Source organism: Trichomonas vaginalis, chromosome IV (genome assembly GCF_026262505.1).
Source record: "Trichomonas vaginalis G3 chromosome IV, whole genome shotgun sequence".
Taxonomy (NCBI): domain Eukaryota; phylum Parabasalia; order Trichomonadida; family Trichomonadidae; genus Trichomonas; species Trichomonas vaginalis.
The window spans coordinates 18,501,650-18,615,479 of record NC_067206.1 but is presented as its reverse complement, the minus strand read 5'-3'; the positions used below and the strand labels follow the sequence as shown (position 1 = coordinate 18,615,479).

At 31.0% G+C, this 113,830-nt stretch overlaps 48 protein-coding genes and 10 pseudogenes across 58 annotated transcripts in view, besides 57 other annotated features; 32 read left to right on the top strand and 26 right to left on the bottom strand.

Annotated features, from left to right (window-relative positions):
• Window positions 1-165: part of a mobile genetic element that runs on past the window's edge.
• A 1,958-nt stretch (window positions 166-2,123) lies between these two features.
• Window positions 2,124-3,051: a mobile genetic element.
• Window positions 3,052-6,413: 3,362 nt separating this feature from the next.
• On the bottom strand, window positions 6,414-7,337 carry TVAGG3_0122930 (transposon family; the record flags this gene model as incomplete). Its single annotated transcript, XM_001285271.2, has 1 exon — window positions 6,414-7,337. One exon carries the CDS (start codon window positions 7,335-7,337, stop codon window positions 6,414-6,416), a length of 924 nt encoding a protein of 307 aa, XP_001285272.2.
• A 1,504-nt stretch (window positions 7,338-8,841) lies between these two features.
• Window positions 8,842-8,987: a mobile genetic element.
• Window positions 8,988-9,126: 139 nt separating this feature from the next.
• Window positions 9,127-9,164: a mobile genetic element.
• Window positions 9,127-9,164: a terminal%2Cinverted (terminal inverted repeat of Banshee-A3 transposon ID:TVAGG3_0122910).
• A 576-nt stretch (window positions 9,165-9,740) lies between these two features.
• Window positions 9,741-9,777: a mobile genetic element.
• Window positions 9,741-9,777: a terminal%2Cinverted (terminal inverted repeat of Banshee-A3 transposon ID:TVAGG3_0122900).
• Window positions 9,778-9,837: 60 nt separating this feature from the next.
• Window positions 9,838-10,156: a mobile genetic element.
• Window positions 10,157-16,931: 6,775 nt separating this feature from the next.
• Window positions 16,932-16,994: a mobile genetic element.
• A 120-nt stretch (window positions 16,995-17,114) lies between these two features.
• Window positions 17,115-17,223: a mobile genetic element.
• Window positions 17,224-17,364: 141 nt separating this feature from the next.
• Window positions 17,365-17,473: a mobile genetic element.
• A 141-nt stretch (window positions 17,474-17,614) lies between these two features.
• Window positions 17,615-17,723: a mobile genetic element.
• A 141-nt stretch (window positions 17,724-17,864) lies between these two features.
• Window positions 17,865-17,973: a mobile genetic element.
• A 2,217-nt stretch (window positions 17,974-20,190) lies between these two features.
• Window positions 20,191-20,448, top strand: TVAGG3_0122830 (uncharacterized protein; the record flags this gene model as incomplete). Its single annotated transcript, XM_051223626.1, has 1 exon — window positions 20,191-20,448. One exon carries the CDS (start codon window positions 20,191-20,193, stop codon window positions 20,446-20,448), a length of 258 nt encoding a protein of 85 aa, XP_051108612.1.
• Window positions 20,449-20,966: 518 nt separating this feature from the next.
• Window positions 20,967-20,996: a terminal%2Cinverted (terminal inverted repeat of MuDR-2/MuDR-2B_TvMULE3 transposon ID:TVAGG3_0122810).
• Window positions 20,967-22,030: a mobile genetic element.
• On the bottom strand, window positions 21,080-21,916 carry TVAGG3_0122820 (zinc ion binding protein family; the record flags this gene model as incomplete). The annotated part of the gene is made up of 1 exon (XM_001301326.1): window positions 21,080-21,916. One exon carries the CDS (start codon window positions 21,914-21,916, stop codon window positions 21,080-21,082), a length of 837 nt encoding a protein of 278 aa, XP_001301327.1.
• Window positions 22,030-22,067: a mobile genetic element.
• Window positions 22,031-22,067: a terminal%2Cinverted (terminal inverted repeat of Banshee-A3 transposon ID:TVAGG3_0122800).
• Window positions 22,068-23,245: 1,178 nt separating this feature from the next.
• Window positions 23,246-23,282: a mobile genetic element.
• Window positions 23,246-23,282: a terminal%2Cinverted (terminal inverted repeat of Banshee-A3 transposon ID:TVAGG3_0122790).
• Window positions 23,283-23,284: 2 nt separating this feature from the next.
• Window positions 23,285-25,002: a mobile genetic element.
• Window positions 24,975-25,002: a terminal%2Cinverted (terminal inverted repeat of MuDR-2B_TvMULE3 transposon ID:TVAGG3_0122780).
• A 715-nt stretch (window positions 25,003-25,717) lies between these two features.
• On the top strand, window positions 25,718-27,290 carry TVAGG3_0122770 (uncharacterized protein; the record flags this gene model as incomplete). The annotated part of the gene is made up of 1 exon (XM_001301325.1): window positions 25,746-27,191. The coding sequence occupies one exon, from the start codon at window positions 25,746-25,748 to the stop codon at window positions 27,189-27,191; it is 1,446 nt and encodes a 481-aa protein (XP_001301326.1).
• Window positions 27,291-27,784: 494 nt separating this feature from the next.
• TVAGG3_0122760 (vesicle-mediated transport) lies at window positions 27,785-28,648 on the top strand (the record flags this gene model as incomplete). Its single annotated transcript, XM_001301324.1, has 1 exon — window positions 27,799-28,641. The coding sequence occupies one exon, from the start codon at window positions 27,799-27,801 to the stop codon at window positions 28,639-28,641; it is 843 nt and encodes a 280-aa protein (XP_001301325.1).
• A 351-nt stretch (window positions 28,649-28,999) lies between these two features.
• Window positions 29,000-30,214, top strand: TVAGG3_0122750 (glycolytic process regulation protein; the record flags this gene model as incomplete). The annotated part of the gene is made up of 1 exon (XM_001301323.1): window positions 29,000-30,169. The coding sequence occupies one exon, from the start codon at window positions 29,000-29,002 to the stop codon at window positions 30,167-30,169; it is 1,170 nt and encodes a 389-aa protein (XP_001301324.1).
• A 316-nt stretch (window positions 30,215-30,530) lies between these two features.
• Window positions 30,531-30,706: a mobile genetic element.
• Window positions 30,707-31,561: 855 nt separating this feature from the next.
• TVAGG3_0122730 lies at window positions 31,562-33,596 on the top strand (annotated as a pseudogene). Its single transcript has one exon. A coding segment is annotated over exon 1 (2,035 nt).
• Window positions 33,597-33,878: 282 nt separating this feature from the next.
• Window positions 33,879-50,531: a mobile genetic element.
• On the top strand, window positions 34,381-34,797 carry TVAGG3_0122720 (protein of unknown function, DUF4106 family; the record flags this gene model as incomplete). Its single annotated transcript, XM_051223625.1, has 1 exon — window positions 34,381-34,797. One exon carries the CDS (start codon window positions 34,381-34,383, stop codon window positions 34,795-34,797), a length of 417 nt encoding a protein of 138 aa, XP_051108611.1.
• TVAGG3_0122710 (uncharacterized protein) lies at window positions 36,452-36,871 on the bottom strand (the record flags this gene model as incomplete). Its single annotated transcript, XM_051223624.1, has 1 exon — window positions 36,452-36,871. The coding sequence occupies one exon, from the start codon at window positions 36,869-36,871 to the stop codon at window positions 36,452-36,454; it is 420 nt and encodes a 139-aa protein (XP_051108610.1).
• TVAGG3_0122700 lies at window positions 37,840-38,527 on the top strand (annotated as a pseudogene). The gene has a single exon. A coding segment is annotated over exon 1 (688 nt).
• On the top strand, window positions 38,694-39,279 carry TVAGG3_0122690 (uncharacterized protein; the record flags this gene model as incomplete). The annotated part of the gene is made up of 1 exon (XM_051223623.1): window positions 38,694-39,279. A coding segment is annotated over one exon (586 nt), but the record flags the coding sequence as incomplete, so codon positions are not given.
• On the top strand, window positions 39,441-39,791 carry TVAGG3_0122680 (Poxvirus D5 protein-like family; the record flags this gene model as incomplete). The annotated part of the gene is made up of 1 exon (XM_051223622.1): window positions 39,441-39,791. One exon carries the CDS (start codon window positions 39,441-39,443, stop codon window positions 39,789-39,791), a length of 351 nt encoding a protein of 116 aa, XP_051108608.1.
• Window positions 39,827-40,157, top strand: TVAGG3_0122670 (protein of unknown function, DUF4108 family; the record flags this gene model as incomplete). The annotated part of the gene is made up of 1 exon (XM_051223621.1): window positions 39,827-40,157. A coding segment is annotated over one exon (331 nt), but the record flags the coding sequence as incomplete, so codon positions are not given.
• Window positions 40,265-40,744, bottom strand: TVAGG3_0122660 (uncharacterized protein; the record flags this gene model as incomplete). Its single annotated transcript, XM_051223620.1, has 1 exon — window positions 40,265-40,744. The coding sequence occupies one exon, from the start codon at window positions 40,742-40,744 to the stop codon at window positions 40,265-40,267; it is 480 nt and encodes a 159-aa protein (XP_051108606.1).
• Window positions 40,781-41,657, top strand: TVAGG3_0122650 (annotated as a pseudogene). The gene has a single exon. A coding segment is annotated over exon 1 (877 nt).
• On the bottom strand, window positions 42,115-42,560 carry TVAGG3_0122640 (KilA, N-terminal/APSES-type HTH, DNA-binding family; the record flags this gene model as incomplete). The annotated part of the gene is made up of 1 exon (XM_051223619.1): window positions 42,115-42,560. A coding segment is annotated over one exon (446 nt), but the record flags the coding sequence as incomplete, so codon positions are not given.
• Window positions 42,967-43,167, top strand: TVAGG3_0122630 (uncharacterized protein; the record flags this gene model as incomplete). The annotated part of the gene is made up of 1 exon (XM_051223618.1): window positions 42,967-43,167. One exon carries the CDS (start codon window positions 42,967-42,969, stop codon window positions 43,165-43,167), a length of 201 nt encoding a protein of 66 aa, XP_051108604.1.
• On the bottom strand, window positions 43,196-43,780 carry TVAGG3_0122620 (uncharacterized protein; the record flags this gene model as incomplete). Its single annotated transcript, XM_051223617.1, has 1 exon — window positions 43,196-43,780. The coding sequence occupies one exon, from the start codon at window positions 43,778-43,780 to the stop codon at window positions 43,196-43,198; it is 585 nt and encodes a 194-aa protein (XP_051108603.1).
• On the top strand, window positions 44,028-44,417 carry TVAGG3_0122610 (uncharacterized protein; the record flags this gene model as incomplete). Its single annotated transcript, XM_051223616.1, has 1 exon — window positions 44,028-44,417. The coding sequence occupies one exon, from the start codon at window positions 44,028-44,030 to the stop codon at window positions 44,415-44,417; it is 390 nt and encodes a 129-aa protein (XP_051108602.1).
• Window positions 44,446-44,757, top strand: TVAGG3_0122600 (uncharacterized protein; the record flags this gene model as incomplete). The annotated part of the gene is made up of 1 exon (XM_051223615.1): window positions 44,446-44,757. A coding segment is annotated over one exon (312 nt), but the record flags the coding sequence as incomplete, so codon positions are not given.
• TVAGG3_0122590 (cytochrome B-C1 complex subunit 6, mitochondrial family) lies at window positions 45,201-45,773 on the top strand (the record flags this gene model as incomplete). The annotated part of the gene is made up of 1 exon (XM_051223614.1): window positions 45,201-45,773. The coding sequence occupies one exon, from the start codon at window positions 45,201-45,203 to the stop codon at window positions 45,771-45,773; it is 573 nt and encodes a 190-aa protein (XP_051108600.1).
• Window positions 45,823-46,086, bottom strand: TVAGG3_0122580 (uncharacterized protein; the record flags this gene model as incomplete). Its single annotated transcript, XM_051223613.1, has 1 exon — window positions 45,823-46,086. The coding sequence occupies one exon, from the start codon at window positions 46,084-46,086 to the stop codon at window positions 45,823-45,825; it is 264 nt and encodes an 87-aa protein (XP_051108599.1).
• Window positions 46,117-46,362, top strand: TVAGG3_0122570 (uncharacterized protein; the record flags this gene model as incomplete). The annotated part of the gene is made up of 1 exon (XM_051223612.1): window positions 46,117-46,362. One exon carries the CDS (start codon window positions 46,117-46,119, stop codon window positions 46,360-46,362), a length of 246 nt encoding a protein of 81 aa, XP_051108598.1.
• TVAGG3_0122560 (DNA/RNA polymerases family) lies at window positions 46,385-46,975 on the bottom strand (the record flags this gene model as incomplete). The annotated part of the gene is made up of 1 exon (XM_051223611.1): window positions 46,385-46,975. One exon carries the CDS (start codon window positions 46,973-46,975, stop codon window positions 46,385-46,387), a length of 591 nt encoding a protein of 196 aa, XP_051108597.1.
• Window positions 47,475-48,523, bottom strand: TVAGG3_0122550 (uncharacterized protein; the record flags this gene model as incomplete). The annotated part of the gene is made up of 1 exon (XM_051223610.1): window positions 47,475-48,523. A coding segment is annotated over one exon (1,049 nt), but the record flags the coding sequence as incomplete, so codon positions are not given.
• TVAGG3_0122540 (phage tail repeat-like family) lies at window positions 48,569-48,940 on the bottom strand (the record flags this gene model as incomplete). Its single annotated transcript, XM_051223609.1, has 1 exon — window positions 48,569-48,940. The coding sequence occupies one exon, from the start codon at window positions 48,938-48,940 to the stop codon at window positions 48,569-48,571; it is 372 nt and encodes a 123-aa protein (XP_051108595.1).
• Window positions 49,173-49,325, bottom strand: TVAGG3_0122530 (uncharacterized protein; the record flags this gene model as incomplete). Its single annotated transcript, XM_051223608.1, has 1 exon — window positions 49,173-49,325. The coding sequence occupies one exon, from the start codon at window positions 49,323-49,325 to the stop codon at window positions 49,173-49,175; it is 153 nt and encodes a 50-aa protein (XP_051108594.1).
• Window positions 49,764-50,363, top strand: TVAGG3_0122520 (uncharacterized protein; the record flags this gene model as incomplete). The annotated part of the gene is made up of 1 exon (XM_051223607.1): window positions 49,764-50,363. A coding segment is annotated over one exon (600 nt), but the record flags the coding sequence as incomplete, so codon positions are not given.
• Window positions 50,530-50,592: a mobile genetic element.
• A 120-nt stretch (window positions 50,593-50,712) lies between these two features.
• Window positions 50,713-50,821: a mobile genetic element.
• Window positions 50,822-50,962: 141 nt separating this feature from the next.
• Window positions 50,963-51,071: a mobile genetic element.
• Window positions 51,072-51,219: 148 nt separating this feature from the next.
• Window positions 51,220-53,879: a mobile genetic element.
• Window positions 51,763-53,289: a mobile genetic element.
• Window positions 51,763-53,289: a terminal%2Cinverted (terminal inverted repeat of MuDRx-1_TV_TvPhantom-3 transposon ID:TVAGG3_0122470).
• Window positions 53,852-53,879: a terminal%2Cinverted (terminal inverted repeat of TvMULE3 transposon ID:TVAGG3_0122460).
• A 369-nt stretch (window positions 53,880-54,248) lies between these two features.
• Window positions 54,249-54,286: a mobile genetic element.
• Window positions 54,249-54,286: a terminal%2Cinverted (terminal inverted repeat of Banshee-A3 transposon ID:TVAGG3_0122450).
• Window positions 54,287-54,470: 184 nt separating this feature from the next.
• Window positions 54,471-54,595: a mobile genetic element.
• Window positions 54,596-55,478: 883 nt separating this feature from the next.
• Window positions 55,479-55,625: a mobile genetic element.
• A 1,234-nt stretch (window positions 55,626-56,859) lies between these two features.
• Window positions 56,860-56,897: a mobile genetic element.
• Window positions 56,860-56,897: a terminal%2Cinverted (terminal inverted repeat of Banshee-A3 transposon ID:TVAGG3_0122420).
• A 673-nt stretch (window positions 56,898-57,570) lies between these two features.
• Window positions 57,571-58,629: a mobile genetic element.
• Window positions 58,630-59,240: 611 nt separating this feature from the next.
• Window positions 59,241-59,277: a mobile genetic element.
• Window positions 59,241-59,277: a terminal%2Cinverted (terminal inverted repeat of Banshee-A3 transposon ID:TVAGG3_0122400).
• A 1,106-nt stretch (window positions 59,278-60,383) lies between these two features.
• Window positions 60,384-79,606: a mobile genetic element.
• TVAGG3_0122390 (uncharacterized protein) lies at window positions 60,568-61,080 on the top strand (the record flags this gene model as incomplete). Its single annotated transcript, XM_051223606.1, has 1 exon — window positions 60,568-61,080. A coding segment is annotated over one exon (513 nt), but the record flags the coding sequence as incomplete, so codon positions are not given.
• Window positions 61,081-61,455, top strand: TVAGG3_0122380 (protein of unknown function, DUF4106 family; the record flags this gene model as incomplete). The annotated part of the gene is made up of 1 exon (XM_051223605.1): window positions 61,081-61,455. A coding segment is annotated over one exon (375 nt), but the record flags the coding sequence as incomplete, so codon positions are not given.
• TVAGG3_0122370 (uncharacterized protein) lies at window positions 61,452-61,844 on the bottom strand (the record flags this gene model as incomplete). Its single annotated transcript, XM_001296742.2, has 1 exon — window positions 61,452-61,844. The coding sequence occupies one exon, from the start codon at window positions 61,842-61,844 to the stop codon at window positions 61,452-61,454; it is 393 nt and encodes a 130-aa protein (XP_001296743.2).
• Window positions 61,880-62,494, top strand: TVAGG3_0122360 (uncharacterized protein; the record flags this gene model as incomplete). Its single annotated transcript, XM_051223604.1, has 1 exon — window positions 61,880-62,494. One exon carries the CDS (start codon window positions 61,880-61,882, stop codon window positions 62,492-62,494), a length of 615 nt encoding a protein of 204 aa, XP_051108590.1.
• On the bottom strand, window positions 62,503-62,941 carry TVAGG3_0122350 (annotated as a pseudogene). Its single transcript has one exon. A coding segment is annotated over exon 1 (439 nt).
• TVAGG3_0122340 lies at window positions 63,299-64,141 on the top strand (annotated as a pseudogene). The gene has a single exon. A coding segment is annotated over exon 1 (843 nt).
• On the top strand, window positions 64,480-65,322 carry TVAGG3_0122330 (annotated as a pseudogene). Its single transcript has one exon. A coding segment is annotated over exon 1 (843 nt).
• On the top strand, window positions 66,034-66,423 carry TVAGG3_0122320 (keratin-associated protein family; the record flags this gene model as incomplete). Its single annotated transcript, XM_051223603.1, has 1 exon — window positions 66,034-66,423. The coding sequence occupies one exon, from the start codon at window positions 66,034-66,036 to the stop codon at window positions 66,421-66,423; it is 390 nt and encodes a 129-aa protein (XP_051108589.1).
• TVAGG3_0122310 (integrase core domain containing protein family) lies at window positions 66,450-67,526 on the top strand (the record flags this gene model as incomplete). Its single annotated transcript, XM_051223602.1, has 1 exon — window positions 66,450-67,526. The coding sequence occupies one exon, from the start codon at window positions 66,450-66,452 to the stop codon at window positions 67,524-67,526; it is 1,077 nt and encodes a 358-aa protein (XP_051108588.1).
• On the top strand, window positions 67,772-69,016 carry TVAGG3_0122300 (annotated as a pseudogene). Its single transcript has one exon. A coding segment is annotated over exon 1 (1,245 nt).
• TVAGG3_0122290 (uncharacterized protein) lies at window positions 69,154-69,591 on the top strand (the record flags this gene model as incomplete). Its single annotated transcript, XM_051223601.1, has 1 exon — window positions 69,154-69,591. The coding sequence occupies one exon, from the start codon at window positions 69,154-69,156 to the stop codon at window positions 69,589-69,591; it is 438 nt and encodes a 145-aa protein (XP_051108587.1).
• TVAGG3_0122280 (uncharacterized protein) lies at window positions 69,758-70,075 on the top strand (the record flags this gene model as incomplete). Its single annotated transcript, XM_051223600.1, has 1 exon — window positions 69,758-70,075. One exon carries the CDS (start codon window positions 69,758-69,760, stop codon window positions 70,073-70,075), a length of 318 nt encoding a protein of 105 aa, XP_051108586.1.
• TVAGG3_0122270 (uncharacterized protein) lies at window positions 70,342-70,839 on the bottom strand (the record flags this gene model as incomplete). Its single annotated transcript, XM_001293562.1, has 1 exon — window positions 70,342-70,839. One exon carries the CDS (start codon window positions 70,837-70,839, stop codon window positions 70,342-70,344), a length of 498 nt encoding a protein of 165 aa, XP_001293563.1.
• TVAGG3_0122260 lies at window positions 72,133-74,852 on the top strand (annotated as a pseudogene). Its single transcript has one exon. A coding segment is annotated over exon 1 (2,720 nt).
• Window positions 75,675-75,703: a terminal%2Cinverted (terminal inverted repeat of MuDR-4N1_TV transposon ID:TVAGG3_0122250).
• Window positions 75,675-76,204: a mobile genetic element.
• Window positions 76,171-76,204: a terminal%2Cinverted (terminal inverted repeat of MuDR-4N1_TV transposon ID:TVAGG3_0122250).
• TVAGG3_0122240 lies at window positions 76,374-76,966 on the bottom strand (annotated as a pseudogene). The gene has a single exon. A coding segment is annotated over exon 1 (593 nt).
• Window positions 76,991-77,155, bottom strand: TVAGG3_0122230 (uncharacterized protein; the record flags this gene model as incomplete). Its single annotated transcript, XM_001298026.1, has 1 exon — window positions 76,991-77,155. The coding sequence occupies one exon, from the start codon at window positions 77,153-77,155 to the stop codon at window positions 76,991-76,993; it is 165 nt and encodes a 54-aa protein (XP_001298027.1).
• Window positions 77,972-78,415, bottom strand: TVAGG3_0122220 (annotated as a pseudogene). Its single transcript has one exon. A coding segment is annotated over exon 1 (444 nt).
• Window positions 78,466-78,699, top strand: TVAGG3_0122210 (uncharacterized protein; the record flags this gene model as incomplete). Its single annotated transcript, XM_001298024.1, has 1 exon — window positions 78,466-78,699. The coding sequence occupies one exon, from the start codon at window positions 78,466-78,468 to the stop codon at window positions 78,697-78,699; it is 234 nt and encodes a 77-aa protein (XP_001298025.1).
• A 3,533-nt stretch (window positions 79,607-83,139) lies between the features above and the next one.
• Window positions 83,140-83,957: a terminal%2Cinverted (terminal inverted repeat of MuDRx-3N1_TV transposon ID:TVAGG3_0122190).
• Window positions 83,140-85,909: a mobile genetic element.
• Window positions 85,909-85,946: a mobile genetic element.
• Window positions 85,910-85,946: a terminal%2Cinverted (terminal inverted repeat of Banshee-A3 transposon ID:TVAGG3_0122170).
• A 1,178-nt stretch (window positions 85,947-87,124) lies between these two features.
• Window positions 87,125-87,161: a mobile genetic element.
• Window positions 87,125-87,161: a terminal%2Cinverted (terminal inverted repeat of Banshee-A3 transposon ID:TVAGG3_0122160).
• A 2-nt stretch (window positions 87,162-87,163) lies between these two features.
• Window positions 87,164-92,455: a mobile genetic element.
• A 2,862-nt stretch (window positions 92,456-95,317) lies between these two features.
• Window positions 95,318-95,439: a mobile genetic element.
• A 471-nt stretch (window positions 95,440-95,910) lies between these two features.
• Window positions 95,911-96,124, top strand: TVAGG3_0122130 (uncharacterized protein; the record flags this gene model as incomplete). The annotated part of the gene is made up of 1 exon (XM_001297336.2): window positions 95,930-96,124. One exon carries the CDS (start codon window positions 95,930-95,932, stop codon window positions 96,122-96,124), a length of 195 nt encoding a protein of 64 aa, XP_001297337.2.
• A 2,104-nt stretch (window positions 96,125-98,228) lies between these two features.
• On the bottom strand, window positions 98,229-99,011 carry TVAGG3_0122120 (transposition; the record flags this gene model as incomplete). Its single annotated transcript, XM_051223599.1, has 1 exon — window positions 98,229-99,011. The coding sequence occupies one exon, from the start codon at window positions 99,009-99,011 to the stop codon at window positions 98,229-98,231; it is 783 nt and encodes a 260-aa protein (XP_051108585.1).
• Window positions 99,012-99,437: 426 nt separating this feature from the next.
• TVAGG3_0122110 (uncharacterized protein) lies at window positions 99,438-99,725 on the top strand (the record flags this gene model as incomplete). The annotated part of the gene is made up of 1 exon (XM_001297335.1): window positions 99,438-99,725. One exon carries the CDS (start codon window positions 99,438-99,440, stop codon window positions 99,723-99,725), a length of 288 nt encoding a protein of 95 aa, XP_001297336.1.
• Window positions 99,726-100,021: 296 nt separating this feature from the next.
• Window positions 100,022-113,830: part of a mobile genetic element that runs on past the window's edge.
• On the bottom strand, window positions 100,998-101,321 carry TVAGG3_0122100 (organellar and viral DNA polymerase type B; the record flags this gene model as incomplete). The annotated part of the gene is made up of 1 exon (XM_051223598.1): window positions 100,998-101,321. One exon carries the CDS (start codon window positions 101,319-101,321, stop codon window positions 100,998-101,000), a length of 324 nt encoding a protein of 107 aa, XP_051108584.1.
• TVAGG3_0122090 (organellar and viral DNA polymerase type B) lies at window positions 101,382-102,176 on the bottom strand (the record flags this gene model as incomplete). The annotated part of the gene is made up of 1 exon (XM_051223597.1): window positions 101,382-102,176. A coding segment is annotated over one exon (795 nt), but the record flags the coding sequence as incomplete, so codon positions are not given.
• On the bottom strand, window positions 103,515-104,519 carry TVAGG3_0122080 (organellar and viral DNA polymerase type B; the record flags this gene model as incomplete). The annotated part of the gene is made up of 1 exon (XM_051223596.1): window positions 103,515-104,519. A coding segment is annotated over one exon (1,005 nt), but the record flags the coding sequence as incomplete, so codon positions are not given.
• TVAGG3_0122070 (uncharacterized protein) lies at window positions 104,877-105,374 on the top strand (the record flags this gene model as incomplete). Its single annotated transcript, XM_001300816.1, has 1 exon — window positions 104,877-105,374. The coding sequence occupies one exon, from the start codon at window positions 104,877-104,879 to the stop codon at window positions 105,372-105,374; it is 498 nt and encodes a 165-aa protein (XP_001300817.1).
• TVAGG3_0122060 (organellar and viral DNA polymerase type B) lies at window positions 106,068-106,976 on the bottom strand (the record flags this gene model as incomplete). Its single annotated transcript, XM_001300817.1, has 1 exon — window positions 106,068-106,976. The coding sequence occupies one exon, from the start codon at window positions 106,974-106,976 to the stop codon at window positions 106,068-106,070; it is 909 nt and encodes a 302-aa protein (XP_001300818.1).
• TVAGG3_0122050 (KilA, N-terminal/APSES-type HTH, DNA-binding family) lies at window positions 107,109-107,732 on the bottom strand (the record flags this gene model as incomplete). The annotated part of the gene is made up of 1 exon (XM_051223595.1): window positions 107,109-107,732. One exon carries the CDS (start codon window positions 107,730-107,732, stop codon window positions 107,109-107,111), a length of 624 nt encoding a protein of 207 aa, XP_051108581.1.
• Window positions 107,863-108,817: a terminal%2Cinverted (terminal inverted repeat of MuDRx-1_TV_TvPhantom-3 transposon ID:TVAGG3_0122040).
• Window positions 107,863-108,840: a mobile genetic element.
• Window positions 108,841-111,068: a mobile genetic element.
• Window positions 110,231-111,054: a mobile genetic element.
• Window positions 110,231-111,054: a terminal%2Cinverted (terminal inverted repeat of MuDRx-1_TV_TvPhantom-3 transposon ID:TVAGG3_0122030).
• On the bottom strand, window positions 111,404-111,880 carry TVAGG3_0122010 (integrase core domain containing protein family; the record flags this gene model as incomplete). Its single annotated transcript, XM_001300818.1, has 1 exon — window positions 111,404-111,880. One exon carries the CDS (start codon window positions 111,878-111,880, stop codon window positions 111,404-111,406), a length of 477 nt encoding a protein of 158 aa, XP_001300819.1.
• Window positions 112,506-113,696, bottom strand: TVAGG3_0122000 (phage tail repeat-like family; the record flags this gene model as incomplete). Its single annotated transcript, XM_001300819.1, has 1 exon — window positions 112,506-113,696. One exon carries the CDS (start codon window positions 113,694-113,696, stop codon window positions 112,506-112,508), a length of 1,191 nt encoding a protein of 396 aa, XP_001300820.1.
• The window catches only part of TVAGG3_0121990 (uncharacterized protein), a gene marked incomplete at both ends in the record, with an annotated part of 1,893 nt that continues 1,800 nt past the window's right edge, over window positions 113,738-113,830 (bottom strand). Inside the window, one exon of the mRNA XM_051223594.1 lies at window positions 113,738-113,830. This exon is cut by the window's right edge and continues 1,800 nt beyond it. Within this exon, the coding sequence (XP_051108580.1) occupies window positions 113,738-113,830 (93 nt within the window).

The following is a 113,830-nucleotide window of genomic DNA, read 5'->3' as shown; positions in this document are numbered from 1 at the left end:
TGCCCTTTCATTCTAAGTAGAAATGGGAGAAATTTTGTCCGCATCATAAGTTATGCGGACAAAGTTTCTCCCATTTCTAATGGGAATTGCAGGCTATGAGGCACTGATATATAATCAGTACCTCATAGCCTACAATTCCCCTTATTAGACTTCCAAACTTTGAGTTAATGTCTTGACATTAACTCAAAGTTTGGAAAACTTCTCGTAAGAATCAATCGTCAAAAACCTCGATTGCAGTTATATTCATTGTGTTAAATTTGATTTATTTTGAAATTTTTATAAATTAAATTTTATATAACATAAAGCGTTATGAATTAGTATTTCCATATGAATTTTATCTCGAAAATAGTAATTCTGTCCAGTTATATTTCGGTTAATTTTGGAAATTTCTAGGAATACTTTAAGATAGTATGATTATTTGTTTTCTTTTGACCTGAAAATCCCATAGTATCATTTTTTTGGCTCCAGTAATTTAAACTCTTGTTCGCGCGAATCTTTGTAGTTTGCATCAAATTTTGAATTTAAAAACAAGAAAAATAGTGAAATAAAGTAAAGAAAATCGAGATTTTTATTCGTAAATAATTGGCTTTTGATTACGTATGGCTCTAAAATGAAGATTTTGTTTTGGAATTTTATCATTATTCTTTTGTCGTGAAATTTTCTATGCTTTCTTTGAGGCTGATGACCTGGCCATCAACCTCCCAATATGCTTCTTGATTTTGATCGAGGTACCAATGTAAATCTTTTTCGTGATCTTCAAAATCTGTTGGAGTAAAGTGTACGCCTGTGATTGGATTAATCGGCAGGCTCGCGTGAGGCATATTATTGTAAAAATGTATTACTTTTGGAATATCTTCATTACATCTGCAATTTTTTCTGCATTGGGCCACCACTTTTCTATCTTTCCATTAGTCTGTGGATTTCCAGGCTTAATGAAAATTTGTGTAATTGAGTGTTTTTTGCAAAGTTTCGAGAATTCTCCGAAATTCTCTTTCCCGTTATCCGTCCAAATCGCGTAAGGATAACCGGGAATCGTTTGTAAAGCTCTTTCAAGTATTATAGCTGTATTATGAACCGTTTTTTCTTTCATGAGCTGATAATCAATATTTTTTCGAGAACGATCGTCGATTATGGCATATAAATATTGGCCTATCGTTCCACACCAGTAATGAATATCGGCGTGCCATATTTCATGGCACTTTGTTGCAACGTAATTTCGAGGTTTGTATTTTTGTTCTGTAATTTCTTGATTTTCAGGAGGTTCCTTGATGAGGGCCTCATAAATTTTCCTTCCCATTCTGTAAGACGGAGGTGGAAATGGTTTTTCGATGTAATTAGCTGAAATTAAAGATTCTTCGACAGAATTTGTTTTTAAAACTGGACCATATGATTTCGGGACTTCAGTAACTAAAGAAATTCTATCAGTTTCTTTAAGCCAGTTACCAGAAGTAAAAAGGTTTGCATTTTGGAAGTTTTCTTTGATTTGCTGAAATTCTTGAGGGTGACTCTCAATTTTTGTAAGGTCAGTTTGAATTTTCTGTATTATTTTGTTGATTCCAGTATTCGGCATTTGATCTTTGAAATTACAAAATGCTTGAGCAGCATCCAAATCGATTTCTTCTGGTTTTCTTCCTTTTGGAGGATGATAAGGAATTGGCGCACGTAATTTTACTGCTTTTCGAAATGTGTTTTCAGAAATTTTTGAATATATAACTCTGCCTTCATGATTTATTTTAGCTTTCGCGCAAATATCAGTTAACTTAACTCCATTATTTGATTTTGTGATGGCTTCACAAAGCCAATCAATATCAATCTCTTCTGGAGAATGTCTTCTCATCTAGAATATTTTCAATACTTTACATACAAACATTTTTATTTCTAAAAAACTTTTTAATTTTTTCTAGGATATATGAATGAAAATAGTTAGAACAAGATTTTGAAGCTCAAAACATTAAAAATTATTAAAGATTTGTATAATATGATTAAAAATGGGAAATAATATGAGGCAATATAAAGGAATATGAATATTAAATAAATATATCTAAATAGAAAGAATCAGAAAAATCAAATTATTGGCGCCAAAAAATATCACCTTTTTGGTGAGCCATTTCGGTATGAGATAAAATTGCTCTTAAAACATGTACCCCGCACCATAAAATGTGACATGCCGGAATTCCATTTTCAACTGCTTCTGCTATTTGAGGGGCGCAATCCATACTAATATATTGTGGTTCCAAATGGCACCATTCAAAAAATCTGACAAGACATATTTGGATATTTTCGGATTTGTCTGGTTGTACAAAGAAATAAAGAAATGGAAATCCATGCATTTCTTTGTACTTACCAGTTAAAGCATAAAATGGTAATTTTGATCTGAGTAATTTATATGTGCTGTCAATATGAAAAGTGACAATTTGATGTGCTATTGCTTTTGCTTCAAAAGGTGCGTAATAAAAAATTAAAGTGTCATTTTCGGATATGAATTCCATTAAATCGTCAGGTGAATTATCCTTAATAGATTGAACAAAAATTTCCAGTGATGTGATGTCATCTGATGAAAATCGATGATTTAAAGCTGAAACACGCTGGGAGAAGCGAGCTAAAGCATCTGGCTTTTGTCTGTACATTGGTGGAATTGTTGCTTGATTAATTGGAATATCTAAATCTTTAAAACATTGAAGCTGTGCAATTGCTCTATTTTCGCCGTTTTGAAAATAATGTTTCATATATTTTCTGTAAAAAAAAGATGAGTAAGGATTTTGAACAGAATTAGGCTGTGAATGATTATGCTGATCATTAAATGTTTTGCTTTTGAGTAAGTATTTGCCTTGGTCAAGAATTTAATGTAAACCGTGCTTTGCATCCCGCATGTTTGCAAAAATATTCTATAATTGATCTTTCAGACCGAACACGCATTCCATATGCATAGTTTCCCTGAATCTCTTGTTTAACTCCAAATTTTAACAACTCTGTTAAGTTAAAGACAGTTGAATCCTGTTCCATTATTGAGAAATGAAGTGATATATTGAAAAAATCGAAATTGAAAGATTTTGAATTTTGAATAAATGAGTGGTCTAATTTTGAGATCAAACATGGTCGAAATTTGAGATATGTTTGGCCTTTATTTGAAATATGATTGGTTTTGGTTTGAAATGAAATTTAGTTTTTAATTATTGAAAATATTAAAAGTAAATTTAAAAATTAATAGAGTAATGGTTTAATGAATATGTTATAAATCAAAAATATATTTAATTATTTTATATTATAAATATACTTCAAACTTTTTCTGAGCTTTGCTCAGAAAAATGTTTGAAGTATATTGGAATACCAATCACTTCAAATTCTTTTGGGGATTAATATTTCATTAAAAAATGGGGCCCCAAAAATTTGAATTGATGGGTAGTATTATATCTTCTAATAAACGCTCAAATATATTAGGAGTGTACGCTATTAGAATAGAATTATATACCAATATAATTCATTGTACTAATTAAGCAAAGATTGTAATTGTCTATAGTATAGTATTCTAATAATAACGAGTGATACAAAATTTACCAAAAAGTGACATACGCCCGTAAAAAGTGACACACATGTTGCAGAGACAATATAAGAAAATCGTTTAAAAAACATTTTTAAGAATGAATTCATGGTTGTGCGTGGATAATTTCTTAAGATGAAGACGATGAGAAGAATATAAAAATAAGCGAGAAAGGCTGTGGATGGGAAGGAAATTCTAGGGAATAGGTAGAGGAAAGAAAATTTTACGGTCGAACCCGCTCGCTTCGCTCGCGGCTTTTGATTAGACATATAATTAAAGGTTTGTATCAGATGCATTTTCGACTTAATATTACCCAGTTTTGCTTTACTTTTACCACCCCCATAAAATTTCTGAGATAAACGATTATTATATTTTTTATGGTAGAACAGTATATGCTTCTATAAAGGCACTTAAATATTTGATAAAATACAGTGCTGGTATATTAAAATATAAAGGCTCGAGAGTGAAAATCTTGCAAAAAGCCCCTTTTTTGGACCTTTTTGCTCCTCATTTGATCGAGCATATCCCTAGTTATGCAGACACTATCGACAATTTTAAGGCCAAACTCATTTGTATGCAATTCCAAACAATTTTTGTTGAAAGTGCTCATGATAGGCGCGAAAAAACTCAAAGTTCTCAAAAAAATTCAAATCGCATCTACGCAAAAAAGAACTTTCATCTAAAAATGTTATAACAACAATAAACTTCAAGCATAAATAAACCTCGGCACCAAACCACAACTCTTAATCTTTGAATAACGGCGAAAATATTTGCATTAAATCTCATTTTTTACAAAATCTATGGTTTTTAATTGGATTTGATTTAGACCAATGTTATAGGCATTGTAATTATTACATAATTACGAAACATTGAAATTATCCGACTTAGCTTGAAATTTTTTTATCCATATTTGCTGACTACTTGTAAACATTACTTTTATTCTTCATTAATTTTTATACTTTTTTCTTAGATTCCTTTTTATACCATGCAAAATGGTTTTGTGAACAGTTTACAGATTGAAAAATTTTATAAAATATGCTTTATTTTATGAAAAAAATGCATGTAAATCAATGCATCTAGTTAAAATAATATATATCATTTATTTTTATTTGTAATGCATGAAAAATAGCGTGACTTCACTTTTGACAGTTTACAAATGTAAAGTGTTGCATCCTTAAAAACTTGGAAATATATACATTCATGAATTATCTTGTATATTAATTGAAAATCCATAAAACCCTAACAATATTTTTTCTTAAAAAAACTATAAAAATATAAATAAAATTAATCGTTAAATAAAAATATTTGATATTAGAATTTTATTGGAAAAATAAAAAACTTAATATTTTAAAGAAATACTTAAATACTTGAATGTTTTAACTTTTACATTATCATATAGACTCTCAAATTATTAGCCATTTTGGCTGAGAACTATGGTCTGCGAGGTACATAGATAGAATCAGTACCTCGCAGACTATAGTTCTCTATATGGCGCCGAAAATTTTTGGTGAAATGCGACGACATTTCACCAAAAATTTTTCGGCGCCATAGGAAGAATTGGAGGGTGTGAGATACTATTACATGCTATAGTACTCACACCCTCCAACTCCCAATCAAAATCGCATAAAATTTGCTACTTATCTTCAGATTACCTCCCATTATAAAATATATCATTGCTATCTCATCGTACTATACTTCCACCCTATTGTATTTAAAAATATAAAATTTTTTGATAATATTTTTTATATCTTGAATTTTCAAACAATATATTCACAGATAATATAATGGGAAATCTATCTCAACCTAGCCTTAAAGTACCAAACTCCTGCTTGCATTCTCACTCACAAATATTAAACATCCATCTCCAAAAAACTAAATTCTTCACAATTTTTTTAAAATTGAGAACATAAAAAACGTATGCATTCAATAATTTAAGATACTAACAAATATTAAAAACTTCAAAATATCAGATATTAACGTTTTTCAATTAAAAAAAAATATCATTTTGCTTTTCAATTTGAACATAAATCTTAAATATTTTTAATTAATATCTGATTTACAGCATTATTATCCATTTATAAATCTGACAAATAAATGACAAAACCATCAGAAATAGTATCACTTTTTGTCAAAAGTGAAGTCACGCTATTTTTCATGCACAACATTATTTATTTTTATTTGTCTAAAAATTCTGAGAAAAACGATTATCTTTTTTTAATGGAACAGTGAAATCAATTTATCAGCTTTCTCATTGTGAATTTTACAAATACAAACAAGTCATTATTACCAATACAACCTAGCAATGCAAGATATTAAATGATAACTAAAATTTAAAGAATTTTTATCTCATTAAATACAAAATTTGGATATTTCAAGGGCAAAAGAATCTTTCTTTTCAGGAAAATGTAACTTCATTGTACATGCAGTTATTACACTAATATAGAAACCGTATTATTCTTTATTGAGCAAATTTTTGATCATGCAGAACTTACTAATGCATACCAGATTGTTTTAGTATAAAGAATCCAAACTAGATACACAAATAAGTTTCTTTTATTATTGCAACGTCCAAATACCAGTTTGTTTTCTTGAAATCAAATCAAAAATTTGGTATTTAAACATCATTTAACATAAATCATAGTACAAAATTGATGTAGATCCATTTTATAAGCAAATAACCTTGTTTACACCGTATTATAACTCACTTTTGTTTTTCATATTATGAGATTTTTTATGCATAGCCAATCATTGAAGATATAAAATGCTTAATAGTAGGCTATTAATTATTTTATATGTTGCTTTGCTAATTTGATTTTTTTAAAAAATGATCAAATCTCGAAATCAAAAAATCGTTAAACAAAGCATAATTATTTGTTTATTGATGGTAATCGTCATCATCATCTTCATTATCGGAATAAGGTTTTTCATCCTCCTCAAATTCACCATCACTAGAGGAATTTTCATCATCGCTTTCATCTGCTTGCGCTCCTAGAGTTTCTTGATCGAAATTTTCTAGGTTTGAACCTGGAATGCGCCAAGCAGTTATCAATGTGGCTAAACTGACTGTGTTCCATGCTCGAATAAAGCAGGAAGCAGCTTCTGGTTTGGAGATAGGAGTCGAATTCTCAAAGATGCGATCAGCAACTTTCATTGCATACTTTGCCTTCACAGCTCCGAATACACGCCTATCAAGAGGCTGGTATTTGTCAGTACCAGACTTTGGAACGTAGATGAGCTCTATATTGAGTTTGGAAGCTTTAGCAACAACAGGAGATTTTATGTGAGACCTATATTGATCTATAAGAAGAGCGCAAGGTTCTTTATTTGCCCAATCATGAAGAAGTTCAAGATAGTCCAACATTACATCTGTACTCGTGTTACCACCAGAATGCATTATTTTGTATGGATATCTCGTTTCGATCCCATCAAACTGTCTGTGGCACAAGTCAGTTTTTCCTGTTGCTAGGAAAATTGTTGGAAATAACTTACAATCCAACGAAATTGTACAGATTTCTGTAAAGGATTGTTTGAAATCATTAGGTAGATGAGCTGTAACTCGATCTCCTACATTGGCAAGAACTTTTCCATGTAAGAAAACAAAATTTACAGGAGTCTTGTCCATGTTGAAGATCATGTTTAACGGAAGGTATTCAATAATGTTATTTACTTCTGTGATGAACAATTCTACTTGAGATTGGTCGACTTCTTCTCTTTTCTTGCTTCGTATCATACGGAATGACAACTTATTCCTCTTAGTGAAGTCATTTATGAATCGATACGATATTCTCCGTTCATCCATGAACTCGCGAACCTCTGGATCAAAACTTTTATAAAATTCCCACAACATACTTTTTAAATGCCTTCTTCTTATTGCTATTCCGACATTTATATATTGCATTCGTAATAATTCTGATATTTGTTGTTCTTGTTCGTTAGTAAAAAGTCTCCTTCCTAATCCAAAATTCTGTCCTGGGCGGTAACTTCTATTTACCTTCCATTTGCTATGATAATAGTTGAGCGATCTTCTCTTTATGTTAGTAAGCCTTTCTAATCGACAAAAGTTTGGAGGAATATGTACATTTGAGCAAACTTCAAAATAATCAAACACTAATTGAATGAGATCAACCTTTAAATAATATTTTTGATACCTCTTTTGATATGCAAATTCACCACTTTCTAATTGGGCTTCTAATAATGCGAGACTTAGGTGCCCAGGATAGTCTTCAACCATTTTACGTACGTAAAATAAAAGTGACAAAATAGTGAACGATAGGTGTTTTCTCCAGCCTTAAAGGGGTGGTAAAAGTAAAGCAAATCTGGGTATTTATCTATATTTTTTCCTAACAAAGTGTTGATATTATTTTTAAAAAATAATTCGAATATTTTGCTTCATTAATTCTTGAAAAACTATTTGAAATATTTCAAATGTTCTTAAATTGAAATTTATATGTTAGTATATTAATAAACTTTTTAACAGCATATTGAAATAAATCTTGATAAATAAATATTAGGCCATTAATGAATACAATTAATGACCATTCTTAAAACAATTAATGACCAATTTTTATCTCAAAATCGGGCCTATTATATATTGAAAATTGAATAGCATGCAAAAAATCAAAAAAATCACTTCATTTCTCTATAAAGCAGTCATTATGGAGGATTACCAATTGCACCAAACAATAAGTTTTATAGACTTCCTTGGGTTTGGTATTAGCAATGAAGCAAATGCCGGTTACAAATACTCAAAAAAATAATCTCCTAGACTTGGAGGCGAATATTTGTATTTTAATTGCACTGCTCCAGGATGTAATGCGGGATTTAGTTTTATTGTGGAGGATGGAAATTATGAACTGACAGCCTATGTCAAAACACATAATCATGCAGAAAAAAATGAAAAAGAGGAAAAAAGTGACGCTGGTAAAAATGAAAAGAAAGCAAAAAATGACACAGCGTCTTATTTTTATCGAACATTTTTACAAATGCATCTTCAAGAAGGAGGAGATCCTTTAACGGCACAAGAATACATTTATGATAAACTTGGATTACCTTCGGAAGAAAAAATGCTAAAGTTTTTCTGTCTTTCTCAGAGAAATTATTCAAATTTAGTGAAAAGTGTCAATTCTTCTTTGGTTCAGAAAGATTTTTTAAATCAAAACGAATTTTTCAGCGCCAAATTATATTCAGATCAATTTCAAAGTGCCCATAATTTGGATTTATTTGATTTTGTTATAGATAGCTATGAAAAACCAACAGAATTTATATATTTGTATGCAAGTGCTGATTTGAAAGAATTATGTAAGAAAATTGTGGAATTTTTTATTGATGCAACGGATTCATTAATGAAAATAAAATGTTATTTTATATGGTTTCAACAAAATTAGAAAAAACTCACTCATTTCCACTTTTTTATTTTATCGTCTTTCCAAATACAGCAGAAAATATTTCAAAGTGCTTGACTGTTCCGTACCGAAAAGGGTCACTAGAAAAGTGACAAAAAGTGACACTTACTCTTATTTTTCGCGCCAAAATTCGAAAGGGTTTTTAATATAATAATTATAATATATAAGGAATTTTATTAAAAATATTGTTGTAAACAGAAATTCATCAAAAGTGACACCCCAGAAAAGCTAAAATATTGAATTTTTGGAACTTTTGATAGAGCACGTTTTTAAATATTAATTAAAGTAAATGTATATTTTGTAAAGATTCTTTTTAATAAAAAAATAAAATTTTGAAGAAGAACACAAAATCTTCTGAAAAATAATATCACATAAACTCATATTATTTTCTAATATATAACTATTTTATATAAAATCAAATTCAATGATCTTAAAAGCGAAGGATAAACCTCAAAATTTACGAATATAATGAGTGGGAATATAATGCTTATCTATCATAAAACCATATGAAATATCAATTTTTGCTTTACGCCTATTCCCACTCATTATATTCGTAAATTTTGAGGTTTATCCTTCGCTTTTAAGATCATTGAATTTGATTTTTATATAAAATAGTTATATATTAGAAAATAATATGAGTTTATGTGATATTATTTTTCAGAAGATTTCATTCTATATGCCTATGAAAAGTACTCTCAAAACTAACTTTTCCCTAATTATAATTAAATCTAGAATATTGTATTATGCTTAGTATTATTTCATTTTTCTCATTCAATTTAGAATTTACAAATGTCAAAAAATTGAGAGCTGTCACTTTTGATGAATTTCTGTTTATTACAATATGAAATTAAAATATAAAAAATTTAAGAGTTAATTTAAGTTTGTTTTTTATTTTTATTTTAGAACTGTTTTCATAGGAATTGAAGGGTGAGAGGTATATAGTATGCCTATATACCTCGCATCCTTCAATTCAAACTCTAAATGGGAGAAACTTTGTTCGTATGTTATCTTATGAAAGCAAAGTTTCTCCCATTTCGAAAGTGAATTGAAGCCTACCAGGCACTGATACATAGTCAGTGCTTTGTAGGCTCCTATTCCCTCGAGAAAGTTCGAAAACTTGGTCGCAATTGCATCTGATTGCAACCAAGTTTTCGAACTTTCTGGTAGGAATTGAAGGGTGAGAGGTATATAGGCATACTATATGCCTCTCACTCTCAGATTACATTAACGTACATAAAAAATATTTTTAGATTGATTTTTACTAACCTGAACCTCGTAGTAACGAGGTATTCGTAGATATGATGTAGGCTATTGTTTTAAACGGTAAGCTCGGAAACTTTTGTTAGATAACTTAGCATTCGAAGTCACTTTTTGAACTTTCTGCGCAAAACTGTAGCCTCGGAGTACCGAGGTATTCGTAGATATGATGTAGGCTATTGTTTTAAGCGGTAAGCTCGGAAACTTTTCTTATATAACTTATCATCCAAATCTATGATTTGCAATGAATCATCAGTAAGTAAATAGTTGTATTAAAAAGATGTAAATACGATAATATTAAGTGTTTATTCGTAATGATTTGAGAATTTGTTGAAAATTTATTGAACTTGCTCGAGATTTTCATTTTCTGAACTCGTCAATGCTTTCCTTAAGGTTTTTAATTGACCGTCGACTATCCAGAATGATCCTTGTTCTGGATTTCGATACCAGTGATCATCATCTTCACTGGCCTCGAATTCATCCGGCGTAAAGTAAACGTTCGTTTCAGGATTCACAGGCAAAGAAGAATGGGGCATATTATTGTAAAATCTGATGACCCGTGGAAGATCTGATTCTGACTTGCAGTTTCTTTCCACGTATGGCCACCATCTCTCAATCTTACCATTTGCCTGTGGATTGCCCGGTTGAATAAAAATATGCTCAATTCCACGTTCAACCAAAAGTTGATGAAATGAGCTTTTATTTTCAAGGCCGTTATCGGTCCAAATAGCGTATGGTGGTTGAGGTAGAGTACTTAATGCTCTTTTAAGAACTGCAGTTGTATTTTGAGCTGTTTTTTCGGTAAATAAATTAAAATCTATGATTTTTCGCGATCTGTCGTCTATTATCGCAAACAAATATTTGCCTATTCGTTTCCTCCAATAGTGGATATCAGCATGCCAAATTTGATGACATTTGGATGCTAGATAATTTCGAGGAATTTATTTTTGCTGATTTTCTTGATTTTGAGGGGGAGTATCTGCGATAATCGCTTCGTGTATTTTCCTGCCTATTCTATATGAGAGAGAATCGAAATTTTTTGTAATGTATGTTGCCGTTTGAAGAGATTCGCGTAATGGATTTATTTCAATAGGCGTACCTTCTATTGGAGTCACAACGGGAACTAAAGTTGTGCGGTCAACTTCATCGAGCCAGTTTCCAGACTCATAATTTATTTCTCCATTTTTTTGAATTTCTGATTGAATTTTTTGAAATTCTTCTGGATTCTTCTCAATATTGACAAGGTCTGTTTTCATTTTCTGAATAATTTTATTGATGCCTGCATCGGGCATTAAATCTTTCAAATTTGCATAAGCTTGGCAGGCATCAAGATTAATTTCTATTTGTTTTCTTCCTCTTTTTGGAATTAATTCCAAATTATTTTCTCTGACAAGCTTTTTGAACATGGTTTTGGATATTTCACGAAAGGTACCATTATTTAAACGGGCCTTTTTGCAAATATCCTTTAGCTTCATTCCAGAGTTAATTTGTTGAACCGATTCCTTTAGCCATTCGATGTCAACTAATTTTCTGGAGGTACGATGCCAGTGATATGGATCCATTTGATTTTTGTAAAAGTTTACAAAAACTTCCATTCTGAAAAATAGTATGGATTTGATATAAAAAATAATATGTAATACTGTAATATTGATTAAATAATAAAAATAAGTTTTTTTTAAAAAATAATTTTGGTGCCAAAAGTCACTTTTCTAGCGACCCTTTTCGGTATGGTATAAGAAAAAGGAATTAAATTATCTTTTCCTAATGCAATATTGCATTGGTGCGCTGTTCACGTGATGAGAGCTGTCAGAAAAAAACTCAATGAATTTTACATGACAAAAGACGATAAAGAAAAAATTCAAAAAATTATGAATTGTCTTGCTTACGGTCGGAATATAAAATCTGAATGGATTGATAAAGATATTGAAACAATCAGATCAATTGTTAAAAATGATCAAAAGGCTCTTGATTATTTTGAAAATCAGTGGTTTAGCAATCGTGAAAAATGGATTGCATCTGGCCGTGATCTTAAATATGCCCTAACTAATAATATTTCCGAGTCTATAAATAAAAAGGTAAAATATTATTATTTAGGAGGAACCTTAAATATGCGAGTTGACACTTTTGTTAAAAAGTGCTTAGTGTAATTTCAGGATCATTCAATATGAGAGCATATATGGATTCTAAACTTACTAATCCAATAAACGAATATCACCCAAGAGAAAGTCTGAAATTTAAAAACACAAACAAAAAAGTGGAAGATTGTTACAATTTAATCGAAAAAATAAGCAGGCAAATTAAGGTACATTCCATCAATATAAGTACTTTGCAAAATGGTTTAGAAAAATTGATTGATGAAATGTCAGGCGCGCAAAAAGCTGAACAAAGGATGATGAATAAATTTTCATCATTAGACATCCCGGTATGCATAAAAAATGAAATAATTATGCAGATCAGTGAATTTTGCAATCAAGATCCTCATTCAATTATTGAAAAAGAAAAGGAGAAGACTCAAGAAATCATTGATACATATCATTTATCAAATTACATGGATAAAAATAAAAAGTGATTATTTATAATTTTTTTTAATTTTATATTTTTATTTTTTTTTTAAAACTTAAACAGATAAAGCCAGTATGTGGCCTGCAACGCTCTGCAGTGCCTTGCTTTAGGAGAACTTTGGCTGAATAACTATGTTATTCAGCCAAAGTTCTCCTGAAAGCGAAGCACAACGGCGAGGGGTAGCAGGGGCCTATTCTGCTACCTGGCATCGCCATTGTGCTTCGCTTTCCTCGCTAAGTTTGGTATATTATTATAAATTTTCCCAAACTTAGCAAGCTATGCATTTACATTCTAATGGGAGAAACCGATTTGGAACGAGAGTAGCATCCATACTCCCTGGGAATGGTTGTGCATTCCCTGTTCCTCATCGATTCCTCCCATTAGAATGTTTGGCACTTTTACATAATTTTAAACGAGAAAAAAGTTTACAACGTCACTTTTTGGTAAATTTTGCAGTTCCCTAATAATAACTCTATTATGAGAATACTATACTAAATCCATAATGTAAGTATATCTTTGTTTATAAAATTGATGAACGTATTGTAAATCTCTGTTTGTTAGTTTAGAAATTTTTTGTGCATAATCTAATTTGAATCTTAGTAAATCTTTGAAGCTATAACACTGCTTCAGTATGGTAATTATTTCATTATTGTAATGCATGAAAAATAGCGTGACTTCATTTTTGACAGTTTACAAATGTAAAGTGTTGCATCCTTAAAAACTTGGAAATATATACATTCATGAATTATCTTGTATATTAATTGAAAATCCATAAAACCCTAACAATATTTTTTCTTAAAACAAAACTATAAAAATATAAATAAAATTAATCGTTAAATAAAAATATTTGATATTAGAATTTTATTGGAAAAATAAAAAACTTAATATTTTAAAGAAATACTTAAATACTTGAATGTTTTAACTTTTACATTATCATATAGACTCTCAAATTATTAGCCATTTTGGCTGAGAACTATGATCTGCGAGGTACATAGATAGAATCAGTACCTCGCAGACTATAATTCTCTATATGGCGCCGAAAATTTTTGGTGAAATGCGACGACATTTCACCAAAAATTTTTCGGCGCCATAGGAAGAATTGGAGGGTGTGAGATACTATTACATGCTATAGTACTCACACCCTCCAACTCCCAATCAAAATCGCATAAAATTTGCTACTTATCTTCAGATTACCTCCCATTATAAAATATATCATTGCTATCTCATCGTACTATACTTCCACCCTATTGTATTTAAAATATAAAATTTTTTGATAATATATTTTTATATCTTGAATTTTCAAACAATATATTCACAGATAATATAATGGGAAATCTATCTCAACCTAGCCTTAAAGTACCAAACTCCTGCTTGCATTCTCACTCACAAATATTAAACATCCATCTCCAAAAAACTAAATTCTTCACAATTTTTTTAAAATTGAGAACATAAAAAACGTATGCATTCAATAATTTAAGATACTAACAAATATTACAAACTTCAAAATATCAGATAATAACGTTTTTCAATTAAAAAAATATCATTTTGCTTTTCAATTCGAACATAAATCTTAAATATTTTTAATTAATATCTGATTTACAGCATTATTATCCATTTATAAATCTGACAAATAAATGACAAAACCATCAGAAATAGTATCACTTTTTGTCAAAAGTGAAGTCACGCTATTTTTCATGCACAACATAATTATTTCATTATGAGTATTTATTGTAAATCTCTGTTTGTTAGTTTAGAAATTTTTTGTGCATAATCTAATTTGAATCTTAGTAAATCTTTGAAGCTATAACACTGCTTCAGTATGGTAATTATTTCATTATGAGTATTTATTGTAAATCTCTGTTTGTTAGTTTAGAAATTTTTTTGCATAATCTAATTTGAATCTTGCTAAATCTTTGAAGCTATAACACTTCTTCACTATACTGATCATAATTATTAACATATATTTCTTGAAACTATTGTTTAAATATTAGTCACATTCCTTTGAACAACACACTGTAAACTATTCAATTTTATGCCATGCAAACTATTCTGACATGTAAACCTAAGTGTCACTTTTTCTAAAAGTGACACTGGGCAAATTTGTTACGGGCTCAAAAAAAGAAATAAAAACTATAAATAAGAAACTATATCTGATTTTAAAGTTTTAAAAAGAGAACTAATAAAAATGTAAAGTGTCAAAAATGATATCAGGACTTTTATTATGCATTACAAACCAAAAACATAAGAACTATATTAGTTGTTAATAGGCATACTATTGTAATTTGGTATGATGACGATGATTTTTTGGTTAGTGATTTGGATAAAATCAAACATGCAACTCAGTTAGGAAACTGTCTCAACGATACCTCAGATAATACAAAAATGAATGATTCGTACGCCTTTGCTTTGTTTTCAATTAGATCATTATACTCATTGTTCGATTCTATGAATTATATTAGCAACACATGCGATTTTTTTAGAAAGCTAATCAAAGATTTCATCAACACATGTCGTTAAAAGTATATCAAAAAGTTCATAATCAAATGCCGAACATTTGATTAACGAAATAAATACGTCAAATATGAATAGTGAATAATTTTTAATGAAATTTTGAAAGAAAAAACATACTATAATAGGGTATTTATCATAAATAAAAAGAAAAACTTGGAAATAAACTATAGAATTTAAACGTATAAATTTAAAAGTGTTAACGTCATTTTGAGGTGAATTTTACGATATTAAACTATAGTTAACCTTGGAGCAATCTCTTTTCTGATTGCAGGCAAAGTTCTGCATCCTGAGGACTTTGCCTTGCAGATATGCTTGTAATCATCACGTGAGCAACTTGGTGTTGCAAGATGCTGTCTTAAAATAAATTAATTGTGCTTTCCAATATTGCAGTATCAATGGTTTCTATATAGGACTTCGAAATATTATCTAAAAAATATTAAAATTGTTGAATTTAAAGATTCTTTTGAAATTATAAATGTTAATATGGAATTTAATGTTGTTGAACTGATTTTAATTGACAAAATATATTAGAAAAATATGAAATTGCTATAATTAAAATGTCTTCTGTTTCAAAGCTACTTTCATCAAATTCTACATCAACTAATGATTCTGGGCTTGCATTTTCTTGTAGTGGCTTGTGGGAATGAATTTGAAATTCTTTATATTTCATTTGATTGAGTTTTGTAAAATGTATACAAAATTTGATCGAGACAGCATGTTTGATTAGCTGTGCAAATTTGAATTTTAGACTTTTTTATATAAATATAGAATCTTTTCAATTTATTTTCTGAAGTTCGCAAAATATTTTATTCAAAAAACTTTTTTTAATTAATGCAAAAATCTATTTTTAGTAAAAACATAGAATCAAATAATGAATATGCATAAATATTTAGCAAATTTGTCCGGACTTTTCAGAGAATTGAGCCTGAGCCGATTAAATAAATTTAATGACTGAACGATTTTTTAGTCAAGATATCTCAGACGAATTTATTAAAGATAGCATTCAGAGATTGAACCGAGGTGAAATACTGAAGAATATATTATCAGATTCTGAAATTCAGCCAGGTATTAGAAGGACAATATCAAAATGCGCATTTTACAACAAGATTAACCAGTTAAAAAGTATAAATTCACCTATAGTTCAAGATTATCACCTCAAAAAGGGACGAAAACCTGTAGAAATCGATATTAAAAGTTCAGTTGTATATGGAAATTTAAAAGATTTCCAAAATACTATGGGAATCAACAACATGACTCAAAAAATTCGATCAGACTTACATTTTGTTCGTCAGCACGAAACAGAATTCAACGATTTAAGACAAAAAATTACAGCAAATCCAAATTTAAATATTCAAGATGTTATACAAATGCAAAATTATACTGATGGAATTGATAGAACTACTAAAAAATCGCATATACCAGAGTCTCTAACGCCTCCTTCTCAAATTTCTGACATAAACTACAGACTTCCAACATGCTTATACCTTGACCCATCGATTAAACCTCCTTCATATAATATGGGGAGAAAAATCAACGAGGCCATATTAAAATGTGAGGAAGATTTACCAAAAATCCCAGAAGTTGAGAAAAATTATCACAAATACGAGGCAGCCTTCATTTATCAGATTGTTCATGCAGATATACACTATCTTAGGCATCAAATGTTATATACGAAAACGATAAAAACGGTTTGACAGAAAAGTGACAACTTTACGTGTCAAAAATATAAAAAGTGATATTTTATTCATCATTATCTTCTTCATAATTTATTTCATATTCTTCGTCTTACCAACAAAAGATGGGAATGTGAACAATTGCGGGCAATTTTTAGCCATTTTGGCTTGGAACTAGAGCCTGCGAGGTACATGGATAGTATCAGTACCTCACAGGCTCTAGTTCTCTATATGGCGCCGAGAAATTTTGGTGAAATGTGGTCGCATTTCACCAAAATTTTTTCGGCGCCATAGGATGAATTGGAGGGTGAGAGATATTATTTCATACAATACTACTCTCACCCTCCAATTCCCAGCCAAAATGGCTAAAAATTGCCCGCAATGTGAACAATTGCGGGCAATTTTTAGCCATTTTGGCTTGGAACTAGAGCCTGCGAGGTACATGGATAGTATCAGTACCTCACAGGCTCTAGTTCTCTATATGGCGCCGAGAAATTTTGGTGAAATGTGGTCGCATTTCACCAAAATTTTTTCGGCGCCATAGGATGAATTGGAGGGTGAGAGATATTATTTCATACAATACTACTCTCACCCTCCAATTCCCAGCCAAAATGGCTAAAAATTGCCCGCAATGTGAACAATTGCGGGCAATTTTTAGCCATTTTGGCTTGGAACTAGAGCCTGCGAGGTACATGGATAGTATCAGTACCTCACAGGCTCTAGTTCTCTATATGGCGCCGAGAAATTTTGGTGAAATGTGGTCGCATTTCACCAAAATTTTTTCGGCGCCATAGGATGAATTGGAGGGTGAGAGATATTATTTCATACAATACTACTCTCACCCTCCAATTCCCAGCCAAAATGGCTAAAAATTGCCCGCAATGTGAACAATTGCGGGCAATTTTTAGCCATTTTGGCTTGGAACTAGAGCCTGCGAGGTACATGGATAGTATCAGTACCTCACAGGCTCTAGTTCTCTATATGGCGCCGAGAAATTTTGGTGAAATGTGGTCGCATTTCACCAAAATTTTTTCGGCGCCATAGGATGAATTGGAGGGTGAGAGATATTATTTCATACAATACTACTCTCACCCTCAATTTTAATTACTTAAACTCATTCTATTTTTTTGACATGTAAATGTCACTTTTACTGAGATCTGACACAATGTCAGATCTCTTTTTTCGTATATAAGACAAAGAGGAAATTACTTATATGCCATTATAGATGATCGATCAAGATATATTATTGAATATCAAGTAATGTCAAATAAAACAGCAATAAATTTCTGGAATGTATTTAACCGTGCTATACAAAAGATCCGTTGTCGTCCATATACCATATGGACTGACAACGGAAAAGAAAATCTCGGAGTTTTCCAAAAAAATTGTTTTGAACAAAACATAACTCAAATATTTAGTCTCCCGGGCCACCCCGAAGCAAATGGCAAAATAGAAAGGTGGTGGCCCACAGTTGAAAAAAATTTAAAATATAATTCTGATATTGACCTCATCGTTAGAAATTACAATATGCAAACCTCATTCAAGCTTACCTATAAACCCTGCTACAGGTGTTCATTATTCTCCAAGTGAACGCTTGGAGCTCGAAAAATTATTTACTTGGGAGACTCATCAGCAAGATGAGTCTCCCTTTTGGTTTATCGACGGAAAAGCATATAAATTAAAAGAAAGTATAGAGAATTTCAAATTAAGGCACCCTAACAATCATGAAATTTTTACAAATTTACTCTAATCCTTTTCAACTATTCAAACATTCACTTATACGACTAAACAATTATATATTTTCATACTTTCAATTCATTTTTTAAATGCTTTTTCATAATATATACTTGATTTTTGACTTTTCAGTCAAAATATAGGTTTGTGAAATGCCTGAAGGCTCATCTATTATATCGCGTTAAATTCAGTTCCAGATATTTAATACATCTTGAAGTCCAAGTCGAGAATAATCTAAAAATTCGATAACGAATTACTTAATAAAAACCACAATACAATGTGGTTGCATTCGGAAAATGTACATTAGCTTTAGTTAACGAAAAAATTTCTAAATAATAAAAATAATTTTCAAATTGCAAAGAAAAATTCACTACAGACATACTACTCTCGAATCAACAACCTCAAATATGTTCAGGAATGCAAGAAAACAAAGAGTCGATTGCTGAATAACTTATAATTTGAGGTCTTTTTTCTCGCTTTACAAAAAGAATTGGAGCCTGGGAGGCACATTGTCAAATTAGGTTCTTCGAAGACTACAATTCACCCTATGGCGCCGAAAAATTTTTGGTGAAATGTCGTCGCATTTCACCAAAAATTTTCGGCGCCATATAGAGAACTATAGTCTGGGAGGTACTGGTTCTATCCATCTACCTCGCAGGCCATAGTTACAACCAGCAATGGCGGAAAATTGCCCTCAATATGTACAAATGCTACCAATTTTCTGCCCTTTTGGCTAAGAATTGGAGAGTGTGAGTGCTATCATTTAATATAGTATATCACACCCTTCAAACCTTCCTTATGCTTAATTAATTTTTTTTCAAAAATTCTTTTTGATAAAAAAATTCTATTTTTTTCACAATATATGATAAATGTATTAATCAATTTTTAATTCAATTATCAATTTTAAAACTTAAGTATTTTTTGGCGCCAAAAAATAATGTTTTCTGTCACCTTTCTATCACTTTTTCAAGTACCATTTCCGTACGCCACAGTGTAAGGTATATGTTTAAGTCTTTTTAAATATTCGTCATAGTCATTGCATATTATCTCTGAGTCTGGAAAAGTGAGGTGAACTAAGTACGATATGTAAAATGAACCGCCAAATAAGTCTACAAATGTTAAACCCTTTGGAAGTTTCTTTAAATCACTCAAAATAATATCTTTGCACTTACACTTGTTTCCAAAGAAAGGCAGGGGCGGCTTCGAGTATAGCATACTTTTAAAAATTTTAAAAAAACGGTTTTTGTAAAAAGTTTATATGAGAAAAGTTGTTTAGAATAAAAAATCACTCGGTAAATTTTTTGTCAGTTTTGTAAAATAACCGCTAGTTCTCATTCTATAAGGCTCTAAACATGGAAAATAAAAACGCTTGTAGTTCTTTCAATTTTGAGAGTTGACGGTTTTACCAACGGAGACTTTTCAATAAAATAAAATAGAGGGGGTGTCCGTTGGTAAAAACCGTTTTTGTTCAATATTCATTTTCCACAAACTTCTGGTCAGTTCATTTTTCTCAATGTCTTCCACTATGAGTGTCACCAATTTGCCATTCCCAGTTGCGCCAAAACTTCCACCAAAGCTTCCTTCTATTATGAATAAAGCTCCATTACGTCCTCCAGTCATTCCAAAGGCTGCACCACGAATTGCTAACAAATTGACTTCAAATTCAAACCATTCAGAAGTTTCAAATAAGCAAACAACAGAAGAAACAGCTGCTATATCTTCTCCAGAGACTTCAACACACCCTAACTCTCAAGAACAAATTCAATTGTAATCATCCAGCAATTCAAACCATTTGGATGTTTCAAATGAACAAACAACAGAAGAAACACATATACAAACAACAGAAGAAACACAAAGACAAACAATGTTAACAAGAATACAATTTGAAGATTTGGTCTCATTGCAACAATACACAATGAATGAAACACAATCAGATGACTGCAACTTAAGCTTGCCTGACTCTGTTCAAAGAAAGTATGCAAAGAAAAGAGTCAAATTGTTAACCAAATTGCAACAACAATGGGGAGTTAAAGATGATACCGACTACACTGAAATGTTTAATGCTGTTATGGACGCTCTCAGACCACTTGAAGACACTGTTAAAAACCCAAGTGTCTTAGTAGACCTCTTTGCAGCAAAACTTCCTGTTACAGCTAACCTCATTGCTGCACAAGCGATAGAGCAGTTCATTCTTTGCTTCCCAAAGCAATATCGTAAGCATTTAAGGGAAACACGAATTGGAAAATTCAAATTAGTATATCCATCTACATACAACTTCTTTGAAGAAGCGAGTATATAAGAATTTCCGAAAAAGTGACACCCAAAAAGTGACACTTTCAATAGGGAGTAACACCTAAAAAGTGACAATTTAAAATTCACAATAAATAAAAATAATAATTTTTTTAGTCTATTAAATTATTCTTTTCTTTGAAATCCTCCAAAAATTCTTCGAAATGTTCTAAAATATAATCTGGAGAATTATAACAAAATTCATTAATTTCTAACATATACGTATCTAACAATTCATTTGGAATTTCAAACGATCTTAAATATGTAATTGAATTTTGTATCTTCTCATTTATTTGAGAAAGTTTTTCTTCAGCATTTTCCAATAAAAATCTTAATGGATTCAAATTGGCTTCTTGATTCTGAACAAAATTTAATACTTGGTATAAACGTGATTGAACTTCTCTTTTCAATTTTGTTTTATAATCTGTCAATCGAGGCTCGCGAATTCTAATTGAAGGAATAAAACCTGTTTGAAGTAAATCGTTTTTAATACGATAAAAGTAATTGGGTGCAACTTCTTCTAAAAGATTTTTGACAAAAACATCAATTCTTTGATTTTTAACGCAGCCAAAATCGTGATATTTTATCTTTTTAAATAAAGATTCAGAAACGTTATTCACAACGGTTAATTCATTTGGTCTGGCAGCGGCTATCCACTGTTGTTTATGAATGTCCCACTGACGTGTAAAGTAATGATTAAATTCCAATTGATCTTGAATTTTATCAATAATGTGCTCTTTATACATTTTTGCAGCATCTTCTTCTGTGCAATCACGATAATAACATAAAATATTCATAAATTTTTCGACTTCTGATCTAATCTCTTCATCATTTATCTTTGAGAGATTCTTTTTAAGTGCGCGTATTACATGTAGCGCGCACCAAAAGATATTGCACTCTGGAAATGAATTCCTAATCCCGTTGAAAATGTTTAGTGCACAGTCAGACATGATAAATTCAGGTTCTGTGTGAGTTGTTTCAAAATATTTACTTAAGCAAAAAGAAATATTTTCACTATTATCTGGATATATTATAAAATAACACAAAGGGATAGAATGAATATTGTTGTAAACAGAAATTCATCAAAAGTGACACCTCAGAAAAGCTAAAATATTGAATTTTTGGAACTTTTGATAGAGCACGTTTTTAAATATTAATTAAAGTAAATGTATATTTTGTAAAGATTCTTTTTAATAAAAAAAATAAAATTTTGAAGAAGAACACAAAATCTTCTGAAAAATAATATCACATAAACTCATATTATTTTCTAATATATAACTATTTTATATAAAAATCAAATTCAATGATCTTAAAAGCGAAGGATAAACCTCAAAATTTACGAATATAATGAGTGGGAATATAATGCTTATCTATCATAAAACCATATGAAATATCAATTTTTGCTTTACGCCTAATTTTTGACGACAATTAGCAAAAAATGTTAAATGTTAACACTCAGTCCATTTGAATATGAAAAATAAAATTGACTTTGATTAAATGTTTTTATTTATCATGCAATTCTTCTTGCGACCAAAGATTTGAATAAAATTTCAAAAAATAAGATAGCTTAAAAAATAATATACGGTAGTGTTTACTAATAGATGAATAGTATATAAATTCTATTAAAATGGATTTGATCCAAAAAAATATATAAAATTTGATCATAAATAAAATCGTTTTAAATTACTTCTTCATTTAAATTATAACAATTATTTTTGGTTTTATATTTTTTGGATCAAATCCATTTTAATAGAATTTATATACTATTCATCTATTAGTAAACACTACCGTATATTATTTTTTAAGCTATCTTATTTTTTGAAATTTTATTCAAATCTTTGGTCGCAAGAAGAATTGCATGATAAATAAAAACATTTAATCAAAGTCAATTTTATTTTTCATATTCAAATGGACTGAGTGTTAACATTTAACATTTTTTGCTAATTGTCGTCAAAAATTAGGCGTAAAGCAAAAATTGATATTTCATATGGTTTTATGATAGATAAGCATTATATTCCCACTCATTATATTCGTAAATTTTGAGGTTTATCCTTCGCTTTTAAGATCATTGAATTTGATTTTTATATAAAATAGTTATATATTAGAAAATAATATGAGTTTATGTGATATTATTTTTCAGAAGATTTCATTCTATATGCCTATGAAAAGTACTCTCAAAACTAACTTTTTCCTAATTATAATTAAATCTAGAATATTGTATTATGCTTAGTATTATTTCATTTTTCTCATTCAATTTAGAATTTACAAATGTCAAAAAATTGAGAGCTGTCACTTTTGATGAATTTCTGTTTATTACACTTTGACAAATCTTATGTTACCATGCAGCTCTGCAGCTATAACAAAACGAGAATATTCTAAATATCCTATGGCTTGATCAACCTCGCATGGAGGATCGGGTGGAGGATGTTGCATTGAGCAGCAAAAAGGAAAAATAAAATTGAAAACTCACATTGAAAAAATAACGGTTTAATAGAAAATATTTTTTTTTCTTCTGAAAAAGAATTATCTTTGAGTATCTAAATTGGGAGAAAGGATATAGAATAGATAACTAGTACTTAATATATGATACATGTACACGAAATGGAAGAATGTGTACTAAAAGAAAGAGAAATTTTAGCTTAATATTTTACATACGAATCAATTATCTTTGGTTAAAAGGTAGAATTGTTGGCTATGATGTACTGATTCATGATCAGTACATCATAGCCAACAATTCCTTATACAAAATTCAAAAACTTGGGTGCAATCAGAACTGATTGCACCCAAGTTTTTGAACTTTCTTGAGGGAATTAAAGGGTGAGAGATTTATAGTCTATCTATATATCTCCCACCCTCTAATTCCCTCTCTGACAGCGGGAAAATTTGTCTGAATGTTAAACTATTCAGACAAAGTTTCCCACTGTTTGCGAAGGAATTGTTGGCTATGATGTACTGATTCATGATCAGTACATCATAGTCAACAATTCCTTATATAAAGTTCAAAAACTTGGGTGCAATCAGAACTGATTGCACCCAAGTTTTTGAACTTTCTTGAGGGAATGTAAGGGTAAGAGGTATATATTCATAATGTATACCTCTTACCCTTCCATTCCCTCTCTGACAGCGGGAAACTTTGTCTGAATGTTAAACTATTCAGACAAAGTTTCCCGCTGTCAGCGAAAGAATTGTTCCATCTGGTGCATAGAGTGTGAATCTATGCACCAAATGGAGCAAGTCCCTCGCGAAATTGCCAAAACTTGCGTCGCATTTCAAAGATTGCGACCCAAATTTTGGCGATTTCTAGTAGAGATGGAGTATTTTGAGTCACTGACCTATATGCAGTGGCTCAAAGGGCTCCATCTCTACTTTGAAGCAAGGAAACTTTCCTCGAAATTTTGATAATTTGAAGAAAGTTTTCAAGCAATTAACAAAGGATTACTCGCTATGAGGTAAAAATTCTAGATTTTCACCTCATAGCGAGAGCTTCCCTTTCATTGCTTGAAAACTTTCCCCAGCTTCAAAATTGGGGAAAGGGCTGTAAAGTCGACTCCGATACCAGCAGGTACCAGAGTATTTAAAAGAGAAGCCCTCGTACGAGTTTCTATGAAGACCTTCTCATTCAAGAAGATCTTAATAGAAAATCGTACGAGGGCATTGGAAACTCGCGTCTGGTACATGTTGGTACCAGAGTGTTTGAGATTTGAAGACTCTGGTACTAACATGTACCAGAATTTATGATGAATTTAAGATGGACCATTATAAAATGGTAGCGGTTTGTTTCAAAAAATTTTAGATGAGATTTGCATAGATATAGATTATATGATTTATACATATGAAAAATAATATATAAAAATATAATTTTGAGATAATTATGTAAATAATATTTTAAATATTTGAATTTGAGGTATAATTTTATAGTAAAATATATTATAAAGAGTATTTATATAAATATTGTAAAATAATATAAGTAATAAAAATTGAGACCCCCTCCCTGTTTTTGATGTTTTGTCACTTTTTCGGTAATTCTTATTGTTTCTATCGTAAGCATTTAAGGGAAACACAAATTGGAAAATTCAAATTAGTATATCCATCTACATACAACTTCTTTGAAGAAGCAAACGAATACGGAGAAAAGTCTTTTTATTTCACACTTTCAGTTCCTAAAGGGGAAGAGAAAACAATAATTCGTGTCCAATCTCTTGCTGGTTATGAGGAAAAACCTCACATTATAACTACTGTTGCCATAGACAAACCTGAAAGAATCAGTGCAGATGTTTCATTCGCATCTCTACCAGGTTTTGGAATGGGAGAAGCAATTCTAATTTCCAACTTTACTCCAGACTCTCTACAACATTACCAGAACGTCGAGTTCGTCTTCTACGACCATTCCAAGTTCCGTTTGGAAACACCAAAAGACGAATTTGTCTCAATATATGTTGCTGATCATGTTGCAGATATTGTTCCGACAAACACTGACAGTGAAACCTCTGAAGAAGAAAGTGACAGTGAAACCTCTGAAGACAATAGTGACGTTATTTGCCTTGACTAAATAAACTTTTCAATTTTTTTTCTCATTCTAATCTTTTTTTGAGGGGGTGACACGAGAGGGCTGAAGCTCGGGAGGTTGAGCCCCCAGTTCATGATGAGCCAGGGGGCAGCCAGAGCGCGGAGCGTGGACATTTTTTTACCATAAATATGAGTCCTTTTCTAACTCTAGAAATGGTGACACAACACTTAAAAAATGCAATATGATTGGCGGTTTAAAATTTTAATTTTGCCATGAATTCCTCAACAGGTTCGAGTACAAATTCGCTTTTACAATACGCCGAAAATTTAGACAAAAGTGCCTCAAAGATTACACAGCATGCTGGTCAACAAGTTCAAGAATATGAACTTATTGATCAAATAGCTGAAAAAGGAATCGAAGATCACAAAGAAAAACGAGATCTACGATCACGACTAAAGAATGCAGAGGAGAGAATTAAATCGTTAGAAGATATTTTATCAAAAAAATCACAAATTCAAAAACAAACTAAACCAGTTTCTTCTCAAACTACAGATATAACATTTGATACGACACTAACAGCTAAAACATTGTATAAAGACGCATCTTCTGTAACAAATTCATCAACTAATTCGTTAATTGCTTCATCTACAGAAGAGAGCGATTTAGTTCTTATACAATCATCCCCCATATCAACAAGAACTTCCACAACATCGTCTTTACTAAAAAGTAAAAGTACGTCCAAGCCTTCAACAGTATTTACAACTGATTCAACGACTAAAGACAATAGTCTAAATGGAAAGAATAAACATGAACAGGAGAAATCAGTAGTTATAAACAGAAAGAGTAGTTCTAAAAAATCTCAATACAAATCGAATTCTACTAATTTAAAAACGTCAACTACTGATTTACTTACTTATGATATTTCAGAAACCACAAGTCCAACAATTACATTATCAACAAGTACTAAGAACGCTATACCAACTAAATCAAACACAACAAATGATATTTCTGTTGGAACTTCGACGATAGTTCAATCAACAACTAAGCCGTCAGTAGAAGAATCAGCATCATCAATGAGTACACATGATTCGTACTCTAAATATTCATTATCAACATCTTCAATCTTAAATTCAACAAAACATTCATTAACTAAAGGTGAAATCAGAACAAAACATACAAAATCCAGATCGAAATCTACTCATCATAGATATGATGATGAAATTGAAAGAGGAGCTCATGAAAAAGTAAAATTATATCTCCAAAATTACAGAGATAGAAAACGCAATAATCAAAGAGATTTCTTTGAAGGATGGCATGACTACAGAGTACGAAAAGCTATCGATGAGTATAATAAACCATTAACAACTTCAGAAATCATCAATGATTTAGAAAAGTATGCTGAAGTTAAGTTCAATGAAATGGAAAAGATTTGTTGTTCCATGCAGAAAAAGTTTTGCTGCTGCAATAAAGCCAAAAAAATCCAAGAAGAAAATATCAAATTAAAAATGAACATGAAGAAAATAAAAAGAGCCGTTAGAGAATATAAAGATGCCAGGGAAATACAAGATATTGATGGAAAATTCAGAACTTTAAATGAAAAAGAATTATTGCGCCATATTGCTATTGAATTTCATGATTTTCTCGGCTCGAATGAAGATATTTCACGAGAAACAGCCTATAAACTAGTAGCACGGGCTGCTAAATCAATCCAACATTAATTTTTTAATCAATTTTGTTTGTATTTAATTTTAACATTTGTTTGGTTTAGTTATCAATTGTTTTTGTCTTGTTTATAGAATAAACATATTAATATTGTTATATACGAAAATTATAAAAGATCATTTATGCTTTGTATATGAAACAATAGATTCTGTGATACTGATCAGCAGATGGAAGATTATTCCTTCATATTATAAAGTTCTGTATAAAAATATAAGAAATTATGTTGAAAAAAATTCTTTTTTCATGATAAAGTTAGTAATACAGACCTTACTTGTGAATTATACAGATATGTTATATAGCACACACGTATTTTGATCAATATTGGATGATTAACATTCTTATGATTATGTTTTAGGATTAATATAAGCTTATTAATGCCTCAAACTTGCATTTACACGATACAATCTTATGTTAATAACCACAAAGTTAAAGATGACTTGTTTAATCAATAGAATATGAATAGAGTCAATGTTTATGCGAGCACCGCATTGTCAAACTCTCACATTAACTGAGCTAAGCTATAAACGCATAAAATAGCATATGATGATTCTTCAATTTCTGATATATGAAACACATTTCTATAATTTGAAAAAAGTGACAAAAATGCTGCGAAATTTAGATATCTTTCCAAAACTCAAGGATGGTACGACTGTTAAGACAACATTAGGTGGAATCATATCAATATTTTCGTTAGTGTTCCTTATATATAACTTCCGTCTTGAATATAAAAATTATAAAGAAATTGAATCGTTTTTGCAATTATCATCTAACGAAATCCAGCTTCCAAGTAAATTACCATTCGAAATCGACTTATATGTTTGGAATGATTGTGCAAATCTTCACTTAGATTTCTTGAATTTGAAAAGAACCGACTATTTAGATGTAAACGTCACATCAAAAGACTTCAAACAAATAGAAAATTTCTGTTACATTAATGCTCGCGGAATTATTCCAACAACTCCTGGAAGTATCCATATTGGTTTTGGAGAAAATGTTAAGTTCTATCAAAAAGGGCATTCGCATCAATATTTAACTATCAAAAATACGAATTTATCACACAGAATAAGACTTTTCACTTTTGGAAATTTTTCCATTGAATCACCATTGTACAGACACGCCGTAAACATCTTTAAACCTGATGTTTACATGCTTAAGTATGATTTACAGCTAATTCCGATCGAATCCAAAAATGAAATCGGATTTCAAATTTTAGCAGATTTCAGCAAGTCAAAAATGGAGAAAATCATGTCAAAAGGAATCTCAGGTATAGTTTTTGACTACAATTTCTCTCCTTTACAACTTTCATCAAAAGCTAAATATAATCCAAGAATTATTACGATAAGCCGTGTTCTCGGACTGTTTGGTAGCTTTTTTGTTCTCATCAGATGGCTAGATACTATTGTTTTTACTATCTCTGGCTATATCCAGAAATGCAGGAAGCATTAAGCATAATAATAGTATAGATATGACTAATATTCTTATTCTGTATAATAATCATTTACATTGTGTTTTGTTTTATTGTTATAAGTAAAATTTTTAACTTAGGTGTTTAATTATTGACACAGAACAGTGCTTTTTCTTCACATTTTTCCAATATAGACTTAATGCCTTAAAGATTGTCATCATTTCTTATGGATCTTATGAACAATAAAAATTGAAATTCCATAAAAATCGCCATTAAGTATAAAAATATCATTTGTAACATGTGTACATTTAGTCAATAATATTTTTGGACGAAAAATTTCAAATGAAATGACTTTTGGAAATTTTTGTAAACATCTGAAATAAAAATCTAGATATTCAAATGTCTGCACCCCGAGAAGACCTCAATTCCTTACTGAATACGAACTCTGCTCAACAGAGTCCTAATCTGAGGCCGACTACTATAAGTATTCCGAAGCAAAGTTCGCCATGGTTACAAGTATCTACACCAAGCGAACCACACACACCTTCTGTCATCAAACACGGAAATCCGATGCCCGTTCGATCAAGATCTACAGTCAATCTTCACGATACCAAAGATATTATATCTTCTGCTGCACCTTTTCCATCAATTCCATCGAAACAAGAAGTTCAAAACTTTAAGAGCGAAACTGATGCCGAAATCAGTCGCCTTAAAGCAGAACTTGCATCTTTAGAATACGAAAGGAAGTCTTTCAATCACACAGCTCGAGCTTTAACTCCAAATACAGCCACAAACGGAATTCATGAATATCGCGGCTTGATCATGATTGAATCCTCCATAGAATCGATTATACAAGATAACCAGCGCAAAGCAAAAGAAGCTCAAAATCTTGCACTTGTAAATCCGTCACCAATGCCTACAGACTCAAATCATACGCTCCCAACTTACAGACATATTGTTGACTATCCACAATACAAGTCAACAATCAAAACAAACTCTGATTTGATAGTTCCTATGTTTGGAATCAGATACGGCGAGAATGTAGTTCTCCATGACAAGGAAGATGAATTGGCAACTAAATACAATGAGCTTAACGGTCCATGGAAGGAAAGACAAGCAATTATCGACGAATACAATAATAGAACAGGAGATAAGTCAGAAAACTGGCCATCCGAGTTCTATTTTGAAAGACCAGAGCTTGATGAAGTTTCTCGCCTCAAATGGGCAGCAGATGATATACCACAGTTACTTTCTCCAGAAGAAAAGATGGAAAGATCATATATCAATACGAACGCTCTTGTTACAGAGCCAATTGCCAAATTTAACGAGTACCGTAATCGTTTGGCATGGACTGAAGAAGAAAAACAAATTTTTGTAGAAAAATATCGTCAATACTCAAAAGATTTTGCAAAAATCGCAGATGCATTACCAGAAAAGGATGTTAAACAAGTTATCGAGTTCTATTACCTCAACAGATACAAATTACATCTGAAAGAGAACGAAGGCGCTGCCAAACGCCGTGGTGGTAACAAGAAAGTTATCACAGAAGGTTCAAAAAAGAAATACTAACTTATCTATGTTTTATTTTGTTTTTATTTTTATTTTATAAATTCTTAATTTTATCAAATCCTTATTTTTAGTATTCAATACACAATATTTAGCTTGTATAAGTAATATAGTCAATGGATCCTACAAACTTTTTGAAAATCGCAAAAAATCAACGTTTTTATGCATTTTGAGCCTCATATTTATGGTATTGATAGAATAGATCATAAGAAGCTTAACTTGAGACATAGGAGAAAAACTGTGCAAATTTCAAAGTTAATACTTTTTCACTTAAGTATTAATAACGAAAATATGCATATGTAAAGTGTAAACGATAGTGTAATCATTTATGAAAAGGGTATATTACAAAAGTGCGCATTGGAAAGGTAAAAAAGGGGGTTGGCGTTCTAAGGCGTCCTAGTGTAAATTTCTCAAAATTGTGATATTTACATCACATTTTTGAGAGGTTTTTTTACAAGTAAAAATAAGCCTTCTGCAGCATGGGCAACTATTTAATCGCTATTTCTTGTTCTAAAAGTATATTTTTCAAAAAAAATTAAGGGTCCACTGTAAAAATTGAAAGTCTCACAAAATTGAGAGGCGATTTGCAAATAATCATTATCGTCTTTTTTCAAAAATCCACTTTTCCTAGTGTTCTGATTAATATTTTGTGAATGTAACAATGAAGTATATGTTTTAATAGAATGATAATATATTCTATCACTTCAAATCGCATAAAAAATGCAAAATCAGCGAGTTTTATAAGAACATGATTTTTTCGAATTTTTTCGCTTCTGGATGCGTGTTTTGAAAAATAGATATTTTCGAATTTTGATTTTATTTTAAGTATGTATTTTATATTAGGATTTTTTTGACCTATTTCCAATCATTAATTCCTAAGTTTTTCTAGGAATTTAATTGAGAAGAAATTAGGAAATTCGCTTTAATTCCATTACGTGCTAATATTGTGATGCATGTAGTTTATATTTATTGAGGCTAATGCCGGAATATCGTGCTTTTTATAATAAATTCAAAGAATTGACAATTGGATAGCACAAAAAAAAAAAAAAAAAAAAAAAGGTAGTGGGGCTTCCAGGGGCTGCGCCCCTTCTAGCCCCTAAGAAATTTTGCCCAAGACCCAAGAGGAGGACCGAACCCCAGCCGACCAGCCGTTGACTTTTTTGTAGAGCACTCAAAATAGTATAACTTTGTCCGGACAAGTAAGGGTCTATCGTCGCTACAGGAAAAGTTACAGGCGTTCCAAGGAAGTATACTTTGAGAAGCCTTTTCTCCATTTTAAAACAAGATAGGACGGTTATTTTACAAAACTGACAACACTTTGACCGAGTAGTTTTTTGTGCTGAACAAAAGTGTCATATAAACATCTGTCAAAAACCGTTTTTTACTTCACTTAAAATGCCACGTAAGCTACGTAAGAATATACGTAAGAGGAAGGGAGCATTGAAACATCCAATAGTAAAACTGACACCACAACAACAGTTGCAACAACAAATGATGAATGACCCCACTATGTTGCAACAAATGGCAAGCAACCCTATGCTTTTAAACCGAGTTATTGGTGCACAGAGTGGAGGTTTAAGAGCGGCACTTTTAGCGAAAATGGCAGGCTATGGTGGAGCTGCAGACGGAACAGCTTATAACCCTCAAAGTCAAATGAATTTGAGTTCACTCAAAAATCAAATAACAGATGTCAAAAAGTCAAACATAGACATACAGAAACAAATAAGTGAAAACGAAAAGAAACTAGAATATGACAGACACACAAAGAAACTCAATGAGTTAAAACGTAGAGAAAAAGAAGAAAGAAGAACAACTGAAAGAACTAAGTACAGAGGAATATGCAAAAAAAGTGTCAGAAAAAGCAGCAGAAGTAGCAAAAATGGAACAAGATGTTATAAATTTGAAAAAACCATACTACTCAATATAAAGTACTGAAAGATGAAGAAATAAAACAAAAAGCCCTGAAGACATATATGGATAGCGATGAGTATAAAAAAGAAGTTGAAGCAAATGTAAAGGCAGAAAAACTTTTACAGTTGCAAAACCAAACCGTACAGTATGAAAACTTAGCACAAGAAAGTAAAAATAACGACGCAGCCATGCAAAAGGCAATGAAAAGCGCAGAATATATAAAAGCTAATAATGACTGGTTAGATGCCCAAGCCAACGCCAAAGCAGCCCAACTTATAGGGTCAATAAGGACAAAAATACAAGCGGATGAAGACAGTTCAAATGAAGCTTTAATGAATGCTGACTTTAAGAACGCCTTCGAAGCTCTTCATAGTAAGGTGAAACTAGTGAACGACTTCTCATCTGGAAAGAAACTGAAGTCTGAAGGTTTCGACAAAGAGTTAAAAGAAGTAGCACAAAATATGACGAAAATAACAGATGCAGCAACGAGACAGGCAGTTCAAAGTGCCTATGACGCCGTTAGAGCAACTGTTGTGGAAAGTCAAGAAAAAGAGTTACAACAGACCAAAACAGACCTAGTAAATGCTTTCTTAAAAACGAAAAGTCAGGTAGGACATTATGCTGCAGATGGAACATATGTGCCAGCTGGTGGAACTTATATACTAGCTAGTGGAACTTATATACCACCAAACCCTCCAAGAGAAGCACCTGCACCAGGACTACCTAAAACATTTACATCGTCACATGGACACAGACACAGGCACGCACCAAAACCAACAGTTCAAAACACTGCACCACAACCAACAGTTCAAAACACTGCACCACAACCAACAGTTCAAAACACTGCACCACAACCAACAGTTCAAAACACTGCACCACAACCAACAGTTCAAAACACTGCACAGCAACAACCACAAACAGAGCAAGGACATAAAAGAAGTAGAGAACAAGGAAACCAAGAATTCTTAAAAATGCTTAAGGAAAATTATGGTTACCCAGATACTCTTGACTTTAGTGACAGATATAAAGAAGCTATTAGAAAGTTCAAGGAAGGAAATACTGACCCGAACCTATTTAGCTTTATGGTTCAGCACCAAATGGGATATAATTTCAAACCTGGAAAATACAAGCTCGCTAAGGGATATGATTTAATAGCATATCATCCAAATGACATGACTGAATTTACTCCGAGATATTTGGTGTCAGAGCTAAATGATAATTCAACTCTCTTCATGAAACGCGTAAAAAATAGAGACGGAACGAAAGAAGAAAGGTTTATGAGTCCGGATGACTTAGATAGGGAACTTTTTAAAAACGGTCTCGGAATATATGAAATGCCAGCAGATGAGGTACAAGAAACTCCACAGGAAGAAGTTCAGATACAACCAGACATGGAAGAAATAGTTCAGCAACAACAGCTAGAAGAGCCTGAAGGAAACAAACAAGTCCCTCCTTTGGAAACTAACTTCACAGAACTAGATGAAGATTTGGAACAGCCGAAAAATCTTGACCCTCAACAAGTGTATGCGGGGAATATGGAATCTTTCCAAGAGTCTTTAAGAAAAATTCGGCTGACATAGTAGAAGAATATCGAAAAATGTTCGCCGACATACAAAAGACTCCAACATCAGATGAAAATATTCAGCATAGAATGGAAGTACTGAAAGAAAATGTACGCAAATACAATAATCCTTTTTACTTACGACCATATAACGTTCAATCTTTGGCTGAACTCGGTGAAAATAAAAGGTTAAATTTCAACAAAACATATAGAAATGAAACATTGTTTAAAGTTCATTCAGAACCTAACCAATATGGAAACAAACCTACTTTTGTTTCTGCAGACTATGGAACTACAATGAGATGGGGTCATAAAGCTAATCCGGATAGGTGGTTCATAAACTTACAACCACAATTCCAAGAAGTTGTAGACGCAATGGAAGTGAATGGTGAACCAGATATAGCTGGTATTTTCAGCGCGGCTTTAATGCCATTGAAAGATATGAAAGATGCAGATATTTTGAACCAGTATGAAATGAACATGGCTGATGGAAATATAACACCTGACGTTCTAAAACATTTATCTCAAAGAACTACACAGAACCATAAAGATGGTATATTTGGTGAAGAGTTTAGAAAGAAAGTTAGGGAGATAGAAGGAAGAGAACCTATTGTACATGACCTTGCAAACGAAAGTTTCAAAATGTCATAAAAACTTACTTTGCAGACAATGAACTGATAAGGATGAATATTTAAGAAAACTCAAATGGACAGTACCAAATGAAATGTTAGTATTGAAAAACATGTTCCTTGACAAAATAAAACCAACTACAGAAATAAATGACGCAAGACTGAAACATTGGGTAAAAGCTTTCCCATTCACAAAAGATATTATTGGTAACATGGAAAGAAAACCAGAATGGCTACAAAAACATATATTTGGAAACGAGCATATTCCATATGGACAAGCTATATTTGAAGAGCTTGAACCGGAAACTCAGGAAAGAGTCATGCAAACAATAAGCAAAGACTCAAATACAAACTATGACAAAATCTTTCTAGGATATAGGTTACCTGAGATGGGCGACCAGAGCCCAAAGGCAAAAAGGACATGGGAAATTTACAACATACTAGGTGAACATGAGGCAAAGATGCAACAACTTGAAGCAGAGGGCAAGTTACCAAAAGCGACACCAAAGAAGAAGAGTAGAACAAAGTGAAAATAGTGAAGAAGTAACTTCATCTAGTGAAAGTAGTGGCAATGAAGGAAAAAGAAGAGTTAAAAACTCAGTCAGGAAGAAAGTAAAGCTTGGTACGAGTGGGTTCTATTATGACACATAAATCCAACTATTCTATATTTTTACCCATATGAAATGTACGCCGCTCAGAATATAACGCCAACAGTTTTGGATGCCATGAACGGAAATGTTTCCGAATGGTATAACGAATGCGACAATGCCATTAGAAGGTCAGAAATAGTTCCTGGAACTTACGAATATACAACTGCTGTTTCTTATGGAAACGTAGGTGAGTTTGGAGAAGGTTCTTCAACAACAGTAGATATTGCTTGCGACAGGTTTCATATTATTTCTATTGACAACTCATTCTTATACGTGGAACAAGACATTGAAATAAAACCTTCTGCCAAGTTGTCTGACAAGAAAGGTTGCAATGGAATTTTCTATGTCGGATACCAATATGCTCCAGAAGTTTTCATGGGATATAAGATATATTCTAACTCTGACTTAGTTCAAACAGTAACATGGGCAAACTATGAATGGTTCGCTTTGAGAAACTCAGTACAACCACAAGCTAGAGAACAAACAGACCAGTATGCAACTATTGAGAAAATAAGAAGACTTGACCCTAACGTTCCAGGAGTTTATGTTAACCTTTCTGGACAAACTGCAGCAGCAGTAACCAAAAGTAAAACTGAAACTTAGAGTTCCTTTGTCATCTTTCCTCATCTTCAGGTTTTTAAGATACTTGCCAAACTGGGCAGGAAAAATTTCTATCGAACTTACTCCAAGCAAAAATAACTTAGTCATTGCACCAACACAAGACCCATTCACTATTACAGACGTAAAGGGAACAAATCAAACGTCATTCGCCGAATTTTGCCAAAGACAAAGTTGACTTAGACTTTGGTTTCTCAAACTTCAACAATGAAGTAAACTATTATTTCAATGCTGCTGGAACTGCTTGGGACCCAGTTAAGTTCACATGCGAAAAATTTGAATGCAAGAGAATAGAAAGCAGACTTGCAGTCTATATGTTGGACCCAGATATTTCAAATGCTTTAGCTGCCAAATATATTGCAGTTCCACTTATGTTCCCTATACACCAAATATCTGTCAAGACTTTGCAGGTGAAGTTGGAAACCAAAGTGCTGACCCAGGTGCAAGAACAGATATTGCTTTAACAACTGCAATGAAACATGCAGATACTATGTTTGTACTGTTCAGACGAACTATAAATGACTATTCTTGTTTCTACAACCCCGGTATTAAATATCATATAAACATAGATGGCAAATATTATCCAAGAGAAGAATATTCTACAGTTGAGGATATGAGGTCATACAACTTGACATTAGATGCTATGAACTTTAACAACAACTTCACAACAACCATTAACCCTGAAATGCAAAGTTCTATTATGCCATATGTGAAAGTATGGACTCATACAGGAGGTCAAAAAACTCAATATACAAATGGAGACCGTTCAAACTTTTGGCTTGGCATTCCATTTGCTGACTCAGAAGACTTATGGGTGGTATTTCAACTGTTGGTACTGTACAAATACAATATACTGGTGACAGAGACGGTCCAGATGAACTGAGAGCAAAGAAGTTTACAAAACCAATAGCACTTTTCACGGAAGATGCTCTTTTGAAGATTCGTTCGATGAAACCTGCTGGGGCTCCTCAGATTGGCATAACGACAGCTTCCATCGAGCAGATTTTGGCAGCAGGTCAGTAAGTTGTTCTTGAACTGACTTCTCTCCGTCAAATATTGACAGTACGCCAGTTTTGACATAATATTGTATTATAAACTTTCCTTTAGAAATATCTGTAAGTTTTGTTGTTATATTTTTGTCTGCTTCAAGAACTTTCACCATTTCAGTTATACCAACTTTCTTTGCTTTATGAAAATATTTTGGTTCAGCAAAGACTGCTATTCTATAACATTTACCATTGTTTGTATAAAGAACTATTCTGTCAATGTATTTGTATTGTTTGTGTGTGTAAACTTTGTTTTGCTTCAATTCGAAGAGATATCCGAATACGTCCATCTTTTTATTCTAAGTAAAATGTCATTTCCGAAAAATAAAAGCGTAAGTGTTTCAAAAGGTTTAATGGCGGTGGCAGATGTGAAGTTAAATTCACCAACTCAAACAAACAGTCAAAGTATTGTTGTCAATGTCAAAGACAGAGATGTTGAAGTGGGGAAACCATACGAAGACGAAGATGGTATAGCAATTGTTCCTGTAAAAGAACAACCAACATATCCTGAAGTTAGCAGAGACTTAAGTTCTGTTGCAGATATTCGAAATGACTACCAACAACTTAAAGACAAACTTCAAACTCAGGAGAAGATTTGTCAAGCTTTAGGTATAATGTTAAACTTGGTCGAACACAACCCTGTAAAAGTGAACTCATATGTCATTGCACCTCATGAAGTTTTGAAAGAACTATTGAAACTTTTGACAGAGGCAGACGATATAAACATCAAAGAAATAGAACCCGACATTAGTTGCTGTGGTGTTTCATATAATGTCATTGACAAGATATACGTATGAAAGGAGGTGAAACGTTTGAACTTAAAGTATAGTTTCCCAGACGTCATAAAAATATTTGACGACCAAACAACATTTTCATTAAAATTTATTTTGCTAAGTAAAAATGTCAAAACTTCTTGAAAGATGTTTGAAGAAAATAATATAGACTTTATTTCATGTAAAGGACTTTACACACTTTTGAACGATATGAAAGACCCTGTTTTGTTTGTTCGTGTAGACAAAGGAAAGTTCTATGTCTTTACAAAATATTTGAACTTCTTAGACAGAGAACTTCAAGAAACGCCATGTGAAAGTTTAGATGAAGTTCTTCTCCACTTTCAGAAAAAACTTTTAAATATATATAAATGGCAGAAGACATAATGGTTTATACTATTACGACTAAAAACCCTGAGTCATATAATTCTATAACAACAAACTTACAAAGTCCTCAAGGACGATATTGTAAACTAACCTTAAACACAATGACGACTAAAGCCTGTTTTGCTCTTTTGACACCAGAAGACTTTATTGTTGTGAATGGTAAAAAATACTCCTTTGAAGATACTTACTCAGATATACCACCAACAGGTTTTGTTGACTTATTTAATACTTTAAGTACGGGTGTAACATGTGCTGCAACTAGAGCAGGTTTCATTATGTTTGGATGTCCGACTGAGTTTACTATAAACGATATGAGCTATAATACAAAACTTATTTCTGGTTTTTACTACAACAGTTTCCTATAACAGGAAAAGGTGTCATACAAGGAATGTCTATTCCATTGACATTAAGCACACCAATCTTATATATTGTTTCAAACTTAGGTTCAAAGTGTTATTCGAATGTTGACAGAAACTATTATGACCAAAAGATACTTATGCGTATAACAATACTTTCTCTGCTGGTTTGCCTATTGTTCATTCGAATGCAGAATTTTCAACCTTAGTGAACTCAAACACTTTGGCAAGTATAACGTTGACATTAGTTGACGCAAACTTTGTTCCTGTAAAACTTTTATGTCCTATGTATTTGTCAATGACGGCAGAAAGTTTCGAATTGGAAGATGCAACTGGTGAAAGTATTGTATTACAAGAACAACTTCAACAACAAATAGCTCAAGAACAACAAATGCAACAAATGCAACAAATGCAACAACAAAGTCAAGAATAAAAAAAATATTTTTTTTATTTTTATAAAAATGTACAGAATAGATGTTTCAGATTTTTATGACTTCCAAGCATTCAGAAATATGTGTCCATTTCGAGACTATAACAAAGCAGTCGAGAATTTGAAACGTTTAGTCATTTATGTTGACTCTGCCCCAGAATGTTATGTCATGAAAGAATGGGATGTAGTCTTTAACAAACCAAGAGCAACAATAGTTTCAGAACAAGAATGTAGACAGAAACTTAAGAAAATAAAAGTCGTACAAGTTGGCATGAAGATGTTAGATGCTTGGGATATCTTATTGTCAAAGTTAGAAGATTTTTCAGTTCGAGGTATAAAGTTCTATACACCTTCTCCAAACTTCTATTCTATCTTCACTGGATATAAATATGAACAAGTAGAATGGAAAGAAAATATTATAGAAGCTTGGTTAGACCATGTCAAAGAAATTATATGCAATGGAAACGAAAGAGTCTATGAGTATATCTTATGTTGGTTTGCAAACATCTTACAACATCCAAGTGCTAAAAATGAAACTGCTCTCATTATAATTGGAAAACAAGGAACTGGTAAGAACACATTCTTTACAGATATTTTGTGCAAACTGTTAGAAGGTTATTCGAATCCGAATATGACAAACATAGAAAACATCTGTGGCAAGTTTAACTCCTCAATAGAGAATATGAAACTTATAGTTTGCAATGAACTTCAAAGTATAGATACAACAAAAGTTTTGAACTCAGATGCTTTGAAGAGTCTTATAACAGACAAAGTTGGAGTTGTTGAAAGAAAGTATAAAGACCAAAGAGTTTGTGAGAATGTTGCAAACTTCATTATGGTTTCAAACAATACTGTTCCGATGAAGTTAGAAAGTTCTGACAGAAGATATGTAGTTGTCAGAACGTCAGATTCTCATATGCAAGATACAGAATATTTTGACGACTTAGCAGAAACTTTGACATCTGACTTTTACAACCACTTGTTCTCATATTTCATGACATTAGATATTTCTAAGTTCAATCCAAGACAAATTCCACATACCGAAGAGAGACAAACATTGTTAGAAGCAAACAAGAGTGTATATGAACTGTTCATAGATGAAACTGACTTTGTGTCATTAGATGAAAGGTCATTGTACGATTCGTATAAACAATATTGTCAAGAATATGGTTATATGGCAGCTTCTAAACGTACATTCTTGGCAAATGTCAAAAGTCTTTTAGATGTTCAGAATGGTGTATATACAAAGAAAAATTTTTCTGAGTAAATTTTAAAAAATATTTTTTTTATCCGATAGAAAAGATGACAAAATTCATCTCAGTAAACAAGTACATGTCAGGACTTAAAGAAGAACTAGACCCATTCACATATTTGAATGTTTACTTCTACCATTTTGAAAAGTCTTCATTCAGCAAAGTTTGGAACATCGAACCAGTTAAGTTTGCTATTGTGACTAAAAATGGTGCGAAATTTGAAGACTTAGACATAGAAGGTTTGTTAGCAGTCAAAGAAAGTTTTGACAGAAGGTTTTCAAACCTTAAAGAAGGCAAAGCATACAAACTTGTTATACCTTATGAACCAAAGAAAGCAGACGACTATGAATATTATGAGTCTAAAGTTGTAGAAGTTCAAGGTAAATTGGGTAAAAAGATTTTAGAGTCTAAGCCAGTGTGTTTACTCCTAAAGAGGAAGAGAACATTGACATTGACCCAGAAATGTTCTAAAAATAAAATTTTATTTTTACATGTCAAATTTCTTTTTCTCTGGAACTGGTTCAGGTTCTTTCTTCTCTTCTTCTACTTTCTTTTCTTTCTTTTCTTCTACTTTTTTCTCTTTCTTTTCTTTCTTCTTCTTCTTCTCTGGTGGAGTTATGTCAAATTTCTCCGAACCATATTTCTGTAAAAGTTCTTTGTCCTTTAATAGCTCTTCTATTCTGTTTTCTATTTCATCTTCAAGAACAGCGCATGTGTCTTCTTTGCATTCTAAGAAGTTTTGTTGGACTTCATCTCTCCAAGAGGCGTCATCTCTGTCAACAAGTCTGTCATTGACAAATTTTAAGACTGCTCTTTGTAATGTTTTATGGTTCTTGTCATATTCCCAGAAACAGAACTTTAGAACAAATTCACCTTTCTTGTTTACACTATGTAAGATTTTATGGTCGACAGATGTTTTGCTGTCAAAAAGTTTGTCTCGAATATAGATAGCGAAATCGCTAGACATTTTCTAAAAGATAAAAATTTTAATTTTTCTAAAAATATGTTAGAAAAAAAGTTTGCTGACATTGACAAGAAATTTGAGAATGTTTTAAACAAGAACAAGAGGAAGTTAGAAAATGCTCAGATAAAACCTATACATGACAAGTTCTTATTTGCTCAGAATGGTATAACAGGTCTAATTGCCACCACCTGGGTCGGGTAAGACTTTCACTTATCTTAAAATGGCTGCACAAACAACAAGAACTAGATGAGAAGAACCCATTCTATGAGTTAGTTGTTATTTGTAGTACTTCTGGTCAATTTGACCAAACGTCAATTCGTTCAAAGTATTATAAAGAAGTCTAAGTTAGTATGTATAAAAGACTCTGAGTTGTTAGATTGGATAAAGAAGTACCAAAGAAGAGTTTTAAAGTATAATGCTATAAATGAGTATATAAATTCTAAGTTTAAAGACCCAAATGAGGAAATGCAGAGAATATTAGACAAACACCACTTCAGAAACAACAGAAAGAGATAGAATACATTTCGAAGAAATTGCAATCTTACGATTGGAAGACTTACCCTCATAGATGTCTTCTTATCTTAGATGACTTTGCTTCTCATCCTTTGTTAAAGAATAGAGAACAAGATATGTGTCGAATTCTTAAGAAGCTCAGACACTTTAACATTTCAGTCGTAATATGTGTACAGACAGCAAAGAGTTTAAGTAAGGATGTAAAGAGAATACTTACTGACATTGTACTTTTCCCCGGATTGTCCGAAGACGATTTCATGGAACTTATGAAAGAGTCCATGGCAGTAAGTTTGACAGACATGAACTATGGGAAGAAGAATACAAAGTCATACAAGACCCTCATACTTCTTTCAGAATTCATATCTACGCAAACAAAGTTCAAATTGTAAAAAGTCAAGCTTGAAAAATAAATGGTTCATTTACTCTACTTGTTTTGAAGTTGTAAATACTCTGTTATTTTTTCCTTTAACAATGGCAAATCTTTTTGAATGTAAGTATTGTACAACCTTTCATATCATAGTGTGTTTGAGGTAACGTATCTTGAACTATTTGTTTCACATCTTCATTTGGGTCATTGAATCGGTAAGTTTTTCGCGATAGAACCAATTTCTGTCAGATTTGTAAATCTTAGCAAGGTCGTAAAAGCTTTTGTTGTTTCTTCTGACTAAATGCAACATAACCATATCTCTGTCTTCTTCATTTTCCATCTCTTCAGTATAAATCATATACTTATATTCTTTTCCTTACTTTTGGTACGAACTGGTATTCTTTTCTGAATGCTTTTGTCTTTTGCTTCAAGCTTGTTCTCTAGCTCTTCACGTTCTTGTCTATGAATTTCGTCAAGAAGTCTGTAAACATGCCATGCATAACGAGGCGAAGCCCACATTGCAACAGCATTTACAAGAAGTCTATGTACATAATATCCTCTCAAACCGTTTGGCAATTTTTCACGATTTTCATAGAGTTTTGGCGACTGGGGTTTTTTACCTACTCGCTGTTCTTCACGATTTTCATAGAGTTTTGGCGACTGGGGTTTTTTACCTACTCGCTGTTCTTCACTGTTTTCAGAAAAAAGTATGTCTCGCTGTGCTTCGCTCAAAAGTTCTTGTGTGCTTTGGTTCCTAAACCAGTCTTTAGGAAGCTTAGTATCTGGAGCAAAACATGCTGTCAAAATACTTTGCATTTGGTACATATCGTCTTTGACCGAACGAATGAGACGGAGTTGTTTGTTAAACTGTATGTACTCATATTCTTCATTTATGGCTTCATGGACTATAACTGTTGTTGTGTTCTCTGTTGTTGACATATCTGTCTTTATATTCCGGATAAAAAAATAAATAAAAATAAAACTAACTTTATTTTTTATTTCGGGAAAATTCATGACAAATTCAAGAGGTGAGAAAAGAGGTGAAAAAACAGGTGAGATCTCACCACTTCACCTAAACATTATTTTTGCTGAAAAAGTGTCATTTTTTTCATGTCCGAAGACTCGAAGGTGCAACACTTCCAAAATACCGACGAACTCAGAAGAGCAGCATGGCAATATCTTCTTGACAACTTCTTTGAGTTCTCCAGGTACACCTTGGAAAATGCTGAAGAACTCCGACACAGAGAATTTGGAGAAATTGCACTCCAATACTACCTTGACAAACAAAGGGTAAACAAAGGGTAAAATAAGACTAAAAACTTAACATTTAAAAAGTGACATTTTTATGAGCTCCGAGTCACCGAGAAAACTTGGTCAGATGTTAACAGCTTACTTCCCTGAGGAGGATGGAAGCGTTACATACATCAGGTTCAAAAACAACGAACCTGGAATTGCGTACAAAATTCGCAATTACATGACCATGGAAGAGTACGAAAGGTTCCTACAAGAGAAACCAGCTCTAAACAACTCAGAAAAGAAAGAGTAAAAAGTTTAATTCGTAATTGTTTATTTTTTTACTTGTAAGGGCAAGCTGCAAGTATGAAGTCGACTATCTCAGTCTTTGTTTTGACGAGCTGGACGGCTCTTGCGAGTACGTCTGTTTTGCGGTCTCCAGCTGGTGTCTGACCTTCGTAATTGCGCATGTTCTTGAGAGCTCCAACTGTAAATGGTTGTAGGATGAAGAGTCTCTCAGACTGCTTGAGGTAGTCTTCACGGTCACGAACCGAATCTGTGGTACGAGTCGAATCGGTCGATTTGAGGGAAGAGACTGAAAGCCTGTCGTCTTCCATAGGGGCTGTGGCATAATCTTTGCGTAAGCGGTTCAGACCTTCTTCGAACTCTTGGTCTCTCTTCGATTGAGATTGAGATTGGAATTGCTGGGGTGGAGCTTGCTGGAACATCCAAGGGTTGGGGAAGTAAGGCATAGGCAGAGGAGGGTAGTTCGGGAAGCCTTGTGGTGGGTAGTAACCTTGAGGTGGAAATTGGTAGTAAATCGGAGGTACTTGCTGGAACTGAGGTTGCTGAGGAGACTGTTGTGGTTCTGCAGCTTTCGGTTCCTCTGGTTTGGGAATGGACTCGGTTGGTGGGACGTGGGACATTCGTTTGTGTCCTGTGGGATGGAAAATATTTTCCTGTCGGAAGGAAAAACTTTTTCTGTCGGAAGGAAAAACTTTTTCTGTCGGAAGGAAAAACTTTTTCTGAAGTTTGACCAAAAAGTTCTCAATTTTCGAAAATTTGAATGGTTTACGGACGGACAACTGGAAGAGTTCTTCCTGTCGTCGGAAAAAATTTTTCCCTTTGTCCGGAAAAGTTTTTCCAGTTGTCGGGAAAATATTTTCCTGTCGGATGGAAGGACTCGGAATGCCAGAAGGATTTGACGAGGCAATTTACCTTATAGAGATAAATGAAGTTGTTAAGCAGTACTTGCGCAGGGTAATGAAGCCCAAGGTCAAGTTCACCGCTATTTCTGGAAGGGCTGTCTTGAATCTCGAGACTTCGACTGGAATTCCAATTCAAATACCAGAAAACACTCCTTTCGATGGCATAAAGGACGCCAAAAGAGAAGCTCTTGTTAAGTTCCTAAACAAACGTCCTTGGATAAAAATACCAAACAAGGAGAACCCCCTACCCCATATGAAATTGGCAATTCAGTCTCTCCTTCACTTCTCGGGTCAGCCGTTCTACATAACCTGTGAAGGCGACATCCAACCAGTTCAGTCAACCTTAACGTTTTGAGTAAAAACATTTTTTTTTCATTTTTTGAATGAAGCAAGTTAAATTCGTCCCACACCAATCTCAATGGACCGATGAAGAGTTTCAAGCCATGGTTGAAGACGTTGAGAACGACATAGACGGCGAACTTGAAGGAGCTCAAATCACAATTGCAACCAAAATTGCAGGAGTCAAGGAACAGATAGCTCCACTTAAAGCTACCAAAGCTACTCTTGACCTCATGGATAGTTACCGTTTAGATGTCAAGAGTGGAATAAGACAATTAAAATTAAAACTTCTAAACTACGAAGCTATACTCCAAAAGTTAGCAGAAATGAGAAGACTTTACCAGAGCTACTTACATGTAAGGGACTTACCTTCAAGCAGTCCGACCAAAGATGAATTTGTTGACATTGTCCCAATTTTGTCCGAAAGTCAGCTCAGATGTTTCGAACTGCTCCCAACATATCCGGAATATGAACGTTTGCCTGAACTCTTCCGCAATCTCAAAAAACGTTTTTTGGTTCTCATGTTCCAAACTTTTATCGGAAGAGACAACAAACGTTCAGAAGAAGAACAAGATATTATTTTAAACTTGTTGTATGACATAACTGTCATAACAAGCTTTTTGAAGTAAAACCGCCATTCTCAAACCACATCATTTTTTCGATGTCCGAACAAGCACCGAAGCCGAACACAATAGCAGATGTCCTTTCAAGGTTGCCAGACAAGCGCCCAGTTCAAATTCAAATTGCCCAATTGAAAGCTCATCTGACAAACACCATTAAGACTCTCCAAAGTAGTCTTATGACAGAGATGACCAATCTCAAAGCCGATGTCCTCATGAACCAAGCTTCCAATGAGAAATGCCTGAACGATTTCACGGAAACCTTGCGCAATTACGAGAGAGAAAACCGAGACCTTGCCAGACTCATCTACCGTTTCTTCGAAGAGATAGACGCCATCTGGAAGGTACTCGGAAAGGACAGAACATGCAACACCGTACTTCGTGAGTACCAAATTGAAGAAGGAATTGTCGAGGAAGAAGAGGAAGAAAAGAAACACGAAGAAGAAGAGGAAGAAGATGAAGAAGAGAAACACGAAGAAGAGGAAGTTTGGGCAACCCTTGTTGCCGATGACGCTTACGAAATTTCCCAACCCTACCCATACCAAATCCGGAACAAGGAGACAGGCAAGGTTCTTACCCCAGTCCTCAACAACTTGGGACACTTGAACCTTAACCTTCGGAATTACGGTTCAATTTCCATGGGAAGGCTTGTCGGTATGCAATGGGTTCCAAATCCATACAAGAAGACGAGGGTCAGACACATTGACGGTGACAAGCTCAACAACCGTAAGGAGAACCTCGAGTGGTTCTAAGAGTAAAAAAATTTTATTTTAGGGGGAAACCCCAAGTAAATTTAGGTGTTTATTTGGATAAGTATGTTAAATTAAGGGTAATTTGCAAAATTAGTTCCCGACCTTTGAATTGGACTCTTTCGTTATCCCAGTTGCGTAGGAGGTCGTCCCAGAGGAGTTGGTAGAATTGCCAATCCAAGGACGATTTGTCCTCCCAGGCATTGAGGATGTACTGCTCGTAGAGTTTCATGACCTCTGCCTTGCACCAGACACCCTCTCCCTTGGAACGTAAGGCTTCTTCGAAGTGCTCGAATGCGATTGGCTGCTTGACCATCCGAAATGACACTTTTTGTCCGTTTGGTCAATGTTTGTGTCTCGTGTCATAGTCGACGAAAATACAGACAAACAGGTTATATATGAGTTTGAGACCAAGAATGGTGTAACTCGACCTGTCCGATTCAAAGACTCCGAGGGCGACCATGAAATTAAACGGAAATTAGCTAGGAAGGAATATAAAATGGACTGGTTGCCACCACCTCCACCTCCACCACCTTTACCTGTTCCTCAAGTAAATAAGCCTTTCCCGTTCCCAAGAATTCCCACATTTTAATTCAAATTCGAATAAAAATTTTTTACTTCATGCAATGTTTTATTTCTGTGCCGTCTTCAAGTATGCCCCAGTACTTACGCTTGGAGAGGACATGAACTTCAGAAAATACCTTATCTAGCTTAAAACAGCCCATCTTTTCACCGACCATTCCCATTTCAATGAGTTTGTTGTACCCTTCTTCGTTCGTCATGAGTGCGTCAATGTTCTCATAGTAAACCTTCACTTTGGATTTGACTTCGGAGAAGAATTTGTTGTAGTTGTCAAGTACTGCCTTTGCGAACTGAGGGTAAGACCAATGTTCGACAATAGGTTTTAATGTGGTTACTAAGCCACTTTGACCTTGAGTGAATTCGTACTTCAAAACAAAAGGAGAAAACCTTTCAACAAAGTTGTCGACCTTCTCATAATGTTTACTCTTCATCTCTTGAGGTTTCTTAATGGAATATCCCCATGTCGAATTCATAAGCAATTTGAGTGTCATTGCAAGTTTGGGGTTTGAAGCTTTCCTAATATCATACAGTTGTTGTATGACTTTTCCAACTGTATAGTTCCTTCCCGGAAACTCACCATCTTCGTTTGGAATTCCAGTCGGAATATATTGGACAAACCTCATGTATGCAGCGTTAAGGTCGACATAGTATATCTTTTCATCTGAGTCGAACTTGTCGCAACCAATTGGTCCAGTTTGTGGAAATTCAAGTGAGTCTCTTATCTTCTGAGAAACTTCTCCTGTTATCTCATAAACATCGTCGAAGCAACCTGTTTCATATAAAACCTTCTGACCTAACTCAGATGCTCTCCAATACAATTTGACGTCAATTGGATGTCTCAATGGAAGTTTGTTTATAGCATCTTGAAGTTCTTGCAACCTCATTGGAAGTTCTTCTGGTTCAGGTTGGTATCCGAACAATCCAACTCCTTGTGGAATTGTGTACTTCTTTTGTACTAGAACTTTGTCTGGAACAACTTTTGGTCTTGCTAACAATGAAAAGTTTGTTTCGTCTTTTGGTACAAAAGTTTCTGTCAGCTTGTCATCTGGAATTGGTTCCAACAAACCTTTCTCGAAAAGAATGTTTACAGCTCTGACAATGTTGCACTTGCCTTTTCCGAACAATGGGTTTGTAAGACTTTCGTTCAACATGAAGTGGTTGTGGACAATTGCAATCTTCAACCATGGTAAATTGAACTCAACAACATAGTCGTCATGTGAAGAACCTTTAGCTGTAGGTATGTTGACTCGGATATTGACATTTGCCAACGGTGCAATTTTTGCCAATTGACCTCTGAGAATGTACCTTGTCTTCACACATGACTCAAGATACTTCATCTTCTCTTCTGTAACAAGACCAGAGTTCCTGAGACATGTAAGAATACAAGGTTCATTGACAATTGTTTCAATTGAATTGTAAATTCCATACCTTGTCAAGTCAATGTCAGACTTATTTATGAAGGGGAAGTATCCAGCATGTTGTCTGACTGCTTGAGGGTTAGGTTGGTACCATTCGAACTTGACACTTGCAATTCCTTCAATTGCATTCAAAATGTCTGAGTCGGAGTCAACCATTTGTTCTCTCTTTGTAGTCTTGAAAGCGTCAAGAAGTTTTGCAGCTGTTTGTTCATTGCCATTTGCATAGTAAATGTGACCATCCAAATCCGTTATGGTCAATCTGAGATTGTGTCCTTTCTTATTTCCGTCTTGTATGGCAGCAAGTACACCCATGAAGCCTTCTTTGTTCTTTCCTTCGTCAAAGTTTACTGTAAAGGTTCGACCAGATGTAATTTGACTTCTAACTTCACGGTACTTCTCATATGCATATCTTGTTCTTTCCATGGGAGCATGTGCGTCTTCACCTTTTCCTTTTTTCCTTCTCAAAGGATGCAATTGTTCGTCATGTTTCCAGTAGAATCTGGCAAAGCCGTCCTGTCCTTCAACTTGAGGTTCACTAACATCGAAAGGCATGTCCATAAGACGTTCTTCTTCTAACCTCTCTAGTCTGTTTGGATAATTGGCACGTGCTGTTTCCAAATCCATTTCGTAGCGAAGACCAGCCAGTTTGTCATAGACTTTTATGGGTCTTCCCTTCCTATATTTAAACTTCTTCGAAACTCTCCAACCATATCTTTGTAACTCTGCTTTTATTCTAGCAGACTTTCTATCCATTCTATATGGGGGCATTTTTATAAAAATAAAAAAATGTTTTTTTCTTTACTTAACATAACCGCCTGCTGCCATAAGTCTTTGACGCCAACCCATACCAGCTAATGAAGGTTGACTTGGTTTAGTTTGGAAACTAAACTTTGGTTTTGGTTTATCTTCAGTTTTTGGTTTCTCTTCTTCTATCGGTTTTTCGTCACTTTTCGGTTCCTCTGACTTTACTTCACCTGCAGGAACAGTTGTGTCGTCAACATCTTCATAAATATCATATGCCATTTGTTTTTGTTTTCCTTTCAACTTTTTGTGTTTGTTGTAAAGTTTAGAATATTTTGACTCTAAGTCAATGAGATGTTCTATAATGAACTGTTGGTCAGTGAAGTAAACTTTTCCATCTGTTGTCTCGAAAGCTCCTTCAGACTTCAATATTTTATTTGTGAGAGTCTGTTTCTTTTTTGAGATACTAGCCGTTCCATTTCTATGAAAAGTGACTTTGTAGTTAGGGTTTGTATTTCCAGACCTGGCACTTTCTATTATTGAATTTTTCTCTTCATCTGTAAGTTCTTTGACAGGTTTTGACAATGGTTCTGAACTTTTTGTTTGTGGTGTCAAATCTACCGTTTCAACTTCTTCGGTCATTTCATCTCAGTAAAAAATTTTAGTTTGGTTTGTTTTCAACTGGTTGTTTAGGTTTTTTAAGTCGGTCTAAAACTTCCTGAGGTATAGGAAGAACTTGACAAACACGTTGTGTAACTGCTGGAAGTCGACAAATCCATCTTGAACCCATTTGTCTCAATGCTGTATTGTTCATTTCATCCCAATAAAAAACTTTACATTCCCCACGTTTGAGGCGGTTGAGGTTGGTTATTGTTTACCCACTGTTGTGCATGGTTATATCCTCTGTTAAAGAATCTTTCACCTTGGTCCATATAGTGTCCTGCTTGGTTATAGTAGTCATTTGCTTTGTTATAATAGTTTCCTGCTTGTCTTCCTACATTGTCCATCCATCCTTGAACTTTCCCTCTTGTTTCAGGATTTGGAATAAGATTTGTTGCATCTCGTGCTACATCCCAACCTTTCTGTACAGTTTGTATAATAGGTTGTGCTTTCTCTTTCAGTATACCTAATGTACTCAAAATCTTCCTTCCAACTCCAAATACACCTCTGGCTATTGTTCCCACTGCGGGCAAAAATCTGGATGCAACTCCTGCTAATGCGCCAAATAAACCCATTTCTTATGGGTTAAAAAATGACGAATCCAAACAAGGACCCCTATGTTTCTAAGGCAACAAAAAAAGCACTCATGATAAAAATCTTTAGTTCAACACCAAATGCTTGGTTTATGGATATCTTGGAAAACATTCCGAGGTATAGAGAAGATGGACCACCATACTGGTTAATATTTGTTGGTCAAAACACAAGATACTGTGAAGCCATACCATTACAGTCCAAAGCTATTTTAGATATCTTAGCAGCTTTGACAATATTCGTTGACAAATACCATCCAACAAAACTGACATCTGACTGTGAAAGTTCTTTCAAATCAGATGATGTAAAAAACTATCTGCGTTCAAAAAATGTAAACCAATATTTCATTGTCGACCAAAACCATTCTGCTCTTGGTGTCATTGACGGTTGTATAAAAATGTTAAGAGACTTAAACCAACCACAAGGTGGTGAAGCAAATGAAATGTCATATGACGACAAGTATAGACACTTCTCCATGGCAAAGATGAGACAAGTTTTAAATATTTACAATAGCCGTAAACAAAAAGGTTTGGGAAACCACTCCCCCGAAGAAATGAAAAACAACCCTGACTTAGAGAAAGACTATATATTTAATAATTTAGTCAAAAGAGACAAACAAGAAAGAATGCCGGGCTTCAAACTTCAGAAAGGTGACAAAGTAAAAATAGAAATACCTAAACGCGACCCATATGAAAATACTATTGACTATGACAACAATGGGAACCCGACAGGTACTCACATTCGTGTTCGTAAAAATAGAAGAAAGTATGTTATATACGAAAACGATAAAAACGGTTTGACAGAAAAGTGACAACTTTACGTGTCAAAAATATAAAAAGTGATATTTTATTCATCATTATCTTCTTCATAATTTATTTCATATTCTTCGTCTTACCAACAAAAGATGGGAATGTGAACAATTGCGGGCAATTTTTAGCCATTTTGGCTTGGAACTAGAGCCTGCGAGGTACATGGATAGTATCAGTACCTCACAGGCTCTAGTTCTCTATATGGCGCCGAGAAATTTTGGTGAAATGTGGTCGCATTTCACCAAAATTTTTTCGGCGCCATAGGATGAATTGGAGGGTGAGAGATATTATTTCATACAATACTACTCTCACCCTCCAATTCCCAGCCAAAATGGCTAAAAATTGCCCGCAATGTGAACAATTGCGGGCAATTTTTAGCCATTTTGGCTTGGAACTAGAGCCTGCGAGGTACATGGATAGTATCAGTACCTCACAGGCTCTAGTTCTCTATATGGCGCCGAGAAATTTTGGTGAAATGTGGTCGCATTTCACCAAAATTTTTTCGGCGCCATAGGATGAATTGGAGGGTGAGAGATATTATTTCATACAATACTACTCTCACCCTCAATTTTAATTACTTAAACTCATTCTATTTTTTTGACATGTAAATGTCACTTTTACTGAGATCTGACACAATGTCAGATCTCTTTTTTTCGTATATAAGAGTTGAGTCATTTAACAAAGTGTTAAACTCTCATATTGCATTCCCACATCCAACTATTTATCATATGATTTACATCCTATTGAAAGTTGATAAGGTATATTTTCATCGATATGCAAGACAGCAAAATGACAATTTTGATCATAAAAAATCGTATTTTATACCATTGACAAGAATTCAACAAGAGTTAGATGTATTCACATCTAATTTTGGATTAGAACGTGCAGAAATACCAAGTGAAATAATCAAAAAACATAAAAAATCATTTCGATTTGGAGAGGCCGATTATCGAGATATAGAAATTGAAAAATATCTGAATAAAAATGATGAGCAGTTTTCAAATTCTGTTACAATTAAATTAGAAGAATCCGATGATATAAATATCAATGAATTCGAAATTACAGAAGATGATATTTTTGGAAATGAGATTAATTAATTTATGACAAATCATTTAGAATAAAAAATTATTATATAAGAATTTGAAAATTAATAATAAGGGAAACAGGAACAGTAATATATAAGTATATATGAAGACAAAATTCAATGAAACGATGTTGATTGATGTACATTGACACAGAAACATTGATTGTGTAACCAATCTATAAAAATTCATTAAACTATTTTAGCTTTCCTTTAATTAATTTTATTATTTTAATTATTTGATCATTAAGTCTCATTGTTTTACAACATCCCCATTCTCTCATTATCTTCGTTTAAATTAATATCTATTTTTAGATTTATTATTATATGAACTTTTGTTTAGGTTCTTTTAAAATAAGTTTCTTTGCGAGAATTAATTATTTTTTGTTTTCCTAAACTTACACATTTATAATGAACATTCAAGCTAAATCGACATTGTTTTGATAATTAAATATGCATTTAATGAAAATATTAATTGTCACTTTTTATATTTGTTAATGAAAATGATTTTTAAGTTATAAGGTGCCATAACAATTGACAAAGAGTTATACATTTGTACAAACACATTTGTACACACTAGCATATTGTAGCAGTTTATATTACAAATAAAGATTCGCTTTATTTTACGAGTTTCAAATTTAGATCTGAACCATGTTGAAGATCTTTCAAATCAATACGACAAATACATTTGTATACACTAGCATATTGTAGCAGTTTATATTACAAATAAAGATTCGCTTTATTTTACGAGTTTCAAATTTAGATCTGAACCATGTTGAAGATCTTTCAAATCAATACGACAAATACATTTGTATACACTAGCATATTGTAGCAGTTTATATTACAAATAAAGATTCGCTTTATTTTACGAGTTTCAAATTTAGATCTGAACCATGTTGAAGATCTTTCAAATCAATACGACAAATACATTTGTATACACTAGCATATTGTAGCAGTTTATATTACAAATAAAAATTCGGTATTTATTTTTATAACTTATTTTTTATTACATAGATTTTAATTCTAACCGAAAAATATTTCTAATCTATTTATATACATGTATTTTACTTAATGACATTGATGATATATGCAATTTATATGCACGTTTATCAATTATCAATATGAGCCATTGTATTGTTCATGGTAGTAATATTTGAATTTTAATAGTTGTTATCAACACCACGTAGCTTTTTGTCCTAAATTTATACTAATTGGTTCCGAAATAAGATTATAAATTTTTAAATTTAAATTCGACTTTTAAATACACTACTGATCGATTGCTTATATTGAGTTTCTGCTTTGCAAACAAGTTGAGGTTATAATTGTAAGTTTATTTGTATGAAATAAGAAATAATATATGTGACATTTGGATTTTATGCTACCATTTTTCTAAACAGGTGGTAGTGAGTCATTCACTTAAATATTGAGTAATCTTCAATAATGTGTAACGAAGATTTCTCTGAAACCATTAAAATAACGTATATAAATAATCGTATGTCAAAATGTGTGCCTATTTCAATTTTGCACACATTTTGACAGGAATTTGAATGAAATTTAGAGGTTTTTCTTCAAATTTGAATGATGCTTGTCAGAAAAAGTGTCAAAATGTGTGCAAATGTGTGCTATGTTTTTTTCTCGCGAATTACAGATCAGCAAAGATTTGAATCAAAATCTTCGAACTAAGCCGATCGCTTCGCTCGCGGCTTTCTTTATTATTTTAAATTTGCATATTTCCATCAAAAGTTCATAAGGTAAAAAATTTCGTTTATTTTTACTAAGAAAAAAAAAGGTTTTTGATAATAAATTTATTTTATTTCGAAAAAGTAACAATAATCGTAAAAGGGTATTGATAGGCTTGCTAAAGTAACTAATTTTAGCTGTCAAATACTTTTGTATTTTGAAGTAAATTAGTATAAATTTGTTTTTACTTTTATTTCGAAAAAGTAACAATAATCGTAAAAGGGTATTGATAGGCTTGCTAAAGTAACTAATTTTAGCTGTCAAATACTTTTGTATTTTGAAGTAAATTAGTATAAATTTGATATTATTTTAACTCCCTTTGAAAACCTCAATTTTCCATACAGAGGGAACGGAAATAGCATCCAATATTCCCTGAGAATGGTTGTGCATTCTCAGTTCCCTCTATATTTCGAACGAAGCTCTCATCGGTCTTTTTTTTAATACTAAACGTTTTTTCCCTGTCACTTTTAGCTAAAATTTGGGTTTGTCGAAGGATAAACCTCAAAATTTACGAATATAATGAGTGGGAATATAATGCTTATCTATCATAAAACCATATGAAATATCAATTTTTGCTTTACGCCTAATTTTTGACGACAATTAGCAAAAAATGTTAAATGTTAACACTCAGTCCATTTGAATATGAAAAATAAAATTGACTTTGATTTTTATATAAAATAGTTATATATTAGAAAATAATATGAGTTTATGTGATATTATTTTTCAGAAGATTTTGTGTTCTTTTTCAAAATTTTATTTTTTATTAAAAAGAATCTTTACAAAATATACATTTACTTTAATTAATATTTAAAAACGTGCTCTATCAAAAGTTCCAAAAATTCAATATTTTAGCTTTTCTGAGGTGTCACTTTTGATGAATTTCTGTTTACAACACATCTACATTAAAAAATCGGATTCGAATTGTGATACTGCATCAAATTGTTGCACATCTGATAAGGATCTCAAAAGAGTAAAGTTAATTTTTTTTTGTTTTTTTAAGTTTTGGGCCTTAGTAAAACACCATCTTGAGCAATATTTTGGGACGACGATAGACCTTATTTGGCCTTACAGTGGACCCTTAAGATCAAATTCGACAATTACTTGATGAAATCAAAAATATTACACATACTTCTAGAAACATGTGATAAAATATGCAATTATTCAATCAATTCGCAAAATTTGAAAATATCTAAATTTGATAAATTTTGTGAAGAGTGATACAAATTTTCAAAAAATGACATGAAAAGTGACATTTGTAAACAAATGTAAAGTCTGTAAACAAAAAGTGTCGTATCGTTTACAATTGCGAACTATGGTTGTGCATGGGATTGACAATCTAAATGAAAATTCGGGAAAGCCGAATTTGAATTATTATACTGTAGAGCCATACACTGCCTAGCTTAGTCACTAAGCTTGTTATTTTTTATGACTAATGATATGGTTTGTGAGAATGAAAGGCCGAGGAGTCTACATTATTACGTTATCCCTCAATGCCTTTCATTCCCATAAGAAAAGCCCAAACTTTGGGCTGATTTCTTAAAATAAGCCCAAAGTTTGGGTCTTTTCATAGTAGGGATAGGAACCTACGAGGTACTGGCCTAGAGTCAGTGCTTCGTAGGGTCCTATTCCTAGTAGAAATCGACGAAACTTTTGGCAAAATGGAAGATATTGGCCTTATATAGCCCTCGCCCTTTCATTCTCCCGTTGAGGCGAGAAAACTTGAATTTTATTGTTTCAAATTAACTTCAAATTTGCTCGCCTCAACTAAGAGATAGGAACCTACGAAGCACTGACACTAGTTTAGTGTCTCGTAGGCTCCTATTCCTAGTAGAAATATGAGAAAATTTTCCCAAATTATAAACTATTTGAGAAAAGTTTCTCGCATTTCTATTTGAAATCAAAGGGCGAGGGCTATATAAGGCCAATATATAGCCCTCACCCTTTCATTCTCATTAGAAAATGTCAAAACATTTGAATAATATCTTCCATTTTGCCAAAAGTTTAGCACCTTTTAACAAAGATTGGAGGCTATGAATCACTAATTCAAGATCAGTGATTCATAGCTTCCAATCTGTTATCAAAATGCATTGCCAGCAAGTTTTCTCATTTTATTTAAGAAACTAAAGTCTATGAGGCACTGATTATATATATATTAGTACCCCACAGCCTTTAGTTTCTACTAGATAGTTGGGAAACTTTGTCTTAATAACTGAGGATTTAGACAAAGCTTCCCAGCTTTCTTGTAAACTGCGAATCTTATGAACGAAAATGTCAGATGTCAAATGTCAAATTTAAATTGAGAGCTTTTGTCAGATTGTCAAATATCAGATGTCAGATGTCAAAATCAAAATTGAATACTTTTGTCAGAGGCCCCGGGAGGGAGAAATTAGGGAAGAGAAAAAAGAAGGAGAGCCCGAGGCCTCTGAATTAACAATAGAAATTGCTTGCCAATTTAATATTGGCAAGCAGTGTCCGACGGGCGGTGTTTAAATACAAATTTTGTATTATTTCTAATTTCATTTTGGAATTGGCGTATTCTTACACCTATGGTAACTTATTTACTGCTTGTCAATTTAATATTGGCAAGCAGTGTCCGACGGGTGGTGTTTAAATGTCTTCGACACCATTGATAAAATGAAAAACTCTGTTTGGTTTTACTAAAAGATTAGCAACAAATAATATTTTTGATTTCTATACATTGTAAACATAAAGTGAGACATTTTTTCTATTATAATAGCACATTTTTTGAGAAATTTCCTTTGATTTTTTGTAAATCATGTCATAAATGAAATTGATTCAAAAATATCATATCGTCATCCAATTTTATTGTTTCTGAAATGTTATGCTATATCACAAAAATTCCAAATTTTTTTCAAAAAATAAAAGCAGAAACAAAAGTTAGAGTTTTCATGTTAAAAAAACTGATTTACTAATTTTTTGGAAAATAGAAATACCCTAAAAATAATTCTATATCCTATTTTCCATATCAATTTATGGAGAGAGGGTCAAAGTTGCTATTTGTCACTTTTCCACAAGAATATAATGGGGAAAAAGTTATCATATAGTTGATCTCATTCACTGAGGTGAGAGATGCATGTAGTGTAATGGGATAAACAGTGGGATTGCTGCTCTAAGTCCTAAGTTCGAAACACATTGGCTTCATTTTTCTCTTTTTTATTGACGTAAACTATTCAATTTTTGTGTTCTCCATTCAAATTTCAGAATTTTTTTGCAGATTTCACGCTACATTCGAAGTTACCTTTTGTAACAACCACCACCACCTACGAAAGACGAAAGTGTGTCACGATTTCACCCGGAAATCCGACGGTTGTTTAAGAGTAACCACTTTTGGCACCTACTCTCAATTTATGAAAATATCATTGCATTTTGAAACCGAAATTAAAAAGGTTATAAAAACAGTAATATTTTATTGTTTTCTATCACTTATCTTGCACTAGTTATAATATTGTTGTCAACAGAAATTCATCAAAAGTGACACCTCAGAAAAGCTAAAATATTGAATTTTTGGAACTTTTGATAGAGCACGTTTTTAAATATTAATTAAAGTAAATGTATATTTTGTAAAGATTCTTTTTAATAAAAAATAAAATTTTGAAGAAGAACACAAAATCTTCTGAAAAATAATATCACATAAACTCATATTATTTTCTAATATATAACTATTTTATATAAAAATCAAATTCAATGATCTTAAAAGCGAAGGATAAACCTCAAAATTTACGAATATAATGAGTGGGAATATAATGCTTATCTATCATAAAACCATATGAAATATCAATTTTTGCTTTACGCCTAATTTTTGACGACAATTAGCAAAAAATGTTAAATGTTAACACTCAGTCCATTTGAATATGAAAAATAAAATTGACTTTGATTAAATGTTTTTATTTATCATGCAATTCTTCTTGCGACCAAAGATTTGAATAAAATTTCAAAAAATAAGATAGCTTAAAAAATAATATACGGTAGTGTTTACTAATAGATGAATAGTATATAAATTCTATTAAAATGGATTTGATCCAAAAAATATATAAAATTTGATCATAAATAAAATCGTTTTAAATTACTTCTTCATTTAAATTATAACAATTATTTTTGATTTTTATTTATCATCCACATTCAAATTTGAATCTTATCACAAAAGAAGGACCACTTTTATGACTACTGCCAAATCTATAAGCAGAGAATGGCTATTTGAAGCCAAAAGAAGAATAGAAGAAGGTGAATCTTACAAAAGTGTGGGAAAGGAAGTTGAATTGGAAAATGGTAAAATTAAATTGAATGTTGCCGAAAATACAATAAGAAGAGCATTTCAACTTCAAGAAATTGAATTACCAAAAGTTACTCGCGGCAGAAAACCAAATCCACCAACATTTGAGCAAAAACAATTAATTAATTCTTGTGTTTCACAATATAAAGGAGGAATTTCAAAAACTTATTTATTGATTAAAAGGTTTCAAAATATTGCTCAAAATCCCGATTGTGAGAAAGAAAAAGAAGAAATTGCAAAAGAATTTGAAAATATAGAAGATTTGACAAAAGATCAAATTTTTGACAATTTACAAAAAATAAAGCATCATCAAGTGGAAAAATTTATGATGGAATCAGGTTTATCTTCAAAAAGAGATTACAAACCAGCAGATCCACCTACCAAATATCGTGCCATATCAAAGAATTTGATATGGCACTGCGATATTCATTACCTTCACGGTAATGTTTCTTTTCCATTTTTTGCCATATTGGATGATATGACACGTAAAGTTCTCAAAACTAAATTATTGAAAAACAAGTCTTCCAACTCAACAGCGAAGGTTTTAAGAAAACTTTTAGAGGAGTTTATTCCTTACTGCATCTGGACCGATAACGTCGGTGAAAACCGCGGTGAATTCGGCCAGGTTATGCAGGAAAACGGAATAGTTTGGAAGCACACCTTGCCGTATATGCTAAGACAGAACGGCAAGGTGGAGCGCCTGTGGCCAAGCTTAGAAAAGTTTTTGCCAGACGAGTTGGATGATATTCAAAAAATCAAGGACTCAGTTCAGCAGTTCATTGAAAAATACAACAATACACCACATTTATCTCTCGATATTAATCCAAAAACGAATAGTAATTACACTCCTAACAAATTATTCGAAGTTTCAAAATTTTGGTACGAGCCAGAAATGCAAAAATGGGGGTTATATATCAAAGACGAATGGGTCTTAGCAAAATTTGAATAATTACATCATTTTAAATGACTACTAAACAATTTTATTTATGATCAAATTTTATATATTTTTTGGATCAAATCCATTTTAATAGAATTTATATACTATTCATCTATTAGTAAACACTACCGTATATTATTTTTTAAGCTATCTTATTTTTTGAAATTTTATTCAAATCTTTGGTCGCAAGAAGAATTGCATGATAAATAAAAACATTTAATCAAAGTCAATTTTATTTTTCATATTCAAATGGACTGAGTGTTAACATTTAACATTTTTTGCTAATTGTCGTCAAAAATTAGGCGTAAAGCAAAAATTGATATTTCATATGGTTTTATGATAGATAAGCATTATATTCCCACTCATTATATTCGTAAATTTTGAGGTTTATCCTTCGCTTTTAAGATCATTGAATTTGATTTTTATATAAAATAGTTATATATTAGAAAATAATATGAGTTTATGTGATATTATTTTTCAGAAGATTTCATTCTATATGCCTATGAAAAGTACTCTCAAAACTAACTTTTTCCTAATTATAATTAAATCTAGAATATTGTATTATGCTTAGTATTATTTCATTTTTCTCATTCAATTTAGAATTTACAAATGTCAAAAAATTGAGAGCTGTCACTTTTGATGAATTTCTGTTTATTACAATATACTTTATAAATAGAGATTTTATATTTGAAGGGGAAATAATCGTATGTATTAAATTTGATGGAAATTCCTCAAGCTCTTGAGCCAAAATTAGACAATTTAACTTTCATAAAGAAAAATTCAACGAAACAAACACCCAAGTTATTAGATTTTGCAGTAAACATACCAGAATTAGAAAATTCTGATATTGACGATGTTTTCCATATTATCGATCAGGAATTTCAATCATGCAATTATCAAGTGGCGTTGGAAGTAATACAATTGCTCGAACAAACACATAAAATAGCATACTTCAAAATCAAATATTTAATGAGTTTCCGTATTTACTACCTCATTTTATAGAAGTTTTTGATCTAATATTTAGTCATTTTAAATTCTTTATTCAAAATAAGCAACTCCTTGAAGAAATCTTTAAATATCATGACAACATGTATATGGATTTCTCAAACTTGAATGAGGTTACTCAAAAAATGGTATTTGACAATATACTCGAAGATTCTAATATAGATCCAGATACTGAAACGATAATTGACAGCATGTCACTTTTTACTATTGAAGCTCTCGCTTGTCTTATAGATTACGAGCCGGCGTTTAAAATCTTAGAAAATATTTAAAATTCTTTTTGGGATGAGATTTTAAACTATCCTGTAGATATCAAATATAAAGCGATTATACACATTTCTGTTGTCAGACGTCGAGAATTTATGTTATATCGCCAATTTGAAAATTGTATTAAAATTTATGATCAAAGTGAATTCAAAAATTCTTCATATTGTGTAAAGCGACTATACTTCGAGACTTTCATAGCTTCATTTGCGGAAAGTTTTGAAAAAAATTTTAAGCATGATCCAGATTACTCTAAGGACTTATTAATATCGGATAGCGACGCTGAAGAATTGCTCAAGATGAATATAAATTGTATGCTTTTCCAAAACATCAAAAAGTTGGTGCCACTTGCCACCAACTTTTTGGAAAAAATTTCCACCGGGCAAAAAAATCGGGCCTCCGGCGGTTGCGACCTTCGGCCGCAACAAACATAAAAAATATCAAAAATAGGATAAAATAAATTAGAGAGGTCTTATTTTTTTTGACTTGCATTTTTCATCAATTGCTTTTTCGCCAGTGTTATAATCAACCCAGTGTTTAGGGTATTCATAAATGTATTCACCATTGATTATTTTAAACGGTTGTGAAAATATGTGCTCATAATAGATTTTAATACTTTTATCATTAAGACTGGGAACGGTATTAACAAAATTTCTGACTTGCATTTTTAATTATAATAAAATGAAACATTTATTTGAAGAAGTAGATGAAAAAATGAATGAAAAATCTGATAAACTCAATAGTTCATTAATTCTTCCCTTCAGTAAGGATTATCAGTTCTGTTCAAACGGTGTGTATTTCTATTGCGGAAAAATGGGTTCGGGAAAGACTTTTAATTTAATTCGTCATATTTTAATTACTGAACGTTTAGGCTCTGATTCATATTATGACCAAATCATTATATCAGCAACTTCAGATTCAATGGATTCAACAGCGAAGACGTTTATGAGTAAAGTTCAGGCATCAGTAATTAAAGTTCCAGATAGCGAATTAATTTCTTTTCTTCAACGTTATATAAGAAGAAAGAAGAAATATTATGCAATAGTTGAATTTATACAAACAGGAATGCAAAAGACATCGGAAGAAATGGAAAGAATTATTGATAAACATCATTTGAGACAGCAGGATGGTTCATATGATATGAAACGATTGACAAACTACATTCTCTCAAAACTTTCAAAATATCCTTTTAAAAAATATCCTTCAAACACTTTATTAGTTTGTGATGATTTCGCTGGTAAAGGTTTAGTTTCAAAACCAGATTCACCATTAGCTAATTTAATTACTAAAGTCAGACATTATCACATGACTGTTGCAATACTTATGCAGACGTGGAGGTTTTTAGCTTTAAACATTAAACGTCTCATTACTGATTTCGTTATATTTCAAGGTTTCTCAAAATACGATATAGAATTAATTTGGAAGCAATCAGGTATAACATTACCTTTTGATGAAATCTGGGATGCTTATAAATCACTCATTTCACCACGTTCATATTTAGAAATTCATATAATGACTAATACAATTAATGTTAAAAATATACCTTGGGAAAGACCAACATTATTTTAAAGCTTTATTTTTAGATGAGGTGTAGTGAATAGATTCCATCCATCTCTATCACCATTTCTGTTTATATTTTTGGTGTCATTCATGTCCACACTTTCTGGATCAGTCAGTTTTTGAGGATAAAGATTTGAATAACTGTTTTTAATCGATGGTGCTTCACCTTTTAACGCATAAACTCTATTACTTTCGGCATATTTAATGTTTGAACCACCAGAACCATCATTTACGTAAATAGTAAATGGTTTATAATCGATGTTCATATTTCTACTCCTGCCTTTTGATTTCTTATTTAACACCTCAACATCTTTATAAACTGCGCCCGTTTCAGTGAATTCAACAAGATTTTCATTTTCAAGTTTCACATTTAAACCTTTATCAAAGATATTATTCATTTTTATAGTAATAAAAGGTTTTTATTCTCTAGAAAATGAGAAGTAAATCCATCTTAGCCGGTGCAGTGAATGTTCCAATCGAACCGACGTCGAATGTTGATTCAAGAACGACAAATAATATTATAATCAAAAATTACAGCTCCGAAAACTTGAAAGATAAAGAAGAACTTAAGTCGGTTAATTTAAACACAGCTTCAAACGCAAACGCTAACAGTGAAGTTAAGTTAGAATATCCACCTCCATTAGAGCCTATAATTTCAAGAGATGCCAACGACAATCCATATTCAACTATTCAAACAAATCCTTCAGATAACGTAGACCATTACCTCCTTAATTTATACCAAACAATTTTACTCAAAGACGATAAGAAGCTTTTGACAAATCTTATTAGTAAGAATCAAATAATTTTAACAAAGGAGGATTTAGAAAATGTTATATCAAGAATAACAGGTAAACAGTGCATTATTGATTATCTTGACCCTGAAATCGAATGTTGTGGTCAAACACCAGTATTTATGAAAATCGGTAATATTAGAATAATCGAAACACCAGGAACTACAGGAGTTGAGTTTAAGTATAAATATTCGAATGAATACACAAAACTTTCAACAGAATATAAACTCTGCTTGAAATATGTTTTAACGAATTAATTTAAAATTTATATTTTTATACCTGGTTCATCATCTAGTCCATTAGCTCTTATATTAGACCAAAAATCAACTTCTATGGTCATCTGCACAGGAGCTTTAATTTCAATTGGTTCGCCTTGAAAATCAACTAATCTAAATGTCATATCTTTTAAATGGTGTGGTTGAATTCGAACCCATTTTCCTTCGTGTCTTAATAAAATCGGGAAATTAGGCATGAATACAGAATTAACGGCGTAACAGAACAATTTATATTCTATAACAGAATTTTTATTATTAACTCCTGAAATTCCTGTTACATTACTTATTTTTGATTCAACATATAAACAGTTTCCATAACATATGTAGGGTGCAGATTTCATTTCAATTATATTTTTGATTTTCAATAGAAGATTTTAATGGTAATTCTTGATGATAAGCACTTAGTAATAAACGTGCTCGATGAGTCATATCAGTAATTTTAAATTCTTTTTCGGAACTAAATTTTATTATTCCTGAATCAGTTAATTCACAGTTAAGGGCTCCGTTAAATTTTTCATCAATGAGATCCTGAATCTTTTTCTCTAACGTATCAATATCATATTTATTTCTTGCTTTAAAATGAATTTCAGTACTAATACCATCAATTTCAAATATAATGAAATCGTTAGTGTCTGTTATAACAAATGAAGCGATAGTGCTAAAATCAAGAACTCTGAAAGTTAGTGGTTCATTCTGAAGACCAAGGTTAGTTTGTAATTTTAATGTCCCGTAATCATTAGGTCTGTACTTTGCAAATAGAACAACATTTTTATTATAATTAAAAATATGAGTATATCCGCATATTCTTATGAAGCTGATAGGGCGAAAAGATTAATTTTGGTTCATACACGTTTTCATTTGATGATGAGCATTTAATAATCACTGACGGAAAAACTGAACATTTAATCTCGTGGAAAGAATATGAAAAATTCATTCCAATATTAACGCCATGCACAATGCCTTTATAAAGACGGTGAAATTATTGAAAAAGATAACACAACAGTATATAGGTCTGTTTATGAAGCATTAGAATATATGTTGAATTATAATCCCGAAAGATTTGACCCAAGCACTACGCCATGTGCAATGCCCTTTATTAAGAATGGTGAAATTGTAAGAGTTCCGAATTCAACGGTTTATACAGCTGTTCAAAACAGTTTACAAAACATTTTAGCGAATATCTTTAATTCAGAAACTACAGAAATAAAATTACCGTATATAACAGATGCTAAAGAAATTAAATCAAAAACAACAACATTATTTGCATCACTTAATGATTTAATGACTTATATAATTAATACTCCCCAGCCGACTACGGCATTTGATCCAAACTCGACGGTTTGCAGTGTACCTTTCATTAATAGACAGTTCAGTAATTGAATTAAGGGATTCAACAGTAATGAATCATTAAAGGCTTCATTAATGAAAATCATTGATTTTAACTCATTCATGAATACATATAATTCATTCATTAATGTTTCATACACTTCTAAAGAAGGTGAGCCAAAAACTATGATAAAGCGGTGTATGAAATAAAAGCATCAATGACGAAATTGAATTCGTTAACTTTTGACGGTGATAGTTCCGTTAACAGCATGACATCAGGAAAAACGATTTTAACGAAAGAATATTTAAAATCTCATGTTAGTGAGTTCGTTGAAATTGAAAAAGAAGGCGGAATTAAGTTCGATCCACTGGGTTTCATTTTCGACTTAGCGAATGCGGGTGTTAGTTTCGCTGAATGGACAACTATACAGAGTGAAATAAATGCAATATGGACGTTTTTGGGGTCAAAAGCGGGAATGGGTGAGCTTGTAGATGCTGCAAGAACATTAGGTGAAACGGGAAATTTTGTGGATGGTTTTAATAGACTTGTTTCAAATGTTTTAACAAACACAAAGAAATTATTTAGATATACCGTACATAACGGACAGATTTTCGAACAGGTAGCAACAAATCCTCCGGTTATGGCTGCGTTGATGATGGCTAGAGACATAAACGAAGAGAAGAAAAGAGGAAACCAAGGATACGGGTCAGGTTATTCGAGACATTAAAAACGTGTATCCTGAAGTTATTGATTTATTTAGAGGTGTTAATGATTCGATTTCAAATCATTCTATAACCTTGATGAAGAGAATAAATTAACAGATTATATATTCGTCATTATTGCAGAACTAATGAAAAGAATAAATGAAAAAGGTATAGCTGATATCATTAATGTCAGCGATGTAATGATGAAAAGAAATTTTGACTCATTATTTACAGAACCGAAAACAGAATACAGTCTTTATGATGTAATTACTGAATTAATGAAAAAGATTAATGATAATAAGAGTTCTGGCGGAAGAGTTGAATTAGAAGTGAATGATGTTAATGAGAAATTAGATAGTAAAGCAGATAAAAACCATGTTCATTATATAAGTTCAGATGAACAGATTATAACGGATTATCATGGATATTTAACACAGGATGAAAAGAAGAATACGGAAGATGTTAATGAAAGAAGATATAAATTCATTCGTGCTGAAGGTTATGACATAAGATGTGTTATAAATTATGATACAACAGGTAAAGCACCAGAAGCATTTGATTATAACGATGAAATTTATGCTTCATACTTCTTTGTTAACGATGTATTAGTTGAACCAAGATTTATGTTGAGAGTTAAGGCAAAAATAACTTTTGAAGATGCTATTAAAAGTAAAGCTGATGTAAATCATATGCACCCTGAGTTAAATCAAGAAATAGTAAACTTAAGGCGTGATTTAATAACAGAACATAACGACATAAATTCACTTCAAACTTCATTAGACAGTAAAGCAGACAAAAATCATACGCATGAATCCTTCATAACTGTTAGAGCAGACGACATAATACTGAACTTTGACCTTGGTTCAAGTGCACCTTTAGAGAATCCAAGCACTAGCGTAAAAGACACGCTTAACAGTTTAGATAACAGTTGTACGAATATCGAAGGTCATGTCAGAAACTTTGAAGCATATGAACTACCAGCAATGTTAGATAAGAAAGCAGATAAAGAACATACACATGAATTTTTCACTACTATTAGAGCTGATGAGATAATATTGAATTGGGCTATTGCTTCATCAAGCATGCGTGATGAAGATATGTGCACTAACCTAAGAGATATGGTTGTTGATTTAGCCAATAAAACCGACAAAATATATGTAGATGAAGAATTAAATCGTTATGATACAAAAGCAATGAGTTATACAGAAGAATCAAAGGAATGTGTAGATGAAAATTATGTGAAGAAGTCAGAAGTAAATGATGCAGTTAATGGTAAAATTAATGAAAGATTTTCGAATATAGATTCATTAACAGTTAATGACATTCAATTACACCATCAATTACCTGGTCAAAAGAATGTGGAATATAATAATCTCACTAATATTCTTGATGGTTTCGATGAATTTAGAACTGATGCAACAAATGCAATTGCAAGTATGAAGAATGAAATATTACAAGCTATATATCCTGTTGGTTCTTTATATACATCAATGAATTCAACAAATCCGGCAAGTGTTTTAGGTTTTGGTACATGGCAGCAGATTGTAGATAAATTCTTATACTGTGCTAATTCATCAAATCAAACAGGAGGTTCAAAGAAAATTTTAGAAGCAAACCTTCCACCACATAAGCATACAGGAACTACAAGTGATTCTGGAGACCATCAACATACTATTGATGGTAGTTTCTTAAATCAATGGCAAAAAGATGATAACAGCGATAATGTTTATTCTCCAACAGAATATACATCAAAAGTAGTTCAGCACAAAACAACATGGAATGGTAATCATTCACACACTTTCACAACAAATTCAACAGGTTCGGGTGCAGACTACATGCCTCCATACATGACGGTTTATGCATGGGTTAGAACAGCATGAAATTTACTAAATTTATTTTTACATAAATGAGTTTAAAAGAAGTTTTCGAATCATCACCGTGGAGGTCATTTAAAAAATTCTCTGAAGCTGCAAAGAATGCGGGATTTAATGATAGAACAGAAATTAAGAAATTTTATGATGAAAATATAGTTCATCAGGTTAAAGTTAATCCATACGACTACTACCTTCCCATTTATTCTAAAACCCATGATGCATATCAATTTGATACACTCGTTCAGAGTAAGAAAGGAAGAAAGCCACCATTTTTGATGTTCATTAATGTTAATACACGTAAAGCTTTTGCGTATATAATGAAAAATAAAGGAACAAAAGAAGTTTTAAGAGTTTTGCAGACGTTCGTGGCAGAACATCATCCCACTTCATTAACTTCAGACCAGGATTCAGCATACCTCAGTAATGAAATTACAGAATTTTTGATTAAACATAACGTTACTCATTACACGACTGAAGACCATAACCATAATATTTTAGGTATCATTAATCGTTTCATTCGAACGCTCAGAGATTTAAATAAAGAAAGAGATTTTACGGAGAAATCAATGAATAAAGTCATTAATGCTTATAATAAATCAACTCATAACAGCACAGGATTTAAACCAAACGAAATGACTTCAAAAAAAGAGGATGAATACATAAAACAAAAAAGAATGTTAACGGAGGAAAGAAGAAGTTCATCATTACTACCAAGAACTAAAGTTAAAATCATTCTTGAACATAAACCACATGAAAAGGTAAGAAATCAGTTAAGTGATGATTATTATATCGTTGATTCCTCACAGGGTAATGGTTATTTAATTAAAGCAGCTGACCATTCGGTTGCGTTTTATCCACAATTTCGATTAGTTGAAAGCGAAAATGGAAGATTAGCTAAGACGGTTGATGAAGCGAAAAGAGGTATAGTTAATAAAATTGTGAGTTATGATGAAGACAAAGATGACTACACTGTCATTTATGAAGGAGGTGTGGATGATAAAATTCCTTCTAGAAATTTGAGAGAATCGAACCCTACACATTTATCGGAACTCGAAAGGGATTACTGGAAGGATAAAAATAAGCCAAAATTAATAAAAAAATTTTTATGAACTAAATATATTTTATGTCTGAAGTTAATTAGTTAATAAAGTAGCGGATGAACTGCAGAAATATATTTTATCATTAATGATTTCATGAATGTTTTCGGTGTCACCACGTCACCATGTCACCAGGTTAATTAACTTCTTTTAAAAATGATGACAACATGACATTTAGACAACATTCCCGGAAATTTGATGCAGCCCAAAAATAAAGTTAGTTTTAAAATTATTTTTATTTTTTTATTCCTATATAAATGACAGCAACAAACAACAACAGCAACTTTATAATTTCTGATGAAAAAGTTATTGATTCATTAGCTGAGGAATTAGTTGTGGCAGAAACTAAAACCCTCAACGAAAGAATTGGTGAAAATAAGATTGATTTACATAACTACCTCAAACATGATGGAGGAAGAGGAAGGAAAACTGGTGTGGCTTTATTAGTAAATAAAATTCAAATTTAACGATTATAGATGTTGATATCAATAAATCGTACAATGATGAACTTAAAGAAACAGTTAGAAAAGACATTCTATCAAAACTTTCGGATAAAGATGTTATCGTTAAAACCGCTTCAGGAGGTCTTCACATTTATTGCAACACTAATTTCTTCTATCAGTTTCGAACAGAATGATTAAATGCTATTCCTGCAATGATTATGATATGATATCATGACTTCAATGGATGATTCAAAGCGTTCATTAGTGGTTATGGCTGATTCAAGAGTTCGCAAGAATGCAACAGAACCAATCAAAACATACTCATTCATTCGTGGAAGTTATGATTCAACATTAACTAGAACAGTGAATGATATATTAATGATTTGAATATTAAGGTAAGAGTTGAACAAAGAACGAAGAAATAAAGAGTATAATGAATGAAAACAAAGATGTAAACATTGACGATAAACTAGCTCAAAGCATAGTCGATGGTATTAGTGATTTTGAAGTACATAATGACGGTGGAAACATGAATTTAGAAAAAGAAATAACATTTCACACTGTTTCAAGCTATTAATTCGTTACCTAATCATTTAATTAATGAAGCATACGATAACGTTTATAACTTCTGCAGTTTAACAGAAAATGCAAAAAGTAATTTTGAAAAAGCACGTAGTAGATATGCACATTTAATGACTTCTCCATTTGTTTTAGTGAAGATTCTAAAACTTTATCAAAAGGAATATTATGATGAATACGTTTTACCTTTATTACGTAAGCCAAAAATAACATTTGATATAAAACTTGATGATTCATTCTTGATAACAGATATTAGACGCAAGGCTGAAAATCATCAGTATAAAAACAGTTCTGAAGTAATTGAGGATTTATCACGTGTAATCCGTTTTGTAGATTGTGGAAACAAATATTTCATTCAAAAGGACTATAATATTCATGAAAATGAATCAAATATCATTCGTTCTTCAATCAAACATGAAAGAGTCACTCAAAATGATTAAATTATTTAAAGAAGAAGGTAAAACCATAACAGCATGGGACGTACTACTAAATCAATTATCCTCATTAACCGTTAAGGGGTTTGCTTCAAATCTGATTCTCCAGATGTTTTCTCAACGTTTCAGGGTTATAAATACAACGTTCTCGAAAAGCCAGATTACTCAAAAATTGAAATGTTTATGAATTTCATTAAAGAAGCCATTTGTGATAATAACGATGAAGTGTATAAATACCTTCTCGGCTGGATTGCATCAATGATTCAACATCCTGGAATCAAGAATGAAACAGCAATTATTTTGAAAGGACTTCAGGGAACAGGTAAAAACAGATTTACAGACATTATTTCTGAACTTCTCGCTGGTTATTCATGTAAAAACATTACTGAAATAAGTGAGCTAACGGGTAATTTCAATTCAGTAGTTGAGAATAAACTGCTTCTTGTACTTAATGAACTCAAGAATGTAGGTGAAGACAGACTTGCAAACTTCAACGCTTTGAAATCAATTATAACGGATAATGAGATTAGAATTAATGAAAAGAATCAACCCAGAAGAACTGCTCGGAATGTTGCCAATTTCATTTTCGTAACTAATAACGTTTACCCTGTCAAAAATTGAAGTTGGAGACAGAAGATACGTTGTGTTAAGAGTAAATGGTAAATTCAAGGGTCGATTTGATTACTTCAAGAATTTAATGGATTCATGCACAAAGGAATTTTATGATAATTTACTAACATATTTTATCAATTACGACCTTTCATCATTTAATGTACGAATCATACCGATGACTGAAGCCAAACAAGATTTAATCGAGTTATCAACAAATCCTTTAGATGAATGGATAAATACACATTATGATGAATTGTGTGCAGGTATGACGTGTAAAAATGCTCTATGCTGCAAACCATCAGACATGAAAGACAAAAACTTTCAAATGAGCATTAAGGATAAATGTGAAAGGAAACAGAGAAGAATAGATGGTAAACAGACGTGGTGTTATGTTTTGAAAGAAGAAATGAAAGGATTATATAAACAGGTTGAACCAAACGATAATGAGGATTCATTTACTGACGATGAAATACCTGTAAATGATGCAGTATAAAGTATGATTGGAATTTATTTTTGCTTTCCACCTTTGCTGTTGTCTAAATGTCATGTTGTCACACTTTTTAAAAGAAGTTAATTAACCTGGTGACATGGTGACGTGGTGACGTGGTGACACCCTCAGTTATTCAAAAATAACTCATAAAATGCCTTCCATCTTCTGTGTTGTCTAAATGTCATGATGTCACACTTTTTTAAAGAAGTTAATTAACCTGGTGACATGGTGACGTGGTGACACCTTCAGTTATTCAAAAATAAATTTTCTTATAAATCCTCAGAATCACTTTCCTCAGGGTCACTTTCCTCAACTATGGGCTCCGCGTTGCGGCTTTCCATACCTTCTTCATCAAATTCAATCGTTGCTTCCTCAATTACTGGTAGGATTTTATGGAGTGTATCTTTATTCGTTATCATCTTCAGAGATGAAGGATAATATTTAACGACATTTTCTCCTTTCTTGAATTCTTTCTGCTGCGTTAAATCTAAAACAATGCTGAAAAATTCAACGTTAGAGTTCTTCATAATCGTATAATGAGAATCTTTAATATTTACATATATTCCTTTCTGTTTAAGTAATACTGCTATTTCATGTGGTGTGTAACGTTTTCTGTCAATAATGATAGCATATGGTTTAACAAACGATGTATATAATTCTTTCACAGACTTTTTATTGAATATAACGTTCACGTTTATCGCGTTACTGAACTCATTTTTGACAGCATTAGCGAGAGCATTGTATGAATAGAACTTGTACTCAGACATTATTTTATTAAAATTAAAAAAATAATTTTTTAAAAAAATTAACTTAAAAAAATAAATTTTATTTTTTACGGAAAATATTTTTTTTATTTTCCGTAAAAGATGTATAAAAAGCTATCTAGATTAGACCATGAAGAAATTAAGAAGTTATTGAAGAATGCTGACATTGAAGTTAGCAAAAGATATGCGACTAACAAATCTTCATTAGCTAAATACCTCAATGATTACAGAGGTGAAATCAGTTACGAGAAAATTAATGATTACATTAATAACAAAACATTTCATTTAAATGATGTTCAGGTTAATTTATATCATAAACAAGCGGTACCGAAGGAAGTTAGACAGGAAATTCATGATATGATGAATGTTGATGTAGGAAGGACAAGGCCAGCAGTACCGAAGGAAGTAAGAAAAGAAATGTATGATATAACTAATGTTGATGTAGGAAAGACACGTAAGGCGGTACCAAAAGAAGTAAGGCAGGAAATGCACGATATAACTAATGTTAATGTAGGTGAAACGAGAAAGAACAAAAGCGATGAAGAAAAGAAAAATATAGCTGTAAAATATGCAAAAGCAATTGCACAATTACGCAAAGCAAACGAAGTAATTAAATCTATAGATGATAAAGCTCTTGATGGTGAGAAATGGTTAAAGAAGGATGAAAATAATAAACGCAAAAATGTTAAAGCAGGAAATAGAATCATAGATTTTAACATTAAAGAACTCAATGAAGAAAACAGAAATTACCTACATGAACGTTTCGGTAAAATGTTTATTAGGCTTCTGCAGAAGATAAAAGTAAATTCACAGCAAAAATGGATGATTTGTTATAAACTCGATGGTAAATTTACTAATTCAACATTGAATATCGAGAACATCGGAGCTTTACTTCATCAGTTAAAGCAAGAAAACTTTATAACAGAGATTGAAGCAAACGCAGCCGGAATAATTGAAAAACATTATGATTTCTTCATGACAAATATTAAGAACCTCGAAGAAATTAAAATGTATGATTTAACTGAATATGAAGGATTAACGATGAGCGATATTAAGAAAGGTAAGCCACAGAAGAGAGAAAAAAGAGATGAAAGCAAATTAACAAAAGATCAGCAAAGATTATTAGACTTAAAGAAATAGGAAAAAAATATAGATGATTTTTGGAGGGAAATTCTTGGTGAAAAGAGAACGAATAAAAAGAGAAGTGGTGAGTTTTGGAAATATATTTGCAGATTACCTATAAATCTTGAACGCTATCAAATTTTCAATGAACTTAATAAAAGAACTGCTAAGTTGATGACAGAAGATAACTGCTTCGTTTATGCTTGCATTCAGGCTGGAGTTGATGAGCAGACGGTAGACCACATGCGTGAAGTTATTAGAGTTAGAGATTTTCCACAAAGTAAGATTCAGGAAATTTCTAACGCAACAGGCATAGCATTTAATGTTACCATTGGTTATTTCAATGACTCTAGACATAATGAAATAAAGAGATATATACCAAAAGAATGTGAAACTGTTCGATCTATTGACTTACTTCTTGTTGAAGACCATTACATGTTAAATGAAAGATTACCCATGACAACATATTTTATCAAAAATTATAACAAAATTCTCAAATCATTAGGCGGCTGGAATATAGAACGTCAAATGAAAATATATAAGAAAAGGGAAAATAGATTTGTTATTGATTATACGCGAACAACTCCTTTATGGGATATTTTGAAAACATTAAGAGAATGCAATTACTTTGAACCTTTATCATATGGTGAACTTTTCACTTATACAACAGATTTATATAAACAAAAACTTGCACCGTTTAAAGATTTAAATTATACCCCAAGGTACTGTGTGCAACTAAAGAAGAAAGCAGAGTCAAAAGACACCAATGAGGCAAAAAAGAAATTCATATATGAACATGTTTTCTTTGCTGACTTTGAATGTAGCACTGATGGAGTTCATAAAGCCTTTAACATTTGTTATGACAGTGAAGATGAAAAGATTCGCGAAAGCATTTGGGGTCAAAATTGTGCAACAGAATTTTTAGAAAGAATTCCTGATAAAAGTTTAATATATTTTCATAACCTCAGTTATGATATCAATTTCATTTTAAGACATTTAACAGAAATTAGCGGAACACCAATTATTAAGGGTTCTAGAACAATGCAGATAACGGGAATATATAAAGGTAAAGCAATCATTATAAAAGATTCATACACTGTTATAAATAAGAAGCTTAAACTATTTCCTGAAATGTTTCATTTACAAACTGGACCCAAGGAAGTATTTCTGTATCAATATTATTCAAGTTCTTTATTAGTTAATGATAACAAAACCGGTGTCATTTCTGAAGCATGTAAGTTTGTAAAAGATGTTGAAACGTTCATGAAAAACATAGATTTAATCGAAAACTGCAGAATAGATGAAAACCATTTCAATTTAGAAAAATATAGCTCATTTTACTGTAAACAGGACATAAGGATTTTAAGAGAAGGTTTCGTTAAGTTCAGAAATGATATATTAAAAGAATTTGATTTAAACGTTTATGATTACGTTAGCATTTGTTCAATCGCTAACAAACTTTTCGAAAACAGAGTATATTTCCCGAATGGAAATTTATATGACCTTCAAATAAACCAAGAGAATTTATTTCACGCTGTATTCAAGGTGGAAGATGTATGTTAGCTGATAATAAGAAACAAAAGAGCGAAAAGAAACTCATTGCTGACTTCGATGCTGTTTCACTATATCCATCCGCTATCGCGAGACTTTATACTTTAGAAGGAATTCCAAAGGTTATGAAGAAAGAAATGTTAAGCTCTGAATATTTGTTAAAACATTTATTCGATGATGACCAGGGCGAGCCAGAAGGTGAGAAATTTATTTCTGGCTTCTTCGTTTTAATAAAAATAACAGAGATTAAGATTAAAAGGCACTTTCCACTTATAACAGTCGATCCAGAATTCAACCCGGAGCTAAAGGCGAAAAGCACCAAGGACAAAGCCACTGTTCCAAGAAGTTCAAACACATGCTGTTTAATGTATGTGGACCACATCACTTTACAAGATTTAATAAAATATCAGGGCATCAGTTGCAAAGTATTACAGGGTTACTACTACGATGAAAAGAGAGATTTTAGAATAAGAGATGAAGTAAAGAAATTGTTTGAATTGAGATTAAAGTATAAGAAGGAAGAAAACCCGCTACAAGAAAATATTAAATTAATTTTGAACAGTATTTATGGAAAAACTATTTTGTCCCCGATAGAGTCGAAAATTAAAATCATTGATGATAAAGATGCTGTTAGGTATGCCATAAGAAATTATAATCATATTATTAAGTTCGAAGGTTTAGATGGTTTGGATAAAACTATTTTCAAACTAACTAAAAGCATTTGCAGACACTTTAACTTTTGCCCCTTAGGTGTTAATATCTTATCTATGTCGAAACGTATCATGAATGAAGTATTTTGCACTGCTGAGGATATGGAACTTCAAATCTTCTACCAGGACTGTGATAGCATGCATATTTTCAATGAAGACATACCACGTTTAGCTCGGGAATTTCAGAAAAGATATGGTCGTGAATTAATAGGAAAGAATTTAGGTCAATTTCATTCAGATTTTGCCGAAATCACAAAAGGAAAACAAAGTTTAGCTTATAAGTCAATATTTTGTGGAAAGAAGACTTACATTGATTTACTCACAAATGATTTAAATGAAGTTGCATTTCATGCACGTATGAAAGGCGTAAAACAAGATGTCATCGCTTTAACAGCTAATGAAATGTTTCCTGACGCGGTACAATGCTATTACAATGAAGATAAGAACATTCATCTTCCTGTTGGAAAATATGACAAAGACTCTGAGTTCAGTATAATGAAACTTTACAATGCACTTCATGACGGTCAGGAAATTGCATCTGATTTATGCAAATCATGTCAACCTTGCTTTGAAAATAAGTTTAACTTCACAATAAATACTAAAAATACTTTCATCAGGAAATTAAAGTTCTGAAGTCATTAATGATAAAAATAAATGACTTCATTATTTTTGTCATTTATGCATAACCATTATCTTTTTAAATTTTGCAATAGATAATTTTGTTCTTCTTCCTTCTACATCTGTAATCTTAATGAAATCTCTATTGTACTGACGCAAAACATTACATTTTCTATATTGAGTTCCCATGAAATAATAAAATGAATCTTCACTCGGGACATAAAAGTAATTTTCAAGAGTAAATTTTGAATATTGAATGATTTCAATTGCGTCTTCAGGAAGTGAATCAATAATTTCAAACTAATAACCATTAGAACCAGATATATTTCTCATGTTTTCTTTCCTCGTTGTCCATCGTAAATTTGATATGTGATAATCTCCTCTATCTCTATTTATATGATCGACTTCACGAAGCCCATCAGGATTAGGAATGAAAGTTTCAGCAACTATCCTATGTTTAAATAGTTTATGTTTGTTAAGATTAACACAAATATAACCATCCCCCTCGTCAAATTCACTTACAACTCTTTTATTAGATATTCTTCTTATAGTATAAGGAAATTCAGTGAAAATTTCATATTCGCTATCATGTTCGAGTGTTTGCCAGCTCATCTTTTTATAAAAATAAAAAATATGAAAAATTAAAAATTAACTAGATTTATTTTTTTATATTAAATCATGTAATCGTTTGAATTTACTATATGTAATGCATGTTCTTTTTCCATTTACATCACGAACATTAACATATAATGAACCATTTATGTTTTCATTAATGTAAAGTTCTTTATATCTACGTCCATTATAATAATAAAACAAATCTGCATCAATGTCGTAAAAGAGTGCGGGACAAATTTACCAAGTGTCACTTTTCAATAACCTTAAATTACGCTTTTCTATTTTTTTAAAAAAAATAACCTTAAATTATATTTGAAGAAATTATGTCTATGATATATGTTTTATGCTAGAATCTTGGAGTTTTCATGCACTACACAAGAGCTCCAAGGTTCCAAGAGTGAATGCTCAATAGCAATTATAGAGATGTACCTTTTCAAAATGACTTTTACTGATTAAATTTAATCAATAGAAGACATTTTGAAAAGGTACCTCTACAATTAGATATACAAGAGATTCAAAGCTTCATTTCAGATAGATTTGAAACTTTGAAACTCTTGGTAGATTTTGAGTGAATGCTGACAATCATCTTTGAGAAGGTTTTCTTTAAGAAAACCTTCTCAAAGAGGTTTCTCAGGAGCCCTGAGGCTCCCTTTCGTAATGATTGGGAGCCTTGGGGCTCCTGCTGCAGAGTATCGCTCTCCTCCATTAATTTTTTTAAAAAAAGTGCCGTGTGGCAAATTTGTCCTGTTCCCGTCGTAAAATAAATCCTCAAATTCATTATTTCCGTAGGATTTAATCATTATTGAATTTTCACTGATTTCATCAACGAAATTATATTCTACTCCATTTATTCTACATCTACTTTCCATCTTTTTATAAAAATAAAAAAATCAGAAAATTAAAAATTAACTAGTTTTATTTTTATTCATCACCTCCATCAGCAGCTAAATTATAATCATCAATTCTAACAGCAGGAATGCCAGCTAGTCTGACTTGAATAGCGAAACAAGCATTTCTAAGAAATCCTAATAAAGATTTGACAGTGTATTTTTCGCTTATATTTGTATCATCAGCTTTAACACCTAATTTATATGTAATTGGTGCCGTTGATGTTTGACCCTGTTGAAATGTGAAATCAGTTTCCGTAGGGAATCCACAGAGGAAATGAGTGTTATCATATGATTCATATAAATGTTTAACGCTTCCATCATCAATTAACGACCTCATCACATCTTCATTAAATCCTATCATATCGTTATTTGTATTGCATGCATTAGCAACCATTTCATAGAACACAGGACCATAAGAGCTTTCGGTTCAGCTGGCATACTTCCATAAGCGCCCATTGATAATTGAAGGGTTTCAAATTGAGGATTTTCGAAATTCACGATATAATTATCATTCTTCCTAAATAAAGCCCAAATGCTTTTAACGTTAATTGGTGTATAAGCTGCTGTGAACGTTGCTGATGGTGAACCTTTACTGAACGAACCGTCCATAGGAATCCAGTCCATTACTTTAATTGGAAAACATAAAGCTTATGATGTATAATGATCGACTAATTCAGTGTAAATATTTGGATCGAGTGAAAATGCTTTAGGATGAATGAAGCAATCAATGAATTCAGCTGATTTCTTCGTTAATCTTTGTTCAACTGTTGAAACAGTAATTTCACCATTTGATTTAGAAACTGCTGTTATCATATTGAATGGTTCATTCCATGGAACAAATTTATTAGTTGGTGGGTCATAATTATCTTTTACCTGACTGATTAAAGAAGGATTATGAGCTAAAATATCTTCTACCGGCAGTGCTGTTACCTGGAATGCATCGCTACTAAATTTAACCTTTAACTGAATGTTGCCTGCAAAAGCAGGAATAAATCTAATAACTTCTAGAATAAGGAATTTACGACATGGAATCTTTATTTTAATGTCAAAATTAATTTCAGCTCCTGCAGCTAAAGGTCCTGAGATAATTTGACCTGTTCGAACTGTTCCAGAACGTTTCCATACATCTTTATGTCTCGTTTTTGAGAAAACATCAACTTTCTTTATTTGTTCTGTAGTCTGTGAATTAGAAATGATATATGCTTCTTCTCTTGCGTTATCCTGACTATAAATAACTCTTCCATTTGCTAATAACTGATATGCTTCAATGGTGTAAATTGATTCATCAAAAACGCCAAAGAAACCTGGAGAATTAGTATTTGGAATTGATGAACCAGTAATAGCTTATCCAGATATATTTACTTTTATAGGTAGTTGTAAGGAATGTGTTATAAAGGTCTAGCATATTTTCACCTGGCGGAGATAAATTGAATGTGACCCAGTTATGATCCTTTGCGCTTCCTGGGTGTGATGGAATTTTAGCATCGATATATCTTCTATTAGTATCACCAATATTAAGTGCATTATCGATTACATCAAAATATGAACGAATTTGATGGATATGTTCAGCTGGTGTAAATTCGTTAAGCTGTTCGTTTTGCATGTTTTATGTTAGATAAAAATATTTATTTAGTTTAATATTCTAACTCTTCTTCTTAGTTGAGGAATTTGTTTCTTTTGTTCAATAATTTCATGTTTTACGTTTTTCACAAACTCTTCATTAATTTTGGTTTCCTGTTCTTTTACTGGTGGGTCTGGATTTTTTGATTCCGTTTGCTTTTCATTGAAATTTACAAATTTAGCTATTAATTCTTGATTCGTTATCGAAAGTACATCGGGTTTAGGTTCCGTTTCCTTTATCGTGGGCTTTGCCCTGACAGCCTCGCTGTCTTCCGCTTTTGTTTCAGTTTAGGTTTATATCATTTTATCAGTTTCCGAATTCGTTAATGGAACTCTTCTTTTTCTTACATAAATTTTTCCATCTTTACTTGTTGATACATAATATAATGGATGCTGAATTCCTCTTGCATCATTTAATATAATCGATTGTCTCTCAGATTTTGATAGGCTCATATTTAATTCAAATAAAATTTTTAAATTTTGAATTTTTTATCGGTAATCAAATGAGTCAGGGATTAGATATTGAAGCCATCAAAAAAGAAATTCGTGAGCAGATATTAATAGAACTAAAGACACCAAAAGCCGAAGAAAAACAAGTAAAACCAAAAAGGAAATTAAGTGAAAAGCAGTTAGCCGCATTAGCTGTAGGAAGAGAGAAGAACCCGAGAATGAGAGCAAAAAGAGAACGTGAGGCTAAAGAAAAGGCGGAGAAGGAAAAGGCTGAAGAGGCTCATTGAGCCTCATGAGTGTTGAAGACCCTTTTCCATTGAGAAGAAAGAATAAATGATATATTTTTGTTTGTAATAAATGTATAGACAAGTACCTTTAACAGTTGCTTTCAGTTCTGAAGACGAAAATGTTAAAATAAATGGAAATAGAATCACATTTAAATTACCTATTGACTGGTCTGTGAATATAAATGAAAAATATATTGGTTTATCAAATATGTATATAACGCGAGGATTTAGAAAGGTTGAATTTGAGCTCGAAGTTGTTGTTATAAACGAAACCCAAGAATTTAAGCAAACTATTCACATATATAAATATTTCAAAGACGACACAACATTATATGAATGCATGAGTGATTTTAACGAAATTTTCGAAAAGAAATTTAACAAAAACGCTTTAGGATTAAATGTGTATCTTGATAAATTAGGTGAAGAAGGAATTCATCCGCAGATTATAGACTTTCATTATGAATTTATTGAACAAATAGATGATTCACATACATGCACATTTGTTATATACTCGCCGTTTAATGAAATAGCAGAAAAGAGACAAAGTGATTTTAGGATAGGTTTTAAAATTTCTCAGTATAATGAAGACTTCATGAATGTATTTAATTATAAACCCGGAGAAGAACGAACAGTATTATTACCAATAATAACATATAATGTATGGGACAGAAAACAAGACATTTTATATTCAAATATCGCTAAAGGGGTTGAAAATGAATTTATTGGACATACTAGATCATCACCATTAACAAATATTAAATATTATAAGTTATCAGGAAATAATAGAGAGTTTTGGATTGATATGTATTCTACACATGATCATAAATGCCCCGTTGTGTTACCCGAAGACGGAAAGGATGTTTTCTTCCTTGAGGCTCAGTTACTGAATTCAACTATTGCAACTTTATAAGAAAATTCACAAGGTTAGAAATGAGGTTAGATATCGGGTTAGATATACCCTAAGCCGCGTAGCGGCGAGACCCAAAGGGTCTAAATTAATTTCATCATTTATGAATAATTTAGTATATACAGAAATTAAAAAATTGTTGAGTTAATTTATTTTTAAAAAAATTATTTTTTTTACTCTGGGTGTTAAAATCTATCATAAAAAAAATAAATAAAAAAATTTAACGTTAATTTTTAAAGTTTATTTTTTAAAAATTTTTTTATTTTGTAAAGTGTCAAAAATTTTAACGTTAATTTTTAAGTTTATTTTTTAAAAAAATTATTTTTTATTTTGCAAAGTGTCAGATGTATTTTACGTGTCAAACGGTTTTTGTAAATTCTAGTAATTTGGGGTCCGGGGGGTGTAGACCCTTGGTACCCAATAACTAGATACTAACTTAAGTACCGACATCATGCAACTTCTAAATCTACAACATTTAATGAGAGAATGATAAAAACTTCTAGATCTGAAATAAGTAATGAGAGATTGACTGAAACTGCTAGAGCTTAAACAAGTAATGAGAGAATGAATGCCACTGCTAGAGCTTAAACAAGTAATGGGAAAATGATAAAAACTTCTAGATCTGAAATAAGTAATGAGAGAATGAATGCAACTGCTAGATCTGAAGCAAGTAATGACAGAATGATAGCCGCTGCTAGATCTGAAACAAGTAATGAGAGGGCTGACATCTGATAGGAAATAACTTTTATTGAATCTGAGCTCAAATTCGATTAATAACATCGCACAACTGATGCACTGATCTGGTTTGAGCTCTTATGAGACAACCCCAGTTAAGTGATTACATCATTTGTTTTCGATCAAATGAGAATCTTAACACCGCACAACTGATGTAAAGATCTGCTTTGATTTACTGGCGTATCCGTAATCAAGCCTACTTGGAGTCAGATCTTAAAATTCCTTGGCTGCTCGAGAGAGATTACCAAATGAAAAATGACACTTTTGGCGCCTCTTTTCTTTTCAAATTTTCCCGCCATGTAAAAATTGCATTCAAACTTTCCCGCAATATTAATCCCTTTCAATTTGTAAGACACTTAAAACATCTCCACAATAGCAAAGTATAATACAGATTGAATTGTAATGCAATGATACCTTACTAATTAATAATTATTTATCAAATCTATTAATCTTTAAATCAAAATGTATAGGAAACCATAAATAAATGATAGATTATCGATCTAACTACTAAGTATGATCTATATGCATGTTCAGAATATATACTTATCGATCAAAGATAAAAAGGAATTTTAATATTAAGGAATAACATACAACAGTAAACTCTAATTCTTGAACTGCTTAAATCCCGACGATATTGCCACGACCAGTTTCAGCCGTTTTGAACAAGAACGGGTTTCACCGCACAAAGTTGATGTTGCAATTTTAGTAGCTAAAAAATGGTGCCAAAAAATCTATCGTTTATCACAAAGATACTCAAAATAAGATTATTTTGTGATAATAAATCAGATTTGTAATCGAGATTTTTTATCAATTTCATAAACTTTTCTGAAAAAATATATCATACCGAAATGCATCACTAGCAAAAGTGACATTTGGCGCCAATTTTAAATTAGTGGATTTTGTGTTTATTATTTAAGAAATATAATTGATAAAATATAATTAACAAAATATAATTAACATTAATAGAATAATATGGATAAGATTTGATAAAAAACAATCATAAATTTTTTTTGGGCGCCATATAGAGAACTATAGTCTGCGAGGTACTGATTCTATCTATGTACCTCGCAGACCATAGTTCTCAGCCAAAATGGCTGAAAATTGCTCACAATTTCAACAATTGTGAGCAATTTTTAGCCGTTTTGGCTAAGAATTGGAGGGTGTGAGTACTATAGCATGTAATAGTATCTCACACCCTCCAATTCTTCCTATGGCGCCGAAAATTTTTGGTGAAATGCGACGACATTTCACCAAAAATTTTCGGCGCCATATAGAGAACTATAGTCTGCGAGGTACTGATTCTATCTATGTACCTCGCAGACCATAGTTCTCAGCCAAAATGCCTCTAAAATTTGTATACCTATAAACTCAAACTTCAATATATTCAATTTTATTTTTATAATTAATTTAAATATATCCATATAATTCTAATGTTTTCTTTTAATTTAAAAAATAATAATAATAATTAAAAATAAAAATAAAAATAAACTTTTCTATAATATTTATAAAGCTGATTTGATATATAACACATTTAGCTTAATAAAATAACTTAGAAAAATTACCGCGCAAAATAAGAGTAAGTGTCACTTTTTGTCACTTTTTCTAGTGATGCATTTCGGTACGGAACACTTCTATCGTTTATCATAAACTTTCTCAAATCTTTATTATTCTATAATATACCCTCAATCTTTTTTTATAAATTTTGTTTAAGATTTTGTGAAAAAAATCTATAGTTTTTCACAAACTTTCCCAAGGCATTTAAAGTTATGTAATTAAAGGACTTAATATTTTAAGTTATTTCCTTCAATACTGATAGATTCTGCCCGTACTTAAGACTTATCTTACGAAGTTTTACTAATTTGCTTGCATTTTATCGAATTTTTAAAATAAAACCTCATTTACGAAAAGCTCTTTTACTTTTTAAACGACAAGTAGCTTTTGCATCTACTTAAGACTTATTTGCTCAATTACTGTCGCCAATTGTTCAATACAAAAGCTCATTCTTCTTCATAATTTGATCGGAATTCTTCATAATTTATTGAGAATGTTCTCAATACGATCGTAATTACTCAGAATTTGTTCGTTAAATTCAAATCAGCTTTAATATTCATCGACATATAAGCGAGTATATTTATTAAAGACATTTGATCTCTACTAACTTAAACCTCAGTTTGTAAGTCTCTATGTGATTATTTCCTTAATAAATCTTAAAAATAAAAAAAATAATATTATACAATCAAATTTTTATTCTTTTAGTCTCTTTTTCGTACAATGAAATCAGGTTCTGGATTTGTATCTCTATCCCACTGTGGACCAATCTGCCATGCTCGAATTGGAGTTAAATTTTGGTTATACGTTTTTTAATTGAACTATGAATCCAAACGTTGTTATATTCTGAAATAGCATCAATCAACCATTCTCTAAATGGTCTTGTGTGCGGGTAAGCATCTTCCAGTATCTTCCAGAATCTTTCCATTTTTCCATTTAATTCTGGTGTATACGGTGCTGTCAAACGGTGATGAATAGAGTATTTTTGAAGAACAGATTCGAAATCTTTCCCGACGAATTCTTTGCCGTTGTCTGTTAGTAATTCATACGGAGGACTCGGAACTTTTCTAATGGCATTTTCAAGAGCCATTGATGTAGCCTTCATTGTTTTGTTATCCAATATTTCCCAATGAATCAGGTACCTCGACCTATCATCAATAAAACCTATTAAATATTTTTTTTACTTTTTCTTCTTTAAACTCGTGCAAATCTGTGTGTCATTGTTGATTTACGAATTTGGCCACATATTCGAGATATAAAAATTGCTCACATTTGCTCACATTTTGGCACTTTTTTGTACGTTTGTCAAAAAATTGTGAGGAAGATCTCACAAAAATAGTCAAAATGTGAGCAAATTTTGAGAAGTGCTCACATTTTGACATACGATTATTTTCATACGTTTTTTTGATGAATTCTAATAAAACTTCATTACCACTTTCAGAACGAAGCGTAACTTTTCAGGACGTAACGCTCTATCATGTGTAGTGACATATTATTCAAAAAAACTCAGATTGCTTATCTTATAATAACAATTTCATTAGAAAAAATGCACGATTTCACGCTAAAACTTTGAAGCAATTCTTAAATTCGGATAAAAAATCGATATGTATTACACTTTAAACTTCAAAAAATGGTTCAAAATTTAGACTTAGTTTATCTTAACAATATAGCAGATTTTAAGCCGAACAAGTAGGAGTAATAGAAATAGCTCTTGAAAATAATTACAATTAGTAATATGTAAGTCAAAGTTCGAGTATTCTAATAAATAAACGTTCCGGATTTTCTTTACTACAAGAATCAATACTTAATATATAGAAGCAACAGTAAAAACTTATTAGAGATTCAAAAAGAAAGTTGACTAAAGAGAATCTTTTTATATAAGTAATTTTATTTTTTTGAAATACGAGATCGAATAAACATGTATTTTATTTTATTACTATAATAATACGTTTTTACATAGTAAGAAAGTTTAGAGACTGAAATGAAATTAAAAATTGAGAAAAAAATAAAGCTTTTCTATAAAAATTCATATTATAATATATAGTATATGATATTACAATTTATTGATAGTTGTGTTAGAAAAAAGGTACATTCACTATTTTTGACAAAATTTTAAATTTTCATGGGGTTGTAAATCTTATAATAACTAGATGAATAAGGAATAAATCCCAGTATGATGTGCATCATTATATTAAACACTATATGTAAGGTTGGTGATTCTATTAACACTTATGAAGATCTATAGTATTTGAGCAGATAAATTTGATAATTTCCAAAACTCTTATATTTCCAAATTAAAGTGTGCGAATGCATTTAAATGAGAGCAAAAAGAGATTGATGCTGTTAAAACTATGTGTTAATTTGCAATTATTTCGCATCACAAGAACTACCCAGTAAATTCGGCTATCTTTCTTTGCAATTATTCTCCATTATACATATAATATAATGGTTAGGGTTTGAAGAAAAGTTACTAGAGAATTATTGACTTTTGAAATAATGCAGAATTTTACTTGAAGAAATCATTAATTTATGAGTTCCAAATTGCTAAGCATGACGAAGGATCATTAAATTTGCTACAATTAAATACACTTATTGCAGAATTAAGATTTTTGAAATTAAAAGTTTGAAATATTGCCTTTTTGAATAAAAATTTAAATTTTATTATATAATCATGATAATATTTTATAGAAATTAAAAGAAAATATTTTAAACCATTCAAATATTTTGAATGTCTTATCAATTTAAAATATTAAAAGATAGCTTGATTTTATCATCATTAGTTGTTATCAAAGTTTTCTTCTTTTGAATGAACAACAGTAAATGATTTGTTAATTACTTGTCTTCCTTTTTCGCAGCAAAATCGAAAGTTATGATGATAATCTTGCTCTCAATTTTGAAACTCTCTGATTTACAAGTAAGCATTCCTTTGGAAAAGCAGTCCTATTCTGTTTTCAAGATATTTTAAAGCCTCAATTTCATACAATGCGCAGATCTATTCGAAATTGCAAGAACTCTCAAGAAAAATGCAGCAGCAAAGAAGATTCCATAGTTTCTAGCATCAAAAATTTACAACCTTAATACAACAGTTAAAGAGAAGCTCGAAAAGAAAATATTTAACCATAAAGCTGGAAACCATTCGATATCTACTATTGGATCTAATAAAAAGTTAATTATAACATATTTAACATGCTATTTGTTGACTTTGTTCCATTATATTACCATATATACCTTTTTGAAATCTAAAATATTTTTACAATTTTAACCATGTGTTGTTGAAACCATATATCAATCTTAGCTAAAGTATAGTTTATGAGTCTGTCACCATCTAACGTATGAATTTTCAAAAATGTCAAATATGTTCATTTTTTCTGTAGATTCAGCCATAATTTCACGTTGTTATACTATTCAACTATTATTTAATATTTTTATCGATTTAAATATATGATGAGATGCTTAGTTCTCCTGGAAATCGATTTTTAATCGCAATTTTAACTTTCCAAAAAAAATTCAAAAATAAAAATCCCTCTCAATTTTCTAAGTTTTATAACTCGCCAAATCTCTAGCCAATTTTTTTGGCCCGTATAAATATTGTTTGGCACTATATAGGGATGCTATTTATCATATTTTCATCCCATTTTACTGTTATCGCCTAGTGAATGTACCTTTGTTAGAAAAAATATACAACTAAAATGTCAGTTTTAAAAAATTTAAAAATTATATTAAAACAATAGTCATTGAGGATGGTTAATTGCAAAAACTCAAGAAACTATCATTATCTCTCTTTGCTTAACACATCTACAACTGGAAACATCATTCCAAATGAAGTTCCTCAGTCTCGTCAAAATTTCTCTCTCATCTACAACAAGCTTAACTCAAAACTCAAGAAACTATCATTATCTCTCTTTGCTTAACACATCTACAGCTGGAAACATCATTCCAAATGTTGCATTCAAGAATCCTATTATTATTCTTTCTTTCAATCTTTTATATTTACTCTTTAAATTCTAATATAATATAAATGTTGTAAACAGAAATTCATCAAAAGTGACACCTCAGAAAAGCTAAAATATTGAATTTTTGGAACTTTTGATAGAGCACGTTTTTAAATATTAATTAAAGTAAATGTATATTTTGTAAAGATTCTTTTTAATAAAAAATAAAATTTTGAAGAAGAACACAAAATCTTCTGAAAAATAATATCACATAAACTCATATTATTTTCTAATATATAACTATTTTATATAAAAATCAAATTCAATGATCTTAAAAGCGAAGGATAAACCTCAAAATTTACGAATATAATGAGTGGGAATATAATGCTTATCTATCATAAAACCATATGAAATATCAATTTTTGCTTTACGCCTAATTTTTGACGACAATTAGCAAAAAATGTTAAATGTTAACACTCAGTCCATTTGAATATGAAAAATAAAATTGACTTTGATTAAATGTTTTTATTTATCATGCAATTCTTCTTGCGACCAAAGATTTGAATAAAATTTCAAAAAATAAGATAGCTTAAAAAATAATGTACGGTAGTGTTTACTAATAGATGAATAGTATATAAATTCTATTAAAATGGATTTGATCCAAAAAAATATATAAAATTTGATCATAAATAAAATCGTTTTAAATTACTTCTTCATTTAAATGATAACAATTATTTTTGGTTTTATATTTTTTTGGATCAAATCCATTTTAATAGAATTTATATACTATTCATCTATTAGTAAACACTACCGTACATTATTTTTTTAAGCTATCTTATTTTTTGAAATTTTATTCAAATCTTTGGTCGCAAGAAGAATTGCATGATAAATAAAAACATTTAATCAAAGTCAATTTTATTTTTCATATTCAAATGGACTGAGTGTTAACATTTAACATTTTTTGCTAATTGTCGTCAAAAATTAGGCGTAAAGCAAAAATTGATATTTCATATGGTTTTATGATAGATAAGCATTATATTCCCACTCATTATATTCGTAAATTTTGAGGTTTATCCTTCGCTTTTAAGATCATTGAATTTGATTTTTATATAAAATAGTTATATATTAGAAAATAATATGAGTTTATGTGATATTATTTTTCAGAAGATTTCATTCTATATGCCTATGAAAAGTACTCTCAAAACTAACTTTTTCCTAATTATAATTAAATCTAGAATATTGTATTATGCTTAGTATTATTTCATTTTTCTCATTCAATTTAGAATTTACAAATGTCAAAAAATTGAGAGCTGTCACTTTTGATGAATTTCTGTTTATTACAATAATATAAATTCTTCATTTCCTTTGTTTAAACTTTTTTCATTTTAATACCATTTTATCAGATAGTAATTTTGTTTTTCTCTGACCAAAAATCTTCTCAATTTAACTCCACCTTCACAAAAATTCATTGAGTTCTCTCAAAATTCTTGTATTTTTGGTATACTTAAAGTATCATCTTCAAATATTTTTTTGGAGAAAATTGACTTTGCATAATATCGTAATACTTTTTAAGGCAGATAGATTTACCGTAAGTTGAAGAACTTTTAATTTGAACAGAAATTATTCAACAAATATTCTTTTTATTTGATCAAGATACGTATACCAATATGATCTACTTGCTAGGGATATGTAGATCACGTTCAGAATTTGCCAAGTTTGGTGAATATCTATGGGATTAGGGACATCTATTTAATTTAAGAACTAAAAATTAGCATAGGCGTATTATGCTGTTACTGAAATATATTTTGGATGTATAAATTTTTACTTAATACTCTTTTATTGTTATCATTTTTAAAGATTTTTATTATGAGCAAAAAAATGGCAAGACAATAATATATTGTACATGCAATTTATTATTACTGAATAAATTTATCAATCAAATTTGATCACATACAATTTTTACAGATAAATACATTATCTCAAAATATATATATATATATTAGTATATGTTACACGAAATGTAATAAAATGTATTACTTTGGTTTATCAATTTATAAATAAGAATGAAAATTTGTTATAGCTTTGTTCCAATATTTATTTTTATATATTTAAGTTATCCATTTTACTGTTTTCATTCATATTTATAACAAAATTAGAGTCCTTACATTATTTATCTTATTTCAATAGTGATAAAAATCAACTATATTTTGTAAGATCTTAAAAAGTGACAAAAATGGAAAACTACATTAAATTTATTTATAAGGATACAAAATTATATGTCATTCCACCAAGAGCGGTTAAAGCATTAACACTTTATTTATATATATCTCACAAGCTAAGTTTACCTCTAAACACATTCGAATTAACAACAAATAACAAAAATTTAGGTGTTCTGGATAATTTGCGCTGTAATAACAAAATTACTATCAATATTAAAAGAAAAAAGAAGCCTTTTAACTTATTTCAATTCGATTGTAAACAGATAAAAACTTCTGAAGATCAAGACAAAAAGATTAATCAAATATCACAAAATGACGAAAATTTATTGTGGGCAGCCAAGTTTGCGTTGTATATGAGCAATAACATAATAGAAGAAGCAATTAAAATCATGAATTTCAATTGTCTTCAGGAAGTATTCAATCCTGTTGATGAAATTAAAAAAATGTTAGAAGGAGAGTATAAAGTAACACAATTTCAGATGGAAATAAAAATAAATTATATGAGACAATTTTACCAAATGAAGAAGCTGAAGATTCTTATAGTGAGAATGATAGTGATATTCGATTATGATGAAGAAAGTAAACAAAAAAGGATAAAATGATTTTTCTATAGAAACTCATGATAAAGATAACAATATAAGAAAGAATTGGCCATTTCAAGATGAAGACAACGAAAACTCGGATTCTCTATTAAACAGATATTTAAGTTCCGAAGAATTCAATGAATTCAAAGAGGAGGAGAATGAACAAATTTTATTAGATGAACAAACTGCAAACAATAAGTGGAGTAACTGCTCAAAATTCAAATATAAGACAAAATGAAACAATAAGTGTGAGTTCTCCTCCAAACAGCAATAATCAAAGACAAATATATCAGCAACCAATAAATCGAGTTTCATTTCCAAACACAAATCAAAGACAAAATGCAACAATAAATGCAGTTTCATTTCCAAACACAAATCAAAAGACAAAATGCAACAATAATGAGTTTCATTTCAAACACAAATCAAAGACAAAATGCAACAATAAATGCAGTTTCATTTCCAAACACAAATCAAAGACAAAATGCAACAATAAATGCAGTTTCATTTCCAAACAAAATCAAAGACAAAATGCAACAATAAATGCAGTTTCATTTCCAAACACAAATCAAAGACAAAATGCAACAATAAATGCAGTTTCATTTCCAAACACAAATCAAAGACAAAATGCAACAATAAGTGGAGTTTCTCCTCCAAACACAAATCAAAGACAAAATGCAACAATAAATGCAGTTTCATTTCCAAACACAAATCAAAGACAAAATGCAACAATAAGTGGAGTCACTCCTTCAAACACAAATCAAAGACAAAATGCAACAATAAATTCGGATATTCAGCGTCAAATCCCTCAGCATCAATCCTCACTACCTAATGAAACTGCTTCTTATTCTTCCCAAATTTCTAATCATTTAACCGATAATCCTCCATTAACAGATTTACAAAATACACATCTAGTGCCAAATTTTGCTTATGATTACCAAAATAATTTTTCAACGCATAAACAATCTATTATCGTTAATAAAGCTTGCATTGAACTTATTCCTAATTATCAATCTTTTGATGATAAAAATAAAGAGATTCACCGAAAAAGAATCAAAAATATTCTGAGGACTTATCATACATTTTCAATTTCCCAATCCGCACGTATTAAATATTCATTAACCATATATACAAATGGTCATCCTTTGAGATTTCAACGTTACAATGCTCATAATAATTATTTAGAAATTATTTATTATTGCGGATATAAACCTAGATGCAACTTTTGTATGCATGTAAAAGTCTTTGATGAGAAATTAAATATTTCTCCTGAAGAAAAACCAGACAGTAAACTTCATAACTGCCGACCTGCAAAACAATCTCAAATAATTAAAGGAACAAATCCAATGAACTATGATATTGAATCTCAAGTTCAAGATTATGTTGTCAAAAATCCAACCGCAACGATATCAGAAACAAGAAAGTATGCAAATCAACTGATATATGACTGTAATCAAGCCCAGTCTACTAATTTCATTCAGATATCAGAGAAGAAAGTCCAACAGCTGTATTATGAAGTTCATCCTGTCAAATCAAAATCAGAGATTGATCTTATTAATGAAATGTTAGAATTTTTTAATCAAAGATCATATTTTATTACCCAAAGCACAAAAAATGATAATGCCTATTATTTTTTTGGATTGGAACGTTTCATTCGAGTTGCACGGTATTCATCACATTGTTTTATTGATGGAACCTTCAAAGTCGTTCCTGTATCAATAATGAATGGCCAATTATTAAATTTGTTAATTTTTGACCAAGCAACTCAACTGTATCTACCGTTTTTACATATAATCATGACGGGAAGAACAGAAACTGATTATCAAAGAGTATTTAGTATTATGGAGTATGATACTGATATTAAAATTCCTTTATCAACATTTGATGTTATAACAACTGATTTCGAAAAAGCACTTCAAGGCTCAATTTATAAAAGAAAAGGAGAGCAAACCATATTGACTGGATGCATATATCACTTTATTGCAGCATTAGTTAAGAATTTCAAGAAAAAATGTGATCCAGAAGATCTTAACAATAAAATTCTTTTAAAGTTATTATGCGCTTCTCCATTCATGCCAGAAGAAGTTTTTGATTTGGTTTGTAATAAAATTAAATGCATTCAAGATACAAATGAATTTGCAAAATACTTTATTAAAACATGGAGCACAAGCTATAATTCAATCAGCAAGCTCAAAGTATTCGACAATATTTATTCTAATAATGGCGTAGAATCGTACAACAAAGTGTTAAATACAAATATTGTATATTCACATCCCACAATTTTAAAGACGGTACACACTTTAATGAAAGTGGATTTAGCGATTTTGCATCGATATGCACGGGCAGATAAAAACACAAGTGATCATAAACAGTCGTATTTCATTAAATTGAAAAAAATAAATGAAGAGATTCAGTTATTTGAAGAGCATTTTGGTCTGGAAATATCATTAATTCCTGAGGATATAATGAAAAAATATAAGGATTTGTCCAAACATTCTGGAATTGATTTCAGAGATATTGAAATTGAAAGGTATATGTCAAGTGATCAAATACTTGATGACATTCAAATAAATTTAGAAGAAACAAAAAATGAAAAGATAGAAAACATTGAAATTGCCGAAGATGATTTATTTCAATAATATGTAAAATTGATTTCTATTCAACTTTATCGTTATTATAATAAACATTTTTATGATTTTTTTAATATTTTTTATAAGTAGATTGAAGATTATTTGATGGAAAGATGTATATATATACATAATGTACCTTACAATATCTTCATGCTATGAATTCCAGAATAATGACAAGTCTTTCATTCTTAATTAGAAGTCTCCAATATTTTGTCTATTTTTTCATATTTTTTCTATTTTTTTCACCATTTAAAATTTCTTAAATTCTAAATATAGCAAATTATATCATTTTACTTTCTGCAACGATTTAATCGATAATTATATGAATATTATTGTAAATATTTCTAAAATATTTTAAATACAAATAATTTTAAACTGAACCAAATAAATTGGATAACTTTAACTCAATCAAATAAATATTAATATGAATTTTTATAGAAAAGCTTTATTTTTTTCTCAATTTTTAATTTCATTTCAGTCTCTAAACTTTCTTACTATGTAAAAACGTATTATTATAGTAATAAAATAAAATACATGTTTATTCGATCTCGTATTTCAAAAAAATAAAATTACTTATATAAAAAGATTCTCTTTAGTCAACTTTCTTTTTGAATCTCTAATAAGTTTTTACTGTTGCTTCTATATATTAAGTATTGATTCTTGTAGTAAAGAAAATCCGGAACGTTTATTTATTAGAATACTCGAACTTTGACTTACATATTACTAATTGTAATTATTTTCAAGAGCTATTTCTATTACTCCTACTTGTTCGGCTTAAAATCTGCTATATTGTTAAGATAAACTAAGTCTAAATTTTGAACTATTTTTTGAAGTTTAAAGTGTAATACATATCGTTTTTTATCCGAATTTAAGAATTGCTTCAAAGTTTTAGCGTGAAATCGTGCATTTTTTCTAATGAAATTGTTATTATAAGATAAGCAATCTGAGTTTTTTTGAATAATATGTCACTACACATGATAGAGCGTTACGTCCTGAAAAGTTACGCTTCGTTCTGAAAGTGGTAATGAAGTTTTATTAGAATTCATCAAAAAAAACGTATGAAAATAATCGTATGTCAAAATGTGAGCACTTCTCAAAATTTGCTCACATTTTGACTATTTTTGTGAGATCTTCCTCATAATTTTTTGACAAACGTACAAAAAAGTGCCAAAATGTGAGCAAATGTGAGCAATTTTTATATCTCGTTTGTGAATATGTTGCATCATATTTCTCACCATATGACTCTTTTATTTTTTTATAGCCGATATCATATTCTGCTTTTTTTGCCAATATTTCATCTAAATATTCATCATTAACTTGTAATTTTGGCCTACCTTCTGTTTTTGGTATTAAATGATATTTCCTCCATGCCGCTTCTAAAGTCTTTCGACTTATATGTAATTCTTTTGCTGCTTGATCTTTTGATTTTTTATTTTTAATATAATTATTATACGAATTAATATAATCTTCTTCGCTTATTTCTGGATGCTTTCTCAATAACCGATCGTCAAGCAAGTCCTCGACATCATCATCACTATCTAGTTCTGGAGGTCTTCTTTTCATTAATTATTCTCAAATTTACATATCTTCTCAATTTTTAAATAGTAATCTCAGAATTTTGATTTTAGACTTTGAAAATATTTGATATAAATATATGATTTTAGAAGCAAATTTATGAAAATCAGAATAATTTAACGAATCATTTGAATTATAGCATTTCAATATTTGGGATTTTTATGCATGATTGTAGTATTATCCTGCAATTATCGAATATATATTAAATAGAAAAATGAATAAAATGTAAACTTGGAGAAATTATTTTATATAGTGAAAATAGTTTTCATATATTATTTAAGAGTAAATATAAGGAAATTGGTTTAAAATGAGAAAAGTGAGGTGAGGTGAAGTGAACCGAGTTTACGTGCAAAACAAATGAATGTACAGAAGAATATGAAGATAGCTTAACACGAGAGAGAAGTACTCCAGAGAAAACGCTTGCGCCATGGAAAGATCAAACATCATTTATTTGTACCATACCTGTTATGAGGGATGGTGGAAGTGTCTTCTTTGATGGTTTAGAAACAATGAATAACCAAGTTAGTATCAGATTGCAAGCAAATCCAATTCTTACTAAACCTGAAGCTGATGTATACTGTTCTGTTCGAGATGTTGCACCACCTCAGATGTGGTTTACAAGGATAACTTACTGGACTTGGTGTCCAGAAGATGGTTTGAAATACCATGCAACAGGAACTCCGGCTAAATTGCTTCACCAGCAGATAATGTTTAATAAATTAAATTATTTATTTTTGTTTCTTAAGGAATTTTTTGAAAAGAAAATAAGAAAAAACCAGAATTTTCGAAAAAGTGACACCAACTATTAAAGTTATTTTATTACTAGATTTATTTACAAATTATAAGATAATATCATTAACCGAATATATTTTTAATATAAATAAAAAAACTTTTTTTATACAAAAAATTACAATCAATCGATAAATATTATAAAACATTTATTCCAAAAAGATTAAGTAATAGGTGGGATCCTGCATATAATATAATTTTATGTCATAAAGTTTACAAATTTTAGATGGACCACAGTGAGAATGTGAGTGGTTAATTTAAAGGTGGTCTGATAAAGATATCGAAGCTTACTCAACACAGCATGAAGCAGTTTCTAATACACAATCTTACTAGTGGTGTTTCGGTCGCCAGCGCTCTCATAGGGGTGCTGATTTCAAAAACCACTACTTCAAATTATTCAACAATACACAATGCAGCATGAAGCAGCTACTACTGCTGTATCTTACTGGTAGTTTTGGTCGTTGGCTCTTGCACAGTCTCTCAGATTTTCAAAACTTTTTTTTCAACACTATCTTGTTTCGCTCTCAGAAAGCTATCCTACAAAGGCATCGAAGCTTACTCAACACAGCATGAAGCAGTTTCTAATACACAATCTTACTAGTGGTGTTTCGGTCGCCAGCGCTCTCATAGGGGTGCTGATTTCAAAAACCACTACTTCAAATTATTCAACAATACACAATGCAGCATGAAGCAGCTACTACTGCTGTATCTTACTGGTACTGTTCTTCGCTTCTTACTATCAACTCTAAAACTAGTTTGATGTATTATTTATTCAATATTAACCTTAATTATTTACAATTCTCACTTTTTTCATTTTTTAAATGAATCAATCCGTTCCTGCACCCCTTGCTGATACAAAACAATATATTGATTTCATTCATTATCTTCAATATGGAGTTCAAGCAGAGATGCGTGCTAACTGCAATTATCGGAAAGATTCGCATTTGAATTCAGATGGAGTAACAATTATTAGACATTACTGTAGATGGGGAAGTTGTAGTGCTAACTTTACCTTTGAAATGAAATCTAATCAATACAGATTTGTAAATGGACATCATTTTCATAATCATGTTGGTGAACCACCGTCTTTTAAATATTCACCAAAGAGTATTTTTCTCAGACCTTATCTTCAACAGTATTTTATTAGTGGTGGTAAAGTTGCTGATGCAATTTCTTGTTCATATCAAGCTCTCAATATTCCTTTTATTAATAACTATGTTTTCTTTTCTTATGATGAAAATACTCTTCGGCAACTCAAAAGGAACTCACAGAAAAGATTTTGCAAATGCCGAAAGGCAGTAATCACTATGGAAACTTTCTTGATGTTGTTAACAAATATAAAAGCGAAAAAATAAACACTCCTTCAGCCAAAGATTTATTATATCATGAAATCGATGATGTAGATAATCCAGTTGATTTTCTCTTTGTATATGGAGATTGTCGTATCAAGGATTTGTTATATGAAGAGCCTAGGATGTACCATATCGACTCTACTTTCAAAATATTATTTGAAAAACTTGTTTTATATATCATTACTTGTAAGTTTGAAAAGACTCATGTCATTCCACTTTGTTATTTTATTGTAAAACAAGATAATGAAACTTCTATCTCAAAATGTTTGATCAAGTTTTTTGAATGGTTTGAAAGAACTCCATCCAACTTTATGTCAGATTGTGCCCTCCAAATCTTTAATTCAATACATAATACATTTCAAGAATGTAATATCTTTTGGTGTGCCCTCCATGTGATGAGGGCACTTCGTAAGAACTTATACAGAATTCCAGACGAAAATATCAGGGCCGATGTGGATAAATATATGAATATCCTCTGCTACACAATGCCTATGAATATGGAAAATGCTAATCAGTTATATGAAAAAATAATAAAATTGATTTTGCCTTATGATGATTTCAATAACTATTTCCAAAGACAATGGGCTAACATAAGGAACAATGGATTTCTGCATTCAAGGAAGATTCATTGACTCTTGTTAATAATATATCAGAGTGTTTGTTCAAAAATTTTAAATACTATGAATTTGGAAATGTGAAAAATTTAGCAATTGACAAGTTTTTTTTCTTTTATTAAATCGAGTCAAAGAAAATTACTTTCTCCGCATTCAACAAGATTTAATTTACATCAAATTGTCCTTCCACCAAGAAATTGTGAAATTCCCGAAATATCAAATTATGATAAACAAATGACAGAAATACAATCAAAAATACAACATCTTTCAAACTTATTGAAAAAAAGAGAGATGTATCTTTTACCTTTATTGAAAGAGTTGAATACATTGGTTACTTCATTTGAAACAATGACAAGTATAAGACAGAATGCAATCATCTTTTGGTCCAGTCATGGCGTTGAAGGTGATTTAATGACAGAAGTACTGGAGTATATTGATAAAATCTGCAGTGAAAATTCATTATACGAAGTTATTGATAATTGGAATTCAATTGTTAATGATATCAATTCACAAATTGGAATCGAAGATCAGTATGAAATTTAAAATATAAATAAATTTTAATTATATTATTTTTAATTTTTTTAAATAAATATACATATATAAATACATATATAAATACATACATATATACATATATAAATATATACATATATAAATATATACATATATAAATATATACATATATAAATATATACATATATAAATATATATATATATAATATATACATATATACATATATACATATATAAATATATACATATATAAATATATACATATATACATATATAAATATATACATATATAAATATATACATATATAAATATATACATATATAAATATATATATATATAAATATATACATATATACATATATACATATATAAATATATGCATATATAAATATATACATATATAAATATATACATATATACATATATTAATATATACATATATACATATATAAATATATACATATATAAATATATACATATATAAATATATACATATATAAATATATACATATATAAATATATATATATAAATATATACATATATAAATATATACATATATACATATATAAATATACATATATAAATATACATATATAAATATACATATATAAATATACATATATAAATATACATATATAAATATACATATATAAATATACATATATAAATATACATATATAAATATACATATATAAATATACATATATAAATGTACATATATAAATATACATATATAAATATACATATATAAATATACATATATAAATATACATATATAAATATACATAGATAAATATATTTATATATATAAATATATAAATAACAAAATACAATCAAAAAATAGTGTTTGGAAATTTAAGGTTAGGTGTCACTTTTCTAGTGTCACTTTTTTCGTAAATTCTACCACACTCCTCCGGCTAAATTGCTTCACCAGCAGATAATGTTTAATAAATTAAATTATTTATTTTTGTTTCTTAAGGAATTTTTTGAAAAGAAAATAATCATCATTTTTTTTCAGTTCTTTAATGGCACACGCGAAGATGTTGGCAGCCTTACAGAAGATGAAAGAGCAGGAACAGCGCGAGAAAGAGGAAGAACAGAGGAGAAATGAGCAAGAGCAATGGTGGAAAAAGGAAGAAGAACAAGATGAACAAGATCATGTGTTTTGCATGGAAAAGGGTCCACTTCACTTTTGACAAAAGTGACAAGTTTACATGATAAAATAAAGTTTATGTGTCAGATTTTGATATGGAATTTTGGCGTAGCACTAGGGTCTGCGAGGTACATAGATAGAATCAGTACCTCGCAGACTCTAATTCTCTATATGGCGTCGAGAAATTTTGGTGAAATGTCGTCGAATTTCACCAAAATTTTCTCGACTCCATAGGAAGAATTGGAGGGTGTGAGATACTATTACGTACAATACTACTCACACCCTCCAATTCCCAGCCAAAATGGCTAAAATTGCTCGCAATTGTTCACATTGCGAGCAATTTTTAGACATTTTCCTACTTATTCTTTGACCACTGGCCTGCCAATACAATATAGATGCATTCCAAACAATCAGTTCCTACATATCATTCTATAAGTTCTCATTTTATCTTTCCAATCAAAACCAATTTACATTCGTTTATATTTAGAATCGAAGTTCCCTCTATATCTAAATATTTCCTCTTACCCCGGTGCTTCAATACTTTTTGGATTTCGAGATAATGGACCTAAAAATTTAAGTTATTCACAAACCAAAGTCGTGATTTTCAAATCCATATGTTTCCTATCCTATTTTTTCCCTTAGAAAAAGCTTGACAGCTAATAATTTCTGCTCAAAACATATAATTTGCCAAAATTATTCTAATAATTATCTAATTTCAGCACATGAGCTCTCACATATACTATACTAATAAAAAGTATATAAAAAATATGAAAATTAATAAAAAATTAAATGTTTAGTCAAATGATAAATTATCAATTTTTTTCGAGATTTCATGATCTTTTTTCGATGATTGTATTAGGGTTAGGATCGAGATCCTTAGTCCACTTTGGTTCTCGATCCCAAGCTTGTTGAGGAGTTAATTTCTCACCAAATTTTTTTTCTAGGGCCGAGTGTTTCCAAACAGTATTGTATTCTGTAATTACTGAACGCCGGGGTTGGTTTTGAACAAAGTCTGCCAACTTCTTTCGATCTTACCATTCTCCTCCAGTGTATAAGGAGGAGTGGTGTTATGTTGGATCTGGAAGTCTTGGCAGACTTGTTCAAAGTCCTTCCCGACGAATTTGGTGCCATTGTCAGTGACAATGGTATGCGGAATTGTGGGAGCTTTGGATAATGCGTGACGAAATGAATGGGCTGTGTGCTTCATTTCTTTTGTGGGTAAAATATCGTAGTCGATAATAAAACGGCTACGATCATCAATAAACGCAATTAAATATAAAAAATTTCCTTCGTAATTTTTAACGTATTTGAGATCGGTGTGCCACATCTGATTTATATACTGTGCGACATACTCATTATCGTGTCTTTCTTTTTGCTTTCGATGAAAAGTAAATAAATATTGATCTTGAAAATTTTTATATACATCATGATAAGTAACATTTTTATCATCGATAAAATATGAATCTTTGATATGTTTGTATCCGACATCAAAACATGTTTTTGTCGTGACAATTTTTTCAATAATTTCTGGATTTTGAGGTTTTTTTGGTCTACCATGTGGTTTCAGTGGTAATTTAAGAACTGTAAAAATGGATTTTAATCTGGTTTTGCGAATATGTAATTCTTTTGCAATTGACTGAATAGAATTTTTTTGATTATATTTCTTCCTTATTACGTGAAGAATTTGATCTTCTTGGATACCAGGAAGTTGAAATAGATAAATATCTCTTGGATTTTCTAAGATATTTTCGATTTCATCCATTTTAATGTAAATTTCTCAATTTGAATTTTGAAATAGTTTACCTTCAGAAATTTGAATGGGAAATTTCATAACTTGTCTTATTAATTTTCATAATGTACAAAATTCGATACAATTTCAACATTTTTTTGAAATATTTTGTATATATAAATTCAGATGATATTTATTATATTTCATATTTATTGATACAAAAACTTTACAATATGTAAAGTGTCAAAAATGAACTGGGACCCTTTTTCATGTATTGCAATGAACAAGATCATGATCAGAATCTGGAAACACCAATGATACAAGGAAATACTACACCAGGTGAAGATGATGTACAAAAGCAATTAGAAAAGGCAAGATCAAATCTAAGAAAAGTTACTGACCAATTGGAGAGAAGCCAGACACATATAAAGGAAACACAAAGAGAAAACATTGAACTCTATGAGAAGAAGAAATCAGGAAGCATTCAAGAAAGTAGAGGAAGAAGAAAGGAGACTTAAACAAGAAGAACTTGCAGAGGCAAAGAAAGAAGCTCAAATGCTCAGATCAGAACTTTGTGCCAGAGACAGTGAAATCAAGAAGATCATGAAGGAACTCGAAGAAGCAAAGGCTCACACAGACATAGGAAGCAAGAAGTTTGACTTTTGGATCTCTGATAAAGGACAAAAGATCATCGCAGAGCTCAAATATTACGAAAACCATCAGCAGAAAGTCTCATATTGGAAATAGAGAAAGATTGTTCGTGAACTCTACCCAGATGAACAAACGATGCAATTCGAAACACCAGATGAAGTCCTTTTAAGAAATTGCTTCACGAAGTTGATCCACACCTGGCAACACTCAAGAAAATACGGAAATGAAACCAGTGCCGGAATCATTTTGGAAGACTTTCAGAGAATAATTTCCAGCCAAATCTGGAGTGAAAAGTATGACATTGACCACATATTTCATTAAAAACTTCGACTAAAAACTTAATTTTATTAATTTTTACACTTTTTTCATCATGAATTTTCTTAAAAACTTAAACAAATATAAGCGAAAAATACACTGTCAAACCTTTATTAGGATTTCTTAGAAATGCTTGTTTCGCTATTCAAGTCAGACCAGCTGGCATTCCTGCTGTTAGAATTGATGATTATAATTTAGCTGCTGATGGAGGTGAAGAGTAAAAAAATAAATGTAGTTAATTTTTAATTTTCTGATTTTTTTATTTTTATAAAACGATGGAAAATAACTGGGAAACATTAGTAGCTGATGAAGATTATGAAATAAACACTGAATATCCATATCAAATAAGAAGGAAGAAAAACGGAAAGACTGTCAGTGTGTATGAAGAAAAGAATGGATATATAAGATTAACCCTTAACGGTAAAAAATATCTTAAACATAGATTAATAGCTATTCAGTGGATTGATAATCCTGATAGTTTTGGGGAAGTTGACCATTACGATAAAGTAAGAAATAATAATAAGATTGATAATTTACATTGGTGTTCAAGTTCTACAAATAATAGAAATAGAAGTAAAGCAAATGGAGTAGAATATAATTTCGTTGATGAAATCAGTGAAAATTCAATTACTGTTTCACATTACGGAAATCATGAATTTGAGGATTTAGTTTACGACATCGATGCAGATTTGTTTTATTATTATAACGGTCGTCAGTATAAAGAACTATACATTAATGAAAACATAAATGGTTCATTATATGTTAACGTTTATGATGTAATAAAAGAACGTGCATTACATATAGTAAATTCAAACGCTTACATAATTTAATATGAAAATTATTTTTGTCTTGAACGAAAAAATATATTATATCATAAATGACTTCAGAACTTTAACTTTCTTATGAAAGTATTTTTAGTCGTTATTGAAAAGTTAAACTTCTCTTCAAAACACGGGCTGATGATTTGCATAAATCAAATGCAATTTCCTGACTACTATGAAGGGCTTCATATAATTTCATAACTGAAAACTCACTATCTTTATCCTATTTTCCCTAAGGAATCATTAATCCTTTATCTTCATCATAAACGCATTTAACTGCTTCAGGAAACATTTCATTTGCTGTTAAAGCTATAACATCTTGTTTTACGCCTTTCATTCTGCAGTGAAATGCAACTTCATTTAAATCATTAGTGAGTAAGTCAATGTAAGTCTTCTTTCCACAAAATATCGACTTATAAGCTAAACTTTGTTTACCTTTTGTGATTTCTGCAAAGTCGGAATGGAACTGACCTAAATTCTTTCCAATAAGTTCGCGACCATATCTCTTCTTAAACTCTGCAGCGAGTTTTGGTATGTCTTCATTGTAAATGTGCATCGAATCTGTATCCTGATAAAATGCTTTTAATCCTAAGTCTTCAATCGTGCAAAATACTTCATTCATGATACGTTTCGACATAGATAAGATATTAACACCTAAGGGGCAAAAGTTAAAGTGTCTGCAAATGCTTTTAGTTAGTTTGAAAATAGTTTTATCCGAACCATCTAAACCTTCGAACTTAATAATATGATTATAATTTCTGATGGCATACCTAACAGCATCTTTATCATCAATGATTTTAATTTTCGACTCTATCGGGGACAAAATAGTTTTCCCATAAATACTGTTCAAAATTAATTTAATATTTTCTTGTAGCGGGTTTTCTTCCTTCTTATACTTTAATCTCAATTCAAACAATTTCTTTACTTCATCTCTTATTCTAAAATCTCTCTTTTCATCGTAGTAGTAACCCTGTAATACTTTGCAACTGATGCCCTGATATTTTATTAAATCTTGTAAAGTGATGTGGTCCACATACATTAAACAGCATGTGTTTGAACTTCTTGGAACAGTGGCTTTGTCCTTGGCTTTGTCCTTGGTGCTTTTCGCCTTTAGCTCCGGGTTTAATTCTGGATCGACTGTTATAAGTGGAAAATGTCTTTTAATCTTGATATCAGTTATTTTTATTAAAACAAAGAATCCTGAAATGAATTTATCACCTTCAGGCTCGCCCTGGTCATCTTTGAATAAATGTTTTAACAAATATTCACTGTTTAATATTTCTGGCTTCAAAACTTTCGGAATTCCTTCTAAAGTATAAAGTCTCGCGATAGCGGATGGATATAGTGAGACAGCATCGAAGTCAGCAATGAGTTTCTTTTCGCTCTTTTGTTTCTTATTATCAGCTAACATACATCTTCCACCTTGAATACAGCGTGAAATAAACTCACAAGGTTTATTTGATAGGTCATATAAATTTCCATTAGGGAAGTATACTCTGTTCTCAAATAATTTATTAGCAATTGAACAAATGCTAACGTAATCATAAACGTTTAAATCAAATTCTTTTAATATATCATTTCTGAACTTAACGAAACCTTCTCTTAAAATCCTTACGTCCTGTTTACAGTAAAATGAGCTATATTTTTCTAAATCGAAATGGTTTTCATCTATTCTGCAGTTTTCGATTAAATCTATGTTTTTCATGAACGTTTCAACATCCTGGACAAACTTACATGCTTCAGAAATGACACCAGTTCTGTTATCATTAGCTAATAAAGAACTTGAATAGTATTTGTATGGAATACTTCCTTAGGACCTGTTTGTAAATGAAACATTTCGGAAATTCTTAAGTTTTGTACTATAACAGTGTAAGAATCTTTTATAATGATTGCTTTACCTTTATATATTCCCGTTATCTGCATTGTTCTAGAACTCTTAATAATGGTGTTCCTTTAATTTCTGTTAAATGCCTTAAAATGAAATTGATATCATAACTGAGGTTATGAAAATATACTAAACTCTATCTGGAATTCTTTCTAAAAATTCTGTTGCACAATTTTGACCCCAAATGCTTTCACTCTCTCCATCTTCACTGTCATAACAAATGTTAAAGCTTTATGAACTCCATCAGTGCTGCATTCAAAGTCAGCGAAGAAAACGTGTTCATAAATGAATTTTGTTTTGATTCTGAGCTATCTTGCTTTCGGACTTTTTCTTTAACTGAACACAGTAGTTGGGAGTATAATTTAAATCTTTAAACGGTGCAAGTTTTTGTTTATATAAATCTGTTGTATAAGTGAAAAGTTCTCCATAAGATAAAGGTTCAAAGTAATTGCACTCTCTTAATGTTTTCAAAATTTCCCATAAAGCAGTTGTTCGTGAAGAATCAATGACAAATTTATTTTCTCTTCTCTTATATATTTTCATTTGACGCTGGATATTCCAGCCGCCTAATGATTTGAGAATTTCGTTATAATTTTTGATAAAATATGTTGTCATGGGTAATCTTTCATTTAACATGTAATGGTCTTCAACGAGTAATAAATCGATTGTTTTCTTTATTTCTGTGTGACCTTCGGTCTCGCCGCTTTGCGGCTTTGATGGTGTATAATGAACTGTCTTGTTATCTTTTGAATGATCGAAATAACCAATGGTAACATTAAATGCTATGCCTGTTGCGTTAGAAATTTTCTGAATCTTACTTTGTGGAAAATCTCTAACTCTAATGACTTCACGCATGTGGTCTACCGTCTGCTCATCAACTCCAGCCTGAATGCAAGCATAAACGAAGCAGTTATCTTCTGTCATCAATTTTGCAGTTATTTTGTTAAGTTCATTGAAAATTTGATAACGTTCAAGATTTATAGGTAATCTGCAAATATATTTCCAAAACTCACCGCTTCTCTTTTTATTCGTTCTCTTTTCATCAAGAATTTCATTCCAAAAATCATCTATATCCTGTTTATCACCTATTTCTTTAAGCCTGTTTAATAATCTTTGCTGACGTGCTGTTAATTTGCTTTCATCTCTTTTTTCTCTCTTCTGTGGCTTACCTTTCTTAATATCACTCATCGTTAATCCTTCATATTCAGTTAAATCATACATTTTAATTTCTTCGAGGTTCTTAATATTTGTCATAAAGAAATCATAATGTTTTTCAATTATTCCAGCTGCGTTTGCTTCAATCTCTGTTATAAAGTTTCCTTGCTTTAACTGATGAAGTAAAGCTCCGATGTTCTCGATGTTCAATGTTGAATTAGTAAATTTACCATCGAGTTTATAACAAATCATCCATTTTTGCTGCGAATTCACTTTTATCTTCTGCAGAAGCCTAATAAACATTTTTCCGAAACGTTCATGTAAATACTTTCTGTTATCTTCATTGAGTTCTTTAATGTTAAAATCTATGATTCTATTTCCTGCTTTAACATTTTTGCGTTTATTATTTTCATCCTTCTTTAACCATTTCTCACCATCAAGAGCTTTATCATCTATAGATTTAATTACTTCGTTTGCTTTGCGTAATTGTGCAATTGCTTTTGCATATTTTACAGCTATATTTTTCTTTTCTTCATCGCTTTTCTTCTTTCTCGTTTCACCTACATTAACATTAGTTATATCGTGCATTTCCTGCCTTACTTCTTTTGGTACCGCCTTACGTGTCTTTCCTACATCAACATTAGTTATATCATACATTTCTTTTCTTACTTCCTTCGGTACTGCTGTCCTTGTCCTTCCTACATCAACATTCATCATATCATGAATTTCCTGCCTAACTTCCTTCGGTACCGCTTGTTTATGATATAAATTAACCTGAACATCATTTAAAGGAAATGTTTTGTTATTAATGTAATCATTAATTTTCTCGTAACTGATTTCACCTCTGTAATCATTGAGGTATTTAGCTAATGAAGATTTGTTAGTCGCATATCTTTTGCTAACTTCAATGTCAGCATTCTTCAATAACTTCTTAATTTCTTCATGGTCTAATCTAGATAGCTTTTTATACATCTTTTATGGAAAATAAAAAAATATTTTCCGTAAAAAATATAATTTATTTTTTTAAGTTAATTTTTTAAAATAATTTATATTTTTAATTTTAATAAAATAATGTCTGAGTACAAGTTCTATTCATACAATGCTCTCGCTACTGCTGTCAAAAATGAGTTCAGTAACGCGATAAATGTGAACGTGATATTCAATAAAAAGTCTGTGAAAGGATTATATACATCGTTTGTTAAACCATATGCTATCATTATTGACAGAAAACGTTACACACCACATGAAATAGCAGTATTACTTAAACAGAAAGGAATATATGTAAATATTAAAGATTCTCATTATACGATTATGAAGAACTCTAACGTTGAATTTTTCAGCATTGTTTTAGATTTAACGCAGCAGAAAGAATTCAAGAAAGGAGAAAATGTCGTTAAATATTATCCTTCATCTCTGAAGATGATAACGAATAAAGATACACTCCATAAAATCCTACCAGTAATTGAGGAAGCAACGATTGAATTTGATGAAGAAGGTATGGAAAGCCGCAACGCGGAGCCCATAGTTGAGGAAAGTGACCCTGAGGAAAATGATTCTGAGGATTTATAAGAAAATTTATTTTTGTAAATAATTAGTTACGGTCAGTCAGTTAGTCAGTCAGTAAAATTTACACCAAAAATATATTTTAGTTGAGAAGGTTAGATATAACCCGATATCTACCCTCATTTCTACCCCTTGAACTTTTTATAACATTCGGTCATAACTTCATCAATTTCATTTAAATCACGATTTAAAAACTCATTGACTTCATCTTCAACTGTGTCATTTTGTAATAAGAATATTTTCTTTAGTTTCATGTCAACATCCCGAACAGCACAAAGGATAAAATCATATTCATTTCTTCCGTTAAACATACTTTTTCTTTCTCGTTCATCGTTAAATAAATTATTGAAAATATAAACAGTGGTGTAAAAGTTATGTACTGTGTTAAATGTTGAAGCTTCACCTATTTTAGATTTTAGGATTCTTTTAGTAAGTAAATTGTTATCGTTCTTTCTCTTTTCCTTATCGTTCATGCCGAATCTGTCGAACCACATATCCTGTATTTCATCGAATTTACGAACTATAGAATCCGTCATTTCCCTGGTTAATGAGGAGTAATCATTATTAATTTTTTCATATAATTTGTCCATATGATTTTCATCGACGTTCCCGGAAAACATTTAATTAAAGCAAAAATATATTTTAGTTGAAAAGGTTAGATCTAACCCGATATCTACCCTCATTTCTACCCCATTAATTTTACAAACGTTTAACGTGATATACGTTATGAATTCGTGAAATTTTAAATATTTTTCTAGCTTCTATTTCTTCAGTTAATATATCAAAAGTTTTAACGATACCGAAAGTTTCTTTATACTTCTTCTTGACATCAGATAAAAGGAAATCATCGGCTGTGGGATAGTTTTTATTCAGAAATTCTAACATGTTCATTTTATCTTCTACCGGCTTCTCTGCTGCTTTCTTTAAGTCTGCGTAATCGTTTCTCATTCTTTCTATCTCTTTTACTGAATAGTTATATTTCCTAATTGCTGCTTTACATTTCGAACACTGAGGATTCATTTTTGCGTTATATTCTGAAACCTTACCTGCTAAAATAACTAAAGCATCAATGGCTTTCTTTAAAGCTGAAGCAGTTGGTTTTATCTGTTCATGCCATACTTTACCTCTTCTGTCTTTATCTCTAATTTCCCATACACATTGAGCAGCTAATGAAACAAAACTATCGTATGTCTTAAATTCCTCAGATTTATAAATATCTGAAATGTTTTTATAAACCATGTCGCAGTCTTTATCCATAACTTTGTGGTTACAATGAAAACCTAAGAATTCAGAATTTACCTTACGAATGAATTTCTTAATTTCTGCTGAATCAGTAACTTTAACTAAAATTTCATCGAATTCAGGAACAGTCAGTTTCTGTTGCTGAACTTCCGGTAATTTAGGTAAATGGTCTATGATATCTTGCATTTCATATAGTTCCTCTCCATTTGTTTCATCTTTCGCGCTACAGTCTAAATTACTTGTTAAAAGTTCCTGCTTAATTTTTTGTATTTCTGTTTCAAAAGTAAATGAAGAAGGAATGAAGTTTTTCATTTCTACTATCATTGACGTGTAGGATTCAGTACTAATGAATTTGGTGCCGTGCATGCTGTCGAAAGTGCTGATGTTTCGATTTTTGTAATCATATTTATATAAAAATAAAAAAATAAAAATAAAATAAAAACTAACTTTATTTTTTATTTCGGGAAAAATTAAAAATAAAATTTTATTTTCTTTTACTCATAATATTTTTGTACATAACGACCCCCATACCTTTAACTTCTTTTCTGCTGCTTCCATTGCAATCTTAGCGAGTTCATATTCTTTATAATCTCTTATTAAATCAGCTTGTTCCAACTGGTCTAGTTCATACTCTTTCTGCGGTTCAGTAATTTGTCTAACTTCTTCTTCAAATAAAATTTCTGCATTTTCTGTTGTGTCTTCCAGTTTTTCATCTTCTAAAATTTCATGAGCTTTATTATCTATTGAATCCATAATATCTTTAACATAACATGCATACTCAACCGAGCACCATTCAGCAACAAAATGAACGAGGTCAGGATGTATGTAAATACCTTTGAATTCATTCATAACACCCTTTGTAAGCTCATAAAATGCTTGTTTTGCGGTCGAGCCACTTTCAGCTCCACCGTATTCGTTCATCCAAAACTCAAATATTACCTCCATCTTAATACTTTTGAGGAATCTGTTGAGATGATTTAACTTTCCAGCTTCTCTTGCCATCTTTGTTGCATTAATGTATCCATCCTTATCTCTACGTAAGACTTCTATACCATTGTAAGTTCCTTTTGTGAATGTTTCACCATTAGATTTATTCGTGAACGTTTGTGCTTTAAATGACATGTATTTATATTTATATAAAAAGTTAAAAATAAAATAAAACTAACTTTATTTTTTATTTCGGGAAAATTCATGAGAAAGCTAAAGCAATCAGAGCCGCAAAGCGGTTAGGGTAGAAATGAGGGTAGATATCGAGAAAAAAACATAGCACACATTTGCACACATTTTGACACTTTTTCTGACAAGCATCATTCAAATTTGAAGAAAAACCTCTAAATTTCATTCAAATTTCTGTCAAAATGTGTGCAAAATTGAAATAGGCACACATTTTGACATACGATTATTTATATACGTTATTTTAATGGTTTCAGAGAAATCTTCGTTACACATTATTGAAGATTACTCAATATTTAAGTGAATGACTCACTACCACCTGTTTAGAAAAATGGTAGCATAAAATCCAAATGTCACATATATTATTTCTTATTTCATACAAATAAACTTACAATTATAACCTCAACTTGTTTGCAAAGCAGAAACTCAATATAAGCAATCGATCAGTAGTGTATTTAAAAGTCGAATTTAAATTTAAAAATTTATAATCTTATTTCGGAACCAAATAGTATAAATTTAGGACAAAAAGCTACTGTTGATAACAACTATTAAAATTCAAATATTACTACCATGAACAATACAATGGCTCATATTGATAATTGATAAACGTGCATATAAATTGCATATATCATCAATGTCATTAAGTAAAATACATGTATATAAATAGATTAGAAATATTTTTCGGTTAGAATTAAAATCTATGTAATAAAAAATAAGTTATAAAAATAAATACCGAATTTTTATTTGTAATATAAACTGCTACAATATGCTAGTGTATACAAATGTATTTGTCGTATTGATTTGAAAGATCTTCAACATGGTTCAGATCTAAATTTGAAACTCGTAAAATAAAGCGAATCTTTATTTATAATATAAACTGCTACAATATGCTAGTGTGTACAAATGTATTTGTCGTATTGATTTGAAAGATCTTCAACATGGTTCAGATCTAAATTTGAAACTCGTAAAATAAAGCGAATCTTTATTTATAATATAAACTGCTACAATATGCTAGTGTGTACAAATGTGTTTGTACAAATGTATAACTCTTTGTCAACATATTTGAGCGTGATAACCATATCAAAAATGAATAACCTTAATTTATAAATCTGAATTTGATTTTAATAATAAATAATATATATATATATGTAATTCATGAGTTATATTTTTACACTTCATTTTACCTGAACAAATATAGCTGATATCAAATAACAATTTAATATAGAAATTGAAATTGTTATATATGCAATGTAAATACACATAATACATATATTATAATTTATCAATGATTATTGTCTAGACCAAAATTTGTAGATGGAATTATGCAATTTCTCAATTTAAAGTCCCAGCTGTTTGTATAACAACTTCATATTGAAATTTACTAATAAACACGGTAAGTTTCATAATTTTTATTATGATGATCTTACATTTGATTAAAATCGACGATTTTTCAATTGGAAAATAGTGCAAAGTAATAAAGAATATATTTAGCAAATTTTAAATTTTTTTCAAAAATTTTAGAATGAATCTTATAGAAGGACTAGCAAAGATTTAAAGGAAATTTGAATAAACTCATAGAATTTTTGAAAGAAGAAGGGAGATTTGAGAGGATTTTTGGTCAGAAAAATATAGAATTAAATGAATAATTGGGTATGATAAGATAAGTGAAGGTAAAAGATAATTTTAGTAAACGAAAACGTGTAAAGTTGAAGCAAGGTAATATTTTAATCATTTAAAAAAGAAAAAGAGGAAAACTTGTTCTTGAATCTTCTTGGTGAAAGACAAAATTCAATGAAACAATGTTGATTGATGTACATTGACACAGAAACATTGATTGTGTAATCAATCTATTGAAACTACAAAACTTTGTTCTTGAATCTTCTTGGTGAAAGACAAAATTCAATGAAACAATGTTGATTGATGTACATTGACACAGAAACATTGATTGTGTAATCAATCTATTGAAACTACAAAACTTTGTTCTTGAATCTTCTTGGTGAAAGACAAAATTCAATGAAACAATGTTGATTGATGTACATTGACACAGAAACATTGATTGTGTAATCAATCTATAAAAATTCATTAAACTATTTTAGCTTTCCTTTAATTAATTTTATTATTTTAATTATTTGATCATTAAGTCTCATTGTTTTACAACATTCCCATTCTCTCATTATCTTCGTTTAAATTAATATCTATTTTTAGATTTATTATTATATGAACTTTTGTTTAGGTTCTTTTAAAATAAGTTTCTTTGCGAGAATTAATTATTTTTTGTTTTCCTAAACTTACACATTTATAATGAACATTCAAGCTAAATCGACATTGTTTTGATAATTAAATATGCATTTAATGAAAATATTAATTGTCACTTTTTATATTTGTTAATGAAAATGATTTTTAAGTTATAAGGTGCCATAACAATTGACAAAGAGTTATACATTTGTACAAACACATTTGTACACACTAGCATATTGTAGCAGTTTATATTATAAATAAAGATTCGCTTTATTTTACGAGTTTCAAATTTAGATCTGAACCATGTTGAAGATCTTTCAAATCAATACGACAAATACATTTGTATACACTAGCATATTGTAGCAGTTTATATTACAAATAAAAATTCGGTATTTATTTTTATAACTTATTTTTTATTACATAGATTTTAATTCTAACCGAAAAATATTTCTAATCTATTTATATACATGTATTTTACTTAATGACATTGATGATATATGCAATTTATATGCACGTTTATCAATTATCAATATGAGCCATTGTATTGTTCATGGTAGTAATATTTGAATTTTAATAGTTGTTATCAACACCACGTAGCTTTTTGTCCTAAATTTATACTATTTGGTTCCGAAATAAGATTATAAATTTTTAAATTTAAATTCGACTTTTAAATACACTACTGATCGATTGCTTATATTGAGTTTCTGCTTTGCAAACAAGTTGAGGTTATAATTGTAAGTTTATTTGTATGAAATAAGAAATAATATATGTGACATTTGGATTTTATGCTACCATTTTTCTAAACAGGTGGTAGTGAGTCATTCACTTAAATATTGAGTAATCTTCAATAATGTGTAACGAAGATTTCTCTGAAACCATTAAAATAACGTATATAAATAATCGTATGTCAAAATGTGTGCCTATTTCAATTTTGCACACATTTTGACAGAAATTTGAATGAAATTTAGAGGTTTTTCTTCAAATTTGAATGATGCTTGTCAGAAAAAGTGTCAAAATGTGTGCAAATGTGTGCATTTTATCCATCTCGTAGATATCGTGTTAGATCTACCCTTTTCAACTAAAATTATTTTTGGCGTAAATTTCATTGACTAACTTACTGACTGACTGACTGACTGACGGCGCAAAGCGGCTTAACGAAAACATTAATATATAAAATTCATGAAAATTAATGGGGTAGAAATGAGGGTAGATATTGGGTTATATCTACCCTTTTCAACTAAAATATATTTTTGACGTAAATTTTCAACATTTATGAAAACATAAACGAAAACATTTATGAAAACATTAACGATAAAATATATTTCTGTATTTCATCCGCTACTTTATTACCTAATTAAATTCAGACATAAAATATATTTAGTTCATAAAAAAATTTTGATTAATTTTGGCTTATTTTTATCTTTCCAGTAATCCCTTTCGAGTTCCGATAAATGTGTAGGGTTCGATTCTCTCAAATTTCTAGAAGGAATTTTATCATCCACACCTCCTTCATAAATGACAGTGTATTCATCTTTGTCTTCATCATAACTCACAATTTTATTAACTATACCTCTTTTCGCTTCATCAACCGTTTTAGCTAATCTTCCATTTTCGCTTTCAACTAATCGAAATCGTGGATAAAATGCGACCGAATGGTCAGCTGCTTTAATTAAATAACCATTACCCTGTGAGGAATCAACGATATAATAATCATCACTTAACTGATTTCTTACCTTTTCATGTGGTTTATGTTCAAGAATGATTCTAACTTTAGTTCCTAGCAGTAATGATGAACTTCTTCTTTCCTCCGTTAACATTCGTTTTTGTTTTATGTATTCATCCTCCTCTTTTGAAGTCATTTCGTTTGGTTTAAATCCTGTGCTGTTATGAGTTGATTTATTATAAGCATTAATGACTTTATTCATTGATTCCTCCGTAAAATCTCTTTCTTTATTTAAATCTCTGAGCGTTCGAATGAAACGATTAATGATACCTAAAATATTATGGTTATGGTCTTCAGTCGTGTAATGAGTAACGTTATGTTTAATCAAAAATTCTGTAATTTCATTACTGAGGTATGCTGAATCCTGGTCTGAAGTTAATGAAGTGGGATGATGTTCTGCCACAAACGTCTGCAAAACTCTTAAAACTTCTTTTGTTCCTTTATTTTTCATTATATACGCAAAAGCTTTTCTAGTATTAACATTAATGAAAATCAAAAATGGTGGCTTTCTTCCTTTCTTACTCTGAACGAGTGTATCAAATTGATATGCATCATGGGTTTTAGAATAAATGGGAAGGTAGTAGTCGTATGGATTAACTTTAACCTGATGAACTATATTTTCATCATAAAATCTCTTAATTTCTGTTCTATCATTAAATCCCGCATTCTTTGCAGCTTCATAGAATTTTTAAATGACCTCCACGGTGATGATTCGAAAACTTCTTTTAAACTCATTTATGTAAAAATAAATTTCGCAAATTTCATGCTGTTCTAACCCATGCATAAACTGTAATATATGGTGGCATATAATCTGCACCCGAACCTGTTGTATTAGTTGTGAAAGTGTGTGAATGATTACCATTCCATGTTGTTTTGTACTGAACTACTTTTGATGTATATTCTGTTGGAGAATAAACATTATCGCTGTTATAATCTTTTTGCCATTGATTTAAGAATCTACCATCAATAGTATGTTGATGGTCTCCAGAATCACTTGTAGTTCCTGTGTGCTTATGTGGTGGAATGTTTGCTTCTAAAATTTTCTTTGAACCACCCGTTTGATTTGATGAATTAGCACAGTATAAGAATTTATCTACAATCTGCTTCCATGTACTAAAACCTAAAACACTTGCCGGATTTGTTGAATTCATTGATGTATATAATGAACCAACAGGATATATAGCTTGTAATATTTCATTCTTCATACTTGCAATTGCATTTGTTGCATTAGTTCTAAATTCATCGAAACCATCAAGAATATTAGTAAGATTATTATATTCCACATTCTTTTGACCCGGTAATTGATGGTGTAATTGAATGTCATTAACTGTTAATGAATCTATGTTCGAAAATCTTTCATTTATTTTACCATTAACTGCATCATTCATTTCCGACTTCTTCGCATAATTTTCATCTACCCATTCCTTTGCTTCTTCTGTATAACTCATTGCTTTTGTATCATAACGATTTAATTCTTCATCTACATATATTTTGTCGGTTTTATTGGCTAAATCAACAACCATATCTCTTAGGTTAGTGCACATATCTTCATCACGCATGCTTGATGAAGCAATAGCCCAATTCAATATTATCTCATCAGCTCTAATAGTAGTGAAAAATTCATGTGTATGTTCTTTATCTGCTTTCTTATCTAAAAGGGCTGGTAGTTCATATGTTTCAAAGTTTCTGACATGACCTTCGATATTCGTACATTTACTATCTAAACTGTTAAGCGTGTCTTTTACGCTAGTGCTTGGATTCTCTAAAGGTGCACTTGAACCAAGGTCAAAGTTCAGTATTATGTCGTCTGCTCTAACAGTTGTGAAGGATTCATGTGTATGGTTCTTGTCTGCTTTACTGTCTAATGAAGTTTGAAGTGAATTTATGTCGTTATGTTCTGTTATTAAATCATGCCTTAAGTTTACTATTTCTTGATTTAACTCAGGATGCATATGATTTACATCAGCTTTATTTTTAATCGCATCTTCAACAGTTATTTTGACTTAACCATCAAAGTAAATCTTGGTTCAACTAATACATCGTTAACAAAGAAGTATGAAGCATAAATTTCACCGTTATAATCAAA